Raw genomic sequence first — 119254 nt, 5'->3', positions numbered from 1 at the left:
AGTGTACCTGATGCGTTATTTCATAATCAAGCGAATTTCAATGCGACAAAAAAAGCACCAACCACAGAAATATATATATATGGTAAAGTTGCACGAGTAGATACAGACGACAGTACAGACTCGATACTAATCAGCTTAAACGAGTATTTGGTGTCGCTTCGTCTACCATGGGGAGCACATGCAATCGTACTCTATGTATGTGTATCATCAGTGCTTTCCCATAGCAGTCTTTTTGCGAATCCGTTTCTCTCTAAAAATTTATCACAATGTGCTTCGATGCTACACGATAAGTACTATATCAAATTGAAATTACTGAATAGGTTAAAAAATAGTTGAATGCTGATGGGCACTTTCGCGTCAAACCCAAAATGCTTCAATATATAGGATACGTTTTCTTTGCGACTGTCTTACTCCGCTGAAAAACAGGGGTGGCCTATTAAGCATCATATTGTCATAGAAAAGCGAATCGAGGCCGCGACCTTTATCGAATTTTTATCCACACTGTTTGACACGGAATTTCTATGTATTTATGCTAAATAAATAGTTATTGTATCCCTTTTCAAATAGTACAAAATGACCATCACATTTATACACACACATATATATGCAGCGGTTTAAAATTAAATAAAAAAAAATTGAGATAATGCAAATAATCGATAGAGCGGAAATGATCACGCAGGATTGGTTAGTTCGACTTATCGTCGCCTTACAGACAATCCTCTAACGGTGCTACCCAATTTCCTAATTAAACCTAATAATAAATTTAGGGATTTCATTGTTGAATTGATAGATGAAATTATTAAGATTGAGACGAGTTAAAGGCTGTCTTAAAGGTTGTAGTTTGCCTCTAACAGACGAATCTACGACGACTATATACACACAGAGGTCATTACGAATCCTGCCCGCCGCAGCACAATGGTCGAACTCTCGAAATGAATAACTACTTTTCGATAATTCGATGTACCACCCAACATTTTGCTTGTAGCTTCAATTGAACCTTTGTTATATAATCTCATCTTGATCTGCTTTAGTGATTTTATTATATCGCTTTATTTTTCTACAAAGCTTACACTAGGACATATTGAGATTTTTCCTTTCGTTTGAAATAGATTTATCTCGTTTTTCCGTTAAACCGAAGCTGAAGAAAGCTCTACATATTGTCAAAATCTTTTTTGAAACGGTCCAAACCTAATTGTACGCTAATTGTAAGGGGTATAGGAATTACCTCTGTTAGCTTCACCTTTCTCAGGCCATAAACTAGGCTATATATATTCAACGATATTTTCAAAAACGTATTATCGAGCAGATAATATATTGCATTTTTATTGTTTTATCTAGCCTATTTATGAATCTCGGCACTCAGCTTACTCATAAACGAGATACTTTAAAATTTCTAACTGAACTTATCTTCACATGTTTCCGTTGGTCTTCATTACTCAGTCAAAGTGTGATCGCTAGCCTCTCTCGTTAATTTTATACGATTCTCTTTAACCTTCTCGCAGAAAAGTGAGCATGGTATAGCTATTATTGTCATTGCAAAGTCATGTATCTCTTAATAAAATTATCACGTTTTTACTCCTTTCACGACCATTATTAGGTCACATTATTTCCTGCAATAGTCTATATATATATACGCCTATATATATAAATGCTATATAGAAATGAATCACTCTTCTATACTCACTTCTATTGACGTTTTGCCTTTTCGAGAAGCGCATGAAGAAAGAATTGTCCAAGGCTTCTTGAGGGATGTTTTTGTCATCTTAGAACCCTGTCATCACCAAAGCGAAGTAATGAGAATAATTTCAGTCCATACGTTGACTTTTAGACTGGTTACAGAGGCATGTGTGTATCTGTTTTGGCGTACCTTAGTGTCTGATGCGTTTTCGAAGATTGACAAGGTATGGCTATGTAACCCTCTTTAGGCAACAGGGAACTTCCCGAAGTGAGGCCCCGGGACAGCCTAGCGGGTAATGTATTTGCGTGCTAATATTAGGGACACGTTGGGGTTTAGATTCGAATCCGGCGTAAACACACTTCGTTTCGTGCTGGAAACCAGCCGTGTGATAAAGTGGTTGACCGGACATCAGATTCGAAGCTTGGACGCTAAGGTAATGGATAAAGTAATAGAAATTACTATTCGATATGCGATTACTAGCTTTTAAGGCCGCGGTACAAATCATGGCTAATATAGGCTACAATATATACAGAGGACATTTCCATGGCAAGTTAGGCGACTGTATGCAGTGTTTGTGTGACTATCGATTATGACAAATATCTAGGACAGGGCCGGCAACGTAAATCAGGCGGTTGATGACGAAAATTTAGGAATAACTGATTATAATTATACCGTTGGTTGTCACTTTCATTGTGTTGACTTGAAGACAGTGACTTGCCGACAATCGAACACGTACGGAATTCGTAGATGTGCAGATCTTCAATGAAAATGTTGCGAAACTTACGTTTCTCTCAAGTAGTTCAATATTTTTTGTTAAATAGGTGCTAATAAACATTAAAAAACGAACATCGTTTGTCAGACCAATTATAATTTCATATATTTACAGAATCAGCATTGTTTTATACGCCATTACTGTTTCGATAGGGGCATACAGATTCTCTCTGTTTGTATCGTGTTTAAAGAACGTTGTGTGACATTACTTATTGAGCGTCGTTTTGCTTACGAAGGAGATATTTCGTTTGTCGACAGCGAAGCCCTACTATCGTACAACTTTGGTTTCGTTAGTTTGAATTTAATAAAGGAAACCATGGATCAGCATCGTAGACAAGATCCAATTGTCGCTAGGAAAAAGAAGTGCTACCATTTGGGAAGTTGTTTGCGGGATTCCGTCTGGATAAATGATTTCGCAATAGTAAACAGTAGAAAGATCGGTTGTTTTCACTTTTTATTATTATTGTTATTGAGCAACTTAACAAAACTTTCCCTTCTTAAAAATATTGTAGGTAAAGCTATACAAAATCGAATTCTAGACAAAGTAATGTTATTTCGATTTTCTCTCGATATTCTGCGTTTATAATTACTAGTTTCAAATACATATATATATATATATATATAATATATACTATAAATTATTATTAAAAGAGTTTCTTTATATTAAAGTACTCAGAATCTGCAGATATACAAACAGTAGCTGACCCCTATACGTCAAAATAATACAAAAAAATAATAAAAATTGAATACTATGATTAAGAATTCTGATAGTTCACCGTCCTGTGTGTCGCCTCGTGAAATCTCGCAGAAAAGAATAACGCCGCCTCCTTTAGGGCTTGTAATCAACAGTAGCTCGCACCGTTGAGATCTAGTTCTCTTGTAAACGTGCTTATGTAGTTATAATAAAGGCCTGCTTAGAAGGACATGCCCTATTAGCGAAAATAAATGTCGACCTTGGTCGTATGATTGATCGCTTGATTAACTAATTAAATAGCCGCAGACTTATTAGCCTAGATTGCTGAGGTTATTATAGTTGGTGTAAGAAAAAATGAAAAATTAAATTGGTATAAAAACAAATATTGGTATATTTGTACACATATACTTGTCACAAGAATACCTCATGATGATGAAACTTAATAAAAATTGAACCTTAGAAAATCCGAGGGCAAATTATGCTTCGTGGGGATCTCGACCATCCGTTACTCTACTCCGTTACATGCGGAAACCAAACCGTACCTTTATTATTTTCCGTTATTTTTGACTTTAAATTTCTAATTTAATCAAAATGTTACGCTCCTATCACTATAAATGTTGTTGGCCACGTCACCCTTCTAGTTCGTTTTAAGTTCATAGCATTCGAATTGCATTGTAATCGTTTTTTTTTTTATTAATTAAATTAATACATTAATTAAATTAAAAATAATTTATTACAATTTTATCTTGCAGATAAATTCAAGACTGCTAAATTTTATCAAACATTAAAATCGATTGATAGCCGTGTAGAAAGCTAATTCATTCTTACGTTATGCTTGTGATTTCGAGAAAATCCACCTTCTTACAGATGACGGTATTCATTTAATTCTGTCCCGTTACCTGTTATGCTAATATTACAAAAGCCACAAAATAAACATTTTTATCCGCATTTACGCTTTGCTTTTTTCGATCAGTTATTCCCAATGATCGGCTATTATATTAACTTAATGAGGTGTTTAATGTTGAATAAAAACGAAAGTTTATTTAATGAAATACTTATTTTATCTCCAATTCCAATTTTTGTCATCCCTGCTTAAAGGGCAATTAGTTCATTGGGTGTTTTTGCGGTTCAAACATTTTCTTCCCAGGCTCCTAGCTATATTTAGCGATATATACTTACATAACAACGGGAAAAGGCGGACGAATGGAGGCGGAAAAAAGCCTTTTGCAAGTCGATTTTTTTTCATTAGTTAGTGAGTTAAGGAGCCAAAACGCCAGCGTTGAGAGACCTCTCACAGGCCGACTATTGCCAAGTACTTTGTATGTTAGCATTAGTAAGGTAGTCCTATGGCATCGCCGACTGCGAACCCTGGATAGTACCAGTGTGTAATACAAGCCCACAATATAGGTAACCCACCAAACCAACATGAGCGGCATGGGGTCCGTTTTTGGGGGCAACTTTTGCTCGCCCACCCGCTAACATTGGATCGGGCGCTTGACTGAAGATGGAAAAAGCTGCAGCAGCTAAAACAAAGGTAGCAACGATCTCTCAGAGTCCGCAAAGGAGAGAGGAGTACGCTGAGACATAGGAAGGACTAATAAGTGACACATGAATTATTCTGCCATTGCCATAAATAAACCCAATAGGTTCGAACCTGAAGCCCAGCCGCTGCCCAGGTCCTGCCGAGCCGACGGCCTTGGCAGAGCTGTCCGACCGCTTACTGGAGGTGTACGCAAGCTAACGTGCAAGAAAGCTACCTCTCGGAAAACGCGTTTCTGTACGGTCTGGCGACAAGCAGGCAGAATGATTTGTGAACAAGGTTCCAAACAGCAAAAACAATAATTTATTCTAGGAAATTCCCCTATCGTCCAAAATAAACGCAACTTAACTAAAACAGGCAATCGATAAGAACAACGCACTAGATTAAAACCTAATATAGAAGAGATTGTTGTATGACACGAAGATGGGATGCCACGAATGGTATAGCTGTCACTTGTTACCTTAAACGCTCCATCAAGCATGCCTTTGATGTTAACAAATGTATGTCGTTAATCTCAAGAGATTATAACAGGCCTACAACTTAACAGTAATGAACTATGGCAACCAATAATACTCTTTGGCACATTTCGGCATCGATCGGCCTTTATTATTACAATTAGAATGGTACTTTGCTTGCTCAACTGAGATCCTGAGTGCCCGCAGGGGACTTGTCTCGCTGGTTTCAGCACGTGTATATGCCACGCCCACCTCTTATAGCCGCCAGTGGACGCTGTAGTGCGCACTACCATTTCACTGTAATCATCGGAATATCTTTTTTCGTTTTACCTTTCTCTCAGCCGCCGACACATACTACCAGCGATTATATATAAATTATGTATATATATTCAATACGAAAATTATCGAAGTAACCTCCCGTGCGCAAGTCAAACGCTTCTTGAACGTCGAGCGCTTCTTGAATGCTAGTTGCACCGACCTAATAGTGCTACATATTTGAGTACAAGCGAAACAATTGATACGTCGGGGTAGCCTACTTGCGTCCAATGGTTTTGACGTAATGACGTGTTACCATGTGGTGGCCGTACCAGTTCTGGTAATTTCCGACTAGGAGGACTGCCAGAACGAGAATGAAGACATCCATCAGGGTTATCCGATATCCAAATCGGGAAAATTCGAAGAAAGGTAGCACTCCTACGGTTGCCAACGTGCTGTGGGGGCGGGAACCGGCGTCTAGTTTCAGCAGATAAAAGTGGAGCGCAAGGTCCATTGCAAGGCAGTAGCCCGTAGAGCTAAACTCATCTTAGCGGCCCATTTTTTCCCTTTCTTTTCCTACGTCCACTTGCAGATCCCGTGCTTACCTTATAGAGAACGGTGCGACAGTTGTCCTGTAACCCGCCAAGCCGGTCGCAAGCGTTCCCTTCCAAGAAATGGATCCAACTCTTCGTTTTTCCTTTATTTCACCTAACGAAACTTCCTACGACTCCTTGCCCTGCCATTAGGATAGCTTTCCCATTAAAACGTTAACGATGAATTCATTTGGCTCACTGCCTCGGATGATGACAATGATCTACAAGGGAATGCTGCTGGAACCAAATCAATCGCGCGATGATGTGCAGACAAATTATTCTAGTAGTATTTTGTGTGCACCGTCGATATCTGACACGAACCATGGATCGTGTGCAGTATGAAATAATTTGCGGCATCCAATGATATAATTTATCTTGAATGAAATGAATAGGAAGAGCTACTCCAAACTACTTCCTTTCAGTTTTTGCTTAACTATGTAAAACGAAGTCCGAGAAAGAAAAAGGTTGACAGTTGAATTTTAACAGAAGACTTTCACTAAGCATCCCTTGAAAATCGAAGTAAATATCAAAACAAACATGGTAGATAGTACTAAAACAGACGTTCCTTATTAAATCATCTTTAGATTGACATATTTGTGTCAATTGCTAACTTAGTTTATTTATTAACAAGTAAATTGTAAGGTCACATTTAACATTATTTTAAACTTTACGTTTGAGAGATGTGAATATATGCACCATGTTGATGTACCATATCGAGAAGCCAGTTCCTTGCTGTAAACGATTTTATATACATCATTCCTTAATCCTATAATGAAAAACGCATTCGTTAATTAATCTAACTAGTTAGTGATAACACGGCCAACGTGAGATTGAATTATGATTAACCCGACGTTTGAAGTAACCACTTGAGTAGAATATTCTTCGCCCTTGAATGCCAGTTGAATTGCATAATTTCGAAATTCACTTTTTAGCGTTTAATCGTTCGGGCAAATCGTTAAAATTATCGAAAGTAAAGCTGATTTTGCAAGTACCAAATTATGCTTACGGGTAAAGTCAAACTAACCATTCATGGTTTTTCAACATACATATCTACATCTACAAAGCGAAAGTAAATAAAAATGCTATGTAGTTAATAGGCTTTCGAAAGCGCTTCGAGACGCCTTTCCATCAGCTCAATACAATATTTATAAAAAACAAAAAAATAGGCGCGAAATACGAATATGACTAGTGAGCTATTGTGGCGGGTAAGTCCGTTCGCTGTCCATGGTTGCCTGCACAGCAGGCATCGTTAAACGTTGATATCATATGATATGTGAATGAACTGCTGTGCGATCAACAGAGTAACTGCTGGTGACAGTTACGATCCAATGTCACGTCGTGTCGTTGCTCCCGAACTAAAAAAAAATTCAATGTTACTACGTACGAAGTATCTAAGTATTTTGAGAGAACAACACAAATGTATAAACAAACCAGATAGTTTCTTTTTGTCTATTTATCCTCGTCATGTACCATTGATATAAAGAGGGCACCGTTCAATGTGCTTCACTAATATATTTGCTGTCGAAATAGTTGCGTGATTGTTTTCTTCACATACTTAGGAGAAGTGCGGTAACAAAAAAAAAAAAAAAAAAAAAAGAAAGAAAGCGTACACAACTGCTTAACTAGCGAACGTTGGTGGTATTTCAAGAAAAAAAAAAGTTGTACCTTCAGACAGCTTGGTCCCGAGAGACGCTGGCACGTCAGCGTGAGTACAAACGAATCTCGTGCTGATGCCTGATGTGATGAGTCGTGCCGAGAGCCCCGAGAGGGGCCCCTTAGTCGAAGAAGCCCGCCATCTATGGACACAAGCACAATCGAAATAGATTTAACCGATTGTTGACGAGCGTTTCTGATGCAGTGTGGGTGAAAAAGGAACGCGATTAGTGAGTTCTACTATAATTTCGGGTATCCAAATAGATTGTTTTCGAGACCGATATTGGTGACTAGCGATAACCTATCGTAAAATAAGGGATAAAAATAGGGAGAAACCCGGTTTTCACATGCAAAGGAATTACAGATTGCTATGCATAGTATATGCAATCTTTGCCAAAGAACACACCGTTTGTTTTTTTGATTACAAAATGTATTCAATAACTAAAACGTTTCTACTTAGACTAAGCATCGTATTTCTAATAGTCGACTTAATATTTTAATTGCTAATAACTTTTTGCTAAGAAATATTGTAAACAAGGCATACAATTCAAATAAAATGCTGACACTTGCACCACTTGAGCAGTGTTCATTTTTTTAGGCTTAACATACAGGTAAATTAGATAAATATACCACTCAGTTCATTTCTATAGATTTAAGTTAAAAAATATAAATACAGCTTGGTATGCCGAAGCGCGCCGAAATGCTCGACCTTTGGTTGGATTTCTGTGTCAAAAATTTCTGTCAAAGAAATACTCTTTTTTGTTTGATGTCGATTTTAGGGTCCATATGGGTCAGCATCTGACACGATGACTCGTTCGCTGTTGTCGACAGCAAGAAGCGAAATGCTCTCTGACAGAGTCATGGCCATCGAAGACGATTTTTTGCTCGTGGTTTCATGGCGTTTCGGGGTCGATTATTGTCGCGCATTAAGGCACCGTCCTATTGTTTTACCATCCCACCCTATTGACCATCATTATAGTACAGCAGGTGACATCACCATAGAAGATCGCCCCACCAACCAACCACAGACCGAAAGTAGTTCTCGCTGAGACTGCCACGTACTTTCAGGTTCCTATTTGTGGAACAGCCGGTCAAATATTTCTATTACCTAAAGGATCTAGAATAGATAGGTATACATAGTCTGTTTATCAAAATCATAGTTAGAGCACAAAAAGCATACATTTTAAAGCTAACGTTCTAGTTGAGTTATTTCAGCAATTGCACTTAATAGTTCCAGATTCGTGCTACAGAAACATTGGCTAGTTACGACGTTTAGATGTAACTACTGTCAGCAAGACCCTAACATATATACGGTTTATATGTATTTACGGTGTGTACGCCTCCACTAATTTGTGTGTCTCATGGTCTATATTTAAAACAGGCATACTGACAAACTGGTAAGATGTCACCAGTGCCGTGATATATATATACGCGCATGGCTAATAAGCTCGTACGGGTCTATTAGTTATTTGTTTTGGAGTTATCATTCATTTCTTTAGACAAAATAGTTACCTTTCTGCTGTTTAGTGAAATAATAATATGCTTAATGAAAAGGGCTTGTAGACAGTGCACAAATCTGCAACGGCTGAACGTGTCCGTTAGATGTCTTGAGCGATATCAAAGCTAAACCCTTTTTCGTTACATCAGTCGCTAGCTGAAGATTCGACATAGGCGATAATATCTGAAAGGCATTCACAAGGCGATGCCAAATGACAACATATGGTTTGTCTAGTCGCATATCGAGGGATGGGCGTTAAATACTAGCAGACGTCAGATTGACAGATTGATAACATGCAGATAGGTAGCTGCCTCGTTAAGGGTCAAGACGACCCTATACGGTTCTAATTTAAAATGGTTACACAAGATAACATGACGCATATATATGATCAGAACAGTTTATACGTTTCCTTCAGAATATTTTCATTTTTCGATTGTGATACAGAATAGGCTTTTAGAGCAGACTGATCAAAAGATGTGTGCCACTTGCCATGATTTGACCACGAATTGAGGCTACGATAGATTCGGCTACGCTCTAAGGGCGATCTTGGGTGCCTGGTAGTGGTGACCCCTGTAAGGTGCTCAAAGGCCTACTAGAATATGAACGCACTAACGCAAAAACAATGGACCTGATCGAGCGGTACGGGTGCATCAGCCACGCATGGCTGCAGTTAAGCAGACGCACTTCTCCCCGTTTATCTTCCATCTAGAAATCTTACAGCTGAACACAGCTTTAAGAATCGGAGAAAAATATTTTACGGGTACTCGTACTGGCCGGGTGATTCGGAAAAATGCATCCATCCCTAAATCGATACATGTTTGGCTTTAAGAGAAAGTTACACCATTTAATGATAAACCCATTTTCACAAGATTAGTTTGGTGAGCCTTTTGTGGCAGAATATAGTTCGAATGGAATAGTGTATAAGAAGGGACTAAGTGCGAAACCTAGGTTTGTGAAGCCTCGGTCTGCCGCGAAGACGCTATCGCCAATGAGACGGCACGGCCAACTTCAGGCCCACAGCTAGCTGTAGCGTGAAGACCTTCGTTATACATTCAATATATCTCAAAGACAGCTTTAAGAGTTCACTATGACAGAACGAATACACGGACTTTCTTCATAGCACTCCCAGTGTTGGAATGGCAAGTCTCGCTAGAGACACATAATATGCTAGCTAATTCTTAGTTACAGAAATATATATACAGAGTCAGCGTATAGAACTATTAAAAAACACCGTTGAGTTTATAAAACAAAGTTATAGATTTGCCAGATATTCTGAAAATGGTATCAAATAGCAACAAGTGGCATGATATCTATTTACATAAATGTATCGTTATGTTCACGGAAGTCCGGTATTCTGCAAACTCACACAAGGCAAAGCGAGTGAAGACGTGTCTGTTTGGCTGGTTCGTTCTTTTCCGCTTGTGGTCTTTCATCGTACCTGCCGCACAGAAACTTTTATCCATCTCCGCAAATTTTTGCACCTAGTTGGTGTTGAAGGTTCCCTTATCGGGTATGGAAATCGGTTTACATAAACCAAAGGCGACCAGGCGAGGCATAAGGCTTTAGTGGCTGTTGTTTTGCCTCCCCTTCTATATTTTTTATACCAGCTCCGTTTTAGCCAGGTTTACGGTCAGTGCCATATCTAGAACTGCCGCGTAGGGCCGGGCTAGAGCCTGTTGCACTTGAAATCTGTTCAACCCGTATATCAGTAAACCGTCTGCATACAAGATGACTTCGATTAATCTCCTCGGCCCTCCTATGTGGTCAGAAAGCGCCTTCAGCAAAATGAAAAATAAAAGAAGGCTCAGGTAGTCCACCTGAGCCAGCCCAGTTGTCTGTGTGAAAGACGGGAGTAGGACCACTACGTCGTCGACGGCTATTCTGCTCTTCTGTAGAATTGCAGTGAAAGGCTTGAACGCATTCATAGGGACACCCGGTTTGGCCACCTGAACATAACGATGTACGTAGGTGTTAAGTCAAAAGCTGACTTGGAAGTCGGCGAACACCGCATATAGCTGATTACCAGTGATAAGTGGCCAGTGCTTTCTTAGCGTCGGTCATGAAGATCTTGCACGCTGTTTTTGTGGACATTATCTCCGGAATCAATGCTGCTTCTACGCTTTCTAAGCAGCTGTTCGGCTTATTAGTTAACAAGAGGAGAGCAGCCTTTGTTCGATGTTTTCTACCAAATAACAGCGTGGTTGGGTCGCCCTTCTTTTCAGAGATCACTAACAGGGCAGCATCTCTACACTGTGCTGGGAATGTACCAGTAAGTAAACGTTTATTAAACAGTGCCATCCAGAACGGTGCCAAAGCAACGGCGCATTTGAGATGTTTGTTGTAGATCCTATCTGGGCCGGTGACTTTTTCGTTGAGTAAGGTCCCAAGAACTTGCATCCTGTCCCGCACCTTGAAGCTGTGTTAAGGGATATCACGTTGTATTGTTGCTACAGCGAAAAAGGACACTGTGCACGGTATCCCATCTCCAGAAATCGCAAACACATTTGAGAAATTATTTATGAGGGCTGACGAGTTAATCAGCCACTGAGCTACCATGGTGTGTTAACCGCCTGTATCATTTAAGTTCTCTATTGGCGACTGAAGCTGTCCAGCCATTCAAGTTATTGTTTCCGTTACGATGTATATGTTTTTCTCCGAAGTGTCTTAAGAATTGGTGCTGAAGGGTAAAACTCGGGCTATACCTCGGCTAATCGGCTGGACAGGCTATAGACTAAAAATCCACAACCAGTTGCTAAGCATAAGTTTCAGTACTCGTCGTGTCAAGTTCGAGAAAAGCTTTGTAAGTGTGTTCCAGAAACTTGTCTACATGTAGGCTTCATGATAGAACTTGGCATTTGACGGTCCGCGTCGATGGAACTTGCAGTGAGGCTTATCGCCATCGGTATATGGACATGGACGTTTGCGCTTTCTGAGAGAAAATGATTTTCACCCTAGAATTTCCTTCTACTTCTGGTTGCGTTCGTCGCAAATAGATTGATAATTGAACTTCCTGCATGTCCTATAAAAGTCGGTGTTAAGGTAGGATTGATCATCGGCAATGGCCAGAGAGAGGCAGAATGAGAGAATGGAGCCTTCAACCGACTGACGAGGTTCTCCATCAGTACGCACGTCAGTCCTGATTTTGATTTGAACATAGATTGCTACTAGATTTAGCCGCTGGCCATTGATTCCCTACTACTCAGATCGCCTTTCTTATGATAGTAGAAAACGGAGACGCCCTCATTACGACTGCATGGTCCATCGGTTTTTAGCGTACGTCAGCGTACACAATAGAAATGACATAAGTTAAAAAAATCTAGTTTCCCAAGTCTTCGTTAGCATACGTGTCTATGCCGTCCAGGGCTTCGGCAGAAAGATGCACCGGCAGTGCGGTCCCCGAAGATTCTGCTATGCAGCTTTTAACGTCTTCTCAAAGTCCAGTTTCACTGTAAGATCCGGAATGTCCTCGCGGGCGCCTGTGGTAATTCAATGGTGTCGCGTACTGGGGCCAGCCCACCGGTACTGCTGGAACATGCTTCACGAAGTCCTCGATCGCCGGGACGGGCAAGTGTAACTACGGGCCTGTTGGTCGTAGCCCGAGTGATCGAACTGGTCTGCGTGACCCATCGCCGGCTTTTTCCACCACTGGCGTTGTTTATTATGGCGAGAGAAAGGTTGGGCTGCTCGAGGGTCTTTTGGAAATGTTCCGTATTTCACAATCAACCACCATCACCAAAAGCTACATGCTTCTACTTTGCTTTTAAGTTTGACATTTGTCCTTCCAGTTCCATCAGTCGATAATACAGAAGCGCAACGAGACCCCCTAATTCATTCTCCAACTTACACATTTTTCAAATAGTTCACAAACTCTTCTGTTGACTAGTTTGATACTGGTACTAAGCATGCCGTTAGAACGCCGCCATTTACCTGCTGGATCAGTTCTTAGAGTAGCGATCTGACAAGCGACATGTATTCATCTGTTACTCATCGGGCGACATACATGAACACTGCCTTAGGTACAGTTGTTGCACACCATTCGCAAACATTAATGATGCGTAGTCATGATTCATTCGGACATAGTGACTGTAGAATAGAGAACAGAGTTGTTTCCGAGTGTTGGCGTATGCCACGACAAATGTAAGCTGTATATCATTTGTTGTTGCCGTTATCCTGTGTTATTGTGTTAAGTATAGGCCGGCGTAATTCGCGCTATCCCGTCATATAAGGGGCACTCGGAATGGCTTAATAGTGTATTCGTGGGTGGACTGCACTCGATCAACGGGACCAGCTGCCTTCCACTCTTTTAGTTCAAGGAATGGGTGTGTAGATTTTCTTGCAAGGTCGATCAGCAGATTCTCAAAACGCCGCTTGCCCATAATCCCACGAGAATAGCAGGAATCCTGGGGTATACGAAATGCAGACGGCTCGACTGAACCTACGAGGCCTAAGAAGGTTCAGCAGCACTTCCTAAAAAGGCATATCGGCCAAGAAGCACACGCACGTACAACTACAGCACTCATCAGTCAGCTGATATAAATGTCTGATGTAAATCATCGAATCGGGTTTATTTTTTTTTATGTTGAAATACTTTATCACTTTCGTTAGTTGAATTGAAAGCTGTTTAAGGGAGGATGTGTATTTCTTCATAGTCTACCTGTTTGCTACTTGTTGTTACTATATCTAGCTATGGCTTTCGTTTCGTCTACTTTTCTTAGATCTACTATCTTTTCGTAATCAAAATCTTGATAGATCAGAGTTTAGCATAGGTATAAGCATAAGTGGCATGATTTCTACGGGATGCGGATAACGATCCTGAAGATGTTTAATAGTGGCGCTTGAAGATGTTTTTGCGGTGCTAGCACAATGTGACGAATCGATTGCTGCACTTCAAAAACAAAAAAGAAAATGGCGAACACTGCGTTAGTGCGTGGTCAGATGTCGATAGCATTGGAAATAGTAACAATAAAGCTAATTATAATTCAGCAGATTCACAGTGGCTTCTATTATCTAGGATTTGTTCGCACGAGGAATGTAGCTTCGGGTGTAGTTTGCCTAAAGAGTAATCCAGATTAGGTTGCTGTACGAATGAAGACGGAGGAACTGATGACGACTTAGACTCAGTAAGTAGTGCACAGCGAAATTCCATCGAATGAAAAGGCGGGCAATCTACTATGAATGTTCTATCTAACTATACTAATTATCATAAAATATGGAGACATACCAAGAAAAAGCTATTCACACCGAATCATCAGAAAACCGTTAGCAACGATATGCTGGCACTTGTTTGACATAAACTCAATTCAAATGGCTGGTGTCGATATCTTTTCATCACAGGTTCGCTCGAGTCGCTCTGCGATATATATACAACTCCACATTAGTCAATCGCGCGATAGAACGCTCACGATCCAATATATTCGGCCTTATTATGGTAAGGGTGCAAGGAATAGGAACAAACAAAATTTTATAGATTTTCTTAAAATAACAACAACTATTAATTTTGTAAATAGTTAGGTAAGCTTTCGCTTATTCAACAGGCGCAGTTATCTTAAATAGTGTTGAAATATTCAATTTTTACTCTACCCTCTGTATAAAGTTATAATGCACTAGATAGAATTGTAATCTCAATCTATAAATAATATAAATAACTTGGTTGAAGCATTTCAAGCACCGGGAAATCCCCTAAACGCGAGAAACCCTACTAAAACTGACCTGATAATAATCTGTCCCGTGTTCAATACGTCATAAAATACAGAATACCGTGCGTGACAAAACCAGTAAGAACTGGAATTTGGTGAATGGCAGTGATTACGATAGCAAGACCTTTAGAAATAGTTATATATAAACCGTAGTACTTTATAGTTCATCACTATACACTCAAAGATACCTACCAAACACTTTCACTTATTCAGTCTATGTAGCATTGATTACCATTTTGTACCATGATACCTGTTGCCTTGCGCGCGCTGTGTATCTACATGTATGTAGTGTAAGAGGCACACGGATAGGACAGATTGGCCTTGTCCAAATTGTGATAATGCCGTTTTCCTCAGAAGTCATCCTTTTCATAGAGTTGTGATTCTTCGTTACAGAGTAAGCTCACTGACGGCCGAAACGCTGGTGACGGTTTATGCAAGCTTCATTTACTATTTCATGTTATGGCGTTTGTCGGCCACGATGCCTTCGCGCTGTTTATTCTCATATTGCGGCCGCCACTGATGCCCTGAGTGACTCCTGCGCCACTGCTATATCACAGCGGGTAAACATAGGGGTTGCCGAGATGGGACCCCAGACCTACTCACAGTGAGGAGAAGAATGGCTAGTGTGTTACTCCATGAGCATAACACCGTGGAGTTAATAAAGCAACAGATTTTCTGCTAATGGCAAACAAGTTTATTCTGGTATTTGACTTTTTAATGGCCGTCTGCTTAACTTCGCGGAGGTATATAGATCGATAGTTACTCATTCAATGACAACTGGGTATTGCCCCAAGTGAGGTAGAAGTTAGCAAAACGGGCAGGCATTATAATTAATTAAATCGCATAACGCGGCGCATTCGTACCACAGCGAGCTCGCGGGTGTTTACTGTACGAACGGATGACCAGTAGCGTGTGCATTTTGTTTTTACTAGTATAATATAATAGTACAATAATAATAACAATGAAGTAGCTATGTAGAATTTACATTTACTTTATAACGTGCAGTGAGCTAATTTTATTAGAGAGAAATTACCAAGCTTCAGTGTTCTCGCATACTTATTTACTCTTTTTCTACACAGCTCAGAAATTAGCCGTAAGCAAATTTCAATCTAGTCTACTCGGCACTTGAAACCGCGTCAATATCTATCAATGATCCGATACACAATTAAATGAATATCTATTTGCGATAGCCATCCTGGATTATGGTGACACTAACCCAACGAGTGGTATCAATGCTTCATTAAATAGGACCATTTATTTACAAGAGCAGCTTAGTTACGAATATTAGAGTCGATTACTCGCTATGCCCTTGATATCAGCTATTATTATTATTATTATTATTATTATTCAATACTATCTATTCTTAAGTTTCTTTAAGTTATCCATATCAAATTTTAGGCCTACTTGTAGCTAAACTAACTGCTTGCTAGCTTTCCAGTTGCAAGAAGACATCATCGGCCGTAGCCGAAAAAGACCCAGCTGCCAATCGGAAATGGGTCTCGTATCAGTATCGGCTACAATAGCTGGCCAGAAATAATAGTTTGAAGACATTCGACTGCGGTGGGCAAAGGAAGTGGATTTTTAGTCGAAAAGTACAGGAACAGAAAATAAGTTCTAAAAAAAAACAGATGCCTAACCGATTTTTTGTTACTAATTGATAGATGTCGGGTTGAGTAGAAATTTGTTCCGAATGAACGGTTCGAACGGTTTTTTTTTGCAATAAAAGTTGACTGAAAAGGTCGTGGCAGCTAGCATGGCAAATGTTTTAAAAGATCTTCCTTTTTTTAATATCCTCTGAAAGATTTTCTGAAAGAAATACCAAAATTACGAAAAAATTTAGCTCGTGTAAGGTAATGCAATATTGGCCCGTACTCTTCAAATCAGTCGATGGATCTCGGCTAGCTGAGTAACAGTGCAATAGATGTTCTCATTGATAAACGTGATGATATGTCGGTGCGAAAACGATTAAAATAGGAATATGGTAGTGTCTTCGCAAAGATGACATAAAGATGAGGACTTTTTATTGTGTAAAAGATAAGATATTTTCTTGGAAATAATCGAACACCCTTAATAGGTTGAACAGAATACATGCGACTTCATAAACCTAATTTTTATTGGCCGAAAATTGTTGTTTGAAAGGGTGAAAACCAAAAATAATGTCTTATGAAAAAGCAGTTTTCTTGATGCCAATCTTCCAGATTTTTAGTAATTAAATAAAAATACAGTTATATATTTCTACACTTAAAATGGAGTGTAAAGGGCGAAAATGTTATTGGTCATATCTATGGGGGGAATCTAAGGGAATGAAAATGCGTTTTCAGCTGCTTTCAAGTGATTTCTTTGACAGAATTTCCAATGAATGTTCATTGAAAAATCCCGTTTCTATTATATCAGACAATGAAAGAGCTGGCGGAGAATAACGGATTTAATGGGTAAGGTAATTGCAGTGGTCTATTTTAGGCTCGGCGTAAGGTCACCAAATTTAATTAAATTAAATTAATTGTATCAGGCTATACACGATGTGAAGTCTGTGGCTTTTTCTATTACGGTACTACTATTATTCTGTGTCTGTTCGTTTGCTAGTCCGAAAACAACCCCGTAAAATGGTCGAATTGTGCTCATTTGTTCAGGGTTGGAAAAGTTTCATTCTAGAGAGATCTGAATGTAAATCAAAGCTGACTGTACACTTTTTTACTTAAAGCTTTTTTTTAATCTTTAATAAAGCTTAATCTTAATTTATTTTAGGCGATTAGTTCGATAATTGTTGAGAATTTCTCGAACGTTTCAGTTTAATAGTGATTTATGATTGATGCCATATAAACCACTTTCTTCAAATATGCGACTATTTTTTTTCTGAGAAGCCCTCTCTTTGCTTTATACGAAAAGCGTAATATCAGTCTGATTCATTTGCGTAATGCATGATAATATATGGATTATGGGATTTGATTCTATTAACGGATTATTTACAGCAGAGTAACGAGGTTACTAGAACACTTTATTAGTGAAGTAGGATGATTCCAGGAAGGCAGGCAATTGCTGTTGGGGACAAGGTCATAGAGCAACTGCCCTAAACCAGTGGGGTAGGTCATCGACTTCAAGTTACAACTAAAACAAATCAAATGTACATGGTTATTTCAACGGGAGAGTATAACGGGATAACAGAACTAGTGTAATAAAGTTTCAAGGGAACTGTAGTTACCTTGTAAGATCGAACAGGTCTAGAAGTGCAAGAACAGTTCCTAGATAATTGTTAGAATCATATACCACTGGCAGCATCCTACAGCAAGATGACCACAACGGGACAGCTGTCGCTGATAGATTAACTGAGCCAGACTCATAAAACTCCTGTAACTAAGATAACTGAATGGAAGTTACGCACTCACAAATGGAATAACTGCAAAAGTGTAGCTCTGCAATGAAACTACAATTTCTATTTGCGCAGTCCAGCATAAATCTTTCATTCGCTGATGATGACTAGCCAACTAGTTTTTAAAATCGTTCTTTCTGGGATTTTTGTTCAGAATCTCCTATACATGCCTATTGAAAATCTATAGGGATTGATTTAAACAACATTTTGCTTAATTTTTTTCAAAAAATTCAATACAACGGCCGTTAGTTTGTTACAGGAAGTCCTACATAAGGGGTAATTTTTGACAGCAAATTTTAAGACAATAAATTTAAATTGAAATATGATGCACATTTCTATATACACAGTTGAGCTTTCGACTTAAAGCTATCATCTTAGGGGTAAAAATTTAGCGTGGTGTTTCAAGAATGGGGCGTAAGTTTTACCACAAATCGATAGGCCTCGGAGTAAAATATAATAGATCCTCCTCTAGCAATAATCGACATTTCAATTTGAAAAAAAGGTAAATACGGTAGCTACTTCACTTACAAGACACTGGGATAAATTTTTTCTTAATCATAATATACAACCACTGCTGAAACGAAGTTATAGGATATAATTGCAGCAAGTAGACGTTTGCAAAGATGTCGGTAATGCAGTTGGTCTAGAGTTAGGCTAGATGTAACATTATAGAATCAGATTTACTACACACTCGAATACTTATTCTCTAACCCTTTCTGTCCCGCTACTGGGCTCCATATTCAGTTACTTAATTCAATGTTTCTGCGATTATTCTTGTTGTTCCGTTATAATTAGATCTTTAACCCGAGTATTCGCACTGGAAAGTTTACTATCTATAAAAAAACTACTGGTAAATTTTGTATCTCGTTACTTATTTTTTGTTCTAGCCATTCCGTCACTCTTGCTATAATTTTTCCGTTTTTTGTGTTCCAGCAGTGCGATCACATGTTTTACTTCTAATAATTCATTTTCATTTCTACATTACTTAACGACCTAACCTAGGGTCCTGCAATATTTCCATTTGTTTCACCATTTAGCCAGACCTCCGAGTAGAACCAGGCTTTCAGTTTGCTTTTCCGAATCATCTACTTTTTTGAACTTCCAATAGCTACCTCGTTATCCGACGGTGGAGCTCAAACTTCACGCGAATATTAAATTGCTCGAAACATAGCAAGTAATACATTTGAAAATATTTGTACCTCTTTGCGATTGCCAACCTGTTTCTTTAAAAAAAAAACACAATATTTGTTTTTTTTTCCCAAAAATACAGCCACCAAATCCTACAACTTAACACACTTAAATCTTTTTCAGATTCCCAGCTGCTGCCGAAATAACTGCCTTAAGAATATTCTTGCCTTAGGCTAACATCAGGGCCTATGAGGAAGTTCTGTGTACCTTCTTCTTCAAACATCTTGTTTTTACTATCTCGTTTTTTAAGAGTCATAGTTAAAGAAAACCTAATTACGGTGAACGATTACACTGCAGAACCTTTCAAGCACTTGATCAAAACGCCGAAGCGGCTTAGTACAATAGTCTTAGTCGTCTATACTTAGCTCCTACTGAGCTTTTCTACTGTCATCAAAAATCGGCACACTCAGGCTGAAACTGCTCTTAGCTTTAGCGGACCACGTTTAGCACCCATGTAATTAAACTAGCGCAGGGCGTGAACGTCCGCGGTGGCTTTAAGTAACATATCTGGAAAAGAACAGTGTACAACTTTATTCCGCCTTCTAGCCGGGAATCATCCGCCGGCGGATGATTCCCGGAGGAGACCGAATAGGGTGAATTGGCATGCTCTAATTTGGTGTGCTGTTAATAAAATTTATCACAGTCTATGGAGCAGTGCTATCAAGTAGATGACGTATGTCACTGCGGCCAGTATCGCGCTAGTTATCGTCCGGCTAAAAGTTCATACTCTACTATTATTTTATGTTCTACGGTAAAATTATTACTATACGTTTGCGTATGCGCCTCTAAAAGGTGTAAAGGAATAATAATAAATAACGTTTTTTCGGCCAGCCAAGCATGCACGCAATAACTTGTTTTCCAACTACATGTAATTACAAGTAAAAAGCTACATAAGCAATCCAGGAAAGCGCAAACGGTAAAGGTTTATTAAGTGCGAGATATAAGACCACCTACCTACCTGCCTATCATCTGCTTCCAAACGCGGCTCAAAACAATCGCTTCTGAACTGACAAAAGTCGGTGAATGTATTGCTTAAGATGGGAATGCAACAGTTTTGAGAAACGAGAAACCTCCGTACTACTAATCCTGCTTCACAACGCTACTAGACGTAGGATCATATTGGAATAGGGTTCAGAAAAGACGTAGTGACACCCAGTGGATAAAGTCTCGACGGAAAAAGTCCCACAATGCTTTAGAGTTTGATGCATGATGTCAACCCGATAGCCTGTCGGAATGAATGTTCGAATCCCTCTTTACGAAAAAACAAGTAGAAAAAAAGGAAGTAACAAACCCAAGCTGGTCTTACTTTTTTTTTTACATAATCTAATATGTATGTGTATGTCTCGAAAAAATTTGAATGATTATAAATATTCACATATTATAAATGCTTCATCTGTAAAGTAACCTACATAAATTATATAGCTTTTCCTTCGAGCGTAAATGTTAGTCAGCCCACTACTAATAACGGTCAGTTATTGATCGAATAAACATCTTGTTTGGTATTGTGACGAGCTGAATTAAGAGTGAGATTGTTAAAATTAATAGCAATTATATTTTTTATTGGTCGATGTAGGGGAGGAACTAAGATGAATTAGTTTTTTAAAATATTCAACTTGACTAAAATGTATATATTTTTTAGAGTAATAGAAATGTATTATTTGGAATATTTTTATTTTTTAGTCTTAGATGATTTTATGGGAGTTTGTTTAATATTCAATCATAATTCTATCCTAGTGTAATAGATTTTCATGAGTGATAATATTATTGAGTTTAAATAGAATTTTATTGTTTATTCATGCGCAATTACGGCTCGGTGTCATCGATCTTTTTGGTATAGATTTTATCTTTAAATTATGTCCGCAAGAAAAAATTCATTCGAGTGAGGCTTGGAAAACGGACAAGGAATTCTGTGAGACCTTTTCATCCAGCCAATATGTTTGGAAGACTCTCATCAGGACATATGACGACTCTAGTGCACAGGCCCTGTTGAAAATAAGATTCGTCATCCTCACCAAAGACCTTCCGAATGTGCGGTAAAGTGATTCAGTTACTGCCCTGAATGATTTAATTAATCGTTTGTTTAAAATGCCGCACTACACTGTAATTTCTAATCATCACATAATGCCTCTGTGTAACATGTGTATTTACAATTATCCAGTGCAGTTATGCCGATCTATTGTACCGTTTATTTTGAATATTGCTTCATTAATGCAAACAATCTTCCTCCTGAACTCTGCGGCCTGTTCCCACTTTTCCGAGAACCATTCGTCAAACTATTTTCTCTGTAGGCCCGGATCAGTTTGATGTAAAATATGTATTATTGCTGGAGTATATTTTTTCCTATTTATAGCATTTTAAACTGATGCGAGGCGCAGAATTTAGTTGTCTTTGGGATCTTGTGCTATAATTCCCTGGTAGTCTTTCGTGATCGCTGGGAAGTATTGATCTTTGAACATCCTAAACAGTTGAGATTCAATTGTAGATGCGTTTACCTTTCGCTGTCTTTGAGCTTTCGCTACATCTTTATAGATACCAAAGCACTTTAATAAACTCTTCTTTTTACTTCACTAATAAAAGTCACTTTTGGTTCGCTCAATATTTTCGAGTAATTATACCCTAAAAGAGATAATCAGAGTTTATAAATGTTCGCACATATAGGTTAAATGGTATTGTAAATTCAAATATTCCCAAGGGAAAAGACCTATCGTTCTGATAGTGGCATATGCCGCGCAAAGCTAGAACACGAAACGAAGAGTCTGACACTGCTCGCTAGGAAGCATTGCACCGTGAAATCATATATAGACGACGAAACCGTTATATGGAATTTTCACAGCATAACTAATCACTCATCTGCACTGGTAAGATTACTCTTCTGCAAAGTTAATTTTTTTAAAAGATTGGCGGAAACATCTAAAATCAGTGACGCTATTCTACTTAACGGTCATTGGACCCTTTCTTCCAATTCTAGATACCCGTTTTTATTTCATTTTTGCTTAGTGCTCTAATGTATTTATATCGAATTTTTAGATCTGGGTAATGTTTTTGTTTTTAACGTGGGCTTGAGCAATACAGCTTACCAGAGCATAAGGCTATTTTATGTGGCCCGCTTGTGAAGTGTCTCCACCAGCGCTCGATTCCTTTCTAAAGCATCACTTAAAACCAGCCCAGACCTTCATCTAGCAATACAGTAAGCTAACAGATGAGAATCGTTAGCGTCATCGGGTGATCAGACTAGGGCATGTCTACTCCGCAAATCTCCTGAAGCTAGCTCCAAAAATTTCCTGAGAGGTCGCCCATGTTCCTTACGCACGTTCTAATCAGGCAATCCTTTTCCTTTAGGGCTTCTTTAGCCAGGATCTCCCCAAGTCATGCAGGATCCAGAACATCCGCGTTTCCGAAACGCTGCCTGATATAAGCAAGCGCTATACATGCGCATGTAAAAAAAAAGGACGCCATTCAGCCAAAAAATCAAATCCTCGATAAAACTACCCTCCAAAACACAGCTTACCTACAACTCTTGCATGCCATCCCTAACAAATAGCGAGTCAAGACCTTCGAAATGAGCCAAAATAAAAATACACGCCACGGATGGACTGGCATTAGGAGTGCCAATAGATATCTTTTGACCAATATATATGTTCGGAAAATGCTCAATCGTTTAATATCGGAAACGTTGTTGGTGTCACAAAATATTTATTAACATGAAGCGATTGACTGAATCCAGTTCGATGACATGATATAAAGGAGAGATCTATCTAAACAACTGAAATAGGAAAAAAGGCCATATGTATAATTATATCTGGGGTACGACATGGACCACGATAGCAAGTATCGGCCGGCAGGCTACATTCGCTTAATTTTTTGCTTTTGAAAGGTGCACGATCTACTAAAAAAGGTGTTATCATGGGAGTGGATGCGTTGCTGTCTACAACGTTGTTATATAATTGCCCAGCTGTCGCGCGTGTTGAGTCATTAAAGATGCGCCTAACAGGCCCGTGTGCTATACACACAGTTCATGGGAGATGTTTCCTCCAGAGACTGGTTGTTTATGTCGCTAGTTTTCTACAGAGATTAATATTATGACGATGTAATTTTTCAATGTAAACGCAAAAGCTACTGCTTTTTAGGAGGGTTTCTGAACCACGCGGCTCCAAACCCAAGACACAAATTCAGTATGATGCGCTTTAAAGGAATAGTATGTTGGGTACATATTGATGCAATGGACACCTAAGGTTAGACGTTAGGAGCGGTACTTTTTTCCTGCCTTTCTCTGCTTTGAAAAAGTATATAGTAAGACCTTCCTCAAACGTTTATTGCGATACAAAATGAGAAATAAACTACGCACAAATTTTTGGATAACTGGAAGAACCTACTGATAGACACATGCAAAAAAAAAGAACCCGCACTTTTGGCCACGAATGAAAATGTGTTTGTAGTAAAGGCATTGCCACAACGGCGTAATTTGTTGATAGAATATGAATCGGTCGTTAACGCTCAACGCAATGCAATTGAGTGAACATTAGCGGCAAAGCGTTCTTTGCACATTTGAAACATTTTTAAACCTGCTGCCGCCAATGACGTGTAGCTGAACGTCAGCTTTAAAAAAAGAACGGTGCCTGATATCAGCTTCTACTATAAATGAAGTGATGTTGTTTATCGAATGAGAAACGTTCGAAGGTCGGTCCGTAAGTACCCTCTATATGAGGAAGACAAATAACAAGATCACTGTCGGCATAGGTCGTTGCTGAGGTAAGCAAGACGATGCCTAACATCCATAGCTTCAGGAAGGGAAAATGCAAGCTACTAATGTCACTCATGAAGTCAAAAATATTATCGAGGAACCAGTATGGGCATCCATGGTGACGTTAAAAAGTCAAACTGTAGTATACACCACGTGCAGTTCTCGAACCTGCCCAAAGCAGATACCGTAACCGAAAAACAGGGCTCGCATTTAACGAACAACTGGGTGGCTTTGTAAAGTACTTTACCTAGTCCAGAGAAAAAGAGTGTTCGGAAATATTCTATTGAACAAAGAACAAAAAGAGAAAGGTGGCTATACTGATATATAATACAAACAAACGTTGTCATTGACCGGGCCTACCTGCTCGAGGAAAAGTTTTCCTTTTGGTGGGATAAAGCGCGTCAGGTGTGGTGGAAAGCTCAGTGAAGGTTACCTAAGTTGTTTGAACTTTCAGACGTCTGCTATCCCTTCTGTGTATATTCGTACAATTACAGCCCATTAACGCAGATCCGGATATATAGGGATAAAGTTTGAGAGAGGGTTTTGAATTTAGTGGCTATTATGTCAACGAGATAAAGTTTAACCTCCCGGAACGAGCTCCACGTGCTTTAGGATTAATTTTAGGTTTACGACAACAATGAGTAAATGCGCCGTTTACCTTTGTAAAAAAAACTTGTAAAAGACACCGATTTTTAATATCTTCAGCTAACGAATACACCATACACAACGTTCAGTGTTCGCAAAAAGAGATGTGGTGATACGTTTCTTGAGGCCAACATTCTATTTCACTGATTACGAGCTTATATGCAATTAGGAAAGACTTATCTACGACGGCTATTTTCATGTCCCTTTTGTAGATCTGTTTGTTTTATGAATTTTCGTTTATCAAAGCGAGAAGCGAGACGCGAGAATTACAAATGAATTGTTACTAAGATTATTTACAGTCGTACATTAATAGATATTAACTCTGTCCTAGTTAGGAACAGGTACGAATGCCTTTCTGGAGTAATACGGCCTGGCCATGTACTCCCAACGAGGATGGACGGTATACGGTCGATTTGCCGCCTAGCCTGGCCTATGAGCGAGTCGCATTTGGCAAAAGGTAAACCACACTGAGCCGGACCATTCTTTAAAAGCGGGTGAACCTATCTTGTTTGCTGCCGTTTACACAATTCGGGGCATTGAGGCAAATGATAGGCCCGTGGTAAGCTTAGGATAAGTCACCAGCTCGCTAGCATCGAACCAGAAAGGAAAGGCTATTTATCTTACGAGTAAAACTGCCACACAAATAATACCGATGGTATCGAGAGCTTATACGCATGTCCGCCTATGCAAGTCCACTTAGTCAGAGAACAAAGAATATAATGAATAAAGTCAGTTATTAAATGCGCGTTTGACAAAATCGGCGAGCAGCCTAGACTAAAGACGAACGATTTTCTGCAGGATGGTGTATCTTAGTTAAAACAGCAATCGCCAACTATAGATGTTTAGTTTATCGGACGTATTTGAACAACAGAGAATCTAGAACCTGCATATGTAGCAGAATCGGCCAAGGAAAACGCAACAATCGTATAACAGTGTATCTACACCGCCACAAAAGCTGGGTTTCTGTGTATATTTGTATGCGCAAATTGCCCTTTTAAACTTGTCGCTTTGTTTTTTTTCCTGGTCCGCAACAGTGGTTTTGGACTAGGCCGAGTGTCAGATTGTGCCCGTTGGTTGAATTTTCTTCACGGGATAGTTTTTTCTTCGTAAAAATGTAAAACTAATTTAGAAAAATTGACCTTTGTTGGCAATCTATGAGGGTTGATCTTGTTATTCTCAGGCTCTAAAGGACAGGCACTAGATTTTCCAAAAAAAAAAATTACTTACTGAGTTTTTGCCAACGTAAGTAGCATGCAGATGAAGTTCAAAAGTGAATTAAGTGAAATGGGGAATAAGGATCTAGATTTCAAAAATCTTCCGATGAACTAAATTAACTGTAAGGGAAATAAAAGGTTTAAGTTCAGTAAGATAACAATAGCGGCAGCAATGCGATATTCGGCAACCATCGCATGCACTGTCGGAGGTAAACCTGAAAGGACTAGAATGTTTTTGAATTTCTATTGACAATTTGAAAGCCAAGTTCGGTCGCTTTTTTAGGTGGTAGCGTACTTGCAGTGTCGTAATGGATGAATTGTAATAGGACGACTTGAACAAATAGGCTCACTGCGGCAAAATGAGGAAGAGACAATATGACAACGGGGTTATTGTAGCTGAATAACCAGTTACTGTAATAGGGTGACAGAAAGGATGCTTTACTATACTAAGATCACTCTAAGTAGAAATTGTCTAGATGAATATAATTACAATCGGGTCCCTCTAAAGACGCTGTTCCATAATCGAGTAATATATTTTATTAAGTTGGAAGAACACGAATCTAATATTGACATGCAACAGAAAAATCTAAGCAGCTAAGTATAAAATGGCGACAAGAATGCTTCAGTGGAACAATGCAATGATCGCAGCGAAGCTGGGTGGAGCAAAGAAACTCGTTGGTGCGTATTAAAGACACAGCTTTAAGGCAGGGGATAATTAACAAGTTATTAACATCGGCAAAATGAAGCCTACGCGTTTTTTCCGTAACTGAAATTACTTGACGTTGCACATAAAGACACTCGACCAGAAAATAAGTGCTTGACTAGTTACGAAGTAAAAAGCAGTAGGTAAGTTATTCGGTCATCTTCGCTCCACGTAATAAAACTGGCTCTTTTAACGGTTAGCTTTCGGTTTGTGGTTCGGCCACTATGCAGTTACTTATAGTTTACCATGTAGTTAGTTCGGACAACCGAAAGCTGCATCTACTAGAAAATTCCTACCTGGAATAACCTAGAGAGTTAGCCCTTACGAACTTTCGTGTGTTTAAGTAAATTAGAAGTTCTGCATTCACGGTTGACAGCACAGGAGTTTGTCATAATTCTATGGATGGGCTTTCTGACTTGCTCAGTCAGGTTAATAGTGGATCATGAATGCATATCGAACATCTGCGTGTTCTTGCTCGCTAGCAGACTAGGGTGAGAATCCCCGAAGCTTAAGTTGGATTCTACATGACGAGCTCTACAGCGAACGAATCATGTGAAAGTCGTCGCTCTAAGGCAAAATTGAAGTATATCAGCGAAGAAAAAGCAGCGCTTACTTCAAAGGTGAAAGTAAATATGTGATAAATATTGACGAGCCTCTCGGTAACGACGTTGTCTTCTACTCAGCGCTCGCTGCGAATCGGGCGTACTAACGCGGGGATCGTTTGTGAAGTTCACGGAACACACGTTAAGGGAAAAAAGCAATCTCAAAATAAAGCAGAGACCTTCTTTTTCCTTGTTTCGTATTTTTATAGCAACGATACTGATGATGGAAATAATTCTAGTTATACGAAATATTTCTGAAAAACACGAACGATAGCCTGGTTGGAGGCAGAATATGTTTGAGCAGAGGTCTAACAACGAAAAATGAATCTGTATCCATTGTGGAATTGCTATGTGGAAATCGATTGCCGAGAGAAAGCTATAAAAATGCTGACAGACAGAAATAATATCCTACGGAAGTTAGTGAAAAAAAGACAGATAGATCTGCTAAGCTTCCGGGAAGTGCAACGAAGCCGTAATTTAAGGTTATTTGGAATGAACGTTTACGTCTGGATGTACTATATATGTATACAGGTATATAAAGGATGAGTCTACAGAAGCTTTATAGGTATGCAGAAAAGCGCCAAGCAGGGCGGTTTGAAGAACCAAACCGCAAGTAACGACAGCAGGGAAAAATATGACCAAATTATATTTACGTGTCGCACATTTATTCGTGGGCTATTTCGTTAAAGCGAGCATAGCTTGCATTATTGTACACGAGGAATATGTGATATGGAGACTGGATGTCTTTTTTTCCCAGTGTTCCAAATACAAAATAAGACATCGATCAAGTCTTCAAAATACCGTTTTATTATGGTATCTGTTCTACAAATCGATTTCCTTACCTCTCTTTTAAATATTGAAATTAGTCTATTCGATGCTATCGTACATGGATCCGTTCATTACGTTTCACGTATCTGTATCAGCTCCGTAGCTTAGCTAAATTTGTACGCGTATTGTTGACAGATTGGCAAAGTTATTGTATACTATATTTAGAAAACGATAAATTCATGTTCCACCAGTAATGATCTACATTGATTATTAGAAAAATCTTCCACGAACGCTGTCTGGCTCGGGTGAGAATTATTCGTGAATGTAAAAGTTTAACTAATTAACGAATTTATAACTTTAATATTTCAAAGTGTCCCGTCGGTTGGTTTAAAAGCATTGAACAATTTTCGCTTAATTTATTCACATACGCAACTAAACGCCTTTAGAAAACAGTTTTTCTTACGTCTCCCTTTAGTTGTTTACGAGTACGTAAAATCAGCCGCTTACGTGGCACGGCAGCCGTTGCCACAAATAAGCGCGAGTTAACTAGGGACATAGGTCTTGTAGATTAATATCTCACTGATACAACAGATCGCACTGTCATCGATCAATGGCAAAGGCAATCTGGCATAGGTACCTCACATCGGGGCTGACACTTATGATTCTAAACCTGCTCTTCAGTGAAATTCACCGAGGGACTGAAATGGCTATGCCGCCAGCCCCGTCTTGGATAGCCCCCGCAGTAATACCCCTCAGTTCAGTTCCGGGGTGATCTAATATGCAGAAAGTAAGGCCTGAAAGTCAGCCGTGGGCTGGAACCGTTAATACCGGTCCGGGATCAATCAAGCGCAATGAAGTACGTTCCTTCAAAACGAGCGCAAGAGCTCACTAATGTCTTTGCGTTAATACGTTCTTCCTTGTCACAAGTTAAAGCAAAGGTGCCAGTTTTTTTTTTTTTTTATCTAGATTAGCAGCCTACTCAGGAGAACCGCATTTAAAACGTACACTCTGTTATAAAAATAAGTTTGTCATAAAAGTACCTTCAAATTTGCCGCTATGTATAATAATGCTAAATGACAATTTTCCACACTGAAATATCCCTAGTTTATTCATTATATCGACATTTTATGCATATGATTGAATGGATATGAGTTGCTAATAATATACGTTTCTTCGTATATTATACGTACTGGATCTTATGACCTGTAGATGTAAGTATGCCAGCATTTAACCTTTCGCCTTACTAATTGCCTTATTGACTCAGCTAAAAATTCTAAGTTCAATTATTTACAATTTTGCATGGTAATAAGATGTTGTTGTTTTGCACTTAGCTGATCGCCTAAAATATGCTCTACATGCAACCCCTTCGCAATATCGCATGTGTCCATAGTTACCATAAGATGTTATTAGAAAAAACCACATCGTCCCTCCGATATATTTGCACGTAAATAATAGACATATTTTGGTTTTTAGATATCGGTTCAGTCCTGCTACCTCCTATTATTAGTATGATTTTTATCGAAACATTATTCGTATGCTTTCGACTGGCGACGTATTCCAATTAGAGCTACAACGAGGGCTTAATTAGATGCAATGGATGATGCGTTCATTATGTCACAGTAAGCAAAGCACAGTGATTTGCTGTCGGAGATTGGCATGGGCAAAAACGTCGGCCAGAAAAGGCAAGCTGAGCCCCTAATAATAAAACCATTATTCTTCTCCTTCGCGATAGCGTAGCCAAGAGAAACCCCCTTAACTTTAGTTGCCCCCTTTAGATAGATTCATTGATCGCCCTGTTTTCTCTACCTTTTGCTTAACATCTAGACAGCACACTTACGTCTAGTTCTCAATTTAATTCCATGTAGGACGGAAGCGTATTTCTACAAATCCTGCCTGCCTGCCTGCCTGCCTGCCTGTACATTCGGCCTTGTACGTAGACGTCAAGCTTCAACCCATTTGGCTCATGAACTCATTAACCATTCAGTGAGCAAAGGCAGCATCGGCTCGGAAATTTATGGCTTCGATCTGCTTTTCAATCGCTTTTGGCAACAGCCTCCTTCCTAACTTTACCTTACCGTAATTTTTCCCTTTTTTTTTTTTTATTCCTCTCGGTTTAATAATAGAGCGATCAAGCTGACATAATTGATATACACGATTGAGCTAGTGAAACTTGGAACTTGCAACTCCAGCCAGTCGAGAAATTTCAAATATTGTTATACCGCTAGCGATCAAACTTGAGGTGCAGTAAGATGAATTGAATTAATTCTAATGGTTAAACATTTCAGAATAGGTTATTTCACATAAACACTCAGAGAGGGTGTTTCTTTGTTCTACTGTTTTGCTAGACAGTTAGTGGATGGAACGAGAGCAACAATACGTGAAATGTTTAGTCTTTTCAGAACTAAAAGTAAAAAATTCAATGGCTAAATATGCACCGTGCATCATTGTTCCTTAATTGCGTAAACTGAGACCATTATTATCGCTATCTGAAGTTAGTTCGATCCATCAAAAGTTAGACACGGACAACTTTCTCAAATCCTTAGAAAAAAAAAAACAGTTAATGCCCTCAAATAGTACGTATACCGCAATATGAAGTTAACAGTGAAAGTTGTTTAGCACGCTGTCTGACAATAGCTAGCACTCGAAATCTGGCAAGTTATTAACTTTGTCAACTGGCGCTCGTCGTTTAACTGTACATCGTGTCAAACATCCGCGCAGTTGTTGATGGGAGAACTTTTTCGTACGTATATCGATAGTACACAGCGACGATGCATCAGTGGTGTCCAGCACTCGTTTCGTTTGTTGCTAAGAAAGCTGGGCCGCTCAAGCAACGATTTTCAAAGGTTCAAACCTCGCTTTTGCTTGCGAGAAAATGTTTGCCGTTTTCAGCTTTTGATTTCAAGTTTCGAAGTCGACCCATTCATACGATTATTTAATGCGTGCGTAACAAGATACGGCCGACACAATTCATTGGTTCTACCTTCTCGAATGCGATCTCGTTTCTGGGGCACAATTGACGTTCTGTCTGCGTGCACTGCTCGATTCACAAGCTAGGATGTTGTATCGTACGTGTTGCTACCGACACCTCACTTTACTTCCCACACCGCCGACCTATTAGATGAAAACTGAAATCATTCGTTTGCCGTGATTATCTATATTGGCTAACACAATTCAATTCGCAGAGACCTGTGTATCGTTTCTGGGAGATGCTGGAATTAACGGTACACTGAGCCGATTTCTTGGATCTGTGGGGGGGGGGGGGGTGTACGAGATGAGCAACTTTAGATCGGCTTGCCTGATCTCATCCCGACCTCTTCCTATAGAATCTCTACCTCTTTTCTGACGTTTGACTGACGGACAGATGACGACAGCGGAAGTAGTCACTTCGCTGTACGCACAGGACGCTTTCCTTCGTTCACAATGCCATCCGTCTGCTGATGGCGTTTAGCACTATATGGTATAATACGGTACACAGTTGCTTGCATATATCTGCGAAAGGTATATTGGAGAAGCATAAGCGGCAGCATGCGCATGTATGACCAGAACGAAGCTCGTGGAGGCTTACAAGCAGTGCGAGAGAGATCGATACGTATTGATCAGCTCATGGTACATAGCTGTTCTCCTTGCGCCGAAAGTGGTTACGGAATACCTGTCACACAGCAGAGCTGTATTGGTAAATGACTGATGGTGTTACCATCCCCTCGTGATTAACTACTTGAGCATCCGGATTACTCAAGATACTACAAAATAATCATATTAACCAAAAATAGTTAATATGTGATGATTTTTTTGATACTATTGAGTACTGATGGGTTGATTGATTACTATGTTTTTTGGTATGCTCATTGCCTCCCAGGGTACATTCGTCAATAAACCCTTTAATGAGACACTTACAGACAACGTACCTGCTACAAAAAGGTCATCTGTTATGTTGAATGACGAAATACACATACAAGCACATAGACCGTATGAATTATGTATTCAAATCAGTATTTTCGAAATATCACACAATGTGTGATATTTCGAAAATACTGATTTCTCATTATTAAATATTTGCAAATTTTCCAAATTAGATGTTTCTCACACATTCATATGTGTATTTGCGTGGCGCGAAAAACTCATGTCTGTGTTGGTTAGATTCAACAATGATTTACCCGAGGGCCTATTTCTGTTAAAGTTTGTTAATTTTTCCGAATTATGTTACTTTTAAACTGATCTGAATCATCTGATCTGAAGATCTGAGTCAGCCAGCATGCATGTGGGACAATTAAATCTAAGTGGGGTATAACACCATTTCTTCGTACCCGTGAAGCGGGACTAGCGTTGAAGTAACGATCATATCAGACCTACTCAGTTACTTTTGCGCTATGCTCGCCTGGGAGAAACGTAGTGAGATTTTTCGCTTGTGAAAACAGTATCAGATAATAACAATAATTGATCCCATACCAATTTTGATTCAAATATAATATCATCTGTTAAAACCATTCTGGAATAGAAACACTAATTGATCCTAAACACTGAAGTTGTAAGTGCGTGTATAGATATTAAAGCTTACAATATTAGAGTATGGGTCTTTTCTGATTATCTTGAGAATACCAAAAAGCACTAATTAAACCATAAAGGTATTGGTACCATATTTGTAATAAGCCTTTGAATATCGTATATTCGTCACATCAGGTATTTATACTAGCTAAAACTTAAGAATACTGTAAACTTCTATATAAAAAAATCTAACCCTCTTCGTTACCGCTAACTAGAGCCTCATATCTATTTACACTGCATCCTTGCATAAAAAAAAAAACGTTTTTTGGAAGCAACCTTGACACCGGTCGGCAAGTCTATCGTGAAATAGATGTAATTAGCTTTTCCAGATTTAGCTAGCTATTTTGTGTCTTTGTGTAATCCTATTTGCCATATAATAAGAGACTACCATAACTTTAAAAGGTCAATAGTTTTCGATCGTTAACCGCCTCGTTATGAAGGTGAGTTAGCTTCAATCGACTTGAGAATGTTAGGGGAAGGCTTTGATTCTAGCTGTTTTTAGATCTATAATTAGGCCTATCTCTAGATATTTTCGCTTATATTTAATCAGCATGCGTCCGGCTAGGTCTATGTTTCCACGTGTCGAACGCTTACGATTGATTATATGCCTAAATTAAGCAATTATATTCACAGGTCTACCTGCGACCCGTCAACTAACTACGATCTATCCGCTTACGTTACTGGCGTGAAACGCAAATTTTTTTTTTATATACAGAATACTACACTTTAGGTTATATAATTAATGACATTTCAAGTGAAACACGCTAAGAATATTGGAATTAATACACTTTAATCTATACATGGCACCGTTCAGCGACCAAACTTGGTACATATTTACGTTAAGTCTTTAGCTATCCACGACTATAATCTGATTGAGCGTAATGCGAGGATGGTAAGATTAAGGGCACAGGTATCGGTCAGTGTTAAAGAGTGACTGAAAACGGTAACAAAATTTCTGCTCCTCGAAGGCGAGAACATTGGCGAACTCGATTGAAGGTTGGCGAAAACGTTAAGCAAGAGAGACGTCAGCTACATAAAGGTTCGTTACTGATATAATTATTTCAATATCGAAAATTGGGAGTTTGAAAAGTACAGATGATGTGAGAAGATCTCGGCATTTTTAACGAAAAAAACGAGTGCTTTCTTTGGTTACGGAAGCTTTTGTACGAAATAGGACAACTCGCTTCCTGTCGGCCCATGACCGAATTGCTCGAAATCCCGTATTGCAAAATTGCAACGAAGCCACTGGCAATGGAAGTAAAACACAGACAACTGGCTTTTAGCAAACTGAGTCCTGAATAGCTGCGAACACGTGCGATGTATTCTAGCGGTAATTTGGGCAACTACTACCGACAAAGATGTCGCCTGAAGCGTACTTCGCCGCAGACGAGAAACTTCTGTGATCCTATTCTTACGTATGAAATATTAATATGTAGTTTTCATAGTCTTGTTCATAGTCCTCGACCTTCCAATCATGCTGCATTAGTAGTGCTATGTTACTGAAGGCCTCCTCGTCAGTACTTCTACCAATCTTCAATGGGTTTCACGAGCCTTCCCGTCTTCAAGAAACAAAGGCTGATTGCAAGCACTAAACAGTGTTTTGGCTTTTAAACTAATTACATTATTAGCTCTAACAATAGCCTGTTAGTTGGTCCCCGTGTCTATTGCTCTATAAAGGTAATAAGGTACCCGATTAAATCACACCTGTGTCCGCACTAGCGCTACAATTAATGCCACTGAAAAGTTATCAAATCGTTATAGAAATGATCGGCCAAAATGTAGAACGAATTTCTGTGGCGGCATGGTGGCCTAGACGGCTAAACTTCTGGCTGAGAAACGCGGAGATTGCTAGTTCATGCCTCGCTAGTAACGTATCCTAAACGTTACATGTAATCAAGTAAAACGTAACGTAATTTCCATTATAAAACGCTTCACTGTGGAGGTACTCGCGTTGTCACCAACACTGTTATTTCTTAATTTAACAGTTGCACGAAACGTTCTTGCCACGCTTGCATCGGTGGGAACACTCCTAGGAACCGTCGCAAATTTCCGCTGCAAGGCAATAGACCAAAATTGAAGCAGTGATAACTCGAAACGTCGAAGACAGTCGCAGAATCCCGTTACCGTTAAGCTTAAGCGGTCAATCGGGAATCATCGCATGTCTGGATGGTTAACACATTTTCGAGCGAGAGCTGATAAAGAGAGCGATCGATAGAATCGTACGTTGGAATATACACACGAGTACCGCAGCCGAACTTCACCAATAATCTCCGTCACTGTCACTTTACAAGGCCAAAGTGTTACCGTAGTATTTCGCATTTGTGTTCATATTATACAGCAGCAAGATAACCAGTTCATTCTATTGACAATTTCATCTATCCTAGTTGATAATTTTTTGGGACGAATTAAAAGCAGGTTATATTTTGTAAAAGTCATTCCGTTAAGTTATTACACGATCCTAAGGGCTAAGTGAAGTGGAACTAAAAGCCAAATAAAGCCACATATTCGAGCCTATACGACACCGGCTACTGTCGACCGTAACTTTATAGGGGGGAAAACAAAATGGCCTCAATGTGCAACTCAGTATACTAAGGACATGTGTATGTATAAATATGTCAAGCTAAGGATCTCATCGCTATTGTATTACATTTTGTTGTGGCGAGCAACGTGGCACCTTTTGAGAGGAGTTTAGACAATTTTGTTAGCACGGCACATCATAATATTGCTGATATACGGATTTCGGTCAAGCTAGTCATGATTATGGGTTAAAATTTATCATCAATACCAGAATCATGTATAAGCACGATGCTTGTTCAAGTGTCAGTGATTCGGATAGATCCGGAAAACAATGTATACACTGTTACTTTTCCTCCTTACTTCTCGAATAAAACAGAGTTTATCGAAGCGTCAGTAATTAAGCTTTTCAGAACCTTCGTCTCCTCCTCACTGCACAGCATATTCCCATGCAATAAAAGAACTACAATCTCCCATCTGCCTATAGCAGTTAATGATTATAAACATCCTCTACTCTAGCTATACCGCTGTGCGTTTCTCGCAAAAAAAAAAAAAAATAATAATAATTTTCCCCTTAGCTTTATTGAAAAGCTGATAACAATTCTGTGAAAACAAACCTTCTCAGAAAATCGCATATAAAACAAATAAACTGTAACAAAGCCGCTCGAAGCACCGATTAGAAGAGTCTTTAACGAATATACTGATATAATTTACTGATTTATTCTACCATGGCAGCTCGTTGATTTTTAACTATAGCGTTAAGCAAATCTTGGCCTGCTCTCTGTTACGTTATAATTAGTTACTATAAATATACGTATTCATTTGGAGCTGGAGGATTTACTTTGGCATAGTCAGTGATATCCGAGGTTGACTAAGAACTCAACAATTCAGCTGCTTGAAGGGAATAAATTGTATATAGTTGAATAGATTCTTCGTATTTTACGTCCGGCGTTTGAGCCTTTTTTCAACCAAAGTATTTCGTATTTTTATTTACTCTTTTTATGCAAACAAGTCTTCGAAATCACCTCTTTTCAGGTACAGCATCAAGGACTTGCATTCACTAGGAGTTCACCTAGGGTGGATCTTGCTAGACTCAGTTCGAGGTTCTCCAACAGATTTATAACCCATAAAACGATACGGCAACCGTACAAACAGCTACCAACAAGGATGCAGGGCTTTTCATTAGCCCCTAACATCTCGTTCTGTTACTAAGCAACGCGCTATTACTATCACAGGTTTTTTTATACAGAATGGTTACAGCTGACAAAAGGTAATATATGCAGAGAGAAAAAAAAAATGAATAACTTATGAAGGTATGCCTAAATTCGACGCCAAACACGATCTTCATCCCAAAAACATCATAATTTATTTCTGATAGGGCCGATAGAGAATATTTTATTCGTCGGTAAATGCTTGATGACTACAAGACGTTAAATAACTATTTTGTATATATCTTCTTTTCATCGAGGCTAACTAACAAAAAAAAGCCTAGTACGCACGGTAAAATTATACATTTCCACTGCAATGTCAGACCGTAAACGGCAAAGGCCGTTCAAGTAGTTTACCAATACCTTAAGTAAGAGGTTATTTATGATAATATTCTCCGGATCGCGCTGATGGATTTCCATCTAATACCATAATTATAAATCGCATACTTGTAAATGAAATTTGTAACGGTAACGAGGGCCTCAAAGGCTGGCTCACAATGATCTTCGGTACTGCCACGGTGACCGTCATTTCTATTGGTAGGTTTTCCCTGGCAAAAATTGGATACATTCCTTATCACTTACTTATTGATCCATCTGTTTTTTCGTCTGTTATCGCACGATCCCACGTTTGCGGTAAAAGTTTATATATTGCAACAGAGACTAAGAACGTTGCGACAATTTACTGCTCTATCTGAATATAATATTTTTGATCTAACCCATAATCGGTCGGTTGCTGCAACTACTAACACTTGTAGTAGGACCTATATTATTAATTCCTTTCGTCGTGGCCGTAAAACTATCGCCATGATGGTATTATGCGCTACCTAAGTATAATTATATCAAGCGGATATTTAGCGGTACATAGCTACGTATCAGCAGCAGTAAATTCATGTTCAATGAAAAAGTCCACGTATGTCGCAGACGTATGTCTACCTCTCGCCTGTGCCAGCTCCGCACTGAACGTCGAAATCACTTTTGCCGCCGCCACATACTCCACCCTAGCCAGCAGCGCCACGTAGGAAAGAGGCCCAATGTCGGTCCTTTCCGGTTACTCTCTCACCCATAACGTGCCCTTTCCCTTCCCGAACGATTCACGCGCAGCCGGTAGCGGGTTCGCTTCGGGCGCGCGGACGATTCTTCAGACCGCCTAGCCTCAATAAGAGTTGGCTAAAAGTTTCACGAGGAACGATTTTCCGCATCCTGGTAGTGTGAAGGTTACGTATGATGACTTTTCAACATCGTCACGAAATTGTCAGACTATTGACCGCTTTTGATTAAAGCTTTTAGAACGAAATCTGTGATGACTGCGATTTAGTCAAATGTAACGGATTTTACGCTGGAGCACGAAAGCATCTACATTCTCGTCTGCCGACGCAAAAACTAACCCGCAGCACGTTATAGCTTAGTCGTGTCTAAACTCATTGAGCTGTTGTGCGATTCGGCGTGATAATGCAGAATCAACTTTAGTTACGTTCAATTTTACGTTAAAAAATGTATTATGTACGGTCTAAGTTGTGATTTCATTAACCGTCGCACCAGGTCGCCACGGACAAGGTTTTCTTAACATTTACGGGGCTGTTTTTTGTTTCGATACTTGTAAAGCTGGTGATATCAACGTCTGTAAAACTGCTGTGCCATAGTGCTTCATAACTCCTAATTATAGTGTCGTCTGGCGGAATTTTGTAACTATAGGCGATATGTAAAATGTGCGAACGACCTTGGATTACGCAAATTTACTGTACTGTGTTTCGTTGTATAGTGCAATGACATCATTGTTTGAGTACGGTGGAAGTACCCGAGAAATCGGCGTACTTCATCCACTGACCACTCAGGGGTGTTATGTAACGATAGTAGACTGCGCGCTCGACGGTACAGAATAAAGCCGTTTACCATCATCTCCGGTGCGATATGCAGTTCTCCAAAGGCAGACAGGTGCCGATCTCTCGGGCACGTATGCCGACGTTCCGACTGGGTAGAAAAACCATAAGGAGTGCTTCATCGTCAACAACAACAGCAGTATCGTCGACGTTCTCACACATCATCGCTCGGCTCATTACCGTTATGATTTTATTCGTCCTAGTTTTTCGAGGTCCACAAAGCACAGCCTACGCGTGGGCCCTCGACGACGATGAACTCACTGGTATGTATTCCAACAAAATTTCGTTTGTACTCTATCAGTGTACAATTCATCGGCTACACGGCTACAGCGCAGTGTCGACGATGGATAAGTCAATTTTATTAAGCCATTCAATACGGAACGTGGCGTAGTGGGAAACTTTTCAAAGTTTTTTTAGAGACCTAGTTCTTGTTGTTGTAGTCCTAGTCGAAGTATGAACCATTATTATTTATGACCTTCCGCCAGTTAAACGGTGACTTATCTATTTTGGTGCTGTAGAAATTTAAACTTAGCAAGATTTTGAAAGGAAAATCATTTGTAGAAGCAATGTCTGGCGAGTATGGTGGAAGACAGAGAACCTCCAGCTTGAACGCTTGGATTTTTTTCATCGAAATCATTACGATGTGAGGTTTACCCCGCAGACTTTTTTTCCGTTATCTACTCTAATTGCTGACACTGCGTTTCAGCCGTGGTCGAGCGGACCAGAATCACATTTGCATTAGACTACCAAATAGACTGCATGAGCTATTGCAGTTGTTTATTTGCTATGAAGTGACGCCCTGGCCGTCTGCGATTATCACGATTCACCTTATTAATTTCACTGAAACAGGTAACAGTTACATATACCAGAGCTGAGGGCGTTTTGAGATGAACCGGCTTCCACCACAACCCTTACTTCCTCGTTTTTCACCCTCGTAGGGCGATACCCGCTTTCGAGTTCAAAATTTCTTTCACGGAATTTTTAGAGACAACAGCCTACGCTGTTGTTAGTGTGAGAACTCTTGGTGAATGCAAGGTTTATATGACAAGCTGTCTTTGCCATTCTATTGAATACAAAAAAGTGTCGCGAAGTGTGGCACTGTAACGAATGAGATTAAAGCCTTCGGTATGAGACGAACGCGTCTCATACTGAAGGCTTTAATAAGGAACAGACGATACACTAACAGGACTCAGGACAGCGTAAGCGTCCTTCTCAGCGTGACGGTGTGTAACGATTCATTCAACGATGGATAGATCAACTTTAACTGAACGGACATTAGGGAAAGATTGTTATCATTGTTATAAATATTGAACAATAACTTGCCGATTAAGCCAATATTTAAGCGTTTGACATCAACAAGCAAATATTCAAATATGTTAAATGTTCAAAGGTATTGTACCCTGGTATAGGAAAAGCGTAGGTCCAAGTTTTCCCATTGTTTTTTGCACGGCTTCTGCTATAGAATTCGGTTTCCTTGTTGAATCTTTGTTAGAAAGCAGACATACCAAAACGACACTGGATACATCTCTATCTTCGTAGGCCTTTCACGTATCAAGTTCTAAACGTAGTCGTTTTGTAAACATAAATTGAACAAGTTGATAAAAGGGTACTTCGTACGGAATATTTTGCACGGTGTGAGTTCGTAAACGCTCAAGGCTCCTGACTTCTGTTCAATAGCTAAACGAAATTTTGGTTTCTCCCTCGACGATTGCCTTCTTTAGAGTTTGAGTCATGTCTTTTCCTAAGTGAAAACGTACCCAATGTTCATGTCATCCTACATAAATGCTGACTGAAATTTGTTGAAAAGTATTTTAATGCGGTTCAGGTATTGGGATAGAAAAGTGTTGCTAGTGTTGGCTTTCGCTGGTTTTCTGATCAAGAATTACATCGAAAACTCGACAAAACGCAGTGAATTTGTAACTTTACTAGCTGAAAGATCTGAATCCTTTTTCTGTAAGATTGTCAGCTTCCATAGATGCAGCTGAAGAAGAAAACATCGCTGGTCAGCATTGTCGCCCAATTCGAAGAACTTTATTGGAGGGCAATAAACTTCTCAAACTATGCTATGAAACGAACATTGAAGGATTATTTAATCCTTCAATATTCGTTTTACAATGTTACCTTCATGAACATATGTCATATAGGAGAAAGCATCAATACCAAGTAGCTAGAAATTAGAGTCCTGACTAGGTTGCGATATAACTAGAAGCTTTACCGTTTAATGGTTCTTTATCGAGAGATCAATTCTCCACTTATGATTTCTTCTGCGGTATTTTATCTGCGATTTATGTCCGCACTCTATGATCACTGAAAGCTGTTATTCTTTGAATAAAGATTACTCATTTGAGTTCAATTTATTATAAAATATTATCCAACAGGTAGTGCGTGGTCTAAATATCCACCAGGGTACTTTAGAGGCTAAATATGACTGTCACAAACACTCGTTCCCTTGTGGCGTCCAGGTGCGTCTTCTCGCCATCCTCAGATCCATTGTGCTATAGCTGTCAAAGTTGACTTTTAACTGTGGTTCTTTCTTACCAGGAGGGATGACAAAACTTTTTCGAAGATATCTTATAATTTTGAATGAACTTGAAATTTTTGTTCGGACATTTTGCCAAATGAAATTTGTCAAATCATTTTTATCGCCTCTTCAGGGCAAACTTGATACTAGTAAAAGTGGCACTATTTAAAAGATACGGGTAACAGTATTCTAGTATCTCAAAAATGATCTTCTGAAGAGAGGCTATCGATTCTACACTTTCACGAATCCATTCATATTATTGGAACATCTCAGGTGGCAAGAACTTAACCAAAAAGGGCAATCTCTTCCGGTTTTATGATTACCTAGGTATAAGCATGTTTTAAAACCATTTGACTCAATATATTATATTTACGCGGAGCCACTAGGGACAATGGCCAAAGTAAAATTTTCTTAAGGATGCTGCCGGACTGAATTAAGGACTATACAGTTCGCAGGTCATCGTTAGCCTTGACAATGAACGACCAGCTATTAATGTTCCCAGTTTTCTACTTTTGTTAAAAGCAAAAAATCGCTGGTAGCTATATAGAAAGAGGAGCTTTCGATCGGAGGTCAACTCAAGGCCTTCTCTATTAAACGCACCTGAAAAATTACATGATATACAATATCATGGGATATACCAGGGGGTGCCAGGATATATTGACAATATTATTGAGATGCTCATTTACGCTTCGTGTGAGCTACATTCGTGGGACGTACATAGACATCGCTAAGCCAATACTGTTAAAACTGTTCAATCTATTTTTGCTCTACTTTGGCTTGTTAAGTTAGGCTTAATATGTGCTCCCGGTAGCTGACACAGTCAACAACAGATTTTTAATCAACTGAGCAAAAATCGTTAGCGGGAAAGCGCTCTCCTCCACCCAAAGCAATTATTCAGCTGGGTCGTACGGACGTATAGAACCAACTGATCGGGCTTTCGATGGACAACAGCTAAATGATTTAATACGAGTGAGTAAAATTATAGTTCCAAGACACTGCAAAGCATTACAGAGCTTATTGAAAAACAACCTGCCTACGTCTCTGAGTTTGGTTGAAACGAAATAGCGAAATTGGAGAAATTTAAACCCTATTATGCTAAGAAAAGCTTTAGCTCGAAAGTTCTCAAGAAGTTGTCCGTCAATTGTTACATGGTTGCGTAAAAGTCAATTATGAATAGTGCTAAGAATCTTCGACAATTATTGACTTCACTGAGAGAAGTGGAACGCTATAATTAGGTCTGTTTTGGCTCTTAAACCTGCAGTGGCCTGAATAGAAGAAGAAGTCAATGTTTAGCATGCAATAAAATTGGTGCAATCGATGGTGGGTACTCAATCCGAGCACGCAGTGCTTAGGCACTGATGCGGGCAGTAAATACTGGTGTGTACTGTCCAGTGCTGCGACATATTTGAATTTACAAAGTAACAAAAGACAGGTAATCTGACTGCCTATATGACAAATTAGACGGACATAGCTAAGTCATCTTTAAAGATGATTTTTTCCTACCTGCGATTTAGAATCTGGCTCACTAGCGTGCAAAACATAATTGTACAATTAGTGTAGAATTATTTTATCCACACAAGTCATGTATGGCTTATGTATCGCTCCCGTAACAGCTGGAACCTCTAACGGTCCAAGCCATCATGCATATATAGGTTTCTGAATATATAGACTTTATCCGTTGTGGTGACGAAGTTGACTATAACGCACACGCTTAACGCGACTCATTTTAACTTCTACTCGTAAGTTCGGCTAGCTTCTTTCGATGTCTCTAGGTTAAAGGGTGTTAGATAAAATTTCGAATAAAAATGTCAAGCATAGGCACATTCGCTGCACGGTAAGGCAATACGCACTTGTAAGTTTAGAAGTAATTTAGGAATTTTACGTGTTACCAAAACGAGGTACTAGAAAAAACGATACCACGAGTAACTAAGACACAATCCCTAATTCGCCCATACTATCCGAATTGTTTAAGTTACCATTGATAATTGAGTACATGCGAAAATTTACCAAAAGGCCTAGAACAAAAATTAAATTAGCCAACAGGCGTCAAAATGGTAGCGGTGATATTCTTTGTATTTGGTTTGACTAGACACAAAAATGAACCTTGACTTGATTTGTAAAAAAAAACGGCTTCAATGTACGGGGGTAACTTAAACTGTGCAATCGATCGTGACTTTATTTAACAATCTATTTCTGAGCGTAAAAGTCTTCTCTTTGCGAATGCTGCATAAAATGCAAGAAAAAGTTAAACTCTATAGAACACTGCTCGACAAAACGTTGCAGATGCTGTCCTAAAGGTTAGGTTCATATTAGTAAATCTGAATTTTCCTTCTGTGTAGACTAGTTAGTTAACTTAGACCGTTAAGGTTGTCTGACGCTTGTTGATGTGGTAAATGAGACTCAGAAAAGTTGTGCGCTTGATTAAAATTGATTCTGAAGTGAAATCTTACGTTTATCGACAGTGTATCGTATGCGTTCGAAATGGAGAGAGCCTTCGGTTTGATTGGAGGTACTTATAGTGCTAGTTAGGTTTGAAGCTTATTGTATTCCGTAAAATGTATCTCCTCGACGCTTGCGGATGTTTATAAAGCAAGCTTAACAACAATTTGAAATCTGCAGTTGTCTAAATCTCAAATGAGTGACACGTTCCACAAATTGTTGTCACAGACATGCTGGTAGATGTCTTAGCAATCTATTGAATAAAAGTCGATAAACGATATTATATATAGGAAAGGGGATTTATTATACATAAAATTCAAAGTTCTTTTTTTTTGCTATTAAGAGGTGAAAAATGCTATAAGTTCGGGCCGGTTAAAATTGTTTGAAGTTCAACTCTGCTCTGCTCCGTCATAGAGCTATGTATTGTACAAAGACGTCAGTATCGTTGAGCAAAAATAAATATGGCGTCCTTCTGACTCGAGTTCTATTGATTTTGTTCCATATAGTTGGGCGTAATTAGAAGGGCAGATCTAAAACCATATACCACACTATGTAATTCCAAGATTCAACAAGATTCGCGCAGACAAGTGTTCAGCTTGAAATGGAAAATTCGTGCCGTTAGTAATATTTACTGCTGCGATAATAATCAAAGAGCAACAAACCTGGAGTGTTAAGACAACCTTTAAGGTTCATAGAAATCTATCAGTCGACAGCCGGCATGATACTGCTTTCAACAATTTGAATTCTATCAACATGACAATGTCGATACCCTTCTACAAATAGTATCTGCTTGCCTATTGGGCGTAACATAGAGCTGGCAAAAACACACCTGGATACATGTAAGAGGGCTACATGTAATAGTGTAAGTTATATTAAAAGCGTATTCTATCCACTCAGTCACTGAATAAATGGTAGCTTTTCAATAACTAAGTGTTCGCCCTTTTTACTACAGTAGGGTCTGCTACCGCATTGTATTGTAACTTCATAAACCTGTCAGCATATGGGTCCAACCAGAGCAAGGCCTAGCAAGCGGAAAATGATTACGATATTTATCGCTTCTCCTTTTCCTTGAATTTTTACCGGAAGACCGAAGTGTCTTTGTCTGACCCCACCGTCACGTAAATCAAATTGATGATTTTGAAGGAATTTCGATGGTTGCGCTCCGGCCACTGTTTTCTGTGCATTGTTAATGTTGTTTAATTAAGACTTGAAATTTTATGAATCTGAAGGACACGAAGACGATAACAGTTAAACATAGTTGACATTATCTTCGTAACTCCCAACTATAGATTTGGGATACATTTTTCAAAATGGACAGCCCGTGTCGTAATGAGTCGATCGAAGAAAGTATTGACGGTTAGTTAAAATGGTTATATATGTAGCATTTGGTTGCCTTTCAGAGTCGCAATATATTGTAGCTATTCTACTTCGCTAAACGGCTGTTTGTTCTAAGTTCATTTTTCGAGGCTTTTTGAGGCGTAGTTCACGATGACTTTAGGCCCACTTCTTATATCATAAGAGTGAGTCCTAAAATTACTCTGTAATAGCGCGAAATTTCAAAGCTTTCCCATAAACTACTATCTTAAGTAATTTAAAGTCTTGGGTTCCTCTCCAACGAGAAAATCTTTATCGCCGACGCGGAGGGCAGTCAAAAAACAAGGACCTCTATTGGCCGACACTTACTTTGAGGGTGCGCTCATTTCGACTTGAGGGAAATCTGCTATGTGCAGTTACGTCCTAAAAACATGAATTAGTTAGACCAGCTATATCTTGCCACACCTCGCCCATGAAATCGGAACTGTTAGAAAAGATATAGTGGGCCATTATATAAAGTCTAGCAAAATTTCAGATGGATATTCCAAAGCACCATCTTTCTCTCTATGAAACACAAATTGAACCAAAAAAAAACTTAAAGAGTCTGGAAATATTATTACCGCATCACTCTCGATTGCTATTAAGCAGAGAAGTGCAATAACATTATAATAATAATTAGATAAGTGCGAGATTTCCCCAGAAAAAAAATCGGCCTTGAACTGTCATGGCGTGTATGCGTTATATTTGTATCTCTAGGAGGTAGGCGTTCAAATATATTTTAATAGTTAGGGTGTGAAGAGAAGATTCTACCTTGGAGTAGTACTAATACATACTCATATCGTATATGGGTTTTAGCGCAACGACGTTCGGGTACTAAAAAATTGTATGCTCGACACTTAATTAATTTGCATCCCATGTTTTATGCACCATAGAATTATTTATTTACATTTAATACAAGTAATGGGAAAAAATGGAAAATGTTTAAGCTTTCGAAATTGCCGTAAGTTTTCGTGCTGTAGAAGAGTGCCGGGTAGTAACAGTATCTGTGCAAGTAGCTATTCCTGTGAAGATCTTTGCCAGTCGTTGCGTCGTTTTTCAAAGAATCAAAGAAGAAGAAAAAAGCATAAAAAACCTGCATAGATCTGAAACTCAAGATGACAGGGTGAAACAGTTTCGCATCCACTGAAACACATCGAAAAGGCTAGTTGGGCGTTGGTAACGGTGAGCTATGTGGAAGCGAAATAAATACATATTTATATATATATTTATCACTGTCATATCAGCATCGGTTGATGCCGAAAACACTTCAGCTGCGTCAGTTAGCGACGAAAAATCGCTTAAAGATGCGTACGTGAATTTACGTCCTATTGTTACTGTAACAATGATTAAGTGATGTAAATTTTCCTGCACCTGTTAAGTGTTAGTACCACTCAGATATAATAATAGTTATATACCTGCGAAAGGGTATTTCACTTGCATAGGACAAGGTCGGCTATAAAAGATTCTACGAATACAGACCCGTGAAGAAAAGGAAAAGATAGGGCCCGTTTTCTGTTCCTCTTCAATAAATATCTAATAATTATTCTATTTGCCCCTTGACTGGCCATTCCGTGACCCAACAGATCAAGTCATTAGGACTAATGGGAAACGGTAACGTTTTATTTGATCTGATATGGCCACACTCATGAGTTTTATGCGTGTGCGCTATTTAGATCTATTCTACTTATTAATTAAGCAACTCTGGCAGTATAGAGGGCATCTCATGCCTATCTATGCATGTGTGTCGACCGCTCATCGCGATGGCTCAGGGCAACACCGAAGGAATCCGCTGTTCGATTTTAATCAAGGGGCAAAGATAACACGGAAGTCTTATCTTCATCTCACGCACGCCAGTAGCGATGTAAGGTGCAACTGAGGTACGCAAACACATATTTAGCTGACTTACGCACTACGCGGTTCGAGTCGATATTGTTACGCATGGCGGAACAACACCAGAGCGACAGCCCCTACACCATCTGCCACTACTGCCATTAAGCTACTTCGCGACTCATTATCTTATCTGTTTTACTATGTTCTAGTATAGGAGATGGCATGATGTTCATAAGGGACATACGTGCCGCTATCCGAGATAGACGATAATGAATATTATCTCATGCCATCTCTCGCCATCATCGCAAACCATTTTCTGAGACCACCCATTGTGCGTTGGACGTACAGCAATCGATATAATTGGAAGGGATCAATGAAAAGGAAAGGCAGACAGGGCCATTGGCCAAAAGCATAAGTAACTAAGCGCTGGAAATGTTATTATGGAAAAGATATTATGTGCACGTATTTTGCATGCTGGTCGTACTAACCGTTAGCGTTTATCCTAAAAGGATGTACGGGTTATCTATTAGATAGACGATATCTAGACGGGCAATTTTCAAGTAGACGGACGTAATAATCCGTTCCTATTGGACTTAGGAACATCTGCGGTGTTCTAGGTTTGAAAGCAGGCACAAGCATACTTAGGTTCGTGCTGGGAGCCAGCCGTCTGCAGTGATATTCAACGACGACACCGAACGTAAAGGTTGAAACGTTTATAAGGAAAGGAGTATTGTTTGCGCCTTAAATTTGAGCCCTATTTACTGCCATAACCAGTGGAACTCTTATTAGATTTTTCCGCATGAGCAACTTCAGTAGGGGCCACTTCAAAGATATAATATTCATGCTCAAAAGAGCGATGCATTTAAGTTGTGTTTCCGTTTTGAATCTATCTGTCTCCCATCAGCCGACATAGACAGTCTCAATTCCCTCGTAGCAACCTAACTAGACTAACCGGAATTATGCTCAGTAACCTAAACAGGTTAAAGATTTTTAGTACGCATCTACTAAAGTGGCTAGAGGGTACAATATAGTAAAAACAAAAGTAAAGGAAGTGAAGTGAAAACTTTTGAAGAAACTTTTGGCCCACGGTGGTACCTGATCAGACAGTCACGCTTAATTTGAATCCTGTAAGCGTACGTGGCGCACTCTTAGTAGTGAATATAATCTCATAGTGAATATAATGGATTTCGAAATATGATTTCAAGTTGTCGGGCTGCAGGTGGGCAATACGAGAATTTTCGACTTCTTTTATGCACTACTGGTCATGGAGTTTCATGTGAGTGCTAAAAAGCTCCAGCCCCTAACTCATATGGTCACTAGCTCAAGATTATATGTTTTCAGTCCAGGAAATGTTCGTGCACTTTTCCTTCGCCAACGCTACATTTTAAGCAAACAAGCGGCATTTGAGGCGTTTTACATAATTTTTATATGTTCGAAGTCGTTATCGTCATAAATAAGTAACAGTGCTCAACCACAAGGTACTAAAGTATAACTGAGTAAAGAGGGACTCTTTATACCACGAACGAACTATCCTCTGGTACACATACAGAATCGCGTGACATCTAGATACCTAAGCGGTTTGAAAGCCTGGAATACGTTTTTATTACCACCGTTCACCACCTAAAGATTTCTCAACGTCACTACCTAACGACATGTTCACTCTAGAAGTAACTAGCATTGTGTAAGAAATTCACGAAATTCATCCTATGCAAACAAGTGAGCTTAGGACGATAAAGATATTAAAAGTGATATCACTGCAGTAGTCATTACAAATAAAATGAAAAAACATATTAATCACTTATAATTGATAAAAACGAATCCGATTGATTTATTGTTATGCCCCGACAGTAATATTGGATTTGAAGTTTGTATCAGTGATACAGTGTATCGCATTGGTCAATCGCATTAATATACACGTGACCCGACCCACGTATTTCAGCACCATGGTCAATCGTGTGTCCTGTCTACGCTTCCGCGGACTTGCACTGCTCGTAGATACATGCTTTCATATACGTCGGGTAATATTTAGCACGAAACGGAATTCTGTACTCAAATGAAGGAATACGCAAAAGCCATGAGACTGTCAAACCTTAGAGCCACGTGGCCGCATCACAAAGCAACGTTTACAATCGTCTGATCGTAGTTGCAGGGATAATAGCTTGCGTGAGCGAAAAAAACTCAATTATTGGAGCCTCATCGAAAATGCTGTTTGATGATGTTCTATACGGAATTGCGTTTCTGCCTTGGCAGAGCTTTAAACCATCTTAGATATTATTATTATTTTTAGTCTATTTATAGGTATCTTTATATTATAGAGTAGGAAAGACTGTAGAGCGACCGGATTTGCAGGGTCGAATATTATAGCATTTCAGTTCTATCATGTAAATAGAGATTGCCGGTAGTGGTAGTGGTAAGGCAAATTAAAACTAGTAAGAATCCTGCCACAGCAAAATATAATATAGGCGTTCCAAGTGTATTACTTTTCGTTCATAGGAAGATAAGAAGTGGCTGCTTTGGCCGTGCTACTGTTGTTATGGGACACGGGTTAGATAGCGGCATACATTTTAGATTTAATTTAGAAAAACTTCGAGAAAAAAAAGCTAAGCAATTCGTCCGAGCTTGCCCTTTTCCCAACCGTGTTATTCCAATGATTGGTCAGCGTGGTCGATTAATCTATGCTATATTCTCTGTCATAGGAACTTCCGGCCTACTTGATCGGCGATTCAAATCAAATTCTGTCGAGAATCAATCTTCTCTGAACGGTCACGTTCTCAGAGGTTTCAAGCTTGCGTTGCATTGTCTTCGTCGAATGCGGCCGTACTACTTGCCGGGGACTCTTCTTAACTACACTGATACCATACAGCCATTCTAGAGTAAAACGCCTTTATTAAGCCTTAATTATTTACTAGCAGTATGCATGTTTGGTGTGCGGTCTGCTTTGCTGATTAGGAGAAGTATATACATGAACCTATACGTGCATGGACTGGTAGCTTTAAAATGTGTGCAATAATATATGTTTAAGCTTCTACCTTTCCGTATGCTTCATCTATCATAAATACTACCTACGCAAGCGATACGCTCATTCATCGTTGATATTAGTTTCGAACTTTGGGCGTATATTTGACGTATGATGTCCAGTTATTAGATTTCCTCAATAATGTAATACGCCCTGTCACAATTTAATAAAATTGCATAGTACACAAGATATGATAGGATCAGCTCTGGTAACTAAAGATAGCTTTTGTATCGTCCTCACTAGCTAAAGTCAAAGTGCATCGCTCTTCCGATGCCATTAGAATCATGCATTACATATGCGTGGTCGTGACTCCATTCTATTCCTTTAGTAATGATACATCGACCGTATCTTGAATATGAGTAAAACGGAGCTAACCGTACGAAATATTGAATGCGAACTTTCTATAGTGTTAAACAAGGACCATAATCTCATACAAAATATGGTATGCGATATTCTAATGTTCCTTTTCCATATCGTGTTTATAAATTTGAACTTTATTCTGAGCCTTCCGCACCGATCTCACGTCGTAGAGTGTAGAGCTTTTTACTGCATGATCGAGGTCAGCTCCATAAAGCCTGTGATTGCTTTCATTTAGACAAACGTTCCAGCATTTTTCCTTTGGCTTTTTTTTCGGCCGACCATTGCAGTTGCTTGAGCTTTACTTTCCGCCGTCACAGCAACAGCCGCGATAAGCCAGTGTCTGCATAGAAAATTTCGTCTCTCTCTCTCTCTCTCTCTCGCTATATATATATCCTTTCGATTCGTTCTGCCCCTCTTTGTCTCTTTCCATCTCTGTTGTTTGTTTGTTGGAACCTGAAAATGTAACAGTTCTTTCGTCTTTTTTTTAGAAGGAAAATGGAGAAGAGAGTACTTTCCATGCACGTCCATTTTAGACAGAATCGATATCTCCATATACGTCCAGATACTATAGGATAAAACATCTTTTCTTGCATGCCAGGCTTACATTGTTGCTACGCTTTGGAAAATCCACTGACGGTTCAATTCGACCGAGTGCATCTATTTGGGTACCGTTAGCTACTAGTGTTAAACCAGGTTTTTCGGGGAAAAGGCAGTACATAGCTTCATAGTTTACGTTATACTGACGCAAAACCATCGGTATACCTATTTCCCCTGCAAGAGATGCGTGAAGGGCGTTTAGAGCTAGAAAAAGAACTAGCTGACAGGATGGCTGATTATAAAAAAAACGATGACAAAAGGGGGAAAGAGTAAACATAACGCCAGAACGAGGTTTCTGTTTTCTGTTTGGACGTCCAGTAGAAAAAAACTGAGCTTGCCTGAAAGGTGTTTTTGTTAATAAATTGCGACTATATTGAAAGCTCCTCACAGTCACTAGCCCGTGCCTACCCGTTATTTATACTACGAAACTCAAATTGATACAACGACGGAAAGGTGAAGCGATTCGGATATATTTACAACAAGCAACAAAAAAACATTATAGAAATAATCGATATTTGTAAGTAGAAACGGGTGTTTTTTTTTCGTGTTCAAATAACAAAGGTGACGAAAAGCAGGGTTGTCTTGTTTTTCGTCAAAAATTTGTGGACGAATTGATTGAGTTTAGAAGTCTTCCACAACAAAAACGTGACCCTTGTAGTACAGATACAGCGTAACGTAAACAATATATACACATATGTCTCTATTTTTCCCACTGTTTCCTCAGCAGTACCTTCAGGACCTGTAAGGAAAAGTTTTATTGAGATCAGCTTCGCTTTGCCGAACAGACATGTAGCGCAGCAAAGTAGCTTCAAAGACACCAAAAAGTGTAATGTGTAGTAAAATTTTAGTCTATTGAAACAACGGCGGTTTATAAATTACTTAACCGTCAGTAAGGGACTCGCGCCTTTGTCGCTGAGGTCAGGGCAGTTTTATTGTTTCCGTGTGTGAACCTCATCAGATTTATGACTCCTATGTACATCTAACGTAATCTCGTCATTGTCAAACCATGGACAAAGATCAGATAGAAAAGAGCCAGTTTTAGAATGTACAGCGGTAGCAAACGTGTAAGCATGAGCATCAGAAAGCCTACAAGCAGAAAAAATGATCTGAAGGCAAATGACTGACTGACCGAGAAATGAACGACCTACGTATCTACCGATCTACGTTGACAGACCTCTTCCTTGACATCATGGCGCTCATTCTAGAACAGCCTCCGGCGGCTGCAATGGCATCGGGCACTAAGCAACTGCCCTCCGAACACTGTATGTCTTTTCCAGAATCTTAATTTTAAAATTCAGCTGCTGTTACTCTTTTCCTGCTACAGCTATTATGGACCATTTATTGCCCTTCCTCTCTGCGCCAACTCCATCTATATGGTCTCATATCAGCCACTGGTAAGTAACCGCTATCACTACCATCGACGAGTCAGTTGATAGACCTGTCTCTTTGTCAGCGTTCTTGGATCACGAGACTTGCGTGCTAGTATAGCAGATAGAAAAACTGAGAAGTGTTGGTCGTCGCCCCTTCGGGGCCTGTGCTCGCATAGGGCATCAGTGATGAAAGGAGCCAGCCTAAAATGTGTCACGATAATAGAAACTGGCAAACGGATTTGATTGTATCTCAGTATACAAATTACAACTGCTAGCGTCACTGGCCCTAATTCTGCTTCTACTATGAGCACTGGAACGATTAAACCCGGCGCTATCTGTCACCAGATGGCCTCGGGCGCAACCGCCGAACAACCGAAGGAAAACTGTGCATCGAAAAGAACACATAAACAGATCCAACGGAAAGGGCAAAACATTGACGTCCAACCCAGTAACTACGGGAAAGCAATATAGGAATTCAGGAAAGTAGGCAAATGAACGATAGGCGATAAATGGCAGTCCTATAAACAGTCATCACCGATTCTGCAGACGCCTTTAGCCAACGCTCGACCACAACTACCTCTACAGAAACAATTGTTGCACAATCGTATGATCATGTTGCTTCGAACGAGGAGGGCTTATCTACAAGCAGAGTGATGGAGAAAGGAGCCCTGCGAAAGGAAATGATCAGCTGATGAATAGACGCGGCAACAACTGCAATAAAGGCGGCGACGACGACGACGACGATAACTGCTGATGCTGCTTGAAGTGACTGGCACAACTTTGTCACCTTTGAATGGATCAAAGAACAGTCGTAGATGATCACACTTGGAAGAGCGTTGCTGATAAACCCAACCAGAGGGTCTTGTCTGAAAAAACATCATCATGCTGCTCACGTTATGGCAACGTTCCAAGTTCGCAGCGGTATCGGTTTTATCGTCAGCCTATGTTGTCTATGTAATACGTTATATGCGGTGCCAAAAGTAGCAATAGTATTCTCTGTCACGCCTCAGGTCTTTTCAAGATGGAGCGTCTTATTTTTAGCCCACACAGGCACTCATACATGCACATAAGTATGCATGCATCAGAGACGTGTACAGTGTCGTACAATGGAAACACGAAAAAGAACGATACTTTTTCCCGATTCATCTTTCCTTCGAGTAAACTCACAGGGCTTTCCCTGCTTTCTGTGATCGTTTTGTGCATGGAGTTCGAGTAAGTTTAAAATTATGTTGAATTCTCAGTTTAGCAACGACTACTATTAGCAAGGGAGAAGTGCCTTTGTTGTTTGTTCCATAGTTACTGCAGATCGGCAGCCTATAAGCACTTTAAGCATCGTCAGCTGGTGAAGTTGCAACAGATGTGAAAGCGTTACCACAGTCATCTAAAAGCTAATGGCCAAAGCAGCCAGTAACGTCGAAACGGAACACGCTTCGATGAGCTACAGGATTTAGGTTTGCAAAGCTGTGGGACTGGCGACAAGCAGACAGAAGCGAAGGATGCCGGCACAGCTGAAAGGCTTGAGCCTTGAAGGCAAGTAACGAATCTTCTTGCTTTTCTTTGTTTTCTTTTTTTTTCTCTGTCGGCCAAAGCAGCTGCGTCTTCATGACAGGCACGCCGAAATTCTACCAGCGCGGCCCAGTCAGCGACTGCGTCACGTGCAGTAGGTGATAGATTACTCATGGCGACTGCAACAGCGGTGGCGGTGGCAGCCAGCACAGACTAGGTTTATTTACTATCACATCGCATAGTCGATGATATTTGTTTTCTTCAATTTCAACGGTGTGTGATCGTATGTAATGTGTCAGTTGGAACTTCGACGCTGATGGCGCTGCAGGCGGCTACCGTGGCGCTAGTAATGCCGTTCACAGCCAATCGGGATTCGAAGCACTTGCTGCGCGAAACGTATGCCGCTGAAAGTTTGTAAACAGCAGGTAGTTGGATATGTGAGAAATCGAACCAACGAATGAAACGAGTATGTCAAAAAAAACACTATCAAAAAGAAGATAATATCGAGCATACACTTACCAATGTGCATTGGCTGTCATGTCTGGTAATAATAACATGTCTAATAGGCAACCCCTACTTTTTTCTAATCTGAAATCAGAAGGAAAACGAAAAAAAGAAAGAAATATTCCGTAAGCGTAATAACTAGAATATAATAAGTGCAGGTATAGCGACTTTCATGTTGTCGCGTTGTCATGGGCATAGTAACAGCAAAAATAGATGCAATGACAGAAGTTCATGTTTCCAAGATTACTTCATCGCTACATAGAACAGAAGTTATAGGAAAATTAATTGTGGAAAACAAAGTCTAAATCACTGCCCAAACGAAACGAAATTCGCTGTTAAACATGTTAAAGGTGGCAATGCGAGTTCAATTTTTAATAATTATATATTATTAAACATTACAAAAGGATTTTTTCAAATGCCTTACAGTGTTTCGTAAATTTACCCAATATATTCTATTATACTTTAACTAGTCGTACATATAATTGCTTCGTACTCTAAACTGATCCAAATTATTGATAATTATTGAGGATGTATTTCTCAAATCGAACAGATCGATCCCCCTGGCACAGGTCAAAAAGGAAATCGCCAGATAGCACTTTGTTGGCTTTCTGTTTCCGACGAAGTCACTAGATTTTACCAATCAAAAATTAAAAGACAATAGAGTTTAATTTCGGTGCAAGCTAATCAAGTGTGTGCCTTCAATTAAGTACAATAATTCATGGGGCACGTGACGAAATACTGATCAACGATTGTCTAAATTGAATGAATTCACTCGTATAGCTTATATTTAGTTGGCTATAACAAGCTGTCGTAGCTTTCCACAGTGTTAGCCTGTGATATCAATGTGCCAATGTCGCACTTTTTTTAGACGCTTTCTCTGCCCTTCATGCTTCACTCCCTGAACCTTTACTATGTCAAGAACGTCAGCAATATGAGAGGCTGATTGCCAGCGAGAGTGTCCGGACGCCAGTGATAGCCTTCGCCGGTCAGTAAAAAATGGTGCTATGCCCAGTTTATTTCACCAGCTACTGGAAGGACACAATATGTCAAGCACGTATATCTGCCATTGAAAGAGGGTCCCCCAAGTGTGATGTATGGCAAACGGTCCAGACTATATAGACGGCAAGGTCACTTGCGGATACAGTTGTAGTGTCGTGCCTGAGCTTCCGTCCTTCTACGTCAGGTAGGTGTACCTTGAAACATTTAGGCCAATAAACAGTACAAGGTTTTTCATATGAGCTACAGAATTGTACCACTATCTCGTCACAGTGATATTGACTAGATATAGTATTGATTAGTCACCGACTCATCAGAATCACTCGTTTACAACACTAAAACAATACGTATACATGTTCGAATCCTTAGGTAGGTTGACACGCGCGTCGTCGCAAGCATTCTCTAGAACAAGGCGCACACTATGGGCTGAAATGATCATTTGCCTGATCTCCAATGACGCGTGGAGCAGAAGGATCGAACATTCGAGGACAGCGACATCGCCTCGATGAGATGTACGGACGCTATACGTAGGGGCACTACTCGATTTCGTTCCGTTCGATTGGCGGCTGTTTACTAGATAGCGGAGCATTACTGGGACAATCTGCTATTTTATGTCTTAGTTCTTCCTTCGCATCGTTGCAAATGTAGAACCGTTAAAGGCCGCCAGTGATTGTTGGCCGTGTATGTAGAATGTAATATGTCACGTAAACTAGACAGCCGTCAAGATGGCTTGTCAAATGGAACGTAGCTATCCGACGCGTTCGACTGTGTTACTACTAATGGTATAAACACTGGAAAACAACTGTTCCTTGTGCACTGCTCCAATCTCAGTAGACATAATGCACATGCTACAGTTGCTTGTGTTCATAGATAAAACAAACGTTAAACAACGTTCGATGTAGAGATGCGACATCGTATCTGCTAGGGTATTTCTTTGGCCAATGCCTTCTGCGCAAATCTGTTCGTTGCACATGAGAAATATGAAAAATTCATGTAATCTTATCGTTCGTCTTTCATATCTTAACATTGCGGATGGCTAGTATATGTCAGTTACAGCTTCCCCTTAGATATACAGATAAATATATTAAGTTGTTCTGAAAATAAGGACGGTGTGCCTCTTCTCTGCGCTTTTGTTTGTTCATAGAAGTAATTATTTATGTTGGCGGGACCAGATCCGACCGCTGGGCTGCGGTTCTGTATTGCACTGGGACGTGATCAATCGTTCCTTTCTGGTGGCATATACAAAGAATTGAACCCATCGCGGTAAGAAACCAGGTTTCAATCGGTTGTCATAGTTGGCGTTGCACATTTAACATCAAGGTGATCCATTTGAATAGTTTAGTCTGTCCTCGTAATCGTTGTGTCGTAATGAGCCACTTCAATATGCGGATATGTACTGGATTCAAGGAGTACTACAAGGATTTCATCTCGCCGAAAGTGAAAAGGCCCGCGATACAGGAACTCATTGATTTATGTGCCTCTGAGCAATAGATATAGGTTTTTTAACAATAATAGCAGCGTTTCCGTGTAATAATTCAGTAGTAGCTTGTCTGGGAATCATAAGAATACGGGTAATCCAGAAATAAGACAGACACTCGTTTAAAGTAATGCTTCTTACTCGGCAATAGATTCGAAGCATTTAGTGATAGTATACTGATCTTAAAATTTGTGATATTTTGTAAGTTAATTTTGTAAACTGATGCGTACACGACGCTGACATAGAAGTACGATATTGATCGGCGCTAGTTTAGACGGCGGAAGGACAAGATTAGAGATCTTCCTCTGTCACGTGATGTTGTCAGCACAAAAACAAAAGCCTGCGCAGAAACTTTACAGTATTTTCAGCATACGTACTAGTACAACATACTAGTAGCATACGTTTTCAATTGAATATCGGTAACCAAACTCACTTGAATCCCAATGAAAGCAAACTGCTACCTTCATTCGACTGGTGGAACCATTGATGTTCCGGTTGCCTATACGGTAAAAAATCTTCGACTAAACAGTCCTAGTAGGTGTAATACTGGTCGTAGTAGTGCTACTGGCAGCGGCAATAAGACGGAGCTCGAGCGTTCTCCAAAGGAACGTCAACTTTAATGAACGTGTTCGCCACGTGCGATAATTGACGTATGTTCATACTGTAAAAAACACTGACTGGTGCGCGCGTGGGTACAGGATGAAAGGCGGGATGCGGACTCCGATATTCTTGGAATAACTCGATAGGTGCAGCTTAGCTTGACGTCCCCAGCTCACATATAAAGTGTCAACAGTAACATTAGCAGTACGTGTTACGCCTCGACAGTGGCCCGCTTACCTGAGCAGACGCTTTGCGGTGCCATGGAAACACAAAATGGCGACATACAAAGCCGATTACTTCTTGCAAATTACGGCTAGCGTCGATCTGATAGGCTATCACTATCAATACGGTCGCACATAGGCAGATACAGAAGCGGGTGCAGCTGGAACTCGTTGTTCATCCTGCGACGAATACTCGTGGCCAGTCGACAGACGGATCGATGCCTCTGCAACAAACCGAAGTAATAAGTAACTATTTATGTCCGCAAGATTCAGCTGAGACCAAGCGGCCACTACAGCTGTTACCGTGACGATTAAGCGAACTAGGCCAGCTATCGGGAATCATTTCTGTTCAATTCAACTGACTTTTTTCATATATTTCTTCGTATAATTTTAGTCGACCAGATACTTCACCGGCTTTTGGGGTAGAATGAAAAGCTGCCGGTACGTGAATGAAGTGAAACACGGCGCTTCTTTTTTTTTATGAGTTTTCGTATTAACGGTGTTCAATGATAGGGCAGTCAGGAGTTAAGGTTTAGTATTTAGGATTTGTAATAAGACTTCATGTGGATGCGGGTGAAAACAAAGAGAGACTAGTAGCAAAAATGTAGTGCCTACAATGCTTATACTCACTTTGACACTCGTGTGGTGTACAGTTGTTCAGTGATTCGGATAATAGTAAAATACATTGAGAGACAAACTATTTATTAAATACAGCATCTGTTATAGTCACGGGCAACCATATAAATGTTCGACCTTTATTGAAATATACACGTCGCCTTCGTATTTTCGATCTTCTGTGTTATGAGTTTGACACCCGGTATCGCCACTAGACTCCCAGCACGAAATGAAATGTGTCTATACCCGGTCCGAACCTAAACTACAATGGGTCCACCGAGCTACCACGGAGAGGCCATCCGATGGTCTATTATTCATAAAACGTCAGGTCCATTAACTGCAAAAAAGTCCATTTACTACTAAATGCAGTAAAAAAGTGAATTTTAATTGAATCCCTGATAGATTGTCTTGCTATCATAGTAAAAACATCGCGCACCTACACAGTGTTATACATTGCGAGAGCTAAAAGATTCGGCAGCTTTGCAGCCATAGATATCACATACGGAGACGGCGAATTAATTCGAATAATGACCCGATGATCTATGTTTTGTTTGGTGAAATCTAACGATTACGAGCATAGTGCTTTTAATCACAGGGGGCGCTGCTATGCAAAATATCCATAACACTAGATATACAATTATAGTTCCTATTGCAAATAATAGTGAGTGAAAATGCTCTACTGTGCCATTCATTCATAATAACGCGGTGTCCGTTTGAAAAATGAATAGTAGGGAGTGGGCATTTACTTAAAGAGTGTAGCGTAAGAATTTAACGCGTACCTAATTTACAAATTTGAGCCGCATGACTACATATTTATGATGAATGCTGCCATGATTCTGGCAGGTAAGACATCGCCATTACTTAAGACAGGCCTATGGAAACAAATCAAAATGATCATTCTCTGTCTGCTAAATCGATATATACCTAGTGCAATTAATGATAGCAAAGGCAAATATTGAACGCATCGTTACTAGAACTATAGCTTTGTCGTATTCAGCTACTTCCTTTTAACAGATATGCCTCGTTGCCTGTATGACATTTTCGGTAATCCAAGAAGAAATTCAATTCTTTAGCGTTTGTTCGAGCAACGTTAATAATGAAACTTATATACGCTGTACTCTTTCAAACATTGCGGTAAGCTTGTGTATGAACAATCCGTAAACCGTAAGAGTCCTGTAGCAGGAAGCTGAAATGAAGGTTTTTCAGGATGTTTGTATTAATTAGTGCATCCTTCTAGATATATGCTGTTTAACTAGTTAGCCGAATTACATAGAGTTCTGCGAAACCCATTTCTATGCAATTTTTCAGAACGTTAGACGATATCGCAACTGAAACCATGGAAAATCCATCAAATATCAAATTTTGTTTAACATTCATTTAATCTTAGCTTATTGAAATCTAGCATGTCACTGACGTCGACGAATCACGTGCAGTTAGAATGAGCTTTGAGATTCTGAGATAACATCAACTCATTGAGCTGTCAGCGTACATTGTCGGCATCCTAGAATTTTGCATGATATAGCTTATGCGGAACGGAAACTCTTCGGAGTTAAATGCTGGCTCGTTATCGGACCGGAAATCTCCGAAATGCAAGGCTTTCAAACGGCCGAAATATCCTGATACTAAAATGAAGGAGCAACAATCTCACTGTTGAAGCTTATGTAGACGTATATTGGCAGTAGGTATTGCCCGTTCAAAAACGGCCGTTATTTTCCGTGACAAAAAAGACAGATTTATCAAAAATTAGTTCCAAACCCAACAAAAAGCTGTTCTAATTAATTTAATCCGAGTTTCTCTTCTTCGAAGATTTTTCGGTCTATCTTGTAAAAGTCTTTTGCGGAAATAGCATGAGCCGTCGCTATGGGCAGGTGAGAGGTTCGCGTGTTTTGTTTTGTTTCTTATCTTAGTGAAGGTTCGTCGTTTTAATATGATTCGTCAAATATTTACAAAGTATCTTCTAGGACGCGTTCGAAGTAATTGGAAGTTTCAAAATAATGGGTGCATGTATTTGTTGAAACGTGACTATAACCTGTACCTTTTAAGCGTGTTTTTAGGAAGAAATGCTGTGCGGAACGTTTAGTGTATAGCCTGCTTTAGTATATTTTATCCATTCAGTACTGTTCATATCACTCTGGACAAGTGGATGGTGTATATCTATTGGCGTAGGAGGTAGTGACGGTGGCGGTAACATATAATGCTACACCCCATTTACGAATTACCTCAATTGTTCAATTGGACAGGGCAGACCGTTAAGCGACGAGACATTCTCATGATGACCAGCCCGTGTCTTATCTCCCGTGTTACCGAACAAACGTTCATTGCATTGTTTCGTTGTCCTTCTTCGTAGTTAGCTGCTACTAACAGCTAAACACAGAGCTTTTGTGGGATCACGATCATCACCACCACCCATGTCTCAACGAGGTTATTTACCGACTGTCGTACATGCTTAAGGGCAACTGAACGCTTCAGGGTCGTTGCCCGCTAATCAAGCGACTCAGTCAGACGACTGACTAACTTTGATCTTGAGGAAAGAACATAACTGGGCTAGCATGAAGGCATAAATGGACGAATGATTTTTATTAAACATCCAGTGATGGGGGTAGTAGAAGTACTGCACCCTTGCAAACTCATTTGGTCCCTTTGTCACCTACACCTGACTTCTTTGTGGCTGGGAGAAGAAATGGCGCTTTAAGGGTACGCTATTTGCCGTTTGTCTTTCTGGTTCCGACACTACGTCGCTTTTAGTCTTAAGTTGGTGGGAGCTGGCCTGATCTTTACTAAGACTTTTTTGCATTCTAGCCGTTACTTTAAATGAAATCCTTGCAAAGACAAAAGCCATTAATAACTAGCTGGGATTAGAAATAAATATCCAGCGCAGCCATTGGGAGGTGATTATTTGTACTATATATACTGCAGTTTTAGATGGCTCTACACATCTTCGGCAACAGACTTCTAATATTAATAAGTTTCTATTTTTAGCCTAGCTCTCTGGCAATAATTGATTGCCACTCATGCGAGGCACAGTCAAAAGTGATCGCCCCCATACCACTTCTTCAGATTCTATTTTTAAAAATTTCCTTACCCAGGCGCTTCGTTTGCAAGGTTAGAAAGGAACTGTGCCTGGGGTTCTCCTTGGCGTTGGGTGCTTCATTTTTGGTCAAAGTGGAATAAAAGTTGAATGGAACAGAACGGACAGTTACATCTTTAAGGATCCCCAAGTGCTTCTGGGAATTCAATGCCGACGCTGAAGAAAGCCTCACGATGCCCTGAGTATGGCCGCTCGCTATTTCCCTTGCATCGCCTATTTTACGACCTAGATTTTTCAAAGAAAGCAGCTACGGTTTCCCGATTTAAACGTAAGACATTGAGGCTTGCAAGTTTTACTTTCCTGGGTAAACTTAATTTCCAGCAGAGATCAAACCAGAAACGGCTATTACAACACTGTAATGAAGCTATAACAGCGAATTCAATAAACTGACTTCATTTACAAAATAGGAAAAAAAAACAATTTTGGGACATCTCAATGGCCACACTTACCAGTGACGTTATAGAAGTAGCGTCGGCTTGAAGTACCCTGGACACTTGGGAGTACAGCCACTAGAGGCTTTTTTGACAAGGGAAAGCTTTACCAGGTCAAACGGCCTAAGGAGGTAAATGGCTGTAGTCACTATCACGTCCTGAAAAAAAAAGAAAACTGACTTTCTTCTTTTAGCTAGAAGCTCTAAAAAATTCTACCGCTACTGGACCTTCGATTTTTCATTTTTTAGTATATTCGAAGTATCGCTATCGCCCAACCTTGTTTTACAACCGAGCAGCTTCCCGTCGCTTCGTAAGAGCGAAGAAAAAGGAAATACCTTATTTTACTTTTTATTGAAACCAGGCACCTTCAGTGAACTCGTGTTAATAGGCTTGATGTACAGCGTCACCTGGATTTCATGCGTTGCCTTTATTTCTTGCATGGTCACTGGATAGATTTCTTTATTTTTTTATTTATTCTAAAGAACATGAGAATTTTGCTAGAGTAGCGTATTCTCTTACATTTAGCTAGACACTTTACAGGATAAGCACCCGCTTATGTGCGTGCGTTTATGCAATGTTTTTGCGGCATCACGAAGTGGTAACTTAATGATACGGCTAATTCACTAAAATTAAGGCGTTTCATATTCATTAGGTTTCATAGACTAAGTACCATTACCACAGGATCTCAGCGAGTAATATTGCTCCTGTGCTGGAAATGCCTTAGCCAGATTTAAATGGTTACTATGGCCACCGTGGATAAGGTCGGCCAGCCAAAAAGGTGCCCAAAATTAAAAAGATGAGTACAAGGAATTCGAGCCATCATTCTGATGGTACGTGGCCATATCACGCCACAGAATATTTTTAAATATTTTTTTTCACTGGAACCAAACGGTTCTCTGTACATTTGTATTTTTTATTTGTACTTCGTGTGCTCGTATACCCTTTTTTCCCTGATTTTATTATCGCACCCCATCGTAAATTTGTATGCTTACTTTGAGCTGACTATTCGCCCGTCTTAGGTGACTATTTCTGATCAAGTGAGTGGTATTTTTCGTAGCAGTTAAGTCGAGATGCGGGTCGGATAAAAGTGTCAAGTGTCCCTTCTATCAGCCTTTTCCAGTGTCCCGACTTCCGATACAGTTGCTAGGAGTACCAGGCCCAATGACTACGTATTTCTAACGAAAAAAGTGGGGCGACGGGATTGTGTAAGAAGCGTTTGAGGTCTAGCTATAGAAATGGGCGGCTGATGAAGCAGGACAACAAGGGAGGACCGGCGTCTTTCCAAGACGAAGTCGCCTCTCCCTCTATTTCCTCGTTACGGTCCTCTTCGTTCGTATTGTTGTCATTGTTATTTTTTCCCAGTTTGCCCTTTTTGTCTTCTTTGTCCTCGACCTTCTCTCTCATCTTACTGGCCGTCCCGTCTACCGCCCCAAAACTTCTTGTAACCCGCCACGGCCTCTACGCTGGACCCGCACCAAAGGTTTCTTTTTGCTTTTTCAGCGAAATGTCGGCTACCCCCCCCCCCCGCCCCCCCTTCACCTTAGTGTCCTTAACTTTTTCATTTACTACTTGTTGCCTGACGTTGTGTTTGCTCAAAACATGAAAAGACATCGACAGACGCGTCGAACATCATGCAGAACCAAATCCAGCTGAATGTAGCTCAGGAAACCTAAGCAGCTGAAAGGCCAAAGTAGAATAGGCCGAAAAAAACTACTAGAGCGCGCGGTCCTTCAAGCCCGATTGTGCCGTTACAGCCAGCTTTTTCTTTTACCTGCTGCTATGGCTGCTTAAACTTTTTTTAGCCTTCACTAGCGCCTTCGGCAGCATACTCTCTGATGCCGATGCATGCGCGCCTTTTGGCACCTCCGTTTTGCCTAGCCCTGTATTCTTGACTCGAAGAGCTTCTTCAACTCGGGCGCCGTCCTGCGAGGGAGGAATAGCGAGCTGATTGTGTCGTACCGGTTGTTTTCTAAATGGATTCGTTTTTGTGGCCTAGTCTCTGCTAAAAACGACAGGGGAGGAAAGAGGACGAGGCGAAGAGAAGAACAAGACAGAAATTGTAAGCAAATGGTACGTCGGGACTCTTTTGCTTTTTGTGTTTGCTGAGAAAACGTTTGGTCTCACTAGTTACACTGAAAAGGGATACCTAGAGAGAAAAAAGGGACAGGCCTGAATTTAGTGTGCTTTTGAATTAGGATATTACAAGATTATGACCAAGTTCTGGGAATTGAAACTCACCTGGGCTTTCCTTTAGCACCTGCTTCTGGCTGAAGAATAGGCATTCAGACTAAAAGTGATAACGATACAACGAAATTCTTAACGATGTCGTGCGAATTAGGTTATAATATATCTAGTCGACTGAATATTTTACATAATCGATTAGATGATGAACGATTTTAGTTTCTTAGAACGCTCATATCTTTAAATTGTACTAAAAACCGGTACTAAACCGGCTATTTATATTATGTATCCTAAAGATGGTACAAAGTCTAGAAAATGATGTAGAACTAAAGGCTTGCAATGTATTATTACCTATGTCACGGAACTAGAAATGAATTTTGTCTAATTCTACTGCATGGTATCTTCTGTAGCAGATTCTGTAGCACTGTAGATGACTGTGGTGAGCGAAAACAATGTCTTGTGTAACCTTTGCCAGGCGCCAGTTCGCCGGTTCTCCTTTATGAAATCGGTTTAGCACAATGCTGGACTGTTATAGATAGTACTTCTGCTCGTTAGCTTTTAATGAAAAGGTCTCATCTTACGTGACATGGCCGGAGCGTATGCTGCGCGTTTGGCAAACGGATCAGAAGCAAATTCGGTGCAATATAAACTTACGCTCTATATAGTTTCTTTTTTATATGCTGTTCTTTTTTGTTTCGTATTTAGAGCTGACTCTGTAGGGACGTCACAGCGATTACTTGGTGTATGTCGTTAAAAGTAGCAATGCCAACAAATACCTATTTACTACGACGGCTTCTAGTCGTGTAGATGTTTTTGCTATTACTGCTGATAGATATTTGAGTCGTAAATTTGTGCTTACGAGATACGCGTTCGTCATCCAATCAAGTTGTGGCGTTTCGAATTTTTTTCCTCATTTTGTCTTGTTGCTCTTAGAAAAGGTGTTTTTAAAAAAGGCTCTTGAAAAAGGAGCTACGACAAGAAAAAACGCGACGAATCGAATCAAACAAAAGCCACCTTTATGATAGGTATAATCCTTAGAAGATAATTATACTATATTTATGCATTGAATCGGCGCCGACGTCACCGTTGACAAATACGTTCGAGCTTAATTTTTGTTCGGCAAGGTTTTCACTCCTCAAAAGCGCCTTCATGGCTAATGGCTAAAACTAATAAAATGCATTTGTTACACGTTAGTCATGGTTGTAAACATACATACATACATACATACATACGGGGCACGAAGTAACGTTACCGGCGTCATCACCATCACAGAAATAAAAACAAGAGTCTGTAAAAACCGAACATATACGACAGTATGTATAATGTATATATATATATATATATATATATGCATGTGTCATACATGTGAAAATAGGAAAGAGGACATCAGAAGGATGAAATAAAACAGGTTATCGTAGGCTACATTCTATGAACTGCTATTGCAAATGCATACACTCTATGTAATACTACCTCAGGAATAGTTCGTGTCACCTTATCCAGTAAATTTATACGTGCCCAAACGCGCCTAACGAGATGAGATATTGCCGGCTCGTTTTGGCTTATATCTTTTCCGGTTACTCGATTTCGGGCGTATATTTCGTGTCGTTGTTAATGTCGTTTCGTCTATGTTGCTTCTGATCATGTTTGTACGGCGGATGTTACCTGTCGGGGACATAACTTTCCTAGCAGACCTCTAGTTTTTTATTTTCTGTACTTATCAAGGTACCCAGCAGCTAACCAGCAATCTTGGATAGTGTTATTGGTCGTGTGGTGAAAAAAACGCGTTTACCCGTTGTCTCGGTTGGACTATATATCTGCGTGGATATATTGCAGATACTGTGTACAAGTCTGCGAATAAAAAGATGAGAACTTTCATCAGCAGGGTAATATCTTATTGAGGCCAGTCTTTCAAACTGAGTCGGTTGTTAGCTTTAGCACGCTTCTAAACATTTCCTTTCGTGAATTCTGAAATGAAACGTTACTTGGTTGAAAATGTCACGGTATAAAATTAGCCCGACAAAGTTAGCAAAAAAGCCAGGCGTACTGCTATGATAGGCGACTGGATAGCTACTAAGAGTACTGCGCTTGTTGCGGTGGCGATTTCTATAGCGGAGTGAACCTGTCTTCTGATAAAAGTCTCTATTGATGCCACCGTCGCTTCTGTTCCTCACGAAGATGTCAAAGAGCATGCCGTGCAATCCACGAGTGCTGCCAATCCGTCGCTCCAAATACGCAGCAGGCGCGAAATGATCTTAAAGTTATAGTGGGAATATTATCAACGATACACATATCTCTATAGAGGAAATGGGGTCTATTTGGGTTATTATCAGTGTATCTGGATCGCATTATGACTTAAGGACAGATGTGGCGCCAAAGGTGGTGAGCGCTCGATATAATTACTCAACTTGTAGTTCACCAACGATACACTGGACGTTTGTTTTGTGAGTTAGTGCTTACATAGTGTTATTTAGAATGTATAGGTATTCATAATTTAGCGAAAACTAGCTGCACACCTGGATTGAAGTACACGAAGCTGGGGATCGAACAGCTCCAATACCTTTTGCAGTTGCAAAGATCACGTTATCTCCCTTCAAGCGGCAAATGAATGCAAAACAAGTTCCTCTCGCTCTCTAGCCTTAGCCTCCTTTTAAGTTCCTCCACACCTCTGTGCGATTGCTAACGAGCCGCGTTACGGCTAAACATTACATATATATTCTCATACCGATATTGTATATACGTATATGAACCCGACTATAGATGACAGGAAAACAAAAATTATTTGATACGGTTTATTTTAGTTGGGGCCGCAAAGCGCGTTGTGTATTACTTTAAGCACAAATGGAAAGATCTAACTTGTGTGTGCTGCCTATCAAAACAAGGGCGTAATAACAGACTGCGGTTATCGGCTATTTGATTCGGTTCATGTTGCAAGTAAAATAATATAAAAACGAGTTGACCACAACTATCAATACCACCACACACATTTCTGCGCCTCCGATATCGTCATTGGTTCATCCATGACCTGAGGAAGGTCCGTCTTTCTGCTGTTGCTATGAATCGAAATAAAAACAACATAGCAATACATGCACAGGAAACCGATGCCGAATGAGCCCCGACTACGCGAGTTGACTGCGAAATTGGGTCGTGTCGCTTAAAATCGAAACTTACCAACGGTTGGTTGGCATTTGTCCTGTTTATGAATTATAAAATGGATCAAATCAGAATGCTGGAGTAGTCTTTTTTTGATAACACAATAAATATGATTGGGCATACTCTACGAGCTATTGTCTATTGCTAGTGCGAATCTATGGCACCCGTAAAATATAACTGTAGTAAATGTGAATTTGTTACAAAAGTACTATTGAAATATTCTAAAAACAAGGATCGCTAATTTATAATTTAGCATAGCACAAACCATATACCAATCTAAGTGTTTCATTAAGGCCTTGCCGATTTGTCTTCGGTGACTCAGCTTGCTAAATTTCGGCTCACTAAACTTTGAAGTCTGAAGATATTCTCGCGCACAAAACTGACGGTTGTTATTATTTCTTTGAAATATAATTTTGTTCTTGCTACAAAGTGGAACCCTCGAGCTTTGTATGCAAATGATACGACGCCCCGAAAAGTATTCAAATCGCATAAAACTTAGAATTGCTTTCAATGAAGATCACTGCCGATATCACTTTTGTCGAACTATTGTGTGGGGTGCGTTTACGTCCCTATAAATATGTAGAACTTTGATACGTTCAAGGATCCGCTATGAAGGAGCTCCTGAGGCCATACTCATATATATAAACTAACCGCGATATGCTAGTGCTGGTTCACCGTGGAGAAGAACTCCGTTGATGCTAATACTCTGACTATTGCGAGCTTCTTTCAAGTACACCCCTTACTACACTTGCATAATCTTATATATTTAAGCCTTAATGACTTGAAGCTAATTAATTACTTAAGCCTGTCTCGCACGCAAGGTATACGCGTAGAGCCTATCATCATGTGATACTTCAGCTAAATGATTACTTCTATAGCCTGTTATCATTATAGTTATTTATTTCAGTTAATCATGTAAATGGGCTTTCCGTATCGTCGCGTTTGTCATAGGGCACTGTAGTTATATACGAGAAAAATCCCTCATCTAAGCGTAATAAAAGTGCAACTTACAAGAAAACCCTGCCGTCATCCAGGCTCTCCCAAAGTGACGCATTTTAGCTCTACCTGCAGAGAGGGACGAAGCGTTATTGCAGGGCTAACATAGTCTGTGCTCTATAAAAGTACTAAAGTTATTGATTCACCTATATCTCTGAACGTGTCCGCCTGAGGATCGCATATTTTTTAACTGAATCATATGTGGGCAGTAACTGCTGGGGAAACCGCCCATCTTATAGTTACCACATTGAATACACAAGATTTATCTACTATAATGTCAAAATGTTTAACTAAAAGGGATAAAATTGGTGTAAAATTTCTACAGAATCATTTACATAATCGTTTCACACATTTCAGGCGTTATGATGTCCATAGATTGTTTGCTCAATGTAGCACTTTTCTCAATAAGTTATTTTTTTTATTGGCTAGCTTTGATTGCTGCTCCTGGCGTTATTAACGGCAAGGTCCCATCTATCTACGGTATCTTACTAAATCAACTGGCGCAAAAAAATAATCACCTGGTTTCAGAAAGTGAAAGACTTAGAAAAGCCGGCCACCGTTCGAGAATACAACGACTTGTCTTATATACAGTATTCACTTTTGATCAATGTAGCACAATATTAATATGTTTCGCCCTTGACTCTAAGATGCCGATCCATTATTGTTCTAGATAGCAGAGACGAACTCACTAGTCGTTTGAAAGTTGCCGTGATCGAAGCCGAAAACCTAGAGCCGAAAATTAAACTGACCTGAGAGGCGTACGAGTCACCGATGTACCTACAGCGTATACGCCGTATACAGTGCCACCGATGCGAAGTCGTTTGGGCTGTAGAAGTGACGGGGTGGGTTTGGCTCGGTAATTTGAACATCGAATCGGTTCGATTCCGTCTTCCAGTTTCACTTGGACGGTCGCTTTTGCTGAACGCAAAATCGCGTGCGACGGAGTTGGTCTGCGAAAGCTTCAATTGGGCGGTCGGTACCATGAGCACCGTACGGTCCAACGGCACAGTAGTTGACTGCTGTCATAGACCGCATATCGAAAAGTAAACGAGTTTATTAGGAAAGAAAGCCCACGAAAAAAATAGACGATAGAGGTTCCGCATACAGAACGAGGCAGGAAAGTGTTGACATAGCCGAGTACATCGAACGGGAAGAGGCGCATTGCAGAAAAGATAACACAAACATCGGCCACTCGGGCCCACTCTGTTATTGCGCAGCTCGTTTTTTTTACAGGCGAATAGGGACAATCGAAGGAAATCGCATTCTAAAGTACCACCTCCTCTTCTGTGTTCAACGTCGCTGATGGAAAACGTCTGAGTGTGTCACCAAGTCACACAGCGAGTTCTGATTCTCACCGTCATTGTACGTGTTTATCATGATTCAGCTTTTTTTCCGAGAGCCGAATCTGCGTTGGGTAGAACGTTGTCACTTATTGGCTCTGTTACACATTCGTTTCGTTCTGTTTGTTTCTAATAATCGTTATAATGGGCGTCTGACTATCATACATTGCTGGTTAGCGTCGATGCCGATAAACACGCTATAAGTTCCGCAAAACCTATGCTACGAGAATTTCCCACCGTCTCCCTTCATCTTCGTGATCAAGCCTTCCATCAATTTCCTTTACGTACGTTACCTTCTTTTTCTAACGTTTACCGTTGGTTAAAACCTGTCAAACTGGTCGTTACCGGTAAAGAGGCAGACCAATTTGCTTTCATCTGTACCCGGCCGGTAATTGAATAGACTGCTCGAAATGAACAGGGATAGAAAACAAGCGCCAAATAAGAGAACGCTGACCAAACAACGCGCATAGAACTTTAGGGATCTGAGTGGAACGAGAGAATATCGTTAGGTTGATGTTGTATCAAAACTCCGTGCTTCCGTTGCTCGATGCCCTCGTGTTATTGCATACGTACATATACACCGTCAGAAGCTGTCATTTTCATAGAGAATAGTTTTGGCACCAGGCAAAAGAAGAGTTCCGTTCAATAAACAGAAACGTACAGAAGGCAAGTATTAGAATAATTTAATTCTAATTAATCTAAAATAATTTTAGAGTTAACTGGAGTATCTACTCGAGGGAAGCTCAGTGACAACATCCCGATGAAACGGTCATCTAAAACGCTAACGTGAGACGCAAGCACATGTACAAATATTTTTATGGAACACGTCTCGTTGCTCGATTGTTAGCCAAAATAGATCATTGATTACTTGAGCGACATTCGAATACGAAAAGCAAGAGTCCTGATTTATTCGATTAAAGAAAAACCTTTTCAGGACTTTTAGTGGCCATAACATTTTTACCATGACGGTTACCGGGAATGGTTGAGTAGAGTTGAGACCAGGCAAACGGTCATACGTCACTAGCCATAATAAATCACGTATTATGTGAAGCAATTGTATGAGTAAGCCGCTTAAATAGAAGCGCATACGATAGTTTTTATACAGGTAGATTAATTCGAAACATCATCTATATTTAAACATAACGCTATACACTGGGCTACAGTACTGAACTTGTACCGAATCACATTACCGTCACGTTATCGATGTAGCAATTTTCCGATCAAAACAAATCCATAAGATGAAATAGATAGCAATTCATTTTGAAGAAACATGTTCTGATATTCATCTGTTTCAACACATCCGCTGCTGCTAGCTGCCTGTTTGCGCAGAAACGGTCCCTGAATACTGCATGCCGTCGTCCATCCTAGAAACACCCTAGAATATTCGTATGCATTTTTCTTTGCGAAAAAGTAAATATTCAAGAAATGCTCTCGGTTTTCAATTTTACCTCGTAGTTAACTGACAGCTGTTATAGGCATGCATGTACACGTCAATGTAATTTCCTACCTTAACAAAAAAGGGTTAAGGGCAACAGCTTTACAATAATAACAATGTACAAGGCGCCGGTGCTTCTAGTCTGATACGATAAACATAACTGTAGTATTTTGTAGGTCAATTTCAGAACCATACAGGAACTACACATTAAAGATGACCACTGGTCCTTCTGAACACTTTTCTGCGTTATTTCTCCGGCGTAGAGGATATTATCGTTGTTGTATAAATAGTCATTGTCTAGAAAATCGCAAGCACAACAAGGCACAGGTTTAACCCAGTTTTGTGCATCTCCGTTATGGTGTGCTGTAGTGGTACACGCTTTGGGCGTCCGCAAGAGTGAACAGCCGCTAAGCCTTTTCCTTCTGCCGCTAGCAACGGTAGTAAAAGTCAGTTGGGGGCATCAGGAGCGACAGCCACTCACTAGCTGTGGGTCGTTAGAGCAGTCGTGTTCGCGTCTCTCTTTTCTGTCTACAGGCCTTCGCTATGCCGATGGGCACATTTTACAGCCTCTTCAGTTGGTTCATTCATATACATACAGCGTGCGTGCAGAAGCTTTCGCTCCTCTTTCGTCGCTAGTTGCCCCACCGTGTATCTGGACAATCTCTTCAATCCTTGCACAGACTGTTTCCTTCCGCAAGCAACTGCGCTGCCGTACGGGGCGCCGGCAAGACGACAATCTAAATAGGACACGCTGGTACACTATCAGCTGTCTCCAACTGTATCATCTTTCGCATTAGCGCAGCAGCGACAACGATTAAAGATGGGAAAAATTTAGATGAAGCAAAAGTGATCATAACAAATCTCCCGCCCGTATACACCTATACGGCTTACCAGATTAAATCCCGACTTTCACTTAGATTTTGCTCAGGAGATATATCTAAACAAAAACAAGTATTTTCACGACATTTTTTGATATGCTAAGCATGTTATTCCCGAGGGCAAGTGCTGGTTCAATACAACGACTAACATCATTGATCGCGACTATAGCCTCAATCCTAGACTTAATCTAAACAGGCCAGAAGTCATTATCGTAGTAGTAGTAAAACTGGGCGCCAATTAATAAATGTAAATTCGATAAAGTCTCACTCAGGTAGGCTACCTACAAATGATTCCAAAAGCACATAAAGAGTCACACAGAGGCGAGGGCTCGGGACAGCGAAGACACCGGAGATGAATGGGTTAAAAATGGCCAAAAAGGTCAAAACGTGAGAAAACGCACAGAAATCCTCCAAAACGCTGATAGTTGGACGACCCAGTCGACGATTGAAACTCTCTTCTCTAATTCCTGTATGAAAAAGCCAAAAATATTTAAAATTCGATTTTTAAGCCATTTTTGATAAACTTCCGAGCGATTTGGTCTTAAGTTCTATTGAGGACGAGCTTGTTTGTTGCATAGAAATCTTTCTCGGATTTTGTGGAAGCTAGGTAGAATCTGATAGGAACGTAGGTCATTGATATAGAGCAAACCAAGTAAGTTTATAATTTTAGTGGAATTCATCCAGCGTAAAAAAACATTAGTAATAATTGCTCGTTGCTCGTTATAACGCATGAGTTTCTCCGGTGTTAATTTGATCATTCTATACTTGAAATGGATATACAAAGTTTTGACGTATAGATGCATAAAACATAGCTCTACAATGGAGGTATACAGGTACCTAATTGATTAGCGAAATGATCCATATTTCGATGCAGTGTTTTCATATTTCATGGGCGTGCGCATAGCGTGTCCAATTTAACTGGTTTTGATTTAAAGTAGGGTATCTAAGCTACAAAATTAAAGATTGGCAAATTATATAGTACAACCCGGTGCATTCGAGAGAAGGCCTCTTAGTATCGGTGAGATTTTGTATTCTATTAAAAATATCTGACGTTGAAACTATTGACGGAATTTACGTAGTATGATATAACAGAACACAGAAACCTATATCTATCATCCAAGTTTCAGTCGGTCGTAGTAATTCGTACCATACACTCGAGAAGACAAATAGATCTATGCAATAGCCAAAAAAAAATGTCATATCAGTTAGAATTAAATTATCAGTTATTGATAGATGTCAGAAGTATAACGGTTTTGCTATAGCCTTAGAGGGTTTAGAATAGCCGTATATCATACACATTAAGTGTGATCAATTTTTCTAACCAAACACTGCATAGAATTTCTGTTTTTTTTTTTTTAACGAGTGTTATTAGTTTTCTATCATATGTGAACAAGTCCTCGCAGTCACCCATCTTTAGATATAACATCAAAGACATGCCCCCATTAAGAATGGGTCCTGGGTCCATGGGCAAGGTTGGTCCTGCTGGACCTATTCTGAGTCTCTCCAACATATCTATGAAAAGGCGTGGCAGCTATAGAAGTAATCATTAACCTCAATCCAAATAGTCTATTTTCCTTAATTTTTTCTTTATCCCCTATTTTCCCAATAAGTAATATCTAGTAGTATTTGCCGAGGCTGAGATTTGGACCAACGTGGCAACATGTTGGTTGGTTAAAATTCTTGCGACAATGCCTTTGAAGAAATACCCATCAGCTGCGCAGATCATGCTGCCCGCTAACAAACATCCTACGATATTAGTGTTGTAAATAGCATCAAAAGAACCGACTTTTTGACATACTAACTTTGGAGATGCAAACTAAGTTTAAGTTAGCACGGTTACATAAGGTCCCTGTAAATGAGCCTAGTTTACTAACTCGGACTTGTCCGGTCACGTTGCGTGTCATCTTAAAAGGACGCCGAGGCGTCGGCAGGTAAAGCTGTTAGCGGCTGTATTCTGTATTGATCCGCACACCCTGAACGGTACGTAAGGCGTCACTTCAGACGTATGAAACAAAGGTCAGGACTATTGATAGCCTAATCTCGAGCTAGTCTGCAAAGGCCTATCAGCTTTTTTTGTATTTGCTAAATACAGCGACTTTTAGCGATACACTAGCCACTTGGGCTTCGTGGGGGCCGCTACGGTAAAGTCTTATAGTGCAGAGGCAAGAAGGTTTAAATATGTAAGTTTGTCTCCTAGCTCTCATTTGCAGCACGCTTACGACTGCACGAGAAAACGCTTGTTGCTTGATGGTTATGTTTTAGATGATTATGAATAAATGCCGACCGCCAGGTAACATTTGCCTACCAGGTAGGCAGCATGTAATCAATAAAGTAGCGGTTCATTAGAGCTACAAACACTACCATTACTCCTGTGAATAGTGGTAATTATAATAACAGTAATAACAAGTCTACTTTAATGGCTGTCTCTTTCAACTAGAATTCTGACAAAGGCCTCAAGTTAGTCATCGATTAGACTAATTGCTTGATAAACCTGATCATGTAAACTCCTTTTATATGTTAGACTATATCTAAACAATAGCGGACGCATTTTTACGTGCGCCAAGAATATAATTTGTAAGGTTTGATAGAAAGCGATATTGGTAGGTTTCTTAAGGTTCTAGGCTGTCCTGACTGTCTGAACAAGCTTCGTCAAGAGATCGACTTTTTAGTAGAGCGTCGAGGCCGATCAAGGAGCGGATCTTGCCGAAATTATCTGGAGTTTCTCCAACAGACCTATGAAACAGCGTGGTGATAATATTCCATGATAATTACTTCCAACGCTTGATTTTCAACCAACTATGCAAGTTAATTTTTTCAACTTGAGCGCACATTTATCGTTATTATAGCGATGCACTTCACGAATCGCGCACTAGCCACCCACATCACATCTCCTAATAATAACGACCTTGAACTCGTTATCATGTTGTTGAAATAAGTGGCACGTGAAAAATTTTAGCGGAATCAAATTGGTTGATGTGTTAAAAAAGTGTTAAAAAGCCGAGGGTTTAATACGGCCAAAAGTCCAAACGGTGCAAAAAGTCTTGAAGAGATTGGAGCGTATCTGGATTGCCCAATTGGCAATTGACATTCTTTTTCTAAAACGGCCGTTAGGTTCTGTATCAAGAACTCAGATGTACCAAATATAACTTATTGAGTTACTTCTAATTGTCGAGCCCTGAAAGTCTAAACTTTATTGAGAATTTTCAGGTTTACCGCATGCAGATCTCATTCGAAATTTTCAGAAGCCACATGAAAACCGACAACAAAAACGTAGACCATCGATTTCAAGCAAAAAAAAGGCTTTTAGCTTTGGCGGGGTCCAGCTCAAAATATAGGATAGCGGCTTATCGTCGTTTAAACTGGGAAAATTACGTCTGTTTTTAGTTGTAATGAGTTTGTTGCTTTGATCTGGAACCAATTGCTTTTCATGGGAATGCAAGTGTAGCGGATGAACGTATGCCCGCTACGAAGCGCCCGCCAAAGTTTAACCGGTTCAGATGGAAAACTTTGAAATCCTCAGCGTGTACTAAACAAATATTCTCGGTTGCTTCTAAAGCCTTTTAACATTGTAGAGAGACGCGACAATGCAATCTTTTCTTACCCTAGATACTCGTCCTTTAAATCCGAACTGAAGGTAAATTTTTTTATTTTGGGTAAAAATATAATAACACAGAGTGACAAAAGAGATTGCCAACGGTGCATAACATTTGACTATCGGGAACCGAAAATTTAGCAGAGAACAAGAGCACTCATTGCTTACGCGCCAATTGAATATTTCTTGTGTGTTCAAACAATAATAATTTGAAACATTTGTCTCTTTGTTAAAGCAACAGGAGCAGAAACCACTGGTTGTATTTTTTTTGTTATGTATATTTATTATATTATTTAATTGTGCCTTTTAATAAAAGCAATTTAAAAACGTATGCTCCTGAAAATTAAGTTTCGGTTATTTTTAATAAATCGTGAAATTGCGTTTTCAAAATATTATTCTAGCAGTTTTTAACCATTGTATTTATTTACGTGTCTCATATCTCCAATAGAGAGTGCATTATGAAACACAGTTACGTGATGTTCTATGTGTCTAAAAAAGTGTTCGATCATTTTGTTTACGTTTCCTTATATAATCGTTAAGTTGGATTATCTTTGCAGAATCGTGGACTTCATCAGGAAAGAGTGACATTGTAAGCCCCCGGCTTAAGTACTACAGTTACTTAAACTACCTCGATGATGAAGGTAACAACTACAATACTGGAAAAACCTCTACCAGACTAAGTATCACTACTATCTACTGCCAAATACAGACAAGCGCATGACCCTATATATCTAGTGAAATGATTTTAGCAATATTATGAATTTTCGAAAGATATTGAATTAGAAGTTGACAAAGAAAATAGGAAATATCCATTATTAAAGGTAGTTAAAGCGTTACTTTGAACAGAGGTCCTCGGTGCCTATATTTTCAAAAATGAGTACCTCGATGGAAAACTGACATTGATAATGCTTAAGTGCGGACCGAGTATAACTTGCATACAGAAGTATACAACAACGAATAGAGAAATGCTGAACGGTATTGGTTTTTACAGTGTATTACAGAGTATGAACAGGGTCACAGCGTTACCCTGGAAGGCTTCTCGTAGGTTGGGAAGTTCTTGGGCACAAAAGTCACATTTGAAAAATATGCGCTATTGTAGGATGGTTAAATAGATACTGTCATGTTAGATCTAATTTTTAAGCTATGAGAATGCACTTATAGAATAAAAGCCCACGTGAAACGTCGACACAAAATTTCAAAGGGTTTTCATTCCTAGGCTAATCGCCGAAAGTTTCACCCCTGACTTTAAACGGCCAGGCTGTACGCTGTACGCGTGAAATGACGCTACGTATTCATTTAGCATGCGCGTTACGTGTGAAATCTAAGGTTTCTTAGGTTGTTTATCAGTGCTCTTTTTCAACCTTTAAACGACCTGTTACTAAACAATATGAGAACCTCCTATATTCATCTTAATCTGCTCTATTTAAGCGTATTTCCCTAGCGCACAATCCCTCTCTGTCACAGCGTATGGATTTAGTGTGATCAGGAAATGATTCATTGAAATCTACTCGCAAACGTTACATCAGAGTGGCTTTTTACTTCCGACTAAAAATCGTCATTTAATATTTGTCAAATACATATCTGCTAACCAAAAGTTACCCGTGGTTGCCATCGTGGTCCTGCAGGATGAAATACTTATTTGGCACTAGTTATGAATTGTATTTTACTTAATACATGCACATAAATACGCTGAACATTGAAACCCGTATGACTATATATATATATATATATATATGTAGCGAGAAAGGGAGGTATTCATTTGAAAAAAGCAGTGATAGATGAGAAGGTACAAATGATAAAACTGTTGCGATATAGTTCACTATGCGTGTGGAAATGACTTTTCAGGTTGTCTCTTATGAATATTACGGAAATGCTAAAAAAAAAATGGAAAATGCCAAAATTTGACCTGCCAAGTATGTAACCCCTAAAGAACAAACATATAAAGCGATGGATTGAATTGGTCCTTATAAGCAGATAAGTGTCTTTTAATTAGCTGTTCTAGATAAGGATAAAGTACTTGTCCTTGAAACCACAAAAGGAATCTGAAGGTGGAGATTATGATTTCAGGGTTGACGTTTTCACGTTCGCCCCTATTCCTCAGAAGTGCTGGCATTACTGTTATATAAATCCAATAAAGTGATTATTATGCGGAAATACAAAACGAACTATGTATAGTTATTACATATAAACACTTGATTAAGTTACTCAACCTAACGTCACAAAGCTTTGCCTCTTACGCATCGAGGCCACTGTGACGACGCAAAAAAGTTTTCACATTGCTTTATAGGCTTTATGGTAATTTTTATAATGTTCCAGTTTCAATGTTTGAAAGATAACGCACTTAGTACAACAAGTATATATATATATATATACACGTATATATATAGTTCTTTGAAACGTGTATTAGGTTACGGTCATAGAAGTAAGAATGCAATAGTTCAGTTGCAAAAACGATTAGCGTAATGTCCAAGGACTTATTGGTTAGGGTTCTGAATCTTGAATTTCGTGTGACCCGAACGACCGTCCTCCTGTTCAAGCTCTGCTATGTATCGTACCGAAATCGTCAGAACGTTCGAAGGCTATAAAATAGGGTTACAGATTTATATTTGAGCAAGATCTGGGTACTATCTCGCGGCCAGATCTCCATGGTAGTAACGGGAACTAATTTCAGGATCCGGAACACTTTAGTTTCGAGCAGGCCGCATACAAACAGCTGTTGAATATGAGTCAATCGTTTTTAAGCTTATAAGGGAATGTGTTTAGTGCCGGCACATAAACACATGGATGGTTCGAAACGTAACCAAGCGTTTACTATGTGTAGAGAAATTAGGACATTTTTAATCAATAACACGTTTACAGTCTACGATATGTGGATTACGAGTACAAGTAGATGCCGACTAATTCAAGGTTTGTTTTTATCTGCAAACCGTGCGCAAACGCGACGTTTGGGGCACATCTCTCGTATTTGTGGCCCATTCTTTTTGCGCCGTCATGTTTAAAGGCACGCCAGGCTGAACTGGAGGCATGCTTTAGGTAGCAGCTTCTCACAACAGCGCAGATATCTTTGTCTCTACCTTTCTGGTTCAGGCACAGGCAGAGAGAAACACAGAGAAAGAGGGTGGCTATGAAGCGGGACTTGGCCTGTGGAAGTTATAGTTAACAGAGCCCTGGTACCTACTCTACCAAGTGCTGGTCGTTAGTGGTTATTGTAACCGTCCTTATGAATCCGCTTCATATTATCATTATTGCCTTAAGGGTACCGCGTCTAAGTGCTCGTTTCCTATGAAACAAACTGCCATTATTGCCGCTGTAATACTACAGGAAACTGACGAAGTTCTGGTTTAGGGGCGCGGTAAACGAAGGCTGCTTCTCTGTAGAATTCCCCGTACACCATCGTTCAAATTAGGTTGCAGACATACGAGCTCTTGCGCAATGAACAGACGGGCCGCTCTGCTCTTAGGGACCGCTAACTGGCGAAGCGAAAAGAAGAGCTAGCGCTTTTACTCCCCCATTTTGGAGCACCGGAGCGTAGGAACGCTAGCCAAAAAAGAAAGCTTATCCCTTGACATTAGTCTCCTTGATTTATTACATCCGGGACTCCTGCACTTATTTTGCGCTTTGAGTACTTTTAACGTTAAGCCTTCTTGCGCTCACGCATCAAGTGTGAGGCTGCCTTTCCTGTCACTAAGTTGCATCTACACGTATAATATACCGTGTATTCTTGTACTCATATCAGATTTAATGTTGGGATGTAAAAGTGATTCAAATGTTTCCATTGTACGATGGTATGCGAGTTCGGGAATATAACTTAAAATGTTTCAGTTGTCGGGTTGTGAGCTATCTAGGTAAGCTCTAAAAATCTGAAAATATCGTTTAAGCTAGTTAATGATACGCCGAGATATCAAGAACCCGTAGGCTTATCACGAATCCCTGTAGTAGCATACATCCCATCGTCTCGTTGGGACTTGCTGACGCATAGGTATTCTTTTCGGGACGTTTTTGATCGGTCTGGCATAATCGTGGCTGTTTCTCAATACAGCGTCTAATTTTTTCCCTCAAGTTTTGGATGGTCATGAACTTCATGACATAAACTTCGAGCTGGAAAAAGATAGAAACAGAAGATTAAGAGCCTTAAATCACTCGGTCCAGGCGGCTAATTTGGCCATCCAAAAGGAGGAACACACGATCAGGGAGTGTCTCACACTGTTTTACGTGATATGTGGCAAGTAGAGCCCAGTAAACGTTAAAGGTAAAAATTCATCAGCGCAGGTTTCGAAGGTAATGGAGAAAACCTCTAATTCGAACCCCGGAAAAGCAGCTTTGACGATGTTGGCCGCGTGCAGGCTCGAATTCATCGGACATCGTTTGTCACATCTTTGCTCTTGAGTTGGCTCAACGCAACTCAAATGAATGTGCTGCTCAGCTGCTTGATTTTCAGGATACGAACCCTAGAAGATCGGACTCTCACAGTTCCATTGAATGCAAAGCATAGTCTTTTTTTGGATGAAGGTCTGCTTGAACTTCCGACCTGAGCCATCCATTTAGAGCTATGGATCATGTCGACACAGAGGCGCCGCCGCTTTTTATCGTCAGCGATAATTCTGTGCAAACATCGGTAACTGTGACCATTTATTACCGTGATTGCAGGCGAGTTATTAAGATGCAGCTTTAATATTATATGTTAGATTCAGCAAGCGCATCAAATACCCAAATGTGTGAAGACACCTGAAACTGTTAATACCGGTTGTGTCGCTGTAGTTTATGTTCTTAGGCGATTCCCGAATTCTTTATAGGTCGTCTCTTCTCAAAAGTTCTTTCAAATGGTTGTTATTACACTGATCGGAGGGCAGCCTCTAAATTCTGGATACCGTTTTCAGGCGTAGCAGATCACTTTCGAGCAGCCGTTTTAGTGTGGTGGTGTCGTTACCGTATACAAACGAATGTCCCAAGCTGTTTCGATAGTGTTTGGGCTTCGCCCAAATGTGTGGCGTAGAAAGTATGAAAGATGCGCTTTGTTCGCCTGAACTATCCATTTCTGAGTAGCTCTTTCAAATTAAAATTACACACATAAATAAAGTTACAGCACGCCGACATAGTGGAACGAGTTCTCTCAAAGAGGTAAACAACGACGGGTGGAAATATCAAACGGACGTTTTTTTAGGCGCACAAGCCGTTTTTAAACTTTTATAGATGGAAATTGATATTCTCAAAGTGCTATTTTTTATTCGATAAAACTAATTTTTCCCTAATCTATCTCGATTCTACAGCAGCAGGTCGGTTTTACTTATGGAGATATTGCCCACAACGTTGTCGGTTAAAGTAATTTGCTTATATTTATTGACCATTCTGGTTTTATTTCAGAACCACGCGTGACAATTACGGGCGTATTGGGTGGCAAAGTCGGTCTTCCTTGTAACATACAACCCAACTCTTCAGATGACGAAGTCTCACTCGTGTTGTGGTACGTTGATTCCGATCACTTCGATAAGTAGTGTGTGGTCAGATAAAAGCCAATCGCTGGAAACGTTGAGCTTTCAAGCTACGGATTTCGTAATCAGCAACGGCGTACTAAATAAGTCGTACATTTGAGCGTGACAATTCTACGCTAACATTGCATGCAACATGACAAGCCAGGTTACGTTAAACAGACGGTTCTACTTTCACGTAAAGAAATCCATTTGATCACGAGACAAGAAATGGTCAAACGAACTTACTACAAGAGTCTGTTCCTTAGCGCGAGTAGACTAATGATAAATTCGATTGAGAAGTATCTGTCTGTTCGTAGTTTGCTGCTATTGTTAGAATTATTGATGCAATGAATTCAAGTTCGATGAACTCATAGTTTCTTTCGAATTTTTGCAGATTCCTATGCCTTAGCCGAGTAGTATTGCAAAAAAATAAAATGCTGATTCATTTTGTTTCCAAAAACGGGCACGATTTTACAATCCCTTCACAGTGTTGGCTTCAAACTCCAGCGAGGCGCAGATACGAAGATGACTGTACAGAAAGGAAGACGATTATAACAACTCGGTCAGGAGTTCCAGCCGCCGTCCCCTGCTACTAACTGAGTTAACAATCGAGTAGATCAGATCGGTGATCTACTATAAACATACTTTGCCGGAATAGAAAATCGCACAGGCGAAAAACGTCAAATTGTTGGAAGAAAATTGCCCTGAAATCCTATGGACTTCCTGTTCGCTCTCCCTTTAATAGTTTAGATTTAACAAGTAGATATGAATTTAAGTGACAATCTTCTTAACTAGAAAACTTAAGTAGAAATATATACCTGTATGTATTCAACGAAAGCGCTAATTAATAAATGGTAGTATTAGATGAGTATTCTATACGTGCAATTAATTGGCCCTCTAAACCATTTTAGAGGTTTGTTCGTGGGTGGGGGTCATCAACAAACCCATCGTATTTTAGGAGTGCGCTCTATGAATATCCTTTCGAGCTATAATTTGCAAAATGACTACCACGAACTATACTCTAGCGCTAGTAACGCATCTATATGAAGTGGTCTGTTGTATGCTTGGTAAAAACCTGTATAGCCGACATTAGCCACAATCTGTTCAAAGTATTGAGCACACAGCTTACCTGACTTTTCCTGAATCAAGACCCGATATCCATTTCGTATTACTTTGCCTATCTAATAAGATAGCAAAGGTAAATAACATAATTAATCGTCATCTTCGGTACATAGGACAGTATTTCTAGCATCTGTTTTCGAAGATCAAACTCTACAGGTGGTGATATTAGTTCACGCCGTCCCTCACAGAAACGGCCATTGTCCGTTTGAAGTTGATGCTAAAGAAATAAGCATATCTATTGCTTCGTCAAGTACGTAATTTTTAATTGAAGTCATTTTCATCACTAATAATTCATGCTTGCCTCTGAAAGGGCTGATTGAAAAGGGTGCTTGAAGTTATCAAGCTTATTAAACGTTCATCAGAAGCTCTCCATGTTTTTTTTTTTTCTTAATTATAATGAATAATTAACTGTCCCCTTCCGTTATAAGAGATCATTATGAAATAGCCTGTGCCTTGGTACGTTCGTCTCCGTTTCGCGATACCTGTTTAGCAGCACTAAACAAATTAACTAGATAGTTTAAGAATGAAATCCTTTACACAAGCATTTGCATATTGACAAATTATAGATGAATACGATCATAAATATCCAAATTGCACGCATCAGATTGTTCCCGCTGAGAAAAAAACCAGGCAAGGGTAATATGCCGTTGGGCGGGTGAACTTTACGTCTCGATGCACGTAAGTTATATTGTTTAGTAAACTCCTGTTTCAATAAAGAGTTCATTATTACTTCTATGCCCTTTTCCTATAAAATTTCCAGTTAAATAGAACTTTATTTGCGTATTTTAATTTTCTGAATACATGGCCAATGTAGTAGACCACGAAAGAATTCAATAGACCGTTGCTTGTAGAATAATCAATAGGTTTAGGCCTTAAGGTGTCTATTTTTTTGTGGCTCTATAACTAGCAAAGTACCGTATTGTGATGTACGTATACGTGTATGCGTACGTCTGCTTAATCAGAATGAAAACAATTTAGTTATTTGTTTTCATAGGCTGCACCTTCGAGCAAAATGTAGAAGTTGCTAACCACGTCGACCTATTACGGGCACGCGGAACGATATCTAGAAATAGAGAATATATGCCAGAGCGAAATGAGCTTTTGGGACGTTTTATAACGACGGTTTTTAAAACAGCTGCGATTCCACCTAGGATATCGTGAATTGAATAAACACAGGTAAGATACCAGCAAATCAATTTTGTCTCGAATACTTCTAACTCTGGATGATATCGTCCGTATTACGTCGAGAAGCCTCTAAGTGTTAACAGACACTGAGAACGAGGGCTACCGCGTAAGGCGTATTGACCTTAATAATTGTTTTCTGTCAAAATTGTTACATAAACAAGTGTCCTAAGCTGTGCCAGCCAATTTACGCTATGGCGTTGTCGCTCGCCTTACTCGTACGTGAGAAAGACAATAGAGTTGCATGAGCTCGATCAGCTTTCTTGTTTATTGCTGCAACTTTATGACGAAAGCCATGTTAGCAATATTTTACTGCAGTCATAAAGGAGCCTCGAAATTATAGAAATGATGTCGATTTCGGTTTGACGGGCCCACTCGAGCTACTAACATGTTGAAATATATTCTATCCATACCATTTTAATTAGGAAACATAATATAACCGGTTCCATTTTTCTCGATCACTGCCTGCAGTCGGCCGCGTTGCAGCGATCGCCTTTGCAGGCTTGCCCTATCATTTTCGTTTATAGACTATGCCATACGGTGTTTTTTTATATGAAGCGTATTTTTAACCTATGCAGTTTATGTTCCACCCGATGCATCATCGATCTATTTCAAACTCCCTCATACATAAGTGTAAGCCGGCGATGTCGTTTGAATTTCTACGCCGACAATTTCCACTAACTAGAGCCCGGGGATACTTCTCTGGTATTTTTTCACTGCGTTATATGCTAGCAAAAGCAGTTATGCAGGTTCTGATACGAAGGTTCTGATAGGACACTTGCTGGGGCAGGTCAAATATTTGTTTTCGTTTCTATGGAGCACACGCAATTCGATTTAGTCCAATGCTCATACATCAGTCAATAGAGCTTACTACTGATGAAACGCATATAAAAACAGAAAATTTTATATTATGTATATAAAATGGTACGTCGTGCATTACCGCTTGGGCCGGATTGTCTGAATATGTTCTTTCATAACTTTCGTCCTAATATTTAGCTTTACTGCAGGGACTAAGGACGGCTGCTGTCGCGACCCATCGATTGCCTCATTTCTTTGCAACGATTTGTTGTCAGCAAACTTCTCTAGATCAATATGTCCAGGCCATATATTGTAACGCCTTATCACACAGGTTGTGTAATATGCGTTGCGGGCTGGATTTGAACGTACTATAGTGTTGAAATATATTTACTATACTAGTTGTTTCAAGATGCCACAAAGATTTATCTAACAATCCTACATTTTATTAGATGCGATTGCATCTATTACGGGAGGAGTACAATTTAATCAGCATACTTACTGTACCACCGATATAATTATTAATCAACAAATAGCTACGCTTTCTAGACATGAAGAAAAGCTTACTCAACGACTTCCAATAGAGTTGATATCGAGTTGTTTGTTCATTTTGCTCGCAGGAGGCTAACTTGAAACTGAAGCACTTAGAATGAGAGGTGCCCTATAGACATTAAAAAGGCACAATGTGGTTTACCCGTAATGATCATATGACCCAGGGCTGGGCTATCTCTATACTATGCACTACCTCTGAAGTATAAAGTGCTACGAATCCGTCTGTTCGCAATTTAATTGCTGCTATGAATCAGAGATCCGCCTTAGAGACCCGAGGTCTTCGTTGCTTGGCTACACTTGGGAACACACACCATTGTGCTCCATGTTCAGATATATGTGCGATCAATTGAAACAATATATTTGAGGATCAGATCAGAGTTCAAATATACAAGCGTCTTTCCTGCATAGAAGGTATATATATATATATGTTCTTCTAAGAAGTACTGGGTATACAATATGATCTATTTTAAAAAGTTAGGTACATGAGTTTAGATTGTTCTTTTCTATCCTCTTAAAACACTTGGTCTGACCCTTTCAACGCTCTCCTTGGCCATATTTCTTAATATATTAAACATGTTTTTCGAGCTGCAAAGCGGAGTTATCCATTAGTATATGCCGAGCTCTAAATAGAACGATACAATAACCTTGATTTTATAGTGCATGAAATTGCATTTAGGTAGATATGTTACTAGGTATCATCGAATATCCTTTTGTCGCTCATTGCGGATGTTGTAATCTAATGGCACCGAAACTACGTTTTTTACGTGTACCAATAGATATATACGTAATTGTGGCAATATTGGATTATTAACCAAGTATGTAAACAGGTAGATGTTACGTGCTGATCAATAGGAACGTTTTGTTCGACTTTTTGCATGCATGACTCGGTCGTGCACAGCAGTTCTCAAGCGATAGACAATTGCTTATGGGGCATTGCCTTATTTATTTTATTTGCCGCATAGTGCAGTGATTTTAACGGTGAAGGTAATATATTTCCGACTGTCAAAAACCTGCTATTTATAACGGTTTCATCCTACACATGATAGTATTTGTCCAATTATCGAATCAAACAATATTTATATATATCAGTCTAAAACCCACCGTTTATGTTACTTCTTCTCGCATAAGGAACGCATTAACAGTATACTGAGCGCGTCCATGTGTACGCGAACGACCCAGTATGTCTAACCCACAGTAACATGTACAGCTACCTCAGCCTGTCTGTCTGTCTGTCTGTCTAATAGATCTCTATAGTGCACGTGAGCTGCTTGGCCATTAACAACTCTGCCATTTACGTAACGTGTCGGTTTTCACGGATTTTTTTTATTGATCATTGTTGGAACTGCTTATGTAGGTACAAGGACGATTCGACTACGCCGATCTATTCGTTAGACTCGCGCAAGACAACATTAAGGAACGCTCACCATGCACCTGCGCAGTGGCTATCCGGAAGAGCGTACTTGCAAGCTACTTCCGGAACTGTTTCCACTCCTAGAGCGCGTGTCGATGATGATGTCTCTAGCCAATTACGACGGGGTCTACCTACGAACAGCCAATTGACGAATCGTTTCGGCGGTACCAATAACAGGTCAGGTAATACGGACGCCGATCGAACATCAGCCAGTGCGCCAGGATCAAGCCTGGAATTGCCTGCACCGTCATTGCTACAACTCGATCCATTGGAAAAGGAGGATGAAGCACTTTACCGATGTCGAGTCGACTTTAGGCGGGCTCGAACACGAAATTATGAAGTGCAGCTGATTGTAGTGGGTAAGTGGGTATCATGGCACGGATTGTATCTTCCATAAAACTACGTAACAGGTGTAGGCCAGGGATCGCCTAGCGTGCTAGACGTATGATGGCTTTAAACATTCAATCGTTATAGAACGCTGGCAAAGTATGTTATGCCCCTTAATCTGTTAGCACCCTTATGATCATAAGATCTACGGTCTGGTCGCAATATTATGTAAGAAACTAAATATCAATGATGCCCACTGGATTTTATATTATCGGCATCAATTAGCATTTTAACATCAGCAAAGGTATTTGATGTCTTTTTTTCTAGAAGCAATACATATAGCATCCGTACATACTGCACGACTCGTGCGAACGTAAAAATATTTTTATAATGGTAAAATATGAACGTGATTATTCACGAGATCAAGTTCGCCATATAACGCAATTCAGTCTTCTACTTAGATAGCGATTTATACATGCCACATAACTAACATTTTCAACGATTAGTTGGAGCTGACTCATACGGGCTTTCGATTTAGGCCGTTCCCCACTAAGGTCCCAAAGACCGTAAAAAACCTCTGTCCAAAGGAACAATCTCACGTTTTCTATATTTTTAACATTTCATCATCTTCTCCCTGATCCAGCAGACGCTGTCTTAAACCTGTAAGTAGCAAACGTGTTATGTATATAAGGCTGGACTTAACTCAGTTTATATAACGCTGGTTACAGTCTATATTGGTGAAATTAACGGACGTCTTCAGTAAAACTTCGATCCATAGCAGTACAATATTTGCGCTTGGATACTTGATTTATTCGTTATATCCTATTCGTGCATTGTCGCCGCTCTGATAATAACTACCGTCACAGACAGTCGGTGACGTGACAAGTTATTCTGCCGAGCAGATGACAACCCCAAAAAGGAGAGCTCCACAGAGCAAATTTTTGATAGTGGCAATTTTCCGGTCGAATTGGCTATGTAATTTTTTGCCCAGATAAAAATCCTTATCGATATATTGTATGTTTTTTATATAACAAGAACTAGCTGGTACTAGCATTATAGTGAACTTGTTAACCTTACAGTTCCACCGCAGCATATGACTGTTACTGACCATCATGGTGCAATACTGGCTGACAAAGCCATCATTGGACCTTACAACGAAGGGGAGAAGTTGGTTCTAAAGTGCCAGGTATATGGAGGTGAGTACATACCTTTGATGCAGTCATACAGATTAAGTAAACGATTGTGTTATTTATAAGGGTTCTTTTTTGAATCTTTATTTTAAGAAGCAATAAAAAAAAAAGCAGAACTTTTAGCCAAAACTCTGTTTCTACAAAAGATATTGCATTTTTCTAATTTTCTGATAGAATTTGCATTTTTTAAGGAAGAAACAACCTATAGTGGGTGCTATGCCATTGGTTTTATTTGAGTGCCCCTTAAGTTAGACAGGTTTGTATTTTTTTTTATATCTGATTACATGAGTTGTAAGTACCTGTTGGGTAGCGTCCGAACGATACGCACCTGAGCGGCCAATGAACCCTGAGGTCGAGATTCGAGAAGTTGTTGGACACGCGAAAAGTTTCTAGTTTCAGTTTGGCCTTTGTTCATCACAAAGTGATGAAAAATTTTTACGGTATTTATGAGGTTAAAAACTTACTTTCTTACGACCTGAGGCAAAGCTCCTTACAAAACGACTGTCTAAACGCTCCGCTCGTTGTCGATGATCACACCATAGCTGTGTTAGAAATACGTTTTATTGATTTTTATTTGAAGGTGATTTGACGAATCAATCGGATTTCTATTTAAATCACCTCTGATGACTAAAGCTCTTCGGAAAAGGTTTGCCTCTCAAAAGAATATGAAGATCTGATACAGACTTGTCTATATTCAGACCTAATCTCAATAAATTATTCTAGAGGCTACGCTACACACAAAGCGCGTTTCTAACGTATACTTGATATTTTCCATCAGGTAATCCCACACCTAAAGCAGTATGGTATCGTACACCTAAATCATCGCCCAATTACATTAACGGTGCACCGCCACACGGGAGAGTGTCGTCAGATAATAACAGGAGCAGCTTGAAAACTCAAAATCTGGGTTTTTCTTTGCACAATTTTGGCACCGTCATCGCGTCATCGTCGCCAGCACCTTCGGGTTCAAGTGATTCGGGTCCTGTTGGGGCGGCTATATCCAATGGCAGCGGTAGTACGGAAGTCGAGTTGGTGATTTCCACCCTGACTCGCTTGGACCTGCTCTCGGCCTTCGCGTGCGTGGCCCAAAACAACAATATCTCGGAGCCACTCGTCTTCACCGTAGTAGTCGACGTTTATTGTGAGCACTCTGTAAAGAATATAGCAGCTGTTGTTATTACTGTATAATACGGCGGGTGATTAGACGCGGCAGCTCGGATGCCATGTAGAACTTCAAATTTACCGGCAATAAAAATCATTCGAGTTCGGACTCTCTGCTCATTGACAATTCGTGACAGGGGCGCCAATGGCACACACTCACACAAACATAAATAACATTACCTAGAGTACTGTCTTGTTAATCAATTAGTTATAGGGCAACACGAATTTCGGCCTTTATCTGCTGCTTCTCTCAACGATTTCGTAGCGATATGATGTTAAAAATGCTTGCAGCGCCTGTTGAAGTACGCTCGTACTCGCATAGGTATACGAGTAATAAACATCGAGACTATAGAAACCGTGTCGTATCTATATATACATATGTATATATATATATATGTATACGGTTCGACTTTATAGTCAACCTAATCGATCAACTAACGCGCTCTGTCGAATGCGACTTACTCTAGAAGTCAAAGCCATGAGGCTGACCAGATTTGGGTTTTCATTGCAGTCCGTCCACAGCGCGTATGGATATCGACGATGGATCCACCAGCGCCTGGTAGTCGAGATGGAGATGCGTCGTTAACTTTATCAGCGGGTGTTCCGGTGAGGCTTCAGTGTTCCTCATCGGGCTCACGGCCTCCTGCTGTCATACAGTGGTTTAAGGGGGACGAAAGAATTAATGCGACCAAATCGTTTAACGTCTCGCCTAACCCTACGACAGGAATCGCTGTTAGCCGCCTTAAAACACCAGAAGAAGAAATAGCTGGTCCATCTTCGGCGAACCCTCGAGAAGCAGCTGCAACACCAGCAAAATATCGTATAAATTTGTCCCCTGCTGATGAGCCATGGCGCCAGACCCTATCGACGATTGAGCTGATTCCCAGCCCAGATGATGACGGGAAACAACTCGTATGTCGGGCCGAAAATCCTTCTATGCCGAGTCTGCGGGTACGCATCTTGTGGTAGAATTCATATTATAAATTATTTTATTATTACTTTTAGGGTAAGTAGTTTATCACAGGTAATTGGGTAACTACATTTTTCTTGCCTACAACTGTAGTCACAGAACGGCGCGAGTGGCGGGGCAAGTAGAGCTGCAATTATGGCTTCTGAGAGTGCTGGAGTCAGCCCACGTCCAGGCGAGAACGGCATCGACGACGGCATCAAACTTCACGTACGATGTAAGTTTAGCATTGAAAATCATCATTATTATACCTGGGTTTTTGGCAGCTATTGGCAAAACGTTCTTAGATTTTATTCGACTAGTATGCTAAACAAAATCAAGGGTAATGAACGACTATGTCTATTTTACTAGGATTACTTGAAGAGGTACTGCTTGATTAATAGATATTATAAACATATACCTAGGAAGAGCGTTGTACCTTATAGTTGCTCTCGAGTGCTCGGCTGAAAGTCGTAAGCTCAAATTTCCTGCCCTTGACAAATTAATATAAAATGTTGGATTCGTTAATGTCCGACTAAAGTGGATCGCCATGAAGTCTCGTAACCACAGGCTCGGTATGTTACTCTCGATAGGTACTCTGTTCGACGGACTGCCCAAAAACAGTACCTATATCCTATTAGAGCAAAACAGAGAAGATCTGTGACTGATGTGATCTACACGATTATTTATCAGATAATGCTACTTCCTTACTGTATTGAAGCACATATCGTTTAACTCACATTCAAGGTAGCCTAAATAACAATCATACATTATAGTTCTTGATATATGAATATCAAGTTCAACGTATGACGCTGCTATGATATTCAAAGTTTTTTTCAGGCGCCTCTTTGTCCTTTCACACACACAACTTACGGTTTTATTTAATGTTTAACGGAAGTTTGACACTTCTCTTTCTCTGTCAATAAAAACGGCAATGGTTGCTGATTCCGACCCGCAATTACCTGTTATAGGCGCTGTGGACATAGTTATTTAATGTTTAGAAAATTACATAATTATTCATCTAATATAATAGTATTCACTTGGTTTACTGCGAAACGTTTAACGACTTTCGGCTGATGGATCCTCATCGGGATAAAGACAGACATAAGTTTTTCGTTAGCCTTAGGGAATCTGAGAAGGCTTTTCCCCGCAAAAGTTTATTTTACGGAAAAAAAATCACATGTCTTGGCTATATTGAAATATGCAATTTAAGCCTTGTCGGATCGAGCAAATCTTATTCTCACAAAAGTGAACAGACGTGCCCTCATACTTGCGCCGTACTGCGGTGGTTCGGTGCAGCTTTGAGCTGTCTGTTGGAAGTCGGATAGGGTTCGCTGATAAATCTTCTAGCACGAGCTGGGAAGCACTTCATTAACCCGCATCTATTTAAAACTAACGGAACTACAATTCAGTAACAGGTCGACGAACGGATATTCTAGGTAGCACTGAACTAAATGTCGATATTTTTCAAATAGCTCTCGAATAGGCAAATTAAATAAATACGACTTTGGTTTTAAAGCGACGTATCAACAATAGAGGTCAAGCCTTATGCTACTAAGTTGGCTATTATGACTATTGTTCATTCATAAAGTACGTGATCGTGGTGGTATTGGGCGTAATTCAAATAATAGAAGTTCGTTTAAGTTGTTGGATGGATAAAAGGGGTTTAATTTTCACAAGTGTCTTAAGTCATTCGCTCGTTTATCTCAGTACCTCACATGAATGAGCTGCAGTTCTTATTATTGTGAACAGACGATTAGCAGACGAAGCTGGGATCTAAAAAATTGATACGGTAGCTTAGTTTGTTACAGACTTCAATAAAATTACATTTTTGTTTTGTAGAAAAAAACTCTGTGTGTAGAGGTACGACGCGAATTTTTGAAGCGTGCTAACCGATGGGTCAACCTCTCAAGGCTCGCCCTTCAGATGAAGGTATGTGCGGGCATACCCACAGGGAAATCCTTTCATACGTTGCAACATAAGTCATTCGCTTTCAAGTGTTCTTATCAGTCAGCATCCGGCTTATTTGAAGTATCCAGCTTGCTATATGCTATATAATAACTTCGGCATATCAATCAGCATGATCTAGCAAGAAGCCGTGAAGTTTCTATGACTTATGGAATACTCCTCTAAAGCCTTCGAGGCCGTTCACCTGTAAACTATGATGCAGAGCTTGTAACAAACCTATATCAGCTTTTGTTACTCTCTCGCAAATGTTTTTCCTATTGTATGGCGATATAACAGATGAAATAAGGCGTGGCTCTGTATTTTTGGACATATATTGTACTTTACATGTAATATAGGTAGCGTGATACGCTTTGAAATACTTTCATCTCGTCTTCCGTTTCTGGTTCAGTTCCAAATGCAGTATCTCCCATGTCCTTTCGAACATGCGAGCATTCGTTTAGCGAGCTTGATTCGTTTAGCCACGTGCTATTTACGATGATTGACAACGTTCTTCTGAACATAACCGTAATAAACCGTGAAACCTTAATCGCCGCAGGTCGCTCCGTCACTCCGGCCCCAGTTGCATATCTATCTGAACTATACAATACATAAGCTTTCTTGACAATAGAATGCACCCCTTCTTCTTTATTTTAGGAATTGTTTTCTATTTTTTAGGAATATATTAGGAAAAAAACGTGATCTTTGTTGACAACATATCAATGATATAATTGCACCCTCTATTCTTGAGTATGCGGCGAGCATGCTTGCAGACAGCCATTGGAACACACAGACACGAAGGTGTTCGTGCTTACGTTCATGATTTGTGCTATTTAAGGTTTTTTTGGCCGCCTATTTCCTTACTTAGTTCGTAAGTCCATTGGTGCTATACTTTTATATTTTTGCACACTTGTATACCGTTACGCAGTCTCGCTAGTAAGACAACCCATATCCTATCACCGTGTTTATCATCAATGACCATCTAGGCCTAGCAAATTCTATATCCACATGATAAAGGAGCCAATTTATTTACTGCAGATTGTGGCCTGAAACGCGTCATTTATATTTAGCTTGAGGGTTTCATCGGGAGACCTCTAGTAAACGGAAAACGTTCTTCCAGCTAACGGACGAAATACGGCCATAGAATGTGCAGTAAATCCTATTAATGCGGAAGGTCTGCTCTGCTTCATCGATTTACCGGGTCCCTTAAGGTAAAGACAGAAATTTTTAGAATATACGCGCCTTTCATACACATCTTCGAAGCTGTCAGGTAATTTATCGATACGGCTCTAGTAAGCGGTGTCTTTGTTTCACTTAGAAAAAAAATGTAACTTATCTGAACGTCTTCCCAACATGGATATATGAAAAGGCTAAATAAATTTTCGACTCGGCCCCAAGTGCAGCGGAAATATATTAGATTCATAACAGTGTTTCTTTGTTCAACCCGATCTGATCAGGTTTAGCAAGCTTTCTAAGCCTCTAGTGCTATTTTGAGAGGGGTGAAATTGCTTAAAACATTTATACGACTGTGACACGTGTATACGTAACAGTCCATTGCTAGAACTATTTGACAAAGGAAAATGAGGCGGCTTTCAGCCAGGCTTGTCAGAAACCTTTCCCAGTATTCTACAGTGTAACCGTCAAATCGTTGAACATTGAAAACAAATCCAGTAGTTCTAGAAGTGATTCCGAGAAGTTTAACTGCGAAGATACTGCGAGTGTATGGTAAATAAGTAACTTGTAGATCGGCGCAAAAAGTGGCGCCGAGGGATGAATTCGTGCAAGCAGCATGTACATGCATGGGCAATGATTTCTAGTATTATCATAGTTATTATTACTAGCGACAAGATGTCAAGCATAGGTGTTGGAGCATTTGATGCTCGCACTGAGAGAACACGTTATTCAGTACGGTCTACTTTATTAAATCATATTATTTATTGAATTGAAGACATTTTTCACGATAGAGATTTTTACGAGAAGATTTGAAATTAATTTCTATAGCTGAATATCTGCTGCTACATGTCGTTTTCATGCACCTATTTAGATCCGGAGGAAAAAAGCTCACAGAAGTACGAATATTTTTGGTTAATGATAATAATCTATATATATAAGATATAATATATATATATATATATATAAAATGGCAGATTAGGGTGTTGGCTATTAGGTTCAAGCGTTAGATTGTTTTTGTGGTGTGGATGTAAAAGCTTAAACTAGCTATCGTGATCGATAAGGCCAGAAAAAACTTTTTTCATTTGGCGTGTCCTCAGGTCCTTTTTTTTCGAACATGTCGTACGGCATATCTAGCAGTATAGGTAATCATATAAATATCATTACGCCCTTAGATAATACCACTAATAGCATTCCTGTATACGTCTAAATTATTCTCGTACAATTTGAATGATACGGGTCAAAAATGCAGAAAGACATCAGTATGTCGTAGGGCCGTCGTGGAGCTACTGAGCCGCGAACGTTTGGCGATAAACCCAGTCTGACTTAGCTGATGAGTATGGAATATTCATTGGTAATGAACGCAGCATTAGATAGCAGTCGGCGGCAGACAGCGACCAGAAGAGACCGCCGGGCTTATTATTGTAGAATAGGCCTTCTACATTGTATCATGAATTACTGCAGCGAATTGGCACACAATATAGCTAGCAATCGTTACCGAGCAGCAAACAAGGTAATCCTGCCCAAGGTTTTGCGGAAACGAAAATGGCCTACAAACATTAGCATACGTGTAAGTTATACGATGGAAACTTCGTGAGAAAATACTATTTCCAATGACGAGACGAAGATATTGCCTTATGCTGGTGTATGAACACGTCGTGGCAACCGTTCAAAGCCATACTTAACGGTCGTTGCGACGGACTCGATGCTCGAGGCATTCATTTTGTTGCTGTTGAAAATGTTCCTATATGGCGGTGGTGGTGCTGCTGCTGCTGCATAGCCATACATGGCTATGGATCGCGTCGTTCGCAATCTATTTTCCCTCCTAAATGCCACACGTGATGGCGAGCCGCCGTTGATCTTCACTTTGTCAATACTGCTATTCTAGTAACACACATTGTTTGAGGATTTTCCTATTTTTCTGTACTCCAGAGGAAATCCACAGCTGGCGTCTTTGTGCTGGTTATCATTTTCGATTTCTCCGTAGCCGGGTGCGTGTGCGACATATGACTGCCGAATCGATGGCCCGTTTATCTGATGAGAAGAAAAAGGTCTGCGTGACCAGGCTCATAGGTTTAATAGTTCCCCAAAGGTAGCCACGGAAGAAATATCTTTCTACCACGACAGGGGATCAACACTGACAAGTCCCGAACGAAAATCTCATTGCAAACTATCGACACGTATTGTGCTTCCACTGAGTTGAGCCGTTAATACGATATTTTTCTATCGAAAAGATGTCACAAACCGGCCATTCTCGGATCAAAATGTGATAGGAATATAGGAACTATATTCATATCTATCGGAAGATAAAATAAAGTTTTGCATCATAGGATAAGATGCAGCTCACGCTGCGTCAAGCTCCAGCTGCGTCTTTCTAGAATGCGTTGCGCCGGACGTGAAAATGATAAGCTGTCCTGGCGAAAGTTGCTATCGAGAGAGGGAGAGAGAGAGAGAGAGAGAGAGAGAGAGAGAGGGAGATATGAATATCTTGTTCTATGTCCTGTTGTTTACTTAATTGTATGGTAGAAAATTCCCATTCAGTTCTCGGTGTTTGGAAAATATTCACAAATAATACATCTAACACATTTAACTAATATAATCCACTTTCACATCATAATGTACTTTTATGGGAGCGTATCTGTCCATGTTAATTCGTCTCGGATATTGCATATCGGTAAGTTACAAGAAAAAAAGTTTGTATAATTTAGCTAGGCGGCTTTGTATCGGTGCGTACTTATGTACATTCTAATAGACTACGGTGTGGTTACTGCTGTGTGAGCTTCAAGTAAATTGCAATCTTTTTGCATTTTGGGACACAGTCCGTTTGATCATTTACATTGCCTTTTAGACCTACGCATGAGCGTTGGCCACTGCCGCTGACTAATATAATGTAGTTTAAAACAAATATTAAGTATAGGGCTTCAGTGTCATTGAAGGTGATGTCGATTAGATGATGAATTGAACTATTTGGTTTTGTAGATTGAAGATGCTTTCGTGGTATATGCTGCTATGTTGCAAGCTCTTACAGAAAAATACGATAATGTACCAGAATGATAAACGTTGCGGTGTTCAGTACATTTAAAAGGAAGTTTACAAGCAGGTCAAATCGATGTTAGGCGCATTGGACACTAGTCTTTGTTGGTGTAATCGCGTGGAGTTTCCATAGAAAGGCTGCTAGGAGGTTTTTAGGATCCGAACGATCATAGACTGCCGCTGAAGCAACTAAGCGTCCGTAACCTTTTGAAAATTACAAGGCAGCGCCCAGTGATTTATTGGCAATTTTTTGGCGCCGTTTGGCAAGCCGTTTTTTAAGGCGCAAAAAATTTAAATTTGGTTAGCACATTAATTGTATTCAGCCGACATGCCGACATATTTGTACAGCCTTCACTGGTATTCAACCGTTCGATTAATCGTTCTGTTCCTAAACGCTCAACTTTTTAACCCGGGTTACAAATAAATTCTAGCTGACCAATTGACCCATTTCATTCTAAACCGCGCAGATTGGCATCTAAGCTTATTATAAATTGATGCATAGAACGAACTCGAGTACACAAGGCTCTTTTTTCAAAGAACTATTTTGAGGAGCTGGTCTTGTCCTTAGTTTCTAGTTGGCCGCCTTATAGGCTACTGAGTTTATAGTATCGAAGAGGTTTGTCATTTCGATGCGAAATGATCAGAATTTTTCACTTATATGAGATATAAATCATGATCTACGTCACGCGACTGCTATACCATATAAAAATACTTAAACTATTCCACGATTTCAAGCATTTAGTCGGAAGGCATAAGTGGACGAAAGTTCCGGTCCTATTAAGAATCCTGCTCGCAGTATCTCTGACTTTGGCGAAGAACAGCGATGATTAGGTGCTTTCGTCGAAGGCTTCTGGATAGCCTGAATAATCGATGGTTCTTAGTACGTGAGAAAGTAGTGAGAAAAACCGTCTTATTAAAATGGTCCGCGAAGTACTCTTAAAAGAAAAACAAGTCACGCGTTATAAACTGATACTTTTATTCGAATTTATCTATCGAAACGAGAAAAAAAAAGACAAAGTCTTAAGCGTCCTAATTAGCCTGTGCTTGTACTACCTGAACTAATGTGTTTTGTAACTTATACTCGAAAAGTCAACGTTTTATTTTGTTTTATCGTGACACATGTAAAAGTACTGATAAAAAATATAAATTTAATCTGTATTTAGTTCTAGTTTTAGACATAGGATCCGCGCACAATTTCGAAATGGTTTAGTGTCAATGTACGCACACCGTGTGTTGTATCTAGGTGATTAGCTTTAAAGCATCGTCGTCCTGTAATTGAGTCACATCATTGCAGGTCTTCGATAGTGGTACAACTTATATAAATCTGTCATTTTGTATTTAACTTCTACGTTATAGATGTGCCACAGATGACGGTACGCTTAGGCACAAAGTTGCGACACACGCATATCCGTGAGGGCAGTGACGTCTTTTTAGAGTGCGATGTCAAAGCTAATCCACCTCTCATTGAGATGGGTTGGCGATTTGAGGGTCAAGAGCTTACTCCGACATCTAGCAATGATAACCCGCATGGTCACAACAATCACAAAGGTGTTGTCATTATCGAGCACTCGTTGGTACTACAGAAAGTTACCAGGTACGAATAAGCGAAAGAAGAACAGGACTGATATTGTGAGTTATTTAATTTGAAATTGTGCATATATACATATACGTATAGAGGATGGAAGTAGGGACGATTAACGTTTTATGAAGGGGGAAGGGCAGTTCTAATAACTGTAAACAATATAATCTACAGGCATAATCGTGGAAAATATACGTGCACAGGTACCAACGCTGTCGGTCAAGGAGAAAGCGATCCCTTACAGCTGCGTGTGAAATGTGGGTATAAGACAAGTTTTTGAATTTCTTTGAGGGCTCGAATTGGAACAAACTACGATAGAACAATTATTTTTTACCACTCCTATTCAAATTAGACTAGTACGTATATGCTGGCGTTTTTTGAAGGACAAAGGGGTTTCGTTTTTGCAAGACTCTAGCTGACTCTCTAGACAACAAGCTAATCTTTTCGTCCAGATGAACCTCGTTGCATGCCCGGTCAACGCCAAGTGTACGGAGCCGCAAAAAATGAAGCCGTTCGTCTCAGCTGCGAACTGGAGTCGGACCCTGAAGAAGTTACTTTTAAGTGGAAAACCCGTACGACAAAGCGTGTCATCTCATTTGCTCCATACTCCGCATCAAACGCGTCTCCAAACAATGCATCTGATGATGACAGGACGATTCCCGACGCAAACTTGAATCTTGATACACACGGCGCCGTCGTATCAAATGGCACCCGCAGTTGGCTCACCCTTATACCCCGTTCAGAAGAAGATTACGGTACAGTAATCTGCTGGGGTAAAAATACGATAGGAACCCAGAAGGAACCTTGTATGTTTACGCTGATTCCAGCTGGACCACCGGGCCCCGTGCACAATTGCACCATCGCAAAAGCAACTGAGGACTCGCTCACAATCGCTTGTCTCGAAGGCTACGACGGCGGAGCAGAGTATGGACAGCATTTCCACATGGAGGTGCACGATTCAGCGAACCAAAATCGCGTACTCATTGCCAACGTGACAAGCGGTGGACTGTCAGCGAAGCCGGTGCTTACAGCTGCTGGTCTGTCCCCCTCTACGGCATACGTTTGTACGATCTATGCTGCAAACGAGAGGGGCACAAGCCAGCCGACGATCCTCGTCGCGTCGACGATTCCACGCCCATTTAGTTTGTCGAAATCGTCGAAAGGTGGCTATTCGTTTCTATTCGGCTATCTTTATGGAAACGGTCCGAACGGCAATAATAATCCATCACTGCTGGCCTTATTTGGTCTCGTGACAGCACTTGTAACCACTGTTGCTGTGGTAGCACTCATCGTGCTATTGACGCTCAAGCTTGTTCGATGCGGACAGTTCGCCGGTGGCAATAACAAGAAGTATAGTAAAAAAGGTATAGTCACCAATAGCATTTCTCATTTTATAATATTTCTTACTTAATGGCAATCGTTAAATTAAACGCTTCGATAATGAAAAGTCAGAAAGAAAATACGCTCTATTCGAACCGAATAGAAGCGTCCCATTTTCGACAAAATTTACATCGACAGTAACTCTCAGGTTAGTGGCTCTAAATATCACTTCTCGCAACTAGTAAAGCTGACCCAAAAAAAAAACAATTAACTTACGGTTTAGATATAAAGGTGTAAATAAATGCGCTAATATCTGTATTTGTCTGTCGCTCGTAGCTCCCCATGAGGGCATCTCGAGAGACGACGATGAGTCCGTGTTCCCCCTGAGGGATCCAAACAAAGAACGCGACCATATGACAGATCTCAAGATTTTTGGAAATGATCTTGACGACGACAGCAAGTGCCCTGACATTATAACAGGTGAGCAACCCCGTAGTGTGATGCTTTGAGTTATTGCTATCTATATAAAAATGAATTTTCTTATTTACCGAAATTATGTAATTATGTGTTTTCTAACAAGCTTATCAAAAACTACGTAAAAATAGGCGGAAATGCAACTCTTCTGGATTCCCTTTATAAAGGATTTTTGGCGTAATACGATAATGTGTTGAAATGCTAAAGAGAAATGAGCCATTGATGTCAAATTTCTTAAGATTCTTTCAACCCTTTCAATGCGCTGTATTCGAAAACACAAATGAAATTCTTAATTTAAGGAAAAAAAAACTCAAAAGGAGCATTAAGTACGTTTAGCCTCAGGTCAATGGCTTCAATGTTCTTGATCGCGTTGCACGATGAAATCGCCTTCAGTTAAGACTATGTTTCGAAGTTGTAATTGTGAAGTTAACTGTAGTTAGTTCGACAAAAAGGACCTTACTGAACGAAATAACTCAATTAAGTACCCTTACAATTTCAGGAGTTGGTGAGCATTTTTTTTTTTGACGAAACTATATTATATGACATTATTCTGTGGTCTTTTTTGACAGAAACATTAAAACTCACAAGCCCCTCGTGCTCGTCGACAGGTGACGTTGTTGAAAGCAGTTTCATCAGTTCGGTCACGCCGTTGTCGCACTTCAGTTCTTCTGCAGCTGCAGCTAGCCTTTCAATGGCATTGCAACAAATGCAGCAGCAGTCTTCGTACGCGACGGCGGCAGGAGTACGAGAATCATTAACTGCTTGCCTTCATTCGCCAAACGAGTGGATACCGACAGATTCTAAAAAAAATGTTGGTCCTTCTGCCACAAGAAGTTCTATCATAACGGGTCTGTACCAACTTGGCGTTGGCAACCGTCGTAATAGCTTAAAGCGAAGTTCATGGGATCTTGCCCAGCAACAGAAATTGCAACCTTCATACATGTCCTGCCAACATGTGGCGACCCTACCACGAAAACCTACACACCAGAACGTGCAATCGAGTCATCATCAGGAACAGCAGAGTCAGTACGGATCGTCACCTCCCCCTAAGCAAAATGCCAATTTCGACGTTTCGCTGCCATCGATGCTGCCTGTCGTAAGTGTTTTTGACATTTGTAGTTGTTTTGAATGGTAAATGTAATTTTGTATAGGCACACACCTTCGTGTATGTGTCAAGAAACCATATCCTGTATTATTATTGTCACGTTGTTTTCTGTGACGAATGGGCTTCATGTATGCTACAGGGAAGTTGCTGGCCCGAATGTCCCGCGCCGACACTCGTCTCTAGCATCACACTATCACCACAACACAGAGCGGCACTTGTCGAAAACGCATACAGTAGAAATTACGATCGAAGTTCGTCAACGGGGGTACCGTCAGCAACGTCATCAACCGATGAACAGGCTTTCGGGGGTGTCAAGCTTCTTCGTAAAGTCCAGGAGGCACAAACACGCCTTAGTGAGATTGTCACGCCCGACACACCCTGCAAGAGCTTCAATCCAAACAACACGACATGATGATTGTGTGAGTAAGTTACTACCTAGTTCAATGAGCAGACGTGTGACTTGATAGCCGAACAGTGTTAGATCTCAAATAATACTTGGATTTTATATTGTGTATTTGTCATTCTAATGATATCTTTGATGTCTAAGTATTAACGTGGGTTAGTCTGATCGTCCCTGTTTCAATCCATGCCTTATAAAGCACGTCTTTTTGAGCTACTGATGTAATCTTATCACGATACTAAAGTAAACTGTAGTCCGAGGCACTCGCGTTCTAGACTACTCAAGAGGTGGAAAGCAACACTGGAGCCTCTCTCGCAGCTTGTTTCCGTAGCCAAATGTAAGAAGTCCTCGCGTCACAAAATTCAAATTTCAACAGTGTCATAGGTTTTTCATCAGTCCAACAATTACAATGGTCAACATACAACTAGGGTGATACTGTTAGCCGTTGTAACACTGAGAACTATCGAGGTGATGAGTACCTAGTTATTCGTTGATGATAAACAACGGTAGTAAATAAGCAAAGAGCAACTAGACATGCGTTCTCATTGGTAGCGTTGTCTATTTTTGCAACGTAAGTTAGCGGAACGAAACTCACCAAAAAAAAAGGGCTAGGTAGCGGAGACCGGGTTTCGACTTCGCATTGATACAAGCGGAATTTTTATATTGTAAAACAAAACCGACCTAAGATTTGATAGGAGTGAATGAATTTCGAGGTACCAACGTGCTTAGTTGCTGTATGAGCAAACAAACGAGATCTTAGCTTGGACCCCTGCCACAACACTACCTTGTTGCGAATATATCCAGGGAAACGATTACGAAGTTATAGAGCGAATGCTTTTTAGAACCCGCTCTCTATTGATGCACAAAGTTTATTTACTGTTCCTCAAAGTCAAATACTCAGCGGCTTCGGGCCACCGACGAACAATGCGAGAGCCCTTCGACGCGGTAACCGGAACGGCTATCGATTGTATCGGTGTTCGATAGTGTTAAAAGCCTGATCATTTAAGATGCAACGCATGGCCGATCCCTGCAGGTAGAAGAACTGACGTAAGTACGGCGCATGGAAGCCAGAAAGGCTTCTAGATAAGCAGAGCATTAACGGAACCAGTATTACGGAAAGCTAATTGATCAGCTAAATCAGTTCACTTTTGATACGTCGTATAAATAGTTAAAAATAGTGCACGATTAAGTAGGACCGCCTTATTATCTATACGTGCATATCAGCAAACTAGATCTTCTACTAAACACAGTGGCAATCATGAAGTCATTTATTGCCCTTTTCGGAAATGGATCAATTTGAGTCGTCGCTTCCATTGTATGTAAAAACATCTCCCGGTATAGGCTTTCACTCGCTGGCTTACGTGGTTATTTACCTGGTAACTAATCGGCTCCATAATTAAGTTTATAGAGCTTAGTATTTAATGCATCTTAGTTTGTGGCAACATGTATTACACTAATAGAAGGAGCATCGCTGAAACTAGATGCGCTATTTTTCCGCCGCCATTACTACTTAGCTGTCCCTATCGCTAGCTATCAGTCAGCTAATCCTGTCCATTCACATGGCTGATAACCAACAACAATACACCATAATCGAGATAAACGTCGTGTCGTACAATGCGGTTCGCCTCTGATAGTAATCGAAGTCGCGTTTATTCCCAGGCAGCTCTCGTTATGGTCTTCCGGAAGTTGTGTGGCTCGAACAAGTCGAAGCGATCCCCATTGAACGAACTCCACCCAGAATGCACCCAGAACTGTACCCAGAATGTAGAAGAGGCTTCATACTAGTATTAGTTTAATACTAGTTCACTTCTAGTAGCAGCTGCCCACAATCCCACCTTATTAGCTACTATTAAAACCCATAATTTTATACTCATGTTGCTATTGCTTGTATTTTACAATAACATGCTCGCCACCTATGTATATATTCGAAGCGTCCGATAAAGGGGCCCCCAGCTGCTATTTTAACTATCCGTTAAATGTAAAAAGGTCGAAAGCTGACCCCGTACAGGCTACGCGCGTTAAAGATTTTAACAAGACGCTTAATCGTATCGGCCTGTAGAATTAAGAACCCATTACCGAGTCATATCATACTTGACTCAGTGTACTGAAATGCTTTACGTCATTTACCCTTACGTCAGGCCCCTTGTGAGTGTGCTACCGTTATTTATAAAAGTGTCGTATAAGTTCAATAGTAATGAAAGACGTACGAGTTTCAAGCTGTTGCATAGTAACGCGGCGTATGAATGATCACATAGTCCAGATCTTTGCGTATGCAGTGGATAGGCCATTTGGGCCCTTGTAGATTATCTAATAGTACGAATACGGTTCGACATATGACGGGCTGAAGATTTAAATATTTAAATCGATTTTGGATTTTGCTTTGGGTTAAACTCTCCTACTAACACAAATTGCCTTAAATATAAGAATATAAAGCAGAATTGTACAACATACGACAAACAAAAGGGTGCCATTGAAAATTTATATATCTGATTTTAATCTATCGTTTGATTTACTCTCGTAGAAATAGCACAAAATACTATATACAATGTATTAATTAAAGAATGTATGCAGGTTAGGTTAATGCAGGTTAGGTAGGCTTAGGTTAATAGGATAATTATTTTTTGACAATACAGTGTCTGATGGAAAGCGTTGGTGAAAATAGCGAAGGCTATTTTCAACAAGATAGGGCGTTCGTATACTAGGGTTATCATGTAAGAGCTTATCATGATGATCTTCCATACGTGGATCAAGAACAATGTTCTAAAGAATAGTCTAGTAATTCAAAGTGAACTTGCTAAGTTCTCTTTTACCTTCGTTTTAGCTAATCTGATGATTAGCTGATATCGCCAATAGTTGTAGTTACCTCTATCCATCTGTTTTTTTTTACTGATTCTGCTTATCATTTGAGTAACTTTATTCTTCCATTAAAATGTTCTAGCGACTTGGCCGGACTCTGTTTGGAAGTTGTTTTATCAGCCTTAATTACAAGTTAACGACCTTAATTCACATTACATGAACTGTAACTTGATTGAAAGCGTTTTCCTACCTATTTTGTCATCTGGTGATAATTCGTCTGAAACCCATTATATTTATGGATTTCTGCGGTCTTCAGGTGAGGACCTGCTTTGTGTCATTAACTACGTTTTCAGGGTCCCACTATCCTGTTACCCTGTTCCAACGAAAAGTAGTCATCTTATTACATGAATTGTGTTATGATATCGCAGCAGTTCGATTTTCCTTCTATTAGAGTGTTTCATCAACCCTGTTATTTTACCGGAGTTAGGACATTTTTTGTCTAAATTGTTTCGTCCTCTCGTCGCAAATAATTTGTTACGTTTAGATTAGCTATACTAAAGTCTAGTTCATCGTATCTATTGAGGCGTCTTTATTCCGTTACCACAGTTATGTATAATTCCATTTTTCCGTTCAAGTGTTTTTTTGGGCCTGTTATTCTGTAGCATTAATTTTACTTCACCATTGTGGAAAAAATCAACGAATACATGGAAACAACCGACTTCGAGTAACAGAAATATCGATTACGTACGGGATAAGTATGTTCGAATATAGCGGCGGTTGCGTACTGCATCGTGATATAACATAATTGGTTATGGAAGCCCTCTAAAATAGATTTTGATTTCTTTCATTTCAGGTGAAAAATGACCGGATAAGTGAGGAGCTTTGTTGTATATAAAACTAATGGCATATAGGTATATGTACGTACATGCTTCCAATGACTTCAATTAAAGTATACAGCCTCGCGTTTCTTTAAAAAGCTGCCAACAATAATTCCACTCATGTCAAGGAAGATAGATAAAGAAATTATATATAGGCAATATATTTTTGCGACATCGGTATGTGTATATACGCCGCGTTCTCCCATTATAATTGAAGCCTAGTATAAAGGTAATAAATTATTAGATATGTGCGAATAAAATTGGCCCTTTAGTAGGTGTCTTGTACATACGTAACTTCAACGCAGTGTTTCTCAGTTGTAATAAACAGTGAGGAAAAAAAACTTATGACTCGCAGAGGTAGAAGTCTCATAAGTAGAGCAGATCTTAGCGAAAATGGTAATGTTTATAAACATCATAAGCAACGATGTAATAATAATATTATAAATGGCCTTGGAAGAGCCGCTACAATTTTTGCAAATGTGAACAGGAAGAAAATGAATGTGCTTCTTTATAAATATATGGCTACCCGTGTAGCATATGAATTTATGTTCATTGGAAAAAGAAGGCCTAATTTCCGTCATTGAAACTTTACAATAATTGGCTGCCTTTAACTTAGATAGAGTTTGTCAATGGAACTTTCTTGAATTTTTGTTCTTTGTTCATGTTTAGCACTGTTAGGTACTTATCCTACGTGAATAAGTCGTCGGAAGCTATTTGTTGACATAGCATTAACGACCTGGGTCTTGCGAAATTTATTTGCGGTTTCTACAGCGTGGCACTCATGCAAGTAGCTATCAACCCCCAGATTCTTTATTTTTCCCTAGGTGGCTTTCTCTATCGTGTATCGTATTGGGGTCAATTAGGTCTGTATCTTTTTCTTTTGCGATCGTCTAGCAATATTCTCCTTATGTTCTTGTAATATAGAGCTGTACATTGACTATGCATATTAAGATACATTCGGGTTTGCGTTTTTAGCAACTGTACATGAACGATTGCTTAATATAGCCGGGTATAGTTTTAATTCAGTTGTACCAAAGTACACCCATTTTTATTTGCTTATATATGATAATATGCACTTGACGCGTGTTTTGTGAGAGGGACAAAATATTAAACCGTTTGGTTGAATCTTTGACCTAAGTTTTTAACTCTGTAATGTAAATATTCATAAGGCACACGCAAAATTATTTGTACAACACTACTCTTTAGATTAGAGCCATTTCAGTTCTACTCTCTCCCTGTCTATTCGTTCCGACAGAAAAAGGGGAATATACTAAAAAAAAATGCCCTAGTCAATTGAAAATGAGAGCAAATGGTGCTTCATCTCTTTGTCTAGTTGGTGACAGCATGTGGTGCCATGACATGTTTGAAGGCACACCGAAAAGTGACTGAAAGGATAACTCAGTTCGGTAGATTTTTATCCTCGGAGTACAGGCATCTGCGGAGTCACCTTGTGGATAGAAAGCAATTTTGCCTTATATAGATTTGGGTATTTCAAATTTATTTGCTCTATATGCAGATTGTGTACTTCCACGTCTTGCAATAAATTGTTCTGAATACATTGTATAAGAAATATGGTGCTAAAAGAAATATATCGATTTTTCATTGATGATTTCTGCTTACTGACGTGCCCCTAATGTTGTGTTTAACCTCGTTATGTATTGTTTTACGATGAACTAGTGAGTAAATAGTGCGGCTCTGGACCGATCAGAAAGCCATGGATAACTACAACTCAGGCAGGGTCAGTTATTAATATCTACAAAAGTTAGCTCTGATGTTGCATCACATCCATTTTACATGTGTGCTTGTGAACTGATATATGCTCGTCTCTACCTATTCTTAGTTTCCGCCAACGCCTCATCATTCTCGGATGGTTTGTGTTTTACTGATACGTGACCGTTACTCATAAATCCGATTGTTCTTCGCACTACGCTTCAACGGTAACAGCCAACGGTAAGTTATTCGTACATCCTCTGGTGTCAATCGCTCACCCTTGCGGTTCAACTAACCTATTTCGACTGGTTCTCTATAAACAGAGGCGTATGAGCTGCGTTCCGGTTCGAGCGCAACCCAACTTGCAAACGCTTTCAAACAGCTCTTGACCGAGGTCTTGCGTACCATTGCTGCCAACGTTGATATATTTCTAGGACGTTTCCTACAACTTCAAACAGCGTTCTCCTGTATTTTTTTTTTTATCTTTCTTCATTTTTAGCCTTTCCTTGTTATCCAGCGTTCCTCAATTTCTCGTAAACCTCTTTTTCCCCAAGGCTTTTACCACAGTCTGCAAAGAGTAAACGAGAGTATGAGTCGCCTTTTAGTAAAGCTCATCCAAACTGGTACGAATAAGCTTAAAGTAGCTTATTCAAGCCCTACTATGCCGTTGGCAAATCTAAATATAGTTCAGGTCATTTTCGTGAGTCGATATCTGCCCAGAAAGCACACACTGAGGTCGCAAACTAGCTCTAGTCCCGGTTTTTTAACGTAGACCTGCGTCGTTAGGGAAACTTGGGCTTTCTCCAATTCTTCGTGCTTCATTTCGCCTTCCCTGAAAGTCGGTGACGGGGGAAGGGAGCGTTGCCAGCGTCACTTCCAGCTTTTGTAGTAACCAACAGCAATAGCACGTTGTTCCACGGGCACAGTTTATGTCTAGATTGGTAACGGCAGGCAGACGGCTGTCGCACTCGCCGCTAGAATTGCAAAGGGGCGGCAGCGCACTGCTGAAGGCAGCGGTACCCACACGGGCTACGATACCACCGAATTCTCGCAAGGCCCACCCCAATCTGCCTAGTAAGCAACACGAGACAGGGCCCGCTTTCGTAGCATACGACCTGTGCTTCCGTCTTTTCTTTCCTCCACGATCCGACTCTTCGATCTAAACCAACGTAGTTGTAACTACTTCGTATAATTTTAAAAATGGCTGCGTCACTCCGCGAGTATGAGCGCACCTGCATACCTAAAGAAGTATTTCGAGTATTAGGATCTGAAGGTTCAACATGAATACTACATGCCAATTCTAGAAAATTTAAATCAACAAGTACCTCTATCTTGTATTCAAAACTCATATAATGATTTCTTAAGGCATTTTTGCGAACAGGTTCACTAATTCACTTCTACCTGACATCAAGCTCCGCTGGCGTATGAACAGTATACCGGCATAATTCGGAGTTGCTTCATTTCACAGCTTCACTCTAACTACCACGCAAAACAAAATATGAGGTACTTATAGAAAACATTAAAATTTCAAGAAAAATACTTAGAAGTAGTGAAGGTGTAAATCATAAGCAAGCATTTAAGAAGTAGGCGATCGATATGGGATCGCTAAAACAAATGCTGTCTACGTAGAGGCGATGCAACGAAAAAAAATCGCTCAGCTATACTGACTAATGCCCTAAGGCAAAACATCGAGCGCGTTTACAATGATTTTGCTACTGTCTAATAATAACAATTAATGAAAACAGTAATAAAATAACATTATGAAGAATATCCGTTGGACAGTGCGAGATCTTTAATGATAGCCTATTTTCCAATTCTAATCAGTACGGTGACGTCGTCACCAAAAACTCGAACAGAGATCATGGCGTTTGACTGGTAGTAAATAATCAAAAGCTGTCATATAGTTGCCATCAAGGACACTCCAAACCAGTAGAAAGTTCCGCTAGAAAATCTAAAGCGGGATGATCGTGTGAATGAGAACAGCAGAGCCAATACTATCAGAAACCTCAACTACGTACGCCTTAATCTCCAAATATATATATATATATATATATATATATAGTCGATTTCAATAAGATTGTAATTCTTAAGTAAAAACAGCCAGAGACAGTATGTAAGGAAAGATTTAGTGCTGAAAAAATCACTATATGCCGATAGCAGTTTCATGGTTCGCAACATTCAGTGGCAACTGTGGGATTGCGCCCGAAAGACAAATTAAGAAGGATGGACAACTGTGATCAACGTCAGTTGCGATGAGACAACGCGTCGACCAGGCTGAGGTAAACGTCTGGATGAGTGTGAAGATAATGTTGAATGGGGACGTCGTTCGCGCCTCATTTAAGTCTCTTACCGCCCGCCTCTCAGAAGATATCACAAAGGCTATTCACCGCCGATTTTTTTTGCCCGACCTGCCACTCTTGTATAATGCCGCGCCCTGTATATGGATTCTTCAATTGGAATCTGTTGCGACACCCAAAGCTGGCCGCTCTATTACCTTTAGACAGAGGTCCTCAATTTACTTCCCGAATCAACCTTGCTACAGTTTAATACAGTCACGGTCAGGCAACGTTCGTAGCATCAGTAAGGGAGCGTTTTAAGGTACAGTTGTTTCTGAGGTTGCTGCCACGGATCATTCGGGGTACTGTACCCAAAAAGACGGCACGGAAAAACGTATAAACCTTCATCCAGTAAAAGCGCATTCTGGTGGATTGGCTGACGCGGTTCTAAGGACTATTGGAGAGACGTTAAGGAAACGCGTCTGAGAGAGAAAGATCGCCGGAACCGCTCGAACGAATCTTTAGGTGCATATAGTGCCTTCGAAATGTTAATGGTCGAATACTCCGAACGTACCACAAGGTTCTGTACATGCGGGTAATGAGAATACCTTAGGCGCTTTATTAACGGCTCACTTACGCCCAAACGGAAGTTGCGTCAATAAAGCCGCCGATTAGCCGTTCTTTTGAGTCAACTTTTCTTGCGGAAAGTTGACTGTTTCGCTGAATTCGGACGCGTATGTAAATGAAATTTCTTCGCGTTCATTGGACATGCTTTACTCAAGTGAAATTTAAGTGTCGGTAGTGTATCATTTACACGACACCCAGCGCGCTCCTACAATATTGTTAAGTTTGGTTAACATATCTATCGACGATGCGCCAGGGGAGATATTCTTTATCGTATTAAACTAGGTCTGGAAATCCACTTCTTTTAAAAGGAATCAAATTTATAAAGGTGCAGCCATTGATAGATATGTTCCACTAATAGGAAAAGCACTGTAGGCGATGGCCCAGACGATTTTTCCGAACATTGTACTAAGCTCTACTACTATTCTCTGAAGTATGCGCATGCGTCTCGCGCAGCGTCATGAGCACATATTAGGTGCTGGTCGTGAATTTTTAAAACTATCCCATCGGGATAAAAGCCCACATTAAAATAAACTAATTCACGGAGCTCCTTAATATTTGCGAGATTGGGAACTGCAAACAGAGTCTTTTCTTCTACGCCGACATGGCTTGATCCTTTTGAGTAGGGGCGGGGCTGACGGTTAACTTTTTGAGTAGCTATATAGGGTCACTCACACCGATTTTGTCAAGCATATGAACCCAACGAGTCACTCGGCGTCGACCCGTTACGCCTTTCAAGCAGCACGTAGCAGCCGACTCCAATTCATCTTGCACAGCCGCGCTGTCGACTTCTCGTCCAGATGATGGTCCTCCTTTCTTTCCCGTAGCGTTTATGATAACGAAAAACGGAACAGTTAGTTCCTGTGTTGATTACTGTTAGCTGAATAGCTTTACGAACTGAGAAATATATCCGCTGCCAAGGACTAACGATGCACACGGCGTTCGAACGGAATAAGGTACTCTGCATGTCTGGCCGTCATTACCAGTTCGCGCGTTACCAAACGCACGCCATTGGTCATGTAGACGCACCCACGACATTTCAGAGGTTGATGGAAGGGGCTGTTAGGGTGCTGCCATACCGATGGCCCTCGACCATCTCACAATATCATAATTTATTTGCCCGATATGCATGTGTAGGAGATACTGGCAGTCATTGTTACGCAACTCGATCGTAGGAAGCGAAGTAGAGCTCTTTTGAGATTTAGGCAATGATGTAGTTGGGTTGTGGGAACACGGCCGACGGGATTTTGCGACGCTTTGAAAAAATCCGGTCAGTGAAAGCCCATCTAGCCTCGATCCCTGCTATGAGTTCAAGCGCATTTCGAGTTCCGCCTCCTACGATCGACGCTTTATACGGGGTTGTGGTTTCAGCTCGGGTCGTCAGTTTATGTTACGCCGTAACCCACACGAGATATTTCCGAGGGATGCCGTTCACGACAAAAAAAGCTGCTAAAAAGCAAAGGCCTGTACCGCTTTTATGTAACTGAAGATGAGGCTGCATACGAACGTTGGTAGAACCGATGCAAAGTGGTGCTTGCTTGAATGGGAAAAAGCCGCGTACATGTACACCTTACCGACGCCAAGACTAAGTTTCATCCCTCCGAAAACGAGCACTTGACGGCAGTAGTACAGTAGCAGTACGACGATCTGGATTTAGATAAGGCTCTGAGAGCGTGGAGAAGAAATCCTCGCTTGCGCACGCTAATCGCGAAATTGGAAAGAATGGTTCGCATCTGGTGCTCACTTGTGGCCTAAAGTATCGGGTCACGGGGAAGACGAATGTGCTTTACGTCCGTATACCCAAGGCGGAAGAAGCAAATACTCCGGATTACTCGAAGAAGATAGCTGGGTACATCGGCCTTTAGTAACCTTTTAAGACTTGTAGGAGTACGTTTTTGTTCGGGAATGGGCTGAAATTGCAAGATATCGTTATATTAACAAGAAATAAAAACTGCACAAGCCTATTAAAAAACGTGCACTGTTGACGTTCAACATGCGTTATTGAAAGAAATTTTCTTTGGCATCTCGATGTAAAAGTTTCTTTCAATGGTCGACCAGTCACGAAACAGGTATACAATGTTGTCGCGTAAGTTTTGCTAAACTGCTAAACCCGTGGATAGGCATGATATCGCCAACAGTCACCGACGACCGAATAATCTTAAATCATTTGAAGACAGCTGGCTGCAAGAAGAAGTTTGATGTTTGGGTATTCCACGAATTGACGTAGAGTAATTTAGTCGAGCCTGTTTCCAACTGCGAAATTCGACAGGAACGTAACGAACTCGAGCTAGCAGCTCTGAAGCAGTTGATCAGGGCTGATGAGAAACATATTGCATACGACGGTAACTTGCGAAACAAGAAAGAAGTGCTTCACAGTACCTAAGTGACGCCAAAAAGGTGATCTTTTGTGGAGTTGGAAATAAATCGTGCATTATGAGCTGCTATCGCCTGGAAAGGCGATTAAGTCGGAGCTTTAGCAACTGTCAAGTTGTAACAATAAGTCAGAAAAAATCGATTGGAACTACTCAGTAGAGAGGGCGTCATTGTCTATTGTGACACTGAAAGGCTACATACGTTTTTACACTGCAAAAACTGAGAAAATTCATACAGTACGATGTCCGCCGTATATCACGGACCTTGCACTACTAAACCGTCATTGGTTTCGATCTATGCAGAACTTCCTCAATGGTGTTAATCCACTTTGAATACAGACTGTTAAAGCCGGCTAGGAAGAGCTTAGTAGACATATAGAGAGCAGTATTATTTAGACTTGAATTGATAGATCGCCATCTTTTCTAGGCACTAACGAATGAAAGCTATCAGACTTTTTACAATTAAGAATGAAAGAGGTCTCAGAAACGCACTGGACCTGTCTTTCAACATTATACCTGAAAAATATATCAAGACAGAATATAAATAGAATGTGAGATAAAAATAAACTTGTCGGCGGTCGGTCACAACGAATACGCATCTTTCTTTTCCGATACGTAAGCCGTCAGGCATTACTTCAAACGGCTAGCTCCCGGCTGACCCAAAAACTATGTGTACGTTTGGATTCGAATTTTGTGTTTTGGCAGGCAGGTATGCTATCACTGGGATGAATAAATCTATCTGCAAACTATTAAACTTCTTGAATAAACGGTTTTGGTCGACACAAATGGACCCTTAGCTTAAACTGATCTTTTTTAATTGTAACAGGCAGTAGGGGAGATGGCATAGACGAATACGTTCCTTCCAAAAACAAAATTTTACCTTTCGACATATAGCACAATGTTAATTTGCTTAGACATGCATCGAGAACGGTAACTTTTTCGCATTTTCCATATTTTGTAAACACCAAGATGGCCACCAGCATTGACATGTCATCAAATGTGTAACACCATCTTTATTTACTCGTTTGACACATACTTCTGCTCCTCGAAGAAAAACTTTCTCAACGTTAATCTGCTACAGCCACTGGATACGATACTGGTTAAATACTGGTCAATTATTGAAAGCAAGGAAGGCACTGTGTTTGTACGTCCGCAAAGTTTGATGTGAAAATTGTAATGTTTGAGCGCTGTGACCCACTTTCGCCGCTTTAACTGATCGCCACAGATCACAGTAGCTTCTAGCTGAAAGTAAATCGCGACGCTCAAAACGCCTACCTGGCTATGCTGAATCGCCAAACGCCATCAGTCACAAGTCGCCGTCAGGCTAAGTACAAAAGGTACAGGGTTTTCAGGTAGAAACAGGTAGTGAAACGAAATACAAAACCCTAAGTATAAAATGCACTTAGGTTCAACAGAGGCTGGTGCATGGAGCGCAATACGATAAGCATTCACGTCGTTTCTATAGCCTTCTCGATCGTTTTTGAGCCACAGGCCTACCACAGTCGCTCGACGCTCGCCATCCGGACTACTGCAACTGATATGCCTGCAACTCCGACTTAGGCCTCCAACAAGAGCCGGATGTCGGCTCCAGCTTTACCGAATGGAAGTGCCTTTACACTTCACGAGACACGCAGCTTTCTGACTTGTCCGACCATAACCGCCGACCACAACCTGACCGCGTTGATACGACTCGAAGGCAGACAATCGCTCGTCAGCTCATTCAAACGAACAACGCATCCGCCCAGCCATACACCTAAAAGACTTCTATAACATTCTCCCAGTCACCACTCAACGGAGCCCTCAACAAAAGTAGGAACCAAAATCACCTTTTTTCGGCAACCTTCACTCCAATGAACAATGCATACAGTTACTGCAAAGCCCTACTATCCAAAAATGAGCAGATATGTTTTTACCGCGAAGAAAGTAGAGTAAAATGAAGGTATATCGATCTTCCCGCAGGGTTGGACGCGCTGTACAAAAGCAACTCGCCTGTTACCAAGGCGTTTGGTATGCTCTGTAGACAGTGTAACACGTTCTTTAAGATGACGTCGTTTCGCATGAGTGAGCGGTGACATCCTCCTAAATATACATACAATCCGTCCTTAATTACACAGGAGGTCCTCGATCATCGAATAGGCCTGCTAATACTGGGACACTACGAGCCATGTTAAAATCTTGCACCTAGTCTTTTAAGGTGCTATCGAATGCCTGCTGCATATTATGAATCGCCCAGAATTTCGAGCCATTGCTGAAACGCTAAAGGTTGTATTTCGACAAGCGATTTTCTATATTGGTTACCGCACAGCAAAGGAATGTATTACTGACGTAGTCGAAGCTGGTATCATTATTGATCCGAGTCGACTGCTATTACACGCGTTCTGAGGCGACTTACGTATCAATGGCTAACAAAATAAGAATTCTTATTCAGGATTGCCGCGGACTCTCCATAACACTCCGGCATATCATTCTCTGCTACAGAAATGTTTCCCTCCCAGTCATATATCACATAGATCACATAATTTCAGAATCACAGTCATCCTACAAAAATTTTCACTACGTTCTTCTGTTCTTATTTGCTAACGACGGCTAGCACCTTCAGCTAAGGAAAATCCGCAATAGGAAGCTAAGCATACTTTACTATTACACATACCATATCGTGAATCGGGGTAGTACATTTAACCATCTGCACCAGGCAGGCCGCTTCGACTAACAGCATTTTGTCGAAATAGCAGTGAAGATCTAATCAGAAAGTAGAATTTCACTGGGATAATCGAGGATGATGACGATCTAATTCTGGTGAAGAAATAGCACATCTTGTGTGACAATCCCTAATGGAACTCGATAAGACGCAACGATATGTATTCGCACTTTTGGCTCTTCCTCGCAGTTTCTAGCTATGAAGTGTATATAGCGATGGCGAGATAATGTTGTCCATTTCCCAAAGGATCAATGACCTGAGAAGCGCTCAAATTCAATCGAGAGTGTTCCAGTTGAAAAAACTTTTTCATACGCCATTATATGTGGAAACATGGCATGTCATGGCCTATTTAGGAACTTAGTAGTACCAAGAAAAAGGGCTCCCGCATGTTTACATTCTACTGTGGTTCGACAAGCAAACAAAGCCTAAACCGCAACCGTACGACTAACTTGTGCAGGCGGGAATTCCGGATTCAGCGCAGATCCCAAAACTTTACAACTTCATATTGACGCACATGATTCATGGCCCGTTCCACACAGTTGAACCTCCATGCATGATGGACGATGGGTGCTCGAAAAAGCTTTCCAAGTCCTGCACGAAGCATTGCACGCCGACAATGCCTGTGTCAGATAAGTATCGCTCCCGCGAGACGGGAGAATTTGTCGGTTACAATGAGGGTAAGTAGCATGCTAGTTATACTATGGCATCGCAATGTATGGTCCCGTACAACGCCGATTTCCCGAAAACCTTCCAATTCCCACTTTACAATAGCATTATGTTCCTCTCTAAAGTTAAGTTAAAATATATTACAAAATACATAGTAAAGGGCAGCTACAGCATTATTCCTAAGGTCGACGAAGTGGGACAGTATCTTAATGGACTATAGACTTGGCTTCGCCAAGTCTATAGTCCATTAAGATCACTCGCATTTATTGATCATCATGATAGTCATCTCGCATTTATTGAACTCATCATTTCAGAACGAAATTCTCCCATTGAATATCTTTTTGCACTTACGCCAGAGGCAGCGAGTGTTCTTTCACAAGGGCACAGCATGCCATGGCACTGAAATTGGCGGAAAGGCCATAAAGCTGACTGCATTAAAACTCTGCAAATAAGATGCGTTAACTAAAACACTGCTTTATGTCGAGATACCCAGACTGACGCCTGGACAAATAACAGATCAACGAAACGGTAGTGCAGCTCTCACGTTTCCCACTTCCCGACATACTACCAAGCGAATGTTCCTGGCAACATCCTCACAACTAACCCCCCGCTGAGGCGAGATCTATCACCTGCGATTTCTGTTCTACATTTTCCATGGACCTATATCCTTCTACGCATTGACAGCAACGGACGTAGGCCATATTGCCACATTCAAGGGGATCTAAATATAGAAGGGGCTTTCTTCAACGACGTAAATTAGGACCAGATCGCGGATGCCGACATCACACAGATGCCACAAGGAGATTGGGATCTATTTGCGGTCTACTTGATGACGAGTGAACCGGCCATCCCGTTTTGCTTGTGGTCCGTGCACAGAAATATAATGGGTGAAGATTTTCTACACCGCACATGCGTACAGAATGCGCAACTTGACGCTGTTAATTCCCGACTCTCACCATGAACAAGCGCTGACATACTTTCAGGGTAAACTGAGAGTATAACAAGGTTAAACACGGCTTCAACCTTTCCTTCCCACATCAACAACCAAAGGTCATCGTGATCGTGCCATTATTTCCAAAAAACTCCAATGTGACCTCGTTGAGCAACAGGAAACAATATCCATATGCAAACGATTCTTAAGTGACATCTACTAACCTGCAGTGATATTTGCCACCCTGAAGGCTAATCTAGACAAAATGATTTTCGAGGCACAAACAGAACCATCCTCACTACTTTCCTTGAAAAAGTGGCGCTTGCTGGGTCTTCTTCAGGCATCGCTGCAACTTTAACGTCTGACGATCGCACCCCGCAGTTTTGCTTCAAGATCTCATCCAGGTTACTAGAAACCCGCTAAGCAATATTGCCGAAACATAGAAAATAGTCTAAATAGTCTACGGAACGAGTGCTCCATGATTAAACGCGAGGTTTGGGAGGTCGATTGATGATCCTTTAATTACGTGCTTATGAACCATTCGGCAAAATGTTAACAGCATGTTACGTTAAGCTCCAGCTGTCACTTGTCGTCAGGTGCAACAACGGTTTCGACATTACAGATACGTGCATCAAGTACTCCAGCCTTTGGGGATACCTCATGATATCTAAATTGCCCATCAACATTCGCCTGGCCGCGGCTTACTATTCTCGGTCTTTGCTAAACGTTGGTCAGGACAAATAAGCAAACACTGCCTGTCAACAATACTATTATTATCAGTATTGCTATATAGCGCGAACAGTGTGTCGATGAAATTTATTTGCCTTTTTCGTTCGAGACTCCTCTTTAAAGTGTACACCTCCTTCACGAGATGTGTCCCTCATAAGGACATCTATCTTCTTTTTGGTTGAACTGCGCGTTCAGTTTCGTTTAGGACGGCGCTGGCTCGACTCATTTAGTTCTCATTAGAGTTCCTCGATGGTCTAGAGGAATCTGAATTCGCTTTTTGCGACCTAAAGAAGGCGCGCCTCATTATTCCTATAAGGAACCCTTTCGAAACGATGCAACTGCACCGAGACGATTGTGCACGATTTAGACCCACATCTTGTTGCCGCTAAAATTACCACGAGCCGATTCAAACTCAAGGCCGAATTGATCCTACAAGTTACTCTCATACTTTCCCAAAACGTTGGCAGACCGCTTATCTGCCCCCAACTTCCGCTATAGAATTCAAAAAGCACAAGGCCAAACTAAAAATAACAATATAATTTCTTTTGAAAGACTTGCCTTCAATCACGGCGGGTGCTTCAATTATTTGCGCACTTACATCCTGCCCATTAATGAACTCCTATGGCAAATTTCTGACTAACACGTTGTCAGGTTTCTTTACCACTTTTGAAGTTGACTTGGGTAACACCCCCCTGCACATTATCGCGTTCTTCTTGCTGAGTTACCCTATTATGGTTACTTGCCCACTGCACCAAGAATTTTTTCGACGTTTTTTACATACAGTATCTGTTACTACACTGAACGGTACGAACATTCAGTAGCCTGCTTCAAATGTGTCGCGTGACAATTTATACTATATTTCCGAAGCAGTTTGGTATCCATCAATATAATGGCTTAATAACTAATCGTTATAGCCTCTATTACAGATATAATTTGCTTGTTAGCTTTATAAGGGTAAAATGAAATATGTTCAATAGCGAAACAGGTGCGAAGTAAAGCCTGCGAAGCCCTTAAAGTCTATCTATCTGGTACACTACTATATGTTTGTTTTGTTGGATCCAAAACAACCCCTTCAAATGGTCGGTTTCAGCCGATATCTTTCGCTTAGGGAAAGTATTTTTCACATAGAGCATAATGTTAATTCGGTTTGCTGTAAGCCAAGCGCAGCTACCTTTTCCTTATTTTCCGTATGAAAAGGACACCGTTGCCGCGTTTACAGATTCTAAGGGGAGCACCTGCATCGTCTGTATACATAATCAAAATCGTTTTGAGTGAATTAGTGTAGTAGACATGTGTCCAAGGTATTAGGTTATGGTTGTTTGTAGCAGTTAATAGTTATTAGGGAATAGCTGGCCCCTATTCTACGTAATTTTTATTATACATATAATTGGATTTTCACTTCTACAGTTATGTGTAACAAGAAAAAAAAGGGCAAAAGGTAATGCCGACGAGCAGCGTCTTAGTAATAAATGAATTTGTCCTAACGATCTTGAAAACTGCCTTCGAGATTAGGTACACATGTGAGGGTATAAATGCGTGTTTATCACGGTACCGGAAATGGGCATCAGATATTGCCATCACATTTTAATTCAACTCCGGTGCTGTCTCTGATATTGCGTTATTACTTTGGAAATCTGGTTATATGGGCATTTTCATAAAGTCAATTTTTAGGCTATTACTTGGTATAGCTATCAATACTATACGGTTATTGTTTTTGATTGTCTTTCTATTTTAATTTATGTTATTAATTTAAAGTTCAAGATTAGCTTTTGAATACGTTTACGTACCTTTAGTAAATATCATTAGTGATAGATGTACTTTCTCGTTTGCTGATGGGCAAGCTTTACATATACGGAAAGTTTTTGTTTGGCCTTAATTATACGGCATCTTTGTGTTCCGATGAGAATTTCATCGTGAATTCTGGCCTCAAAGATAGTGACCTTTGCGAAAAAATAATTCTATTTTCATTCCAAGTTATCGTAAATCAATGTATAAATAATGGCCGTAAGATGGAGTTTTCATGACCTTGTACTGTGCTAAGTGTCTGGCCGACCAGCTGCGCCCGCTCTAAAAACTAGTTCTGTAGCAAAGACCAATGCTTAAAATAAAAATCTTTACTGAAGGGTAATGCTTCAGTGCTTCAGTTGCCGAAGAGCTTCCCGACACAACGTTCCAAACTGCGCCGCCAGTTTAATGTGTGTCTTATCGTAGTATATACGTGCCGTATTAATTGTTTTATTTGGGCCATTTAGAGGGCGCTTCATTTTCCGTGCAACGTGCAATACGTACATCTGTGGAGGCGCTGCGAACCTCCGCGACTGAAGAAGTTAACGACGAAGGACAACAATTTCCGTAGCTCTTATATGCGGTCAGATAAACCTCACCATAAATGTGAAGTGACTTGTCACACATGCGACATAATTTTCTATTGCATTTTTTTTTATATAAACATTCGTAAGATTTCTAAAAAAAAAAGAATGTTCTATAATGTGAATCCGGACGTGTCGAGCAAAGGCAAACACGAAACCCTTGGGGTATTGGCACGGTGATACGATACTATTTGTACACATGTGTACTTGCTTCTCCTCTATATAATACATACACATGCACTAGTTGGGCAGCGTCCGATGGACATCGATTGCAGTTATATCTAACGTTGTATTTTTGCCACATTGTCCCTAATCTGTATATGTTCAACGGCTAAGATCAACTACTCACCACTATCAGGCTCACCACTGGACTATAAAATGGAGTACATAAAAACATTCGAAATTATTATACACATACAATATATATTTCTAGATATGATAAGGCGACTGAAAATTATGTTTCTGACTGGTTAGAAGGATACGGATGAACAAAAGTTGTGGGATAGCCGGTGGTAAAACGAATGGTGCCAGCGGTGAATAGTAGAGTAAGATTGCGAGATTTCAACTTCTTCCAGAAGTTGAAAAGAAAGAGATAAAAAAGAAGGAACTACAAAAACAAACTGCCAGTAGGAACGGAAGGAAATGGTGTTGAGATTCGTCAAAGCTCGTTAAGTGTCAAAGAATGTGCCGAAATCCGTAAAGCCTTTCGGTAGCGACGACAATATCTTTCGGCCAGGAGCTCATGCCGACAATGTTAGAACAAGTCTGTCCTTCGATCAGCATCTACAACGATAAAGACAAACATGCGTCATAAACATTGAGCAGCCGCCGTCTAATAATGTCTCTTGATCGAGGCTTTTTTTCTCTGCGTATAGGGCGATACTGGCGCTACCGTAAAACACTTTTACGGAGTCTTAGTCGAAAGAAACGGCGTATCGTGTTTTAACTTAATCTGATGACTAGGTTCATTTTGCGCACTTATATGCCTAGGTCTGGTGAGGTCGACTTTCAGTCATATTAGACTCTCAAACCGTTTTCTAACATTGAACGTATACTTTTGAGCAGAGCTATCTATCAGTCAACTACAAACGGTTAGAAATCGTGAGAAAATATGAGCGTAAATAATTGGTTATCGAATCGTTAGGCGATAAAAAAACCGATAAGTAATGGACTATTTACAGTCATTCAATAAAGTTAATAAAATATGCTTCGTATACAATTAATGCTATATCTCAAAATGGTAACTTAGCGTTTGTTTCTAATCAGTTCTGTACATTGACTCAACCCGTATCTTTACAACTTTCCAAAACATGGAACGGCTGTTCATT

At 40.2% G+C, this 119254-nt stretch overlaps 2 protein-coding genes and 4 long non-coding RNA genes across 25 annotated transcripts; 3 read left to right on the top strand and 3 right to left on the bottom strand.

Moving 5' to 3' along the window:
* Positions 1-6571: 6571 nt before the first annotated feature.
* On the bottom strand, positions 6572-7093 carry LOC111267401 (uncharacterized). Its single transcript, XR_002684598.2, has 2 exons — positions 7011-7093; positions 6572-6752 (listed from the first exon to the last, which is right to left on the bottom strand). It is a non-coding gene; the product is annotated as an uncharacterized LOC111267401 (long non-coding RNA).
* A 76-nt stretch (positions 7094-7169) lies between these two features.
* On the top strand, positions 7170-15530 carry LOC111267400 (uncharacterized). 5 transcript variants are annotated; one of them, XR_002684596.2, is made up of 6 exons: positions 7170-7869; positions 8419-8707; positions 13331-13682; positions 14149-14257; positions 14472-14565; positions 15227-15530. It is a non-coding gene; the product is annotated as an uncharacterized LOC111267400 (long non-coding RNA). The 5 variants fall into 5 exon arrangements; XR_015313808.1 differs by having other exon boundaries at positions 7177-7869; positions 8419-8626; XR_002684594.2 differs by lacking the exon at positions 13331-13682 and having other exon boundaries at positions 7217-7869; positions 8419-8769.
* Positions 15531-37447: 21917 nt separating this feature from the next.
* LOC111267394 (uncharacterized) lies at positions 37448-104046 on the top strand. 6 transcript variants are annotated; one of them, XM_022845628.2, is made up of 15 exons: positions 37448-38465; positions 75256-75339; positions 80060-80159; positions 85172-85587; positions 86635-86751; positions 87524-87886; positions 88418-88857; positions 88970-89090; positions 96356-96593; positions 96753-96835; positions 97031-97942; positions 98235-98378; positions 98981-99468; positions 99617-99896; positions 103527-104046. In XM_022845628.2, exons 1-14 carry the CDS (start codon positions 38234-38236, stop codon positions 99887-99889), a joined length of 4011 nt encoding a protein of 1336 aa, XP_022701363.1. In that variant the 5' UTR covers positions 37448-38233; the 3' UTR covers positions 99890-99896; positions 103527-104046. The 6 variants fall into 6 exon arrangements, with proteins under 6 accessions (XP_022701363.1, XP_022701359.1, XP_022701360.1 ...); XM_022845624.2 differs by having other exon boundaries at positions 98942-99468; XM_022845625.2 differs by having other exon boundaries at positions 98942-99468; positions 99617-99900.
* LOC111267395 (uncharacterized) lies at positions 48140-58058 on the bottom strand. 11 transcript variants are annotated; one of them, XR_015313803.1, is made up of 4 exons: positions 58044-58058; positions 57009-57216; positions 53714-53782; positions 48140-53598 (listed from the first exon to the last, which is right to left on the bottom strand). XR_015313803.1 is itself a non-coding variant. In XM_086971311.1 (3 exons), the coding sequence occupies exons 1-3, from the start codon at positions 55281-55283 to the stop codon at positions 53538-53540; spliced, it is 366 nt and encodes a 121-aa protein (XP_086827437.1). In that variant the 3' UTR covers positions 48140-53537. The 11 variants fall into 11 exon arrangements, 1 of the variants encoding a protein (XP_086827437.1); XR_015313802.1 differs by lacking the exon at positions 58044-58058 and adding an exon at positions 57623-58037; XR_015313797.1 differs by lacking the exons at positions 57009-57216; positions 58044-58058 and adding an exon at positions 55048-55283 and having other exon boundaries at positions 48140-51057; positions 51493-53598.
* Positions 53603-55799, top strand: LOC111267396 (uncharacterized). The gene is made up of 3 exons (XR_015313806.1): positions 53603-53660; positions 54567-54885; positions 55068-55799. It is a non-coding gene; the product is annotated as an uncharacterized LOC111267396 (long non-coding RNA).
* LOC147752535 (uncharacterized) lies at positions 67328-68969 on the bottom strand. The gene is made up of 2 exons (XR_015313810.1): positions 68203-68969; positions 67328-67522 (listed from the first exon to the last, which is right to left on the bottom strand). It is a non-coding gene; the product is annotated as an uncharacterized LOC147752535 (long non-coding RNA).
* Positions 104047-119254: the final 15208 nt, after the last annotated feature.

This window comes from Varroa jacobsoni, unplaced genomic scaffold (assembly GCF_002532875.2).
Source record: "Varroa jacobsoni isolate VJ856 unplaced genomic scaffold, vjacob_1.0 scaffold_1179, whole genome shotgun sequence".
Classification (NCBI taxonomy): Eukaryota; Metazoa; Arthropoda; class Arachnida; order Mesostigmata; family Varroidae; genus Varroa; species Varroa jacobsoni.
Note: the sequence above shows the minus strand (reverse complement) of the source record. Positions and strands in the feature narration are given on the sequence as shown.

Coding starts and splice junctions, on each gene's coding strand:
- LOC111267394 (XM_022845624.2), top strand. CDS start 38,234: ATGCAGTTCTCCAAAGGCAGACAGGTGCCGATCTCTCGGGCACGTATG. Junction 75,340..80,059: donor AAACTACCTCGATGATGAAG/GTAACAACTACA, acceptor GTTTTATTTCAG/AACCACGCGTGACAATTACG. Junction 88,858..88,969: donor CTTCTATGCCGAGTCTGCGG/GTACGCATCTTG, acceptor CTACAACTGTAG/TCACAGAACGGCGCGAGTGG.
- LOC111267395 (XM_086971311.1), bottom strand. CDS start 55,283: ATGCTCCGCTATCTAGTAAACAGCCGCCAATCGAACGGAACGAAATCG. Junction 53,783..55,047: donor CTACCTAAGGATTCGAACAT/GTATACGTATTG, acceptor TTCTGATTTCAG/ATTAGAAAAAAGTAGGGGTT. Junction 53,599..53,713: donor ATGACAGCCAATGCACATTG/GTAAGTGTATGC, acceptor ACAAACTTTCAG/CGGCATACGTTTCGCGCAGC.